The sequence below is a fragment of the Notamacropus eugenii genome, chromosome 2 (assembly GCF_028372415.1).
Source record: "Notamacropus eugenii isolate mMacEug1 chromosome 2, mMacEug1.pri_v2, whole genome shotgun sequence".
Taxonomy (NCBI): domain Eukaryota; kingdom Metazoa; phylum Chordata; class Mammalia; order Diprotodontia; family Macropodidae; genus Notamacropus; species Notamacropus eugenii.
Genome location: NC_092873.1, coordinates 270,528,059 through 270,647,897, shown reverse-complemented (window position 1 = coordinate 270,647,897; position 119,839 = coordinate 270,528,059). Strand labels below are relative to the sequence as shown.

Genomic DNA, 119,839 nt, shown 5'->3' with positions numbered 1-119,839 from the left:
TTGGAGCAATAAGACAGGAAGAGGTTTTTATGTGGTAGGATTTTTTGTTTTTGTTTTTGTTTTGCTACCCAGAAGGAATTTGCTTTTTCTCCTTTTGGAAAGACTGAAAATAAATCTAAAAGCCCTATTTTACCTATCTAGACTAGAATACATCCTCTATACATATAGTCCTGCTCTGACACTTACTAGCTATTTGATCAGTGTCAAGTTGTTAACTTGCATGAAACTTTCCTTCTCTGTAAAATGAGAATAGTAGTACTTATACCACCCACCTACTAATAATAGCTCACTTTTATGTAGCATTGTAAGATTTGCAAAGTCCTTCATATACTTGATCTCAACAACTTTGTGTGGCAACTAGATGGTGCAGTGGATAGAATTTGGGGTTTGGAATCAAGAGGATCTGAGTTTAAATTTACCCTCAGATACCTAACTAGCTTTGTGTCTGCGGCAAGTTGCTTAACTTCCTTTTGCCTCAGTATAATCAATTATAAAAAAAGGAACAATAATAGCACCTACTTCTCAGGGGTGTTGTGAGGATCACATGAGATAATATTTGTAAAGCACTTAGCACAGAACCTGTCATAGAGCAGATGCTATATAAATGCCTATTCTCTTTCCCCCAAATGATATTAACCTCATTTTGTAGATGTCTCTCAGGCTCAGAGATATTAAGTAACTTTCGCAGGATCACACAGCTAATGTCTAAGCCAAGATTCAAATTCATATCTTCCTGACTGCAAATCCAGTGCTCCACTCATTACACTGTGCTTCCTCCCACAGTTGCGAAGAAAGTGTTTTATAAGCCTTAAGAACATTATAGAGAGACAGACATAATAGAAAGATAGATGTGTGTAATCTGTCACTGCTATTATCATCACTGTTTCTGGCATGATCTTATATCTAATTTGTTATCATTACTTCAAATTATAAAATTTAGAACTAAAAGAGATCTTAGATATTTAGTCCACTGCCTTCATTTTACAAGTTAGGAAACTGAGGCCCATAGATGTGAAATGAATGCCCAAGGTCATACAGAGAGCAAAATGGACAAGCTAAGATTTGAAGTCAAGTCCTCTGACTCTAGAAAGGGTGCTCTTTCCACTGTATCTAACTTCAGCGGGTTCATGATGTCATCTACACGGGGATTTCAGAAAGGTATACAACTGCCCATCATGTTGTTATTCAGTCATTTCAATTCTATCTGACTCTATTACTCCATAAGGAGCTTTCCTGGCAAAGATACTGCAATGGTTTGCCATTTCCTCCTCCAGTTCATTTTATAGATGAGGAAACAAAGAAACAGGGTTAAGTGATTTGCCCAGGGTCACCCAGCTACTAAGTGTCTGAGCCCAAATTTGAAGTCAGAAAGATGAGTCTTCTTGATTCCATGGCTGGCACTCTATCTACTGCATTACCTAGCTGCCTATACCTACATACTGTCCTTTAGCATTCGTAATAACTAGTAGATTACTCTAAGCCTGCCAGAACACCAAATACATTTTCATTGCTAAGGCTCTAAGGATTTACACCTCTTCACCAGCTCCACCATGTCATCTGTCCACACTATCCTCATGACCTCAGCCTCCATTCTTTTGGGGTAAGTGGTAGGAGAAGGAAGGGAATTGGGAAACAGTGATGCCACTAAATACAATGTAACAGTGCTGAGATACTTTCTCCCATTTACTCTCTCCCTTTCTGTTTATTTCTAGTCTGGACCCCTTCTTTTCTAAGATAAATCATACTACTCAGCTACAGTATGTAGTATCAAGACTTTTCAACGTCCTTAGTCAGATCTCATTCCTTGTAAGGCAGGAGACATGAATGCGCAGTGAAAACAATGTACCATCTCCAATAAGACACCCCAGATTCAGATAAATGTAGAAAAGGTAGTATTATCATATTTAATAAATGCTAGCTTTGCCTTTGGATAAATACACCAATCAACTAAGAATTGTCACTTCATTAATTGCATAATGTAAAAGTTAGAATGAATTTTAAAGTAATCCTTATCTGTGAGTGTGAAATGCAGTGGATGAAGTTTTCACATTGCTGAGATGAAGCCAGAACACAAGTAGTAGACTCAGAGTATTTATGTCCCAAGTTGAAAGAAGAAACTATGTGTTACCTAATCTATTTTGGCTGTAAGTATACCACACTCCATCCTGGGACTGTGACTAGAGTTTTCTGTTTACTATGCGATCTTAGTAATAATTATTTCTTTTAACTATAGAGATGAGTAGAGATGAGTAACAACCGCAACTTATTAACTAAAATCGCTCTCTATATAAAAAGTTGCTGGTTTTTATTTTAAAATTTAAAACATGAATTTAAAGGATGGAATTCTTTTCATGTGCCTCAACATGTTGACTATGTCTTAAATTAGAAAAGCTCTCACGGGATCTCAGGATTAATGCTCTTTTATGTATATGAAAAGACATAGGAAATATATTCAGCTTTAATTCAGATGAGAACTTTGTACTTTATTCAACTCTGAGATGAGAAGCAGTGGACTTCCTATGAGAGGGCATAGTTAAATGGAGACAGAAGTAGTCAGCTCCCTGAGAATCAGAGAAAACTTAATAGTTGCCCCAGAGCTCCCTATATTTTTGTTTGGACCCATAAATAGTGAGGGCATTTATTTAGGCAACAGAATTCGATGCAGTGGATTGAGGGCAGGACCTGGAGTCAGAAAGACCGGGTTTCAACTCTGGTCTCAGACACTAGCTGCGTGACCCTGTGCAAGTCATTTAACCTTTCTTGCCTCAGTTTCCTCATCTATAAAATGAGCTAGAGAAGGAAATGGCCAATCATTTCAGTATCTTTGCCAAGAAAACCCCAGATGGCGTCAGGAAGATTCAGACATGACTGAAACGACTGAACAAAAAACACTACTTAAAAAGCAAACTAACATTGGAATTCTGATATTCCAACTCACACTTATAAGAGTGGCAAAGAGGTTGACAAAAATTATAAATGTTCCCTCTCAGAATAAGCTGACTACTTTAAATCTCCTCATCACGTTATTTAACACAGCTTTGGGTACTCAAGACCTTCCAAACTCCCTCAGCTTCCTCTCCCCTGAATGACTGCTCCGCCCAAAGTTTTCCTTTATGGGGGCTTCACCTGGATTCTCCAGTTACCTTTCCACTTTCCTTGTACATCTCCGCTTGGATTGAACTCCAAGGAAGATGATTACCCTGAGCCCGGTGGACTCTCCACCTTCCAGTTTTCTTCTGTGTTCTTGTCTTCCCTCGTTATATTGTAAACTCCTTGAAGGAGGGGACTATCTTCTTCTAATTTGCATCCCCAGCATTTAGCATTGTACCTGGCTAGCAGGAGGTGTTTAATAAATATTTATTGAATTGATTTGAATTAAAGTGTCTTTTCTGGTAGAATGTAAGTTTCTTGAGGTTTGGGGCCATATCATTTTTGTCAGGGGTATCCCCCCTAAGCAGCAAAGCAAAGGCACTTAGTGAGTGCTAGTTAATTGAATGATTGATTGAATCCTCCCCTATCCCTAAGCTGGAGAAGAGGGGGAATTGGATCTTAAAGAGTGGATACGTTCAGGAGCTTGGCACAAAGAAAGGAAAGACAGAGAGGAAAAGAAAGCTACAGTGACTGTCCTTTTTATATTCCCTCCCTTTCTCCTGCCATTGTGTGGGCAGCAAGTGAATTTAAAACTCTGACAAGATAGTTTAGACCACCAGGAAGGAAGCTCAGGCCTGGTTTATGTTGCAGTGGCTTTTAAGAGACAGCCTGGATGCTCTGAGTTTGGCAGCATAGAATCAGAGGCATCAGCTGCCATGAGAGTGTATTCTAAGCATGCTGCTGTAAGATGAGGGAGAAAACAGCAGAAGTATTTGGCAAGAGAGTGATTACAGTGCTTAAAATATTCAGGCACAGCCTAACAAGGAGTGGTGTGAGAAGAGACTGGGCACAGGCAGTCTGTGACCTGCTTCTAATGCCTTGTCCAGGACCCAACCCCTGCTCCCACACGCAAGAAGTTCAGATTATCTAAGGCAGGGTATCTGAATTGGGGCATCAGAATTCCCTCTGGATTACTGTTTCAGTAGGAGAGACAGATGATTGGGTAAATTAACAGGTGGATGTAATAAGTGAAATCACTGATCTTTTGATGTATCCATGTAATAGCTGCATTTGCCCAAGGGGCAGCTGGGTGGTGCAGTGGACAGAGCAGGAGTCAGGAGGACCTGAGTTCAAATCTCACCTCAGACACTTGACACTCACTAGCTGTGTGACCTTGGGCAAATAAATCATTTAACCCCAATTGCCTCATCCTGGGTCATCTCCGGTCATCCTGATGAATATCTGGTCACTGGATTCAGATGGCTCTGGAGGAGAAGTGAGGCTGGTGACCTACACAGCCCTCCCTCAGGTGCAAGTCATGTCATTATTTCTCTGATGCTATGATCTTCTTCGGCAATGAAGGACGAACACACATACACGCATTTACCCATAGATTTTGTACTTACAGATAAAAATGACTCTGAAGGCATAGAAGCATGAATTGCCTCTCAACACTTAGTAATGTGTATTCACTTTGCTTGTGTAACCTTCCATGTGAGTGCCTTGGCTCTTTTCCCATGTGGTATGCCTCATAAATGAGTCCTCTGAACACCCAGTCTTCTCACTGAGGGAGTGGATACACTTGGCGGGAGGGGGGGGAAGGTAAGAAATGTACTCCAGGGTTATGGCAAGAATGTTTTATTGTTATCATATTGCCATACCACTTTATTAAATGTCTTTGCTTCAAACAGTCTCCTCTGACTGATTAGTAAAATTATACACATTAACGGGGATCCATGAGTTTTGATTTGGAGAATGTTCTGGCTCACAAACTATGAGGTTGTAGTTGGATTCTGTGAACCTAGTGAGATGGGCCTGTGGGTTTTATATATTTAAATGTTTTCCTTATTTTGAGGGAAGGGGTTTTGCCCATTACAGCATATGTGAAATACATACCTTATAATTTTTACCTTATAAATTTTGTATTTATTTATGATATTATTCTGACCTCATAATTTGTATTTTTCCCACATATCAATATTTTTAAAAGATTTTAGTTCCTGATTTGTAAAAAAAAAAAAAGTATTCATTTATTAAGTTTAGGGTATGCAAAAATGCCCTTTTTGCAGCTACTTATCACTTAATAATGTGGTTTTTATTTTTTCTTCTCATCCTGGAAGAATAAAACAACACCATGCTATATTTGGATACTAAAAACTGAAAACTATTGATTTCAGAAGGAAAGACAAAAGCATTTTACTTCCCTCCATTTTATGTGACTCTAAAGATTTATTTCAGCTGCAAAAAAACAAATGCCATTATTCTGAGATTAAAACAGAAACTCAAAGTACATTTCCTAAGCTTAATATCTTTGTCACTCCTAAGCCAAAAGTCTTTTGGCTCCATACCTGGAGTAGAATCTTCAAACCAGTTTCCTTTTTGATCCTACCCATCAGTGTCTTATTACCCCATTTTTCATATTGCGCAGCAAAATATTTGTCTCCATTTAGCTGTGCACAATTTGTAGTGAATAGATAGATCATATATCTTCCTTTGAAGCAAATATGCACTACAAAAATTATTTAGTCAAAAAACTCTTATTTACACACATATGTTATGCAACATAACACCAACTAATGAGTTTTCCTATACTGAGAGGGGTGTGTTAGAGAGACCACTAAATTTGAAAGATTTGGGTTTGAGTTCCAGCTCCAATATTTACTAGCCCTGTGACTATATAGGCAAGTCATCTAGCTTCTTGGAAAGTGTTTTCTCATCTATCAAATAAGAAGTATTATCTGCACTACCTGGCTCATGGTATGGCCATTAGGTAAGCACTCTGGACATCTTAAATTGTTCCATAAAAGTGTGACAGAGCTAGCACTGGAGCCTAGGGCTCCTTCTGACCTGATTACAAAAGCCAATACTTTGTCCCTCTGTCATATGGGGTTTTTCCGCACTACATAACTCTAACCAAAGAATCAGAGTATCACAAGATCCCACTTATGCATTATTAAAGAGACCACAGTTGAATGTCGTAAGGAAACAAATCCAAAGGACTTGGGCTGAATCTTAACTTCAATGCTAATTAGCTGTGTGATCCTAAGCAAATCACTCAGCCTCAGTTCTCTCAGCTGTAAAATGGGGGTGATCTTACTCACATTAGCTTTTATACATTGTCTTCCCCACTGAAATACAAGTTCATTGAAGGCAGTGACTGCAGAGACTGTCTTTCTTTTTGTATGTATTTTGTGTTTTCAGCACTTGGCACAATCTGCCACATCACAGGCACTTCTTACATGCTTGTTGACTGCTGACTGACTACCTAATGCACAAGATTATTAGGAGGAAAATGTCTTGAAAACCTTAAAGTTCCAGAGAAATGAATTCTCTTTATTAGTATGATGATGATCTCATGTCTGCAGATTATATCCTAAATCTCTGCCATCTCACTTCAGTCAAGAGATACTAGATAAAAGAACTGGGCTATTCTTACATAAAGAGAGTGAAGATGACATTCACCTATGATTTTGAGAAACCAGATTTCAAAGAGTTAAGGGAAAATATACCTAAGGACCAGTGTCTACAGGGCAAAATTGGTCAAAAAGGAAATGGAAACTTCCAAGAATAAAATTCTGATTTTATAGATGTAAATAATTCTGATGAAAATAAAAAGGGTGAGTAATCCAGAGGGATGGGAAGAAATGTTTCTATTAAACCTACTATGTACTATGATACATGATTTTTACAAATATTATTTCATTTCCTCCTCACAACCACTCTGGGAGGTAGGTGATATTATTATCCCCATTTCACATCTGAGGAAACTGAGGTAAACAAAGGTTCAGTGAACCCTAAGAGGGAGGTGCCATTATTATCCTCATTTTACATCTGAGGAAACTGAGGTAAACAAAAGTTAAGTGACTTGCCCAGGGTCACACAGCTAGTGAGAATCTGAGGTGGGACTTGAACTCAGGTCTTCTTGACCTTAGACCCAGTGCTTTATCCACTGCCAAATACCTCCATATATGTGGGAAAATAATGAACTCCTCTTCATCAGAGGTCTTTATGCAGAAGTTGGATGATCACATGTCAGGCATGCTGTAAAGGTGACTCATTCATTTATGAGTTGTATTGAATGACCTCAGAGGTTTGCACTGAGACAATCTATGGCTCCATAAGGTATATAAGGTATATCACCCCAGCTGAAAAATAACTCAGATCTATGGTATCAATTTTTGCAACCATGGGGAAAATGACATTTAATGTCAAGAAAGCATAACTCCACAAATAAAAGATTGCATGATATAAGAGGCTAGCGGGTCATCTCTAAGTGAACTCTAACTTCAGAATTCTAAAATTGAACTACTCATCTGGCAGAGAAGTCAGCAAAGCAAAATGACAAATCAAAATGCTTAAGCATTACCTCAGCTGCACTTTCTTGTGTTAAATCATACTTTTGCAAGGAGTTTCCATAAAATATCCATTTTCTTGGTTTAAATACCATAGACAACATGTTAATAGGACTTTTAGAAGACCATAATTTTGTGAGACATTTTTCTTGAACACCATCAATTTCCAAAACCTACTGTCATCGCTTGTTAAGCTACACCATAAAAAATGAAGTTAGCTTTCAACCATCTGGCTGAAATTTATCTTGAAGCTCTTGAAGTTTTAATCTTACTAAACAAGGTATGAAATCACAGGTTGGTCAACTTAATGCTATTTTAAAAGGGACTGTTAGAAAGCCATTTATTAATTCTGCATTTCAATAGTTTCTCAGGATATTTGTTTGTTATCTTTTCTTTTTTCCTGTGTTATCTCCAAAAATGAGAATGTTTCTTTCTCCCTATACTCTGGCTGACATTGCTAGAGGCAACAAGGTACTTATATATAATATATATAATATGTCATATTATATGTAACATATATGATATTTATAATATTTATATATGATATAATAATTATAAATAAATCTTTATTTTTATGTTTAATATTTATATAATTATATATTATCTATTTATATAATAAATATAATATTTATATTATAAATAAAATTATAAGGTGACATTGCTAGAGGCAACAAGGTACTTGTCATTAACTTTTTTAGGATATAATTAGTTACTGATTTTTTAAGTCACTCCTCCATGGCTAATACGAAATCTTTAAACTTGTAGTAGTCTTAATGACCAATACAGGAACCTGAAGTTGGAATGACTAACATTTGTTTAAATGGAACCCTTCTGGATAATTCAATTGAATCAGAGGAAGTGTAGAATAATAGATCCTAACATGATTGGGGAACTTTGAAACTGTATCCATTTGTGTGCTTGCTGACTCCATGAAATTATTTTCAAAGACATAATTACTTTTCTTTGGCTAATATGGCTTGGTTACAAGTCATGGAACATTGGTCAGAATAACTGAAACTGATGATCAATCAGTAAATCTTTATTAAGGAAGACTATGGACTAAACATTATAACCACTGAAGATACAAAGACAGAGATGACCATTCACCTAACCCACTATATCTAACCCATCTCAGACCAGACAACATTTCACATCCTATCCAATTGCTCATCTGGGACATCTTGCCTGATGCCACATGGTCATACCCAACTCTTTTTCACCTCTAAATAAACACTGTTATTGCTTCAAGAAAGGGCGTAGCAATTAGTTATCCTATAGATCAACTCACTATCTCTGTGATTCCCCATAATGGGATACAGGCTCTGGGAACTCCCTTGAACTCTCCTTGAATTTTCCCATTTGATCTGGCATTCCCTTGAGGCCACAATCCTTTCATTATCACTCTGTCCAAATCTCTTCAGCTCCTTCCCACCCTTAATACTATTCTTCAGGGTACTGGTCATTCTCATCAAGATCCTGCCTACATTCAACTTCTAGTCACCTCAGGCTACTGACCACTCCCATCAAGACCCTCTCTAGACTATCCCCCCTTCTCCAGACACCCCAGACTACTTGGCCACCCTTAGATCCCTCCCTCAGTCTTTCTATATATAAGACCCATCTTGTTTCCATAAAAGTGCTCAGATTCTATCTCATCTGTTTACATTAGCCAAGGCTCAGGTTCCTTAAGAGTCTACCCTATATGGTGAGTCTTTAATAAACTTTGTTTTTCTTTGACTAAAAGAAGGCATGGGTCAAATTCGTTAGGGCAGGACCCATGTGTCACTATTTTGGGGTCCCAGCACTCCTAAACCTTAACACCCAGACTAAAACATCCTTTCCTGGCCATCACTCTCCTCTATGCATTTTAACTCCCTCATTGGAATGTAAACTCCTTTAGGAAAGGATTGTTTTATTTTCCTATTTGTATTACCAACACATAGCACTCTAACACACGGTACAAGTTTAATAAATTCATGAAATTCATTCTTGAAACAGTACTTGCCCATAAAGAGTTTGTACTATGTTAAGGGGAAACAACATGTACACATATTAGTGTACATAAAAAATATGCAAAGTAAATACAATGAAATGAAAAGAGGAGGCATTTAGTAGATCAGTGAATCAGAAAAGGCCTCATTGAGGACACTGTATTCCTCAGAAGCTGAGCTTGAAAGATGATAAGAATTCAAAGTAACCATGAGCAGAGTTCACTTTAGGAATGGAGGGGAAAGCAACAGGATGGGGGATGAAATGTCATGTGTCAGAAAAAGCAAGAAAGCCAGTTTGGTTGGACATATCAAAGACATATCAACAGAAGGATCTGAATAAACTGCAATATTATTTATTCAGTCCTTCTAGGAGACTTTGTAATATACCCAGAATGTCCATTTACCTAATTTATGAAACTCAGATTTGGATATGTATTTTCATAATCAAAGTACTCAGCTTCTCCTTTAACATTATAGCTTAGAAAATCTGTAGAGTGTAGAAAGGGAACAGTATTCAAAGAGCCTGATAAGATACCCTGGAGTCAGATTGTAAAGGATTTTAAATGCCATGAAACAAGTACAAAATGGATCACCCTACATCAAGTTGATAATTGCCAATCTTAAACTAGGCTAGAAAATGTCCAAATTCAGTAGAAGACAATTAGACTACATTGACCAGGCAAATTCTGATGAGCCCTGATATCAAGGCACTTATAGAAATTTGACCAGTTCTTAAAGAAATCAGGCGCTGCTAGCTCGTTGTTGGTGAAGCTGTGAGCTGATCCAACCATTCTGGAGAGTAATTTGAAACTATACCCAAAGGGCTAAAAAAATGTGCATACCTTTTGACTCAGCAATATCACTTCTGGGACTATATCCCAAAGAGATCACAAAAATGAAGAAAGGTCCCACATGTACAAAAATATTTATAGTAGATCTTTTTGTGGTGGCCAAGAACCAGAAATCGAGGGAATACCTATCAGTTGGGGAATGGCTGAAAAAATTGTAGTATATGAATGTAATGGAACACTATTGTGCTATAAGAAATGATGAACAAAAGGACTTCAAAAAAGTTTGTAAAGATTTATATGAACTGATGCTGAGTGAAATGAGCAGAACCAGGAGAACATTATACACAGTAACAGCCACAGTGTGTGAGGACTGTTTCTGATAGACTTAGCCCTTCACAGCAATGCAAGGACCTAAAACATTTCCAAAGGACTCCATGCAAAATGTCATCCACATCCAGAGAAAGAACTATGGAATTGGAATGCATAATGAAGCAGACTGTTTTCTCTTATGTTATGTTTTGTTTTTTCTCACAGTTTCTCCCACTAGTTTTAATTCTTCTTTGCAACATGACTAATGTGAAAATGTGTTTAATAAGATTATATGTGTAGAACCCATATAAAATTGTATGCCATCTCAGGGAAGGAAGGGGGAAGAAGGGGGAGAAAATTTGAAATGTATGGAAGTGATTATTGAAAACAAATAAATTAATTAAATAAAAAATAAAAATAAGGAAATAATAAAAATAAAAATCTTCAGAATCTGACCCTGGCTTATCTTTTTCTATCACATGCATTCCAAATTCTGGCCAAACTGGCATACTTGCTGTTCCCCATACGTGCTATTCCTCTTTTGTTGTGGTCATCTCTGTGCTTTTGTTCAAGCTGTCTCCCATGCCTATAATATTCTCCGTCCTGACTTATACATTATGAAATGTTACTCCCCCATATAAGACTCCACTCAAATGCTACTTCCATCTTTTAATTAAATAAAATAAATTTTAATTTTTTCAATGAAAAAAGAAATCAGGTGCTGAGCAAGAAAATAAATAAGTAAAATTGAAAATACATCCCATAATCTCTTCCGAAATCCTACTCTGATGGCTTATCATAATGTAGATGAGCCTAGTTTCTTGAAGGCTATGCCCATAGAATATAAGATCTACAAAATTATACTGTTCAGGAAAAGCTTAGAGTGTGGCTCTATACAAAGGTCATCTGAAAATCAGACTTAGCCATGCCTGGATAAACTCAGCACTTGAAAGTTAGCCATTAGGTAATGGACTTATTTCAGTCACCAAAATTCAAAATTAGCATCTATTGAAAATAAACAAGTTTCTATGTACTTCTGGGGGTAGAATACTTATACTACGAAATTCCAGAATCTTGAAGTATTTGAAGTGCTAGCATATTTCATCACTAGATGCTGGATTGGAACTTCTCCTATTTGCTAACATCACATAAAGAAAGCATTATTATTATGAGTCTTGGGGAACTGATGACCTGGTTTGTTTTTTTTTCTATTAAGGAATTTTTAAGCTATGTAAAAATTTGAATGAGATATTGAAGAGAATCAAAAGAATATTAAACCACCAGTTCAAAAAAATGAAGAAGAGACATATACTTAACTCCTGACATAGAGGTGATGAACTTAAAATGCAGAAAATTACATATTTTTTGGATATGACCAGTGTGGGAATTTATTTCACTGAGTCATATAAATATGTATTAAGGTTGGGGGCTTTAAAAATCCTCAATAGGGCAGGCTGTAGTAGGAGAGACAGATTAATTAAAAAATGAACCTGTTCCTTAAAAAAGTAAAAATAGCAAACTTTTTTAAAAAGCATAGAGAATTATCTTTGAATTAGGGCCTAGGCTGAAGACTTGTTACAAGGATGATGCTAACATTTTCCTAAAGGAAATAAGTCAATTTTGAATACTGCACATCTCTCTCATATAATTCATTAAGATGATGCTCAAAGTTTACCTTATTTTTACCTAAATTTATTGCAGTTTTAAAATTTTGCTTTTTAACTGTCTATTGTTCATCAAATTTCATTCATTTTGTTTCAAAAGGTAAAATATTCTGAATCATGGCTGTCTGTTTCTCCAAGAGCCACTACTAGTGCCTGACAGCACAGTCAATAATGCTTTTCTAAAAAAACATGACAAGAAAACCTTATCTTGATCCAGTAACCAAGGCAAAGCACTTGACCCTGGACAGGGCATATACAACTCACATAAACAAGGGAAGAAGAGCCAAGAGGTCAGTCATACTGAGTGGAATGGGGATGTCCTTCCAGACAATCAGACTGCAAGGCAAGACTCATTGCCAGTAAATTGACCTTTTAGGACAGGTGAATGGACAGATGACTTTTTTTCTTCTAAGTTCTACTGATAGATAGAAGCAACCTACTGACCACCTATTTCTGATGCATTTAGCCATTCCTGCTGCAGACAAAGGGATAATCTGGGACTCCCACAAACATCAGTGGATTGGCAAAATCTTAAAGGTGAGAACCTTCTGAGCATTGTATATGCCCTAAGGTCCTACCTAAATCAACCTCCATACTTCTGAAAGCCTGCCACTAGAGAGATTTGCAGGAACAAATTATCATCCTATCCTGACCCCTCCTAGAACCTATTTTTCTTTCCACCCATCTACCCAAAGTAAAAGCAATTCTGGAGTCAGAATGAGCTGAGCCAAAATGAGATCCATTTATGAACCTAGGAGGCATGATAGGTAACCATTTACCAACAATCAGCTAGATTACACAGAGACATTCAACTGCCTACTACCAGTAACAGTCTGTCCTCTGAGGAACACTGGAGGGTTCCTGTGAATAACATTATCTCTACTTGTGTCTGTGTCATCTGTTTCCTTCACCATTGCATTTAAATTTAGGTACCAAGCAAAGACAATGGTGACGTATAAGAATGTGATCGTTATAATCATGATGCAAACATCTGCAAAATGTCATTACCAAGAAGCGTGAATGTTGGGTTTGTTTCTAAGTAGAGTGAAACAATAACAACAGTTTTTTAAAAAATCATAATGACTCAATCCTGGTTATATTGAAGGACTCAGCAAATATTTGTCTAAACCTTTTTATTGGATACATAGATTACAAATGAGGTAACCTGGGTCATAAACATGTGGCCTCAGATTCAGGATGAAAATCTCATCATATAAATTTTATATGTAATCTCAGACTGTGAACTTTCCATTAGATTCTGAGCTCTCTGAAATCAGAGGTTGTTTTTACCTTTCTTTGTATTTCTAGCACTTAACACAGCACCTGGCACATACTAAGAACTTAAAAAATGCTTCTCAACTTGGCTTCAAAGAATATCTAGTTCTATACACAAACACACACAAATACATATATACACATATACACAAGTATATATGTATATAGTCTGTTGTTGCTGAGTCACTTCAGTTGTGTGTCCAAATCTTCATGAGCTCATTTGGGGTTTTCTTGGCAGAGATACTGAAGTGGTTTGCCATTTCCTTCTCTAGCTCATTGTTACAGATGAGGAACTGAGGCAACGAAGGTTAAGTGACTTTCCCAGGGTCACACAGCTAGTAAGTGTCAGAAGCCAGATTTGAACTAAGAAAGATGAATCTTCCTGACTCCAGGTCAAGCACTTTATCCACTGCACCACTTAGCTGCCTGGTATATGTGCGCACGCGCACACACACACACACACACACACACACACACACACACACACACACACACTCTCTCTCTCTCTCTCTCTCTCTTCTCTCTCTCTCTCTCTCTCTCTCTCTCTCTCTCTCTCTCTCTCTCTCTCTCTCTCAACCAATCAATAATTATTTATCAAGTGTTTCCACTGTGTGTCAGGCACTGTGCTAAACTCTGGGGACATGAACAGAGGCAAAAAAACCCCCAAAAAGACCCAGTTCCTGCCCTCAAGGAACCTCACAGGGGAGACAAAATGCAAAGAAATATATACAAAACAAGCTCTATGCAGGATAAATAGGAAATAATTAATAGAGAGAAGGCACTGGAATTTAGAGGGTTGGGGAAAGGCTTCCTATAAAATATAGGATGTAAGTCAGAGCTTAAAGGAAAACAGGGAAAATCAATAGCAAGAGTTGAGGAGGGAGAGCATTCCAGACCTAAGGGACAGTCAAAGAATCTGCCCAAAGCCAAGATGGAGTGTCTTGTTCATGGAACAGCCAGGAGACCAATATCACTGGATCAAAGATGGAATAAGTGGATATGAAGACTGGAAAGGTAGAAGAGGGCTAGGTTATCGCAGACTTTGAATCACAAACACAGCAGAAGAATTTTGCCTACAATACACCTGAAAAGCGACCATTTAACTCTTGCTCAAAGACCTCTAGTGAAAAGGGAGCCACCACCTCCCAAGGCATTAATTAAACTTTACATAAATTCAATTATCCAGCTTTTCTAACTAAGCCTAAATGTGGCTTTTTGCAATTTATACCTATTTCTCATATTTTTGCCCTTTGTGACCAAGTAGGACAAATCTATTCCTTGTGCCATATCAGAAGATATGAATAGTTTCTGTTTTGTGACCAGATATAGTTGGGATTATTCTCAAAATTAACTAGTATTTGAATCTCTGTAGCTTGCATGAAGTCCTAGGAGAAATGTTACTGATTGTCATGATCTTACATCACAAAATGTTATCTTTTGGTTTGTTGCTCCTTTATTTTTTTTGGTTATTGTTAGAAGAACACCATGTTTTTGATTTGTAACTTTAATGAATGCTTGGCAATCAGAATAATTGCTTATGCAATGGAGGTTCACTGTGGTTCATCTGCTTGAGCCATGGTGACCTCCCCTCCCTAAGGGTGAATGGAAGAACTGAACACAGCTAAAATGTGCTGAGGAGAGGTTGTAAGGAGCCCTATGAGCTCAAGGCAACTACAACAGGAAGAGACCACAGCCACAATGGAGTATAGACACAAGGGAATGGATGCTGATCCCAGCCACTGCCTCTGTACCCAATGACCATAGTGATATCCAGAAGCTTCATCTCACAGATAACTGGTGCTCAGCACCACTTCTTTTTGCTTCTTCAGATATTAATTCAGTAATTTTATTTCCACTTCATTTCAGTAAATGCCAAGTAAGTACATTCTTTTTTACCCCCCATTCACAAATGTCATAATTTTGTTTTATTTTTCCCAATTAATAGTATTTTATTTTTTTTATTTACATGCAAAGATAAATTTCAACATTCATTTTTATATTTGGAGTTCTAAATTTTTCTCCCTCCCTCCCATATCCCCTACCTAAGACAACAAGCAGTCTGATATAGGCTATACATGCACAATCATGTAAACAGATTTTCACATCAGTCATGTTGTGAAAGAAGAATCAGAACAAAAGAGAAAAACCATAAGAAAGAAAAAACAAAAATGAAAAGTGAAAATCGTATGCTTCAATCTGCATTCAGACTCCATAGTTCTTTCTCTGGGTGTGGATAACATTTTCCATCATGAATCTTTTGGAGTTGTCTTAGGTCCTTGCAAGATAAGACTATAAGCTAATTCTATCATATTGTAAGATAGACTAAATCAGAGATATCTTTAGTTTGGGGAAAAGAATTTCAGTCTAAGTTTTTAGAGGCAAGTAACCTCTGGTAATATTTGGCACTGATGGAAAAGTTAAATGTTTCTATTTTGATTTGAATTCATTTCATGAAGGTAAGTTGAAATTAATGTTTGAACTTATCGTATGTGAAGCTCATTCTTTTAGATTGAGCAGGGTTAGAAAGGGATAGAGAAGCTTGGGAAACAGATGTAAATCGATTAGAGCTATAACTTACGGTTTTAATGGTAAATTTGATATTATGATTGTTATTTAATTAGGAACGAGAACAAGTATGGAAAGGCATGTAAGCTACTTAAGACTTGCTTCAAAAGATTTTCCTTAGCCAATGTGAAGTTATGGTCATATCTGAAACTGATTATTGGAACTTGATATTTTAAGATTTTATGGGACTATTAACTGACTGTTCTTCTGAGTCTAACTCTAGATGTGGATTGCAAGAGAGACTGTCTGAACCATTGTTCCATGATGCCAACAAGCCCATGAGATGCTAGTATGAACGGCAAAGGGGTGATCTCATGGGAAGGTTGGGAGAGTGGCTGTTCAGCCTGAGCTGATGTAGGATTCTCTTGACTCAGTTTCCATACTGATACTTGGCAGACTTTAAGCCTGGTTGAATGCCAGTTGACAATCTACTCCTGCGTGGAATTGACATGAAGTTAGGGAGATGTTGTTTCCCTGCAATGTCCCTACTCTTAGTGGCAATTTCCTATAATCAAAAGTTTTATAAGCATAATACCAGATCTATTAAATAATAGATTGTTGGTAGGGGAACATCTGAGGGTAAGTCTAAAATTAAGCTGTTAGGCTTGGGATTTCAGATTTAACAGCAATAAGTTAGGGTCCTTTAATTCTTAGTAATAGTATGGAGACAATCAGGTCAAGGGCTTGTGAGGTTAGCATATATAGTTATTACTTTGTCTCAGCTGGTTAATGTTAAAAGAAGGATGGTTTGTGGTCTATATTGTAAATGCTTTAAAAGAAGCATCACATGACCAGAAGTTGGAATTGTTTTATGATGTGATATGTATTGTGTTAAAAATGATTATTTATTGTATTTATGTAAGTACTGAAGCCTGGCTTTGACTCCTTAGTGAAATCTCATCTTTCTGATAGGGAAAATGAATAGTGAATTAATGTAAAATGTAAATACTGGGTTCTAATGTGAATTTCTTAAACCATAATAATTGACCAAAGTTCCAATTCTGATTTTGTAAGAGTGATAAGTATATAAAGCTTAAGATTGGTCATCTAAAATGGTATTAAGGTCAGTTTTGTAGGAGAGGACACATCAGGATTTCTACAAGAAGACAAAGGGAAGAAGATGCTGAGATGCTATGCTGAAAACATCATGCATCAAAACCAGAAAACTTTGTATTTTGAATCTCTGTATCAAGGACTGCCCCCTTGTAATTTGTCAATGCGTCATCAACTTTGCTTCCTTCCCATATTCATATAAAGGGGGATAGATGAAGAAAAGAACTCATAGGGGAAAGAATGTGAGGAGGTATTTATTGATAGGATTTAGGTGTGGAAACAGAAATTTTAATAATGAAAAAGAGGGAGTATTTTGTGGGAAGCAAGAAAGTTCTGTTGTCCACATTCCTAGGTGATAAGCATTGTGACCTTGCATGGACAGGTTAGACATAAGAAACTAAGGTGCAGGCCCAAGGAGCTGTGTGAGGAAGAGCCTATCAGAGAGGAGAACATGGAGTCACATGACCAGGGGACGGTGTCACAGGAGATCCAAAGTTCAGAAAACAGTATAAGAAGCCCCACCATCCTGCAGGTGTTGTAGTCTTCCTGTAACCTTACTGGGGAGGCTACTTGTCCATTAAGGGGGAGAGGACATGAAGATTAATAAAGGCTTTCCTGATTTCACAATAGGTATTGTTCTTTACTTAAGGTGAGCATATTTCTCACTGTTGGGGGCTTGTTAAACGGGCTCACTTCTGTTGTAAGATAGATTGTAACCTAAATCTATCATAGTTGATCATCGCACAATGCTTCAGCACTACCTCTAATGGGATCTCAGTGCCTCCATTTCTCCTGCCAATACCCTGATTACAGATGAGACAAAAAGAGATGACTATATAGTTGATCCATGTAGAATCAGCAGCAGCCAGTACAGGATAGCCATTTGCTGATAATAAAAATAGTGACATCCCAACTTTCCTTTTCCCTCCCAGGGTAGCAAATATCCTTTTCAAAGCTTATCTATATTTCCTTAACACTACCCAGTCACTAAAAGGTGGCATAAAGAAAACTGTGATTAGTTCAATGCCTTTCTGGTCTATATGTATTTCATTTGCTCAAAGGTCACATGAGTGAGAGACCAAGAGAAGACACAGAACAGTGGATAGATAATAAGCTTTTTGTCATCTGGCGGTATATCTTTGTGCAAGCCAATGCTGTTTCCTCATCATCTATAGTTGTAATATAATTTGTCCTTAAAATAAGTAATCAAAAACAATCAGCTGCAAAAATCCCTGTGAAATTAATAGACACATTGAAAAAGGTATATAAGTTCAGTGAAAAAGTGAGAATCCTATGAACGTCAAACTATACACATACAAACTATAGAAGGGTGGTGCTGTGGATAGAGTACCAGACCTGGAGTCAGGAAGCCTCGTCTTCCTCAATTAAAATCTGGGCTCAGACATTTACTAGTTTTGTGATGCTTGGAAAGTCACTTAATTATGTTTTCCTTAGTTTTCTCATCTATAAAATGAACTGGAGAAGGAAATGGCAAACCCCTCTAGTATCTTTGCTAAGAAAACCTCAAATGGGGTCACAAGAATCAGACACAACTGAATCTATTCAGCAACAATAACAAAACTATACACAAAAAAGTCACTAATGAAAACATGAAAACCTATTTACAGTTGCAAAGAATAGGGAGATTTGGAAAAGATCGTGGGAGTTGGCAGGAGAAGGTGTATTCTTGTGCTAATTGGACATTTAAAAGAGTTCAAGGTAGATGAAACATCACAAGTAAAACAACACATATCATTAAACTTTTAAGATATTTTAAGAGAAATTGCCCTTGAAGAAAGCTATATTTCATAAATGTGCTCCAGAGAAAGTGAGATAGACTATAGAGTTCATAGAAAATGCCCAGCTTCAGAAAATCTACAACCCACATGCATAGATACTTGACATGAGCTTTTAAATTCCATCATGTAATTTTTTTTTAAATTTTGATATGACCACTAATATGAAGTTGGTGCTGAGTTGAGACTACCAGTGACTCTTGTACGTTTGGAAGTGTATGCTTGAATTGTCTGTGATCCAAGAGATAAAGATTGCGCAAACTGTAAGAGAATTATAGTAATTATTGGTAGGTCTTCAACCATAGACTAGTTTCTTGTACCTTACAGTGAAGCCTTTTTGGGTGGGTCTAATGCCATTCATACACAATTAGAAGGTGTATTTGAAACCACTAAGGTATTCCTCCATATCTTCCAGGAATAGCAAATACTTTTTATTAATTGCTTTGAGACTTGTTGTTCTTCTTCCTTTTTGTTAATAATTCAGTTTTCAACAATCACTTCCATTAGTTTTAAGTTTTTCTCCCCCTCCTCCACCCTCCCTTCCCACAATGACATGCAGTAGGTATATGATTTCTACATATATATTCTAATTAAACACATTTTTCACATTATTCATGTTGCATAGAAGAATTAAAATGAATGAGAGAAATCATGAGAAAAAAACAAAACATAATAAAATAGAAAACAATCTGCTTTATTCTGAGTTCCAACTCTATAGTTCTTTGTCTGCATCAAGAATCCTTTGGAAATGTTTTAGGTCCTTGCATTACTGTGAAGGGCTAAATCTATTATAAACAGTCTTTTGCATGCTGTGGCTGTTACTGTGTATAATGTCCTCCTGGTTCTGCTCATTTTACTCAGCATCAGTTCATATAAGTCTTTCCAGGTTTTTCTGAAGTCATGCCTATTGATCATTTCTTATAGCACAATAGTATTCCATTACATTCATATACCACAACTTGATCAGTCATTCCCCAATTAATGGGTATCCCCTCAATTTCCATTCTTGGCCACTACAAAAGAGCTACTATAAATATTTTTGTATATGTGGGTCCCTTTCCCATTTTTATGATCTTTTTGGGATACAGTCCTAGAAGCAGTATTGTTGGGTATGCACATTTTTGTAGCCCTTTGGGCTGAGTTCCAAATTTCTCTCCAGATGGTTGGATTAGTTCACAGCTCCACCAATGAATTAGTGTTCCAACTCTCCTACATCTTCTCCAGTATTTATCATCCTCCTGTTTTGTCACATTAGCCAGTCCGATAGGGGTGATATGGTACCTCAGAGTTGTTTTGATTTGCAACTCTCTAATCAATAGTGATTTAGAACATTTTTTCATACGATTAAAAAATTTTAATTTCTTCCTCTGAAAACTGCCTCTTCATATCCTTTGACCATTTGTCAATTGAGGAATGACTTGTATTCTTGTACATTTGACTCAGTTCTCTATATATTTCAGAAATGAGGCCCTTATCATAGGCCCTAGTTGTAAAAATTCTTTCCCAGTTTTCTGCTTCCCTCCTAATCTTGGTTGCTTTGACTTTTGCAAAACCTTTTCAAATTATCCATTTTGCATTTCATAATGTTCTCTATCTCGTTTGGCCATAAATTTCTCCATTTTCCATAAATCTGACAAATAAACTATTCCTTGCTCCCCTAATTTGTTTACAGTATCAGCCTTTATACCCAAATCATGTACTCATTTGGACTTTATTCTTGTGTACAGTGTCAGACATTGATCTATGCCCATTTTCCACCACACTATTATTCAGTTTTCCCAGCAGTTTTGGTCAAACTGAGTTCTAATCCCAGAAGCTGGGATCCTGGGGTTTATCAAACACTAGGCTGCTATAATCATTAGCTACTGTGTCTTGTAAACCTAACCTATTCCACTGGTCTATCCCTCTATTTCTTAGCCAGTACCAAGTAGTTTTGATGATTGCTGCTTTAAAATATAATTTGAAATCTGGTGGGGCTAGACCACTTTCCCTAGCATTTCTTTTCATTAATTCTTTTGATATTCTGGACATTTTGTTCTTCCAGATGATTTTGATACTGTTTTTTCTAGCTCTAGAAAATAATTTTTTGGTAGTTTTATCTTCTTCTTCTTAACTTACCCACTTCAGGTCATAAACTTTTCCAGAGCAATTTCTTTACTTTTCTCTAAGAGGGTACTGGCATTTTCCTTTCCCCCCCTCCCTGATTTGGTGTTTCTGGGCTTCTATCCAAGAAGTTCACAGGGGTAAGTCTGATTCCTAAAGGCCAACTGCTTCTACTCCCCTCTCTTACCTCCTCAGGGTTTTATGGGTAACTACTAGGTAAATGTTGGTAGGGGGCCACGTGGAGGTTTTCTAGTGCTATAGCTTTTGATCTCCCATGGAGGTGCTTCCCCCACTGATTATCAATTAATATCGATTCATTTGACACACAACTAATTAGCTTTTAGAAAAGTGTTTTTAAAGTGGTATATTAAAAATAGTTAATCCCACCATTACACCAAACTGGGGACTCACTCTTTCATAGTCATAGAGTCCAAAAGAAAGTGAGCACAAGTTTGGCAAGAACATGTGGCAAAATCTTTTTTTCTGGACATCATTTTCTTCCTTTCATGGGTCCCTCATGAAATTCCCCTTAGGTAAATCCTGAAAGTCATCACCTGGATTTTACCCTATATTCTTTTCTCAAGGAACCCTCCTATAAAAGAGAAAAGGGAGGAAAAAACAAGCAAAACTGATCATGGCATCTGAAAAAACTGAATATGTACACAAAGTTCCACGCTCATAGAACTACCTCTTCTGCGGAAGGCTAGGAGCTAAGTCCCTGGGAAGGAATCTGAGGTGGGGAAGGAGAGGAGAGGTCCACCCCCTTGACCAGAAGAGGGCCTTGTGTACTTCAGAGGGGCAGAGGTTTGGATTTTTTTCACGGGAATCCTAGTAGTATTCTTTGAACAACAGTGACTGGTAGCAGTGTCTCTTTACATTGGGAGCCAAGGACAAACTAGACACTGAGGAAAGACACTTTCTGCACATCTTCCAACCTCATCATTCAAATGAAACAGACTTCTCCCTGGTTACTAATCATCTCTTTATTTTGAGATCTAATGGCCTTTTCTCAATCCTCATTCTTAATGTTTGTGCAGTACCACTGATCAATCACCTTCCGTATGCAATACTATCTTCTCTCAAGGTTTTCTGGCCATGATTCCCCCCACCCCACCCCCACCTACTAATCATGTATTATAAGGGCACAGTGCATAGGGCATCCGGTCTTGTGTCAGGAAGACTCATCTTCCTGAGTTCAAATTTGGCCTGATACTTACTAGCTGTATGACCCTGGGCAAGTCACTTTTAACCTTGTTTGCTCCAGTTTCCTCATCTGTAAAATGAGCTGGAGAAGGAAATGACAAACCACTCCAGCATCTTTGTAAGAAAACCATAAATGGGGACATGAAGTTAGACACAACTGAAATGACTGAACCACAACTTTTGTATATCCACCAAAACTCTCCTCCAGACTTATCTTCTCTTTTTATACCATCTCATTTGGAGATCTCATCAGCCCCTGTGGGCTCAATTATTAGATCTATGCAAATGACTCCCAGATCTATTGTCACTATAGTCCCAGCTCTAGTCACTATGGACCCCCAGCACCAGTTGTATGTTACAGTCATCTTAAACTCCCACGTCCAAAACAAAATTCTTTACTTTTATGTCCCTTCTCAACTTTCTTATTACTGTCAAGGGTTGGCTTCACTATTCTTCTAATGCTCAGATTTTCAAATTTGGTATTATCTTGGATTCCTCAATAATACTAACCTCGATGTTCTTTAAATTCAACACTCTGTCAACTGACTCTTGACTTTTGTCTAGACTCATGCCTGAATGTTCTTTCCTTATCTTCCATGTCTTCCTTCAAGCCTCAATTCAAATCCCACCTTCTGCAAGAACCATTTCACAATATTACTAAATCACAACCCCCCATGCACCCACCACCATGGTCCCTAAAGTGCTTTCCCTGAGAACCTGCCTTTACCTCTCCTCTGTAAACATCCTGTATGCACAAAGTTGTTGGCATGTTCTCACAGGATAAGAACAGTGTTTTCTATCCTTTGTGTGCAGACCACAGTACCTGGAACATAGTAAGCATATAATAAATGCTTGTAGACTTTGACTGATATGCTATGGCTAAACCAAAATGCGTATTAGGAGAGAAAATTTGCAAATTCTTGAATTTTGACCATTTTTCAATTCTTCTAGCCTATTCTTTATGGCAATATTTATGCTTGGTTTTGGCTCTTAGAAAATGAAAGTGAATTTGAATTTTGTAGGTTTTGTCTTTAACAGTTGGGAGCCCATATAAGTGCACTGAGAATGGCAGGAGGCCTTAATTAAATCAACAATTAACCTTTAAAATAATAGAATGAACACAGGAATGGTGAATGGATTTGCTCATTTTTCTGTCAGCCTAAGCATACTAGCCAGCATGTGGTCTTTTTTAATAACTATTTTTTCTCTATTAATTAACAAGTATTTATTCTTTCTCCCTCCCACTTCCTTTCTCCATCCCCATTAAACAAAGCAAAATATGACCCTTATAACAAATTTCCATAGTCAAGCAAAGCAAATTCCCTCATTGTTCATGTCCCAAATATATGCCTTATCATGTCTCTTATTGGGAATTGAGTAGCATGCTTCATCTTTGGTCCTCTGGAATCATGGCTTGTTATAGTATGGATAAGAGCTCTAAAAGTCTTTCAGTTTTTCTTCATAGTGTTTGCTTTACTCACTTCACTCTGTTTCCATTCACATAGTTTGAGCTTTCTCTGAAACAATTCCTTTTGTCTTTTTTCTATACCTCTTTTCCTTCCTTCTCTCCCCCACTCCACTCTCATCTTATCCTCACCTGCACTGATCACGCTGTTAAAGACACCAGACCAGTAGGAGATTATATTTCACTCAACATAAAGGTAAATGGATGTGAAAAATCACCTAAAGAAGAAGGCAGTTTCCAGGATCATGACCCTTTGTACCAGAAAAAAAATGCTAGCTATGGATAGTGGCTAAGAATCCAGGCCACAAAGTGCCAAAAGTTATGAGTCACCTTTATTATATGTGTATAATTTTTGTGTGCCTCACTACCAATGTACTCCCAAGCTTGACTCCACTCTTTCTATGGACCTGATTGTATTTGTGGGAAAGCATAACTCAAGCCTTTGGAAAGATTGCTTTGTTCCATTTTCTCTTACCATATAATCTAAACAAATACCTTTGCTAAAACAAACAAAAAAAAGTCTTATTAACCTACTAGGTGGTAGTTATTGAGAAATATACTGACAAGGGCTTCTGAGAGCTGTTGATACTAGAAACCCTGAGATTAAGTGGCAGTTACCCTTCAGGGACCCCAAACCATCAGCGTAAATGAAAAATTGGTACAGTAATCTAGAAGTTGTTCTGTGCCTTATTTCAAATCAAAGATCTTAACAGAAGTGCAGAATTTTAGATATAAGGAAACCTTCAGTTCACCTAGTCCAGTCCCCTTATTTTACAAATGAGAATATTGAAGACCTGAAAGGTTAAATAACTTACCTGAAGCCACATACTGTACCTGCTGCCCTTCCTTCCTGTCTTTTCTTGTTTAAACTTAACAAAAGCTTTAAGTTCATTACCCTTTCCTGCCCTGGGCTTGGCATTCCCTACATCTAATACTGCAATTTCCATTCACCGCTTCTAGTCTAGCAAACAGACCATTCTAATTCCTCTTCTACATGATAGGTATTAAATTAGTCAAAGACAAAAATCATACATATCTTTACCCAATCCTACTCTATCCCTAACAAGGTTTCTCTTTTCCCAGATTAAATACTCGTTATTCTTTCAAAAGATGTTTTTATAAAATGATGTCCACATCTCTCACCATCAAAATGGTCTCCTCTGAACATAGCATAGCTTGCTAAAATATTTTCTAAAATGTCACACCCCAAACTACTTAACCAAGGCTTGTTGTATTTGTCCTTCATTCTCAAAGAGGACCATGACATCAAGATGATGACACGATTTGCAGTTGACTTTGATTTGAGTGAGGGAGGGCTGTGCAAGATCACCAACCTCACTTCCTTCTCCTGAGCCATCTGGGTTCAGTGACCAGATATTCATTAGGATGACTGGAGATGGCCCAGGATGCAATGGGAGACCCTGGCCCAAAATAAAGTGAGACTATCATTTTCCTGATTTTATTCAATACACTTCTCAATAAGGTCAAAGATTCTGTTATCTGTTTTAATCATAGCTTTAGTATGATACCTAGTCACAGGACTTTACCTAGACTCTAGAAAAATCTCCATCCATTTTGAATTTGTGTAGTTGATTCCTTGAAGTCAAATAAAGAACTTGAAATTTATCTGTTAAATTTCATCTTATTAGAGACAATTATTCTATCCCAATGAGATTTTCTGATCCCGATTTTCTCTCCCAGCTTCCAATCACCTACAAACTTTATAAGCAGATAGTCTAAATCTTCATCTAAGTCATGAACAGAAATGTCAACCAGCACAAGACCAGGGCCAGATCTCTTATACACATGCTAGGGAATCTTGGCCCAAGATGGCATCAAACCATAAATGTATATGTAAACTTAAAACCTCATAATTTAACCAGTCCTGAATCCAATTAACTATATTATTGTACATTTGATTTGCATTAGCCTACCTCTTTACATTTTCTCCTTAAGTATAGAACCTTTTCAAATCGCTTGTTGAGATACAAGCATTCTGTGTCAAATTTAAATTCCTTCAAACATTTATTAGCATTTACTATATGAATAACAGTCCCTCCTCTTACAAAACTTAAATTCTACTTGGAGCAGAGGTGGGAAGCAGAATGAAGGAGGGGACACATAAACATGGAGAAATATAATACAAGTTAGAGTACGATGGGGCAAAGGAGTGATTCATACAATGCATTCCAAACAGGGTAGAGAGCAGCTTTCAGAAATGCATGGAGGTAGAAGACACCAAGTCAGTGCAGACATTCAATGTACCATGCATACATTAAAATATGCATGACGGAAAGATGTTGCTATGGAGGTAATTCCATTCAATGGTTATCAGAATACTTGGACTTCATCAAGGTATTCTATCCTAGTGTACAAAACTGAAAGACTATTAACACATATATTTCAGACTACTCTATAGATGGGACAACAAGCCTGACCTAGAATTAAATGGGAAGATAAGATCAGATTGGATCATATTTGGGAAAGTCAACTGTTTTTAACGATCCTCAATTGGTTGCTTCCTCAAAAGTCCATCTATCTCCAACTGCAATGTCTTTACAGAATAAGGGAGAGAAAGGACTATTTGCATGGTAGTAAAAGCCTGGATAGCACTACCATAGTTCATAAAATCAGTTGACAATTACTCAGCAAATCAAAAGGTTCATATATGGACATAGATACAATTAACTTTTAAAAATAACATTCAAGGTCACCAATTTTATATCTGTTGGTAGAATGGAGGTAGAACCTATATATCAAATAAATAAATAAAATTTTAGAAACCTCTAACTTTGCCCATAACCTTCCTTACACATGCTAGAAATCAAAAGCAAGGTTGGAGGAATGCTAGAAGTAGACCTGAGACAGAAAAGATAAATAAACACAGTCTAGAGTGGCAAATGTGTTATGTGAAATAGAGGAAGCTCCATTTACACAGGACTTAACTGTTAATCACATAAATGATAGGACTAAATTTATTCTGACCTATATGTAATTTTATCTATGCTTTATTTCTCAAGTGACAGCTGCAACTATTTTAATCTTGAAATTCAGCTGTTCCTTTGACAGACTTTCTCAACACGACAGTCAAGTTTAGAAGCATGACTCATTACATTCTCTGGTTGCTAGAGGTTTTCTTCTGCATTACATCTAGTTAGGGCCCTGCTTCCTGGTCTATCCTAAAGCTGAATTGATATCAAATTGAGTAACCACAGTAGAAGGCAGGAATCATGGTCAAGACAGCTGGCTCAAAATTTGAGAGGGTAAATGAGAATATGGAGGGATAGCAGCACAGAGAAAGGGAAATGTAAACTACAAATGCCATTTTTTCCCTTGATCTAATCTAAAAAGGCCTGTTAACTGGGTGACTTAATGCCAAGCACAGGTCCTTCTGCTACCAACTCTGGCTAATATCAATCTTATTTATCTCAAACCTTTTTTTGTTTGCCAGAAGGCCAGAACTTGAGAGGAAAGCAAGCTCTGCAACAATATAGTGATTTCTGAATATTTCCCTCTTTTAAGGAAGCTGGTAGGGGTAGATGGCATTTAGATTTGAAGATTCAGATAACAGTGTCAGCTTATTAATTAGGATTTGAAATGTAGGCCTTTAAGGAGGCCAAACTTTCTATCTGAATTAAAGTATATTTTTTTTATATTTCTCTTTCACAGAATACAAACCTTTTATTTTAGTATATCAAAAGTCTTGAATAAAAGAATACAAAATTTTAAAAAATTTTACTGATTCTTTTTAAATAAATGTAATTTTACAGGATGAAACTGCATTCTCTTTATTATAAACTTAATCATACAGAAAACATAAGGATTATTGCTCAGATATTATTGCACATCTCAAAATTACATATATTTATATCTTATTCAAATATTCATAGTTTTAATGAAAAATTCTAAATCATATGTTCTCTTTGGAGAACATCCAAAGATCCAAACAAGAAAACCAAAATATATACCACTAAGAATGTCAGATTGCTGATTTAATTCCATTAAATTTGAGTGAAATTTTGTTTTATTGTCCAACCAATAAAGGAAAACAGGGTAGCTTGCCTTTAAAAAACTTGTTTTACACAGATTGCATACTAATAATCCAAGCACTGTATAGTGCTTATTTTAAATTATGTTATTGGCTACATTTAAAGCAAATAGTTTAAGAGTGAACAGAATAAGGAATAAAGTTATGCATAGAACCATGAGGTTTTAAATAGTATATGCTGTTTATTCTTTTACATAGAATTTGTGTGCAAGCATTACATATGTAGTTCATTTCCATCTAAAATATCTAAATATTTGAATTTATTGCAGTATGCATACATTTTCAAATAAAAATCATAACTTTAGATGACTTTTATATTAAAAATTTTGATAAAAAAATTTTAAAACATTCTCATACATTTCTTGGTAGCAAGTACTAAAAATCTAGTGTCTTCTATGCTTACGTAAAAGCCCTTAAAATATAGACATAATTATACAATATTTCAACAATCAGGCAAGAGAGGAAGAAAAAATACACGTTTTGTTTGCTTTTGTGTTTTAGGTTTCATTTACCAGGAAGTAGCAAATAATCCTCATGTCATTTAATTACAACAAGATTACACAGAGGTACAAAGGAAAAATTATATAGCCAATGCTTAACGAGTTTTCAGCCAGAGGTATTCCTTTATTGCAAAGAATTTTATTTTTCAATATGGAAAGTCTTTTTTCCATTGCCCTTGGTCCCAAGAACAGGGCTGCACATCAAGACATGTCCTTTGCTCAAAGTGAATCAATGTAAACATTTTCATTGCAAATCATTTTTTTAATTATAGCTGCCTTTGATTCTTCATTTATCTCCAAAATGCTCTCCCCATGCATACACTGTTGTTATCATTGAAGAAATTACTGGCTACTTGGGACTCAAATTTGGGAATGGAAAGATTATCAGTGTTATACTTTTGCAAAATATCTTAAACAACTCATTTATTTACTGTTGGAACTGATGAATAGATAATTCCAATATGAAGGTCCCTAAGTAGCTCATAAAGTATTCATCAGAAGTTACCGATATTTTCCAGTGAAACCATTTTTCGTTTTCCCTCACACAATAAATGGATGTTAAGATTCTTAAATATTTTTAAATACCAGAGAAGCATTTCTATTTGGATTGAACAACTTTCTACAGCTGTCTAATAAAATATGGTTTGATTGGTCTTCACTCATATCTTCATTCAATCCTTCCAAGTCTTATGTGTGCATATCTGCCACAACGAGCTTGTAAATTTCTTAATTTGCCCAACACACATGAGGACTGAGGGTCCAGTGGAAGGGAGACATTAATAGAGGGTATACTAGTCAAGTGCTGTGGGAGAATGATAGTGGTAGGCAGGCTCAGAGGAACCAAAACTACCAGTGAAAAATACGGTGTACAGATCTGGGTTAGAAAGGGACTAAGGGGGGGTCTCTGTGACTAGAGCACTCTTCCCGTATAGATAAAAGAGCTCCTTTCTGATAACCTTACCCTATCCCCAGGCCCCACTGGATCTGTGCTGCTTTGTTGAGGTCTGGTGAAGCATTAGTTGCTCTAGCTTACTTCAGGATGTGTATGTGTCTGTGTGCATGTGCGTGTGTGTGTATGTGCGCACACTTGTGTGTGGGTATCTAGAGGCACCAGCTGGACAACATGACTACTCTTCTGATGCCATGTTTTTCATTTGTTTCTTAATAGAACCTTAAGTCTACAACTCCATGTTCTGTGCTGAATCACTGTTAACAAATGCTATTACCAATTATAGACATATTTTCAAGTTAGCCAGCTTAGAACTACTACTTTCAAACTTTTGCTTTGGGGGAATTGCAATTTTAAAAAACATTAAAAAAAAAAATTTAAAAAAATATTTAAAGTGACTTATGTTAAATATCCCCAGTAAGACAACTACCTTTTGGACATAGCAAATTTCCTTCTAGGAACTAGAAGAACACATTTGGAAACCACAGCAATACCTACCCACACATACTTTTATTGGGTAACTCTTAGGTTACATGCCCTATAAACTAATCTTGCAAATGACACTGAAGTCACCTTTTCTCAAAAATGAAGGTCAATTTTTTGGTGACTATACCACCAAAACTCCACACATACTTCAAAGAAGTTATACAAATTTTAAGCCTAAATATATTTTTTTAAAAACCTACATTAGTAAAAATGTACTTCGAGTCAAATTTCTTTTTAAATTTTAGAAAAGAGTTTAATTTAAATGTTTGTTGTAAACTATGTAAATTTTAGCTAGACCTTTAAGACCATACTGAATTCTGCACAGTACATTTAAGCCACTTAAAGTTATTTAAAGTTGATCAAGGCATGTAACTATTATATCTCTTTTAATGCAGGACTTCTCCATAAATGTTACATATTTTTAGCAGCTGAACTGAAAACAAACTAAAGAACTTTCCCTATCTTACATAAACATCCTGTACCCTATCATGCTGAATTTTAAACAGTAGCAAACATTCTTCACTAAGAGGATTTTATATGTAAGAAAGCAAACTTAAACTCCTAATACTTTCATTTGCCCAAAGAAAATACTTAATTATGTTAATTACTTAACACAGCTAATACTTAACTCTGATCTTGCATGGACAATCACATAAGTAATTAATTGAACTTACGTAATGAAATTTTCTGCTGATTTTTAAAGTTGCAGTTTCAAAGTTTCAGTTTTGGTAATATCAAGTTACCAATAATGCAATTAATTTCCTACAAAAAAAGTTGTTAGAAAATTTGCTGTACTTTGAAAACTATTTGAATTATATATCCAATATTAGAACCCCTAAAAGATTCATCTAAGATCCATCTAGTTAGAATATTTAGTAGCTAAGATGACTCATCTCTTAACCAGAGGTATCCTCCCAGCCATTAAACCATCAGAATAATGACAGTACAACTAAGACTGAGGAAATATATTTTCTGAGAACTGTGAATTTCAAGTTATTAAATTAGCCTTTCATTTCATGTGTTTTATATCAGCAATGAAACTGAAAATGAGTTAGATTTTAAAATTAAGGAATTAATGATAAATTATATGTAATAAACATAAATAATAAATATTTGGTTAACGTAAGCAAAAATAGCTTAATCTAAAATAACAGTTAAAATTGATTTATATTTGAGGTACTTATGCTAATGAAAGATATATGACAGTCACAATGTGAATAATTTTGGTGGAAATACTGCACTGAATATCAAAATATTAAATTTACACTGTCTTTATCTTAAGCAGCTTTTTAATCTCTATGTTCAGAACTAAAAAGATATCTAAAGAGCTTAGTTCTTTATTTCAAAATTTATTTCAATCTAAAGGAATGTAGTTCCAAAGCAGCATGTTTGTCAGAAAGGTAGGGATGAGACAAATATTTGTCTTATGTCTCCATCTAAATCACGAAGATGACAACTGACTGTTTATGTGCAAGGTGCTGTGTGTTGTTACAGTGTGCTATTAATTTTAAGGACAAAATTAATGTTAATAGTTTTAAAAATAAATAAATGCCAATAAATTTAACTACATGGTTTAAGTTTTTTTCTTCAAAAGGCTTTATGACTTACAGACTGGACAAATGAATCAAATAGGAAAAAAAACAACTTTGGTTTCATTTAGTAACTCATTACTGACTATTTCAGGTTGTTTACAAGCCAAAATGCAATTTTCATCCTACTATGAACAGTGAAAGTTCTATTCCAGTGAAAGTCATTTGGTGCAAAATTAGAAACCTACCTGAAAGAAATCTTTTTTGTTTTAATTAAAAGATTCACTTAGTCCCTGATGTAAATCCTTGGTTGGATAAAAACAGTATTTTCCTTTCAAAGGTAAACCAAAAACAACAGAATTCAGCCACCAGGCTTTCAGCAAATAAACTATTTTCTTTTACATGCATGTGATAAAGTGATAATACTGATAATCAATACATGTACATAATTACATTATCATCCTTTGTCATTTAGACCAAATGAAAACAAAAACAAAACTTGAAAAGCACTGTCTACATATCAATGGGTCTCAACTCTATAAAAATATTAAACAAAAACCCTGAAATAGTTTTAGGGTATTTTTAAAAAAGAAGATAAATGGTCTACCTCAAGCATCTGATAGATATCATAATGCACAAGACGACCTCTGGAACTGATGACTATTGGGCACTAAATGAAGCAAAGATTTTTGCAAACCACAAGAGAATCATTTATCTTCTGCAAGGTAGATGGAGAGGGAGAACAGGCACCAAAATCAGCATTTTTCTTCACAAGTCATCCTTTTATTCTGACCACATAACTGCCTACTGACATTTTTAGAGAAATAATTCCTCTCTTTTGGAAGTTTTTAATTAGGTCTATGTCAGTTCTTACTGTAATATAAAAATAGACTCCAGTAATAAATGGATAAAATGTTAAAGAAAGAAAAAGTTTAAAAACGCTGTTTAATAGCTTTCCTTAGTAAATGACCACATGAAATGAAAGGCTTTACTTTCTGATAGTAAAATAAGAATGCAGGTGAACATTAGTATATCTTGTCATAAAGATGCTAACAAATATTTGGAAGTTTTGGAGGGATTAACAAAATGAGACAGAGCTAAAATACTAGAATGGGCACATTTGGAATGTCCTTCTGACACGTGTACTAATGTTAAATACTGGTTGATTGTTTGTTTTGCCTTTTTTCCCAAATCTCTTCTCTCAGCAACATATATCAAGGAAGGATGTGCTCAGTTCTAGAGAAAACTGTAAGACAGTTCTCTTGAAGTCAATTATTAAGAAAAAGGGGGAAAATAAGTTTTCTAATAACATGGATTTCTTCCATCAGGAAGGACAGAATGTGAATGCAGGTTTTAAACGGGAATTAAGAAATCCCAAGTTGTTAAAATACCTCTGAAATGAAGGTTCGTTTTTTATTTCAGCCAATCCCCAAATTTGGTTATCGAGTAACCCAAATGTTATGTAATCAGACATGATAAACAAGGGAAAAATATAAAAAGAGCATATGTACAAAATCCTCATATGTTTAAAAAAAATCTCACAATACAAGAAATATTTCCCATGACCAAGCCAATTAGATATATATAATGAAGCAAAAGTACTTCATCCTAATATTTAAATGGATAAGCTGTGCTAGAGTCACCATTTCATGTCCCAAAGACCCTTAGTTAATATTGACAATATAGAAGCCAAGCCCCATACAAGTGGTTGCCAAGAAAACACTGATAGAAAAGAGAGTTAAAGGTCATTTAAATTCTGTTGACAGAATTAACCAGTTAAAATGAGGTGCACCACACACATGAACACAGCCATCTTTTCGTGGTGAAAAAAATGCTAGTGCAAGTAATACATTTCTGAAGAATCTCCATTGTATTTGTAAATTGTTCTTTAAACTCCTAAAGTTGTATTCATGCTTATAAGGCAGCTGGAAAGCTGAAAAGATGTCTTGGAATAAAAGCTACTCTTAGTTTTTCTTTCCTAAAGTTAAAAACAGATGTTGTCATGGATATCTTGAATAGCAAATATTAATAAAGAAGCACAGACCATGCCAAGAATTGTCATATCAGCACATATCAGCACAAATGTTAGGTTGTAATGAAGTAGCTTGTTTTTAGTGTGCCATTTTTAGTCAAGTTTCCCATTTTGATGACTCCTGTTGGTTTTCTCCTTTCTTATGAGAGAGATGACTCTGAGGCATCCCTTTGAAATTTTGATCATCCACATCACATTCATTACATCTAAAACAACACAGCAACCAATCCAGGCACTTTGGGCTACCAATCCCAGTCTGTAGAAACCTTCTGTTCCAAATACAGAAAACATATGACTATAGAAAGGAAACATGACTGCAATCCTTACAATGAAGAACACCACTGTCATGAGTATGCCATTGATGATGTTAGCTTTTGAAGACTTGGGATATCCAAGGACTTCAAGGAACCACCTGAAAAATAAAAATATTTATTAAACTAAATCTATATGTCATGGGTAATATGCAATAAAGGCGGACACTTTTAAGTTTGCTATTAGAAGGCAATGTGGGTTTTGATCCACTCTACATGACAAATATGTGCCCATACTAATTTTGCCAACTTTTATATCATTGTTTTAAGAAAAAAAATTGTATGTATGATATCGATATTAAATATAACAGACACATTACTAGCACCTACACTAAACTGGAAAGTTCAAAGTAAGGGTTTAAAAACAATGAAAAGAAAAAAATATGTGATAAAGGGCAACTATTTAAATATTCAATAAACTTCAGCGGTTCCCAATTGCCTCCAGCAACGAATATAAAATTCTTTTTAGCTTTTAAAGAGCTTCACAACCTGACCCCTTCTACTTTTCCAGTCTTTTTCTACACCTTTCTCCCCCTCCACATACATACTCTGTCACCAGTTTCCTTACTGTTACTGAAACAAAACATTCTACCTCCCCAATGCATTTTTCAGTGGCTGCCCCCTATGTCTGGAATTCTCTCTATCCTTGTCCCTGCCTCCCAATTTCATTCAAGTCTCAGCTAAAATACCACCTTTTGCAAGAAGTCTTTCTTAATTCCACACATTCCATTGAGATTATCTCCAATTTTTCTTGTGTCTTTTTGTACTTGGTTATTAGCATATTAACTCACACTTAAAGCTATTAGCTCCTTAGAAATAGGGACTGTTTTTTGCCTTTCTTTGTATCCCCAGCATATAGTACAATGTTTGGCACATAGCAGGAGCTTAATAAATAGTTGATAACTTCACTTGGAAGGTGAACAGACAAAGAAGTTTTTAGCAAAATATTCACATCTACAGAATCATATTTTGTAAACAAAGGCAAGTCACAATGACCTGGTGAAGAAAGGATAGTAATTTTTACTATTTGGTAGATGACAAAATTGAGGATCAAGCTTCGGTGATTTGCCTGATCTGATAGCTAGTAAATGACTTGTTCAGGACTCCACAAAGGGCCAGGTCTTCTTAGAGAGCTAGAGTAGAGTCATGTAGTGGTATTGAGGTTGAAAGATTTGGGCTACAATCCTCTGTCTAAGACTAACTAGCAGTGTGGTCATACATAAGTTATGTGACATCTCTAAATCTCAGTTTCCCCATCTTTGTTGTTGTTGAGTCATGTCTGACTCCTTGTGACCCTATTTGGGGTTTTCTTAGCAAAGATACTAGAGTGGTTTACCACTTCCTTCTCCAGCTCATTTTACAGATGAGGAAATTGAGGCAAACAAGGATAAGTGATATGCCCAGGGTCACACAGCTAATAAGTCTCTGAGGCCAGAAGATGAGTCTTCCGGACTCCAGGTTCAATACTCTATCTACTATGCAACCTAGCTGCCCCACGGATGGGTATATCATGTGTTAAAAAACAAAAACAAAAACATAGTGTCTTAGGAAATATATGGTGCTGAGTCATACTTTCTGTGGAATCTTCTTGGATTTGGCAAAGATTGCCTTCCTCAAAATTATGATACTCAGAGTCTTGCACGCAAGGAATATAATATTATATTGCCCTAGCAAATGAGATAATTTTTTCAGTATATGTTTATAGATTGTGCTCAGTGAGCAAGGTACTATGCTAGGTAATAAATGAAAAAGTTTCTAATACCTGTAAAGTGCTTTTTATCTACAGTAATTAGATCACTTAGAAAGCTCCAAAACAGAACTCATGATATATAGTGCTTAATTTCATTATGCATTACAAGTTACATTACAGTGAGCCCCAGGTAGTACTGGAATAATAATTTTAGAGACGGAGGAACCAGGGCAATGGAATATCATTTATTTTTAAAATGCATCTTCTTTTTTACTTTTTTGTTTTACTTTATATTTTACAATTTTCAATTTATTTATTGTTAGTGGAACATCATTTTCTACAAAAAATAAATGGTTTACCACAGCCAACTTTAAAAATCCTTAACAACATCAATAACCTACCGCTGATTCACAAAAGGATTTGAAAATTCTGCAAGGAGACGAAAGTTACCGAAATACGCCAACAATCCTTGGGTCTAGATCATAAACATTAAAAACAAAAAGTCAGGTACATCAACTTTTACCAACATTTTCAGCCAGTTAAGAAAACATACAAATTATACACATTTTCACCGTCAACACTTAACCTCATAATAGAATTTTAATATTAAAAGGGTCAAAGATGAATATTTTCTTTTTTACCATCATAATTTTATAAATTCTACAGAAGAATGTTAAAAATTTGAGGTTTCATCGTTTTTAAGAGTGAAAAAAAAGGCTGAATCATTACATATAGGACCATTTTTGCTTCTGAAGAAAAAAATTTCAAATAGGGTCCCCAAATCAAATAGGTTCTAAAAAAACAGTAATTCAGAACTGCATTCTTAAGTGACTACAGAGTTTAAAGGTTGGCCTGTTTACACTAATCATTTAACTTGAATTTTATATAGACTGTTAAATATTAACAAAATCTCAAATCAATGTAGGTAAGATCAGAAGGAAAGCAGAAAATTGGGGAAAAAAACTTATAGACAGTTTCTCAGGTGAGGGTCTCATCTCAAAGATATAAAGAACTTTGTCAAATCTAAAAGAATATGACATTCTCCAATTGATAAGTGGTCAAAGGACATGAAGAGGCAGTTTTCCATTGAAGAAATCAAAGAAATTTATAGTCATATGAAAAAAATGCTCTAAATCACTACTGATTAGAGAATTGCAAATTAATACAACCTTGAGATATCATTTTTACCTACCAGATTGAATTAAATGACAGAAAGGGAAAGTGACAAACATTAGAGGGGATGTGGAAAAATTGGGACATTAATTCACTTGTTGGTAGAACTGTAAACTGGCCCAGACATTTTGGAGAGCAATCTGAAATTATGCCCAAAGAGTTAAAAAACTGCCTATAGCCTTTGACCAACCAACACCACTAACAGGTCTGTTTCCCAAGATGATTAGGGAAAAAGGAAAAGAAACTACATGTCCTACATGTATATTTATAGCAGCTCTCTTTGTGGTGGCAAAGAACTGGAAATTGCAGTCGTGCCCATCAAGTGAGGAATGGCTAAAAAGTTGTGGTATATGATTATGATGGAATTCTACTGTGCTACAAGAAAATGATGAACTCAATGATTTAGAAAAGTATGAAAAGACTTGCACAAAATAACGAAAAACAAAATGAGCAGCACCAAGAGAATCTTACATATATATATATACATATATTTTATTTTAAGAATAACTTTGAGTGACTAAGTCATTTTGACTGTTATAAATACCCAAATTAACTACAAAGGAATATGCTATCTGCATCCAGAGAAAGAACTGATAAATAGAAGTATGTATAGTATGGATTCACACACACACAAATATATATACACATACACATTATATACACATATTTGTGTCTAATGGTAGTCATCTCTAGGGTGGGAGATAGGGGAAAAAGGAAAGTTACTTGATAACTTTATTATTTATTTAGAAGGAAAGTGAGTTGTACACTACAGCCCAAATATATATATACCAAATTAACAGTCTTAATTTGTGCTGCTAAAATTCAATTCAATAACAACATTCATTCAATATGTTTATTATTATGCAGAGAGTTGTGCTAAGATTAGATTAAATAGGATCCCTGGATGCAAGAAATGTATACGGTACTGGGCCATATACATAAGGGACTAATACAAAACAATGAGAGCATTAGAGAGGCGCAAAGAGCTACTAACAGGCGGTAATGGGTAGAAGTTATGATTTATTAAAGAGATAAAGGAAGACTTCATGGAGGCAATGGCATTTGAGCCTTGGGTTTTGACAGATGTACAGAAATTCAGTGGGCAAAGAGGGGGAAGCAGAATATTCCAGGCATAGATACCAATCAATCAAAAAGTATCTATTAAGTGCCTAGTATGTGCAGGCATGGAATTAAGCAGTGGATATAAAAAGATTAGAATGAAAACAGATCCTACCCTGGAGTTTATCTTTGAAAGGGGGTTAGGAATGAGATAAAAGTGAACTTCTAAGTATTTACAAAAGAAAATTAATTTGAGATAGTTTTGGAAAGGAGGGTGCTTGAAGCTGAGGGGGTATCAGGAGGGGTCTCATGTAGAAGGTAAGTCTCAAAAGAACTTAAGCTAGGTCTCAAAGGAATTTTCAATGTTAACTCTTTTGTATTTCAGACTGCAGTATCTTACTCCTTCCTATGCTTCTAATCTTTTCAACATTTACTTAATAATAATAAGCTAACTTTTACATAGTACCCAATATGTACCAGGCACTGAAGTAAGAGCTTTATAAATATTACCTCATTTGATCCTCACAACAACCCTAGAGGAAGGTACTTCTATTATTATTCCTTTTCTACAGCTGAAGAAACTGAGGCAGACAGAAGTTAAGTGACTTGCCCAGAGTCAAGTGTCTGAGGCTGGATTTAAACTCTGATTTCTTACAACACTTAGTAGCTGTGTGATTCTAATCACGTTACTTTACCCTTGTTTGCCTCAGTTTCCTTAACTACCAAATGAGGATAATAATAGCACCTACCTCCCAGGGTAGTTGAGACAGACCAAAAGAAATTCATATTTATGAAGCACTTGGTAAAGTGCCTGATATACAGTAGGTACTTAATAAATGTTTGTTCCCCAATCCATTAAAATTCATGATTTCCAAAATGTCTACTAGACTTAAAACTGAGGTATAACAGACTTAAAACTCTCTGTAAAACTGGTCAGTAATTGCCAAACATCTTTCTTGGTTACTAAGTACCAGCCTTCTAGTTCTGGGAGTATTTGGTTTTGGTTTTTTTGTTTGTTTGTTTTGCACTTAAGCAATGGCTCCAAACTCTGTCTAAAGATGAGGGACAGCCCTATCTATATTCACAAATTTCATTCATAACTATTGATGTCCCCCTCATCCTTTGCTCCTTTACCACTGCTTTTGTCCCTCCCCCAAAACTAGGTCTGAAAGCAGAATTAGCAGCAAGATACAAATCTGGTGAGCTAAAATCATCAGTCAGCTTGGCACTGAGTACAAAAATTGATTGGACCTTTAAAATCTGGAGACTATATTCCTGAATGGAGGTATAATCCCAGATGAATTTTACAGTGTCTTCTGTAGCAGTTTATATTAAATCATTCCAATAGATAAACATGCATTGTATAACAACAGTAAATAAGATGCAGCATTCTTAAACTTGTACCATGAATTTTTAAACAAATATGAATAATCAAGCAAAACAAATTTTCACGTCTTGCTCTGTATATTTAGTCCATCACTTCTCATCAGGGAGTGGGTGGGTATTACTCATCACCAGTCCACTGGAATAATGGTTGATCACTGAACTGATCGGAATTAAGTCTTTCCAAACTTCATTTTTACAAAGTAACATACATCTCTAATGGTATCTAAGATATTCTGGAGTAAGAAGCTAAACAAATGATCAATGTAGAAGAGTAAAATGATTTTAGCATATGGCAGTTTAAAAGGAGACTTTAGGCCAGGAGAACAAGACTCTAGTGCCTGCACTACGCAGAAAAAGGAAGAAAAACGAACAGGTTAAAGTTGGATTTCTTCAGGGGACATGCTCAGGGATGTAGCAAAGGAAGGCTATTGTTCGCAATAGGGTACTGTTGAGAATCTGCTAATTATAGGAAAACCAGCTCCATAAGCAGTGACTAACAAGCACACCAACAGACAATAAATGTCCTCTGTGGGAAGGGGGCCTGGAAGAGTGAAAAGCAAGAACAAATAACACTGTTTGCCTTCTTTGCCCGACAGCAGCAAGAGGCATGGTGAATGCAGGATCTAAGCTTTAGCAAGTGTGAAAGCAAGAAGGAACTTCTCAACGACTGGCTTGAGGTCATGCAAAGTTTTTCTTGCAGGGCCAATGAAAAACCACACAAATAACATATTCTTGTGTCACACATGCCCTCTTCTAGTCAAATTATGATTTCCCTTTGGACCAAAAAGAAGTGATGATTTGGAGGGAGAAGGTGGTATGTTCAGACACACCCTACACCACAAGGACAACTAACTGCACTGGCTGCTACACTTGCAGCCAACAGGACCTGAATCTCAATCCTGCCTCATACACTTGATTGCTATATAGACCTGGGTAAGTGACCTGTTAGTTTTCCCACATATTAAATGGGAATAATAATAGGACCGACTTCATAAGATTGCTATGAGAATCAAATGAGATAACATATATAAAACATTCTGCTAAACTTAAAGCATTACAGGAAAGTTAGTAGTAGTAGTGGTGGTGGTGGTGGTGATGGTGGTAGCATTAGTGTTTGCAGTAGTAGTGTAGTAAGGGTGGTATCATTAGTGGTAGTAGTACCAGTAGAGGCAATAGTGGTAAAGTAGTAGTGGTAGAAGCTGTGGTGAAGTGGTGGTAATAGTAGCAAGGTAGTAGTGGTAGTACTAATGGTAGTTGTGGTGACAGCAGTGGCAGCAGTAATAGCTGTATTGGGATAGAGATAATGGTGGTGGTGGTTGTGGTGGGGTAGAAATGGTAGTAGTAGCAGTAGTGGTAGTACTACTATATTAATAATAGTACTGGTGGTGTTAATAGTGGTAGTGGTAGTCGTGGGATAGTAATAGTGGTCATAGTGGTGGTAGTGGTAGCAGTGGTTGCTATGGTGGTGGTGGCAGTGGTAGTGGTAGTAGTAGTACTAATGGTGGTGATGGTGGCAGCATTAGTGTTTGTAATAGTAGCATAGTGATGGTGGTATTAGTGGTAGTAGTAGCACTGGTGGTGTGGTAGTAGTAGAAGGAGCTGTGGTGGGGTGGTAGTAGTGGAAGTAGTAGTGGTGGTAGCAGTGGTGGCTGTGGTAGAATGGAAGTGGTGGTGGTGGTGGTGGTAGTAGTGGTAGCTATGGTGGGGTAGTAGTAGTAGTAGCAGTAATAGTAGCAGTACTCATGGTGGTGGCTATAGTAAAATGGTAGCATTAGTGGTAGTAGTAGTAGTGGTATGAAAATGACAATAATGATGTTCATTGGATACAGAGGATGTAAGATTTGTACACTGAGGTACAGTTTAGAATCTTCTTCCATCCACTGCCCTTGAGATTTAAACTTTCTGCTTCCATGTAGGGAAATGGGAGAAATCAGAAGCTAAAATGGAGCCAGATTTCCTGACCATCATGCAGGGGTTCATGGGCAAGAGCCAACAGTTATTGCACTGGACCCAGAAAGAAGCTGGGGCAGCCAGGACTGTGCACTCAGGCAGCTCTCAAACCATTCTGGCAAAGGAGCCCAAGATCCTGGAGCAAAAACAGGGACTACAGCCTGCCTCCTGGTATGCAACACAAATAGCTCAAGGTCTTCATGCAAAAATAAATACACAGACACACTGCCTTTCTTAATAAATAATTGTTGCTTCCTTTCATCTTAGTGTTTGAAAATTCAATATGTTTGCCAGACTAACATGATCATAAGTTGAATTACCAAAAGTAGAGTTCTTAGAGTTAGGAAAATGACAGTATTACTATCTACCAGCCTTACACTGACCACATCTGGAATATAGCATTTATTAAACACTGAGCATGACCAGGGACTATGCTAAGCACTGGGAATACAAGTGTAAGCAGAAAGAAAGACAGTCCCTGCCTTAAAGGAGCTTATATCCTAATGGGGAAAGGTAACATGTAAAAGATAATGGGAAGAAGGGCATGTCCCCATTGGAGACATGTTGACAGGGAGTTTGGAGAATAAAAGACAGCTGGTCTGTGCCCTTGCTCAAAATCCAATTTCAAAATTGAAAAAAGGGGGCCATATGTCCAGAGAAAGAAGGCAACTGAGGCACTGAAGCAAAGTCCAGAAAATAAAGGGAAAAAGAGACTATGGAGAGTTATGTTAATAATAATAATAATAGCTAACACTTAAATAGTAAGTACTACATGCCAGGTATTGTGCTAAGCACTTTACAATTATTATCTCTTTTAATCCTTACAACAACCCTGGGAGGTAGGTGCTATTATTATCCCCATTTTTACATATGAGGAAACTGAGGCAAATAGAGGGTGACCTGCCCAGAGTCACACACCTAGGAAGCAGCTGAGGCCATATTTAAACTCAGATACTCTGGACTCCTGGCCCAACACTATTTATCACACCACCTAGCAATTAGTTAAGAAGATGTCAAGACAGACTCAGGACCAGGGCTCTGTAGACAACTGAACAACTAAGCCACAACAAAATTCCTAATACCAAGCACAGCACTTTTTCACAGAGTAGGTACTTAATATATGTTGTTGAATTTTGTCAAGGCATCTGGAAATATCTCTCCTGGTATCTTTCTGGAAACAACAGAGATGTTTAGGCTAGTACAGTAGTATACTTGGGACTATTTGGAAATGTCTGCATGAGGAATCCAGCTCATATAACCAATAGGTTGAAGGACTATTTTTCTGACCCCCTTAACTTTTCAAACCTCTCTAAAACACAGGGAGGGAACAGTCACAAGAAAAATAAATTTCCTAATTCTGATGGGGGAATTAAATGTGGAAAGATAAAGAAAAGAACTAGAATCTAAGGGGGTATCTTAAATTACTTCTCAGACAAAATTTGGGAATGGCTGAATAAGTTGTTGGCTATAGTGAAGAATATTTTGTTCCACATGAAATGATGAAAGAAATTATTTCAGAGAATCCAGGATAGTATGAACTGATACAAAGTGAAATGAACAGAATCAAGAAAACAATTTACACAAGGACAATAATACGGTAAAGAAAAACAACATCAAAAGATTTAAGAGCTTTGATTAAAGCATTAACCAACCATATCCACAAAGAAACAATGAACCCACCTACCGACAGAAGTAATATACACAAGGTGCAGACTGGCCCTGGTCTCTGTGTGTATTTTTCTTAACTGTGCTTATTTGTTAAACATTATTTCCAGTCTTCTCCTCCCTTTTCTCTTTTCTTTTTAATTGGAGGAGGATGAAGTTGATTTGGAGAAATTAACAAAACTGTTGACAAAGAAGGCACCAAAATATTTTTTAAATGAACAGAAGGGAAGGGATTACATTAACAAGTAGGACATTTTTCAAAGTAAAGTGTAGAATTTATCTATCTAGTTAAGATTCACAGTATCACATGGAGTCTGCTTTGGGGTTTTGCTATGTGAACAGAAATGCTTTTTTTATGTTTAAAATCAAGATGAAGGAGAGAATGTAAATATAATTTTTTGCTCCTTGTAGAGGGAAATATTAATGTTTGTCTAATAGTTCAAAAGTAACATTTAAGAAAAAAATCAATTGTACAAGCACACCATGGAAGATACTGCTGCCTAGATAGTGATTCCTGTGAAGAAGACCCAAGAATTTTGGTGGACTGCAAATGAATTAAACTCAGCAGCATGATACAGCAGCCAAAACGGATAACAAGAAGAAATGTGCAAAAAGAGAGAGCAAATAGTTCTGTAGCCCTGAGAAATTTGACATACTCAGCGCCCAGTTGAAGTACTAACAAACTCATGTCCAAAGGAGTCATAATCAAGGTTATGTCAAATCACTGAATGATTAGGGATGTTCAGTCTGGAGAAGAGAAAAATCTTTGGGAGAGACACAGCCTTTTGTATTGTAACTGGCAAATGCCTTTATTAAATTATGTAATCCTGTGTCTTACATCTATGCTGGTGACTCATGCTCCCTCCTAGACTAGCTTCTTGAGGGTAAGTCCTTAGTGTCTTATCTAAACCTTGTATCTTCCTTATCATCTAATACAATGTACTGCACACAGTCGGTACTTAATAACTACCTGTTATTTTGTTTGTTGATACAATTACGTGTCTTCAGTATTTGAAAGCCTGCCATGAAGAAGCATTGGAATTACTTTATCTAGACCCAAAGAGAAAAAAGAGAAGCAATAGAGAGAAGATTCAGATGCCCAATATAAGGACTTACATTTGGACTGAAAGGTGCTTCTGAGGACAAATGGTCTAACATCCTTATTTTTGGATGAAGGAACTAAGGCACAGGAAAGGGTAAGAGACTACCCAAAGTCACACAGGTATTATGGGAGGATTTTTTTTTTTAAAGAGGATTTTAATTCAGTCCACTGACTTCAAATTTAGCATTCTCTCCTTCCTAATAATTAAAGCAATACAAAAACGGAATGGGTTACCCTGGGAATTATCCATTACAGAAAGTCTTCAAGAGAAGACAGATGACTGCTGGTTAGGGATGTCATAAATCCCCAAAAGATACAAAGTAACTTCCAAGTTTCTTTCTAATTCTGAGATTCTCTGGTTCTATAAAAGGATATACTAAAAAAATCCTGTCACCCTCTGGTTCATAAAAAGCAAAAATAATAATAAAATGTTAACATTTAAGAAAAAAAATTTTCTTTCCAGGTACCATTCTCAGATCACTCAAAATTTCTCAGTGAATAAGAAAAAATTTTGATCAGACAGGCAGTGTGGCCTTATGGATATAGAGCTGGCTTCAGTCAGGAAGAACTGAGGTAGTCTCTGATATACTGTGACCATGGGCAAGTCACATAATCTTTTATCATTCCAAGCAATTCTCTGATTATAAACCACAGATGAGTTGCTTATCTGTATTGGTGGAGGAAGTTTTCATGGTAGGAAGACTGATACAACAAGTCTTGCCCTGTCCCCCACACCAATTTCTTTGACCAAGAGACAAAAATATCAGAATAAAATCTAACCTTCACAGAATTATAGATTTAGAGATAGAAGGGAACCTAGAGGCCATCAAATCCTCTTCCTCTCCTATTAATTTTGCAGATGAGGAAAGCAAGGCCTAGAAAGGTTAAATATCTCACTCAGGATCACATAGGAAGTTTCTGGTGAGGGATCTGAATCCAGGTCTTCCTGACTATAAGTCCAGTGCCCTACGTACCACTCCAGGCTGCCTTGTCATATCTGATCAGTCATACAGCTAAGAATATTTCCTTTGCAGTGATTAGGAAACTCCAAAAGTCCATATTGTTTGTAAGTCTACCAGCATTCTTCTTCTGCCCATCCACTAACTTATGCCTAAAACTTTTCCCAAAAGAGAAAGGAAAAAATACATCTAGATTTTAATGTGGTGAAGAAACTGATTAGATAACAAAAGCTGAAATTACAATGAAAGAACTATGAATTTCTTTTTAAAACTAGAAAAAAATTTAAAAAACATTTTGAAAGTCTTCAAAACTCTAAAAACTCTCCTAATTTGGGGATATCTGAAGACCAGAAAGTACATAAGTAGAAGAAGAGACAGTAAGTTGGGGAGAAGGAAATGGGGTCATGATATAGAAGTCAGTTAACAGCCAAAATGGTTGGGAAAAAACTGGGGTGAATTAGTGACCATAACTAATGTGATTAACAACAGGCTGAATAACGTACAACCAAGTCCGAGTTAGATATATGCTGCAGGACAGCTTATGGATGAGCTAAAAATAGCGAGTTAATTTAAGCCGTAAAATATATCATTCTGTACTACAAATTTTTCTTTATCCTTTTCAATACTTTTCTATCCAGATATGTCAGAAAGTTAATTAAAAAGTAAAGTATTTCTCCAAATTAGGTATTTTCTCCTGCTATCACAACTAAGAAGCTGAAATTTCAGGACAATCCTAGGGATCTGTTATTTCCTCCTTGGCTATGATCCATCATCTCAGGTAAATGGTGAGACATGGTTATGATAGGCTCAGCACAGGTCTAGTGAATGATTAAAATTTTTTCAAGCACGAATAACTTAAAGACATTATTATTAGCTACAACCATATACTTAGTGAAGCTAGGAGTTCATTGGTGCTTTTTTAATTAAAAAAAAAATCTACTCATTTAACCAAAAGCAAAACAATGTAATTCACATAATTTATAATCACAGAAAATTGCCCAGGTAGTGCAAGATTTCAAAGGGAAGCAGCAGTATCCTGAATGAAATAAATATGGAATGCTTGCTGAATAAGTGAATAGAAAAAAAGATCCTCAAAAACACAAAATTATGTGACTACTTATACTTGCCTATTATATTTAACTTATTCAGGGTATCGTAAGTTTACTCCTTAGTTCTAAATCTCCTGCACTATGCCCAGTCTATACTTGGCTTCAGCTAACTGGGCCAAGGTTATGTTCACTAACACACACATTTGAGAAAAGTAAAAACCCTCCCTGTCCTTCCCAGTGAAGAGCTCTTTACTGACAATTCTCATTTCTGTTTGTGAAGCTTTACCCAGCTCAAATGCCACTTATTTGACTTCCCAGGTGTAAATGATCTTCTCCTTTCTCTAAATTCTTATAATATTCTTCATGCCTCTCTAATATAAATAATGTATTTATTTCACAAGTTATTGTATATTTGTCAAAATGCCTATTGCTGAATTCACTGTATCTCCCCAGCTTCTAGTACACAAGTTATGTGAAAGCAGGTTGAATTATGCATTTCACCCACGTTCTAGCAGTCTTATACATACAAGAAGTGCTAAATGGAGGGATATTCTACTCCTCCAACTATTATTCTCCAATTGTCATTCTCTTAAAAAGCCAGGTCATTTATATACAGCATATGATCACATTGAACTTGATTCAATACCATCCATATTTGTAAATTAAGAGCTTTTTTAATTCAAACTGGAGCTCCACCCTCCCAGATGAAACTCTTGTCCTGCCTCAGTTTTTTTTCTAGAGAACTTTGTCAGTTTCTCTCCTCTGCCCTCAACATCCTCTACTTTACATAATACTTAACAATGTATACCTTCCATCCCCACTAAGGAAAAGTATTCTATCTTTCTATCTTCAGTATCCAGCACAGTGCATTGGATGTAGTAATTTTAAAAATCCTTGCTGAACTGAATATACAATATACAACTGAATATACAATGAGTCTTAGATTGGAAGACAATAAATAGCATGGGACAATGAAGAGGGCTAGAGACTGGAAGGACCGGCCTGGGATCCTGCTTCTGAGGTTTACTAGCTATATGATCTAAACAAGCTATATAAACTCTCTAGGTCTCAGCCTCTTCACATGTTAATAGAAGATAATAAAAATAATGATGGCAATAACAGCTCACAAGGTTGTTGTGAGGATAAAATGGGATCACAAATGTAAAACATTTTGCAAAATTTAGAGAGCTATATGCCAGCTCTTATTATGATGCTGCCTCCAATGTACATGAAATGATTAAAAAGTTAATGACCACCTAGCAAATACAACTATTTAAATAATTTCCCAATCATAAAACAGAAAAAAAGTTCCGAAATGTTTATACCCTCTCTGCTTTGACCTTTTAAAGATTACTTCTACTTTCTATAAAATTAAAATCTATGACCATTTTTCATAATTTTATTATGAAAAATTGTCTATTTCCAAAGTTTTCCATAATAGCTTAAAATTTTTATTGCACTGATTTTTACTTTGATATTACACAGAATTTCATGGACCACATTTCAATTTTCAATGTCACTTCTTATCATTTCTCACAACTTCAATAACATTGTGGTTTATCTCTTTTTTCTTTCTTTTTTTGCATCTAACACATATCACACTTGGTTTTCCCTTCTCTTTCAGTCTTGGTCTGCTTAACATTTTAATTTTTTGCTACATTTTTGCTCTGACAGTTCAGTTCTAGTTTCAATTTATAACTTCAACATTTCCCCCTGAGGGCCTGAGTAACTGACACTTTTCTTTTGAGAAAAATGCTTTCATAAAACAAATTATTATTCTACTTCTAGAACACAGTTTTAAGATTTTGTCCTATGGCAGAAATCTAATATCTATTTTTATTCTAACATGCAAGATCTGGGGAGAAAGTACATGTTTAACCAACACATGTATCATCTGAGAGAACAACTGAATTATACCTATTTCATTTTTGTGTTTTAAAAAATATTTCTATTTGCATATGTGCATATACACACATATTTGTAAGTAACTGAATCACAAAATTATTGCTATTTCTTTGCAAATACTATTGTGAACTATAAAACATAAGCATTTGATAGGCTTACAATATTGTAGACTTACAAAAGTAAGCATATTTGCAGAATATATTACTTTCACTGTAACTAGGATGAAAATTGGGAGAAATACCTATGTGAAAATAGAAAAAATTACAGATTACAATAAAAAAAGGGCAAAAGTTTAATTTCTGGGAAAAGTTGACAAGTGATTTGAAAAGCAATAGGTAAGTTTTACAAAAGATGATTTTGTAAACCCAAAGTTAAGAATTCAAAAAAAAAAATTCAAATCGAGAGTAGAATACAAAATTAAGCTTACTTTGCAATGCAAACTTTTAAAGCATTTTTTCAACTTTCTATTTCCCAAGTGAAGAAATATAAACTATTTTACCAGTGTATAATAATAATTATTTGGGTCTCTCCATACTAAAAACTTTCATTTTATTTTTAGGATCATTGAGTTAGAGGTGAAGGCCATCTCTTCCAATTCTCTCTTTATGGAAATGGAAATAGAAACCCAGAAACTTTGCCCAAGAAGGCACAGATACAAAGAGCTGAGAAATTAACGAAGACCGCATAACTCCAAACTCAACATGGGGTATTAATATTCATTGTACAGAATAAAACAGGATGTCATTCTACGTTTTCCAGCAGGACTAAAACAACAATGAATTTGTCAAAATGACTATTTCACAGATAAAATCTTCTATCTTTCCTATTCTACAATAATCACAAAAACTTAACTGGATTCCTACACTCTGTCATGTCAGGCACTAATTAAACTATCTAGGAGAATCTTCCAAGAACACTAAGGCATCCTCAGAGGCATTCAAATGACCAATTAATAGGTAACTATGTTCCACTCTCCAAGCACTTCACAGTGAGTACAGCCCATATTCTGACACTGAGCCAGCCCAAGCGGAAATTAATTTTAGGACCATTCAAAACCATTCAGATTTTAGGTTCTAATTATGAATAAGCAGGATAAATAATCTCTGCTCAAATGCTATTTAGTCTCTCTTGTTGCTCCCTTTGAACTTCAAATTTAATTCTCAAGCCTAAAGTTTCCACAAGTACCTAGTAATATTTTTTTATTTTTGTTTACTTATTGATATTTATCATGTTATCAATATGGTCATACTAATTTTGTTCTCTAATAGGTCACTTTCAAACTGTGTTAACATTTTCATTGACAGAGTAATCCTTACTGTTGTGAGGTTGTTTTTTCAAATTTGGCTGAAGTTAATAAAGCGGTTCATTTGTGAATAGACACATATGTGTGTGTATGTATGTGTGTGGGTGTACATTATATGCTATCACTGTATATGTGCACGCTATCCTTACAAAGAAATGTAGAGTAAAGACTATTCATGAAACCCTAGAATTGTAGTGTTGGTAAGGATCTTAGAGATCACACAATCTAACCCTTGTGTGACGATCAAATACCTTCTAGAGCTTCACCAACATTTTGTCATCTAATTTTTGCTTGAACACTTCCAGAATGAGCAGTTCATTACCTAAACATGACAGCCCAATCCATTTTTTAATAGCTCTAATGGTCCTAAAGTCTTTCTTTACATGAATTGAAATTCACCTCCTCATAATTTCCATTGGTTCTTGTTCTAACTTCAGATGGCACATGTAATTAAGTTTAACTTAACTTTGTTAAACACCTTCAAATGTGTGATTAGAATTGTCATATTCCTTTAAGTCAATTTTTAAAAGTTTCCTCAATTTCAACAGTGGAATATTTGAATTAGAAAGATCATACAATCAGACCTAAGCCTGAGGTTGAATCCATCTACTCTACATCTGTGATGTGTAGTCATTCAACCTTTTTTTGAACAGACTGAAGGATTCCAGCGAAGGGAACTCCACTGATTCCTAGGGCAATGCGTTCACTTTTGTACAGCCCTCAATACTGGTAAATTTTTCTTCTATCAAGCTTCTCTGTAACTTCTATCTATTGCTTCTAGTTTGCCCTTTGGAACCAAGTCTAATCCTAGTGGGTAGTCATTCAGATACCAAACAGTTAGTAGGTCCTTTCCAAGTCCTCTTTGCAATTTTTTAAACTAATATGTGTGTGTGTGTGTGTGTGTGTGTGTGTGCATGCAGACACAAAAAGAATACACAATATACATCCAACTCTGATTTCTCTCCTGAACTCAAGCCCTACATTACTAAGTGCTTACCAAACATCAGCTAATTGTATTACTATTTCAAATACAATATATTCATAACAAAATGCATTATCTTCCACCTACCCTTGCCCTCAGTCATACAAGTTTACAACTGTGGAATTGTCCTTGGCTCTTTTTCTCTTACCACTCCCCCGCCCACACCTCTTGGCCAACAAGCTGCCAGTCTGGCCCATGCAATCTCCAAAATTCCTCTTCTCTTTATTCATACATCTTGTTCAGGTGCTCATTGCCTCTTGCCTATTATAACAGACTCTTAAATGGCTTTCTTCTTTCCAGTCTTCTATCTGCACTTCAATAGAAGCAAATCTTCCTAAGGCACAAGTCAAAACATGTCATTCAGCTGACCCAAACCCTTCCACTCCTTTCTAGTGCCTCTATGATAAGGCATTTAAAGCTCTCCAAAATCTGGCTCCAACTTACCACTTATTTCACTATACTTCCTTTTCAGACCCTCTTTTTTAGTCAAATTAGGTAATAGCTGTTTCCTGCCTCTGTTCATTTGCACTGAAATGTGACCTTTCTTCATCTCTGCCTTTCAGAACCCTCCTCTGACTGTAAGACCCAGCTCAGGGGCCACCTTTTCTCTGTGTGGATATCTCTGATTCCCCAGCTTAAACTGTTTTCTCTCTTTAATTTTTCCTGGAGGGTTTTGTCTGAGCCCCTTATATGCCCATATTATTTCTTCCTTTGAATTAAACAAATACTTTTATATGCTGTGGCATTTTACAGAGAGGGAGAAGGTCTTTGCAGTCACAGACTAAGTCATATTTTATCTTTGTACATCCCAGTACCTTGCACTTAGCATGTGCTTAATTAATTTTTGTTAAATACTGAAAGAAAACTCAGGGTTGTCAATGTCTCTTTAAATGACAGTTAAAACTCATTATATGTGCCTTACCTATCTCACAGATTAATGGGAATGTAACAAAACTTAAAGCACTAGATCTAATGCGAGTTATTAATGCAATCTATGATCATATTACATTTGAAAAGAAGATGCCAACTCACATTAGTACAAAGAGTTTCCCTACACCAAGGAAGCTGAAGATATGGTCTCTAGTCCCATCTCTATAATCGTACTTAACTTTATGGATAAGCATATCATATAAATCAATCAGAACTCTGGCCTTTTGTCAGATGAACTGCTGCTGAGCCATATTTCCCCATCCTTTAGTTTTCCCTATCCCTGTACAGCTGATTTTTTTTTAGCCTAAGCACAGAGCTTTCTATTTATCTTTATGTAAAGTTTCACCTTCACTGCACTCTCTTTTTGAATTCTAATTCTGATGTCCAACATATTAACTATTCCTCCTAAGTTTCTCTTCATGAATTTGGTAAGTATGCCATTCCAGTTTTCATCTTGGCTACTTATAAACATGTTTAATCGAACAGGACCAAGGACAGAGTGTTGCAGTAAACCAATAAAGAAAGATCGTTCACTCTTTTGGGAGTAGTTATCTAGCAACTCTGAAACCAATCTATTTATATCATTATCCAGACAGATCTTTTCATTTTTGTCCACAGCGACATGAGATTTTTTCAAAAATCATGCTGAATTCCAGATATGAACAACATCTAAAGAATTCCCCTAATCTACCAATCTAGCAATGCTATTTAAAAAAAAGAAACTGTTAGTCTGCATATGACTTATTTGGAATGAGACATTACTGTATTCAAGTGATCACTGCTCAACTTTTTAAAGGCTCACAAATCATCTGTTTCATGAATTCTACTTGAGAATGAGCTCACATTGATAGCTTCTAGACAGTAGAATCTACGTTATTTCCCATTCAAAACAATGAATACCTCTTCTCTACTCTCTAGTAGATTCTCAGAGATCTCTGACAGCAGTTAGCAAATAACATGTTCAAATTCTTTCAGATCTGAACTCATTTGGAGTTCCTAGGCATCCTTATATTATTTTTTCACCTATCTTTAGGAATCATTTCCTCTTAAGCATGGGTATTCTACTCTTTTCTGTCTAAAGATCATCCTCTTTGACAGAACAGAATGAAGCAAAATAGTAAAGAGATTCCATGAACATATGATTGATGGAGACTTCTGGGGTGTAGCCAAGATGACAGAGAAAGCACTCAGCCAAGTTCTCTCAAAATTCCTCTCTAAACTACTTTAAAATGATGCCTGAAATCAAATGCTAGAGTAACAGAGCCAACGAGGATACAAAACCAATTGTGGACTAGGTGTTGTTGACAGAAGCAGCTGTGGGAGCTCTCAAGTCAAAGACAATAAGGGAACCTGGCAACTAGTCAAAAACAGATTACAGCACTATTTGGAAACTCCATTGCCTATACCCACTAGTGGGTCACAGTTCAAAGGCAAAGAAGAACACTTATAGTCAAGAGAGAGTGGAAACCCTGAGGAATTGTGTTGTTTTTGATCATAAGGGATCAGTGACCCTGAGGAACAGTATCACTTTCAGTCCTAAAAGATTAGGGGACCTTCCTTCCCATAAGTACAAAAATATTTATAGCAGTTCTTTTCGTGGTGGCCAAGGTGGAAATCTAAAGGATCCCATCAATTGGGGAATGGCTGAAAAAATTGTGGCATATGAATGTAATGGAATATTATTGTGCTATAAGAAATGATGAGCAGGAGAACTTCAGGAAAGCCTGGAAAGACTTATATGAACTGATGATGAGTGAAATGAGAAGAACCAGGAGAACATTATACACAGTAACAGCCACGGTGTGTGAGGACTGTTTCTGATAGACTTAGCCCTTCACCACAATGCAAGGACCAAAAGGATTTTCAAAGGAGTCTTGATGCAAAATGTCATCCACATCCAGAGAAAGAGCTATGGAACTGGAACGCATAAAGAAACAGACTATTTTCTCTTGTGTTATGTTTTGTTTTTTTCTCATGGTTTCTCCCATTCATTTTAATTCTTCTATGCAACACAACTAATGTGAAAATATGTTTAATAAGAATGTATGTATAGAACCTACATAAGACTGCATGCAGTCTCAGGGACGGGGAGGAGACGGAAGAGGAGGAAACTTAAGACTTATGGAAGTTATTGCTAAAACTGAAAATAAATTAATTAATTTTTAAAAAGATTAGGGGATCTTCCTACATAAGAACTAGAGTGCAGATCCAGAGAACAGTGACCACACTTCTCCCCAGACCTCACCACCTGTGAAGCACCACAAACTTCCAAACCCCTAGAATTAGCTCTGAAAACAGCAATGTGAAAAATCTGAAGTTTAAGACAGTGGTCCACTCCCTATCATGCTGGGAACATAGCTCAACTTACATATAAAGTTCACAATCAAAAAATAGGGTCGAGAGGTGGAGCCAAGATGGCATAGTAAAGGCAGAAATTTGTCTGAGCTCTCCTAAATTCCTTTCCAAACAAAGCTAAAATAACACCTCAAAATTAATTCTGAAGCAACAGAACCAACAAATGGATGAGGTGAAACAACTTTCCAGCCCAAAACAACTTAGAAGGTTGGCAGGAAAGGTCTGTTTCACTTGGGACAGTCCAACATAGGTCACATCCCAGCAAGTCAGCAGCAGGCCTTGAGGGTGACTGACTAGACAACGACAGCTTCTGGAACTCTCAGCCCAAAGAGAGCAAGCTTGTAGTTGCTCACAAACCAGAGCGCTGGCAAAGAGAAAAATGACCACATCTCTCCTTGCATTATACCACCCTGAAAGAATCAAAAAACTACAAAACCCCCAGAGTTAGTTCTGAAAACAGTAGCACAAAAAAATGTAAAACTTGGGATAATGCCACCTCCACCCCAGGAGCAGAGACCAATTTTAACACAAAGTTAAAAGTCAGGAAATAGGCTAGAAAATAAGGAAATAACAATAACAAAAAAAAAAAACCTGACCATTAAACTCAGAAAAAGACAACAAAAACAAAGCAACTGCACGCAAAGCCTCAAAGGAAAATATGAACTGACCTCAGGCCCCAAAAAAGAATTTCTATAAGAATTCAAAAAAGGATTTGAAAAATCAGAGAGGTAGAGGAAAAACTGGGGAGAGAAATGACAATGATGCAAGAAAATCATGATAAAAGAGACCACAGCTTGATGATGGAGGCACAATAGTACTGAAAAAAAGATCGCCTTAAAAAACAGAACAGGCCAAATGGTTAAAAAAAAGATACAAAAATCCACTGAAGAGAAGATCTCCTTAAAAAGCAGAATTGGCCAAAAAGAAAAAGATGTACAAAAATGCATCAAAGAAAAGAACTCCTTATAATTGGCTAAATGGAAAAAAAGGTGCAAAAGCTCACTCAAAAAATAAATCCTTAAAAATTAGAACTAGACAAGTGGAAGTTAATGACTTTATGAGACATCAAGAAACAAAATCAAAAGAAAAACAGAAGAAATAATAATTTCTAATTATTACTTATTTTGTATACTCCAACATATAGAGCAATCTGAGTTATACTGGCTATACTTGTATTTTCTTGAAACTGAGTCTTTAAGTCCACAACCCTAGCCAAATCTATTGATGCCAATAACAGTTAGCAGTTCAAGTGATGCTGCTTGAGATCATACATTTGCCTGTATGGTCTCCCATGGGAAAACAAAGTAGATTTGGGCTGAAAAGCAAATGTAATTGCTAGACTGAAAACACTATCAGAGACTAAGAAAAAATTTATTTTCCATTCTAAATCATCCAAATTCTCACAAAGGGGAAACACTATGTTTAAAACATAAAAGTTTGCTAACACCCACTGGGCTAAAGGTGAGTGATGTTTAGAACACTGAAAGGTTAACATCCTTTGTGAAGGAAAAGTCAAGAAAAAATTATTGAGTGGAGAGCCTTTTACCTAAAACCATGAATTTAAAATAATTCTTGATCTCAAAGATATACCTTCTAGCCTCTATCTTTAAAAAAAATAGTCCTGAGAATTACTAACTACTAATGTGACAAAGAACTAGTTAACTCCAAGGTGTACTCATCATGTTAAAGGGAAAATAAAGACAACTTATCATAAACTAAGCTTTTATCACCTATGCTGATTTTATATTGAAAACCTCACTGATTTAGGTTGTGGCAAAATTCTGTTTTGTTCTGTGCTTGTGTATAAGTAAACCCAAGAATTTAATAATCTTTGGTTCCTTAACCTATCTTTATTCTTCTTGTTCATTCCCTTCAAATCAGTTTCACGTGACCCAGTGCCCAGACTCACTGGGTCTGTTACTCAAATGTTTCTTTCAGGATCTCAAGTCCCCTTTGTCTTTTTCTGTTTCCATGTGTGAACTATTGTGCCTGGGTAATCTTCAGTATAGAATTTCTTCACTCCTGTTCCAAGTCAGCTAAGAATTCAGGGAAAGTAAACAAATTAAGCTAATTTCCTCCACTACAAATGTATGGTACCTAACAACTAGGTCATACCTGCTACTCAACAATATTTCTATTCTATTCCTATTGAGTCACTCTTATTCTCCTTAGGAACTAGCACAAAACATTCCTTCTTTTCTCTTGTCCCCAATCACAAGCCTACTTTCTATCCCCACAAAAAACAAATGATCTAGCTTATTTTGAGCACTGAAACCATCCAAAGTGAGTTCCTTTGATTTCTCTCTTCTGCCCCTCAAAACCCCTTAGTATTATCATTCATTGACTTTCCTCCTTTTTCTCTGGTCAGAAAAGATGAGGTGTCCTTCCCTATTCCTCACAAAGATCAATCCCTTTACATATTCCCTTCCTGCCTTAACTAGGAACTTCTTCTAGCAGTCATTCCTAATCTCTCACATATCTTCATCTCTTTCTAACCTATATGGCCACAAATATGTTAAGGTTGTCATAGCCTAAGAAAAAGGAGAAAAAGCGTTGTCTTGATACTAGCTACTATCTCTTCTTTCTTTACTTTTATAGCTGAACTTCTTTTGGAACTTATGTATATCTAACACTTTTACTTTTTCCACTACTCACTCTTCCCTTAACTTCTTACAAAGCTGGCTCCCACTCCCACTACTTTAAGCATCCTAATTTCTTGTAAGAGCACCAAGATAGCCCAATCACCATATCTAGGGGACGCCTTTTTTTTCTTCACCTTCTGTGATATCTCCGTAGCTTTCAACACTGCTGATTAGCCTCTCCAGACTTCAAAGACAACATACTTTCTTAGTTTTCTTCCAGCCTCTCTAAAACACTCCATCTCCTATGTTAGTTCTTCATCTTGTTCTTTACCCCTTGAGATGAGTGTTCCATGTGCTTTAGTCTTTGATCCTTTTATCTTTTCTCTAAAGAAATTATATTCATTTCCAAGGTTCCAACTGGTATCACTATGCAAGTAACTCTCAAATTCCTATTTCTAGAATTGACTTTTCTACCAAGCTCTAGACCTACATCTTAAATTGCCTGAAGACGTTTTTAAATTTAGATATAAATTTGTCTCTGCATGCTGCTTTAGCTTCATTTATATCACTTATATATTATGATTTATTTCTATTTTTGTTACTTTTAATATAACTACTGATTTTAATTTTTTCTTTAATACAATCAACCAGTCATTTTTTGTTTCCATGTAAGCTTGCATATTAACACTTACATATTACATTATGATTCACAAATGTAATGGTTGAAAAGATAGCTTTATGAATTTATCTATAAACTTCATGATAACCTAGAACATAATCTATTTTGTGTACATAACATGTATTCGACAAAAGTATATTATCTACCTCTTTCATTCATTTCTCATGATGTTTATCAAATCCAGTTTTTCAAATGCTGCATTCAAGTACATATGTTTATTATATTAATAATCCTATTCCATTAGTGTGATGCTGATATTTCCCACTACTACAGATTTTCTGATTTTCCTTGTACATCAGTCAACTTTGCTTTTATAAACTCACTTGCTATATAGTTAGGTTTTACAGGTGTTCAATACTAGGAATTTTTTATTACTTAAGGTAATTTTAAGTGTGATATACAATCAGAGGATGAAAGATCTAGAGCTGAAATGGACTGAGATCATCTGATCTAAGCAGTAATTTTATTGAGGAAACAAGGCAATGGAGGCCCAGAGTCTGCAACTAGTCCAAGGTCACAAATGATAGGTAGTAAGCATCAGAGGGATGATTTTTTTTCTTTAATTTGAATTTACCTTTGCTTGCCATTATCACAGGAATTCTAGTTTTTATAAGTTAGCTGCAACATGATAAATTTAATCTGCTCTACAATTTTATACTTATGTACATCCTTTGATAGTAAACTGTTTCCTATAAGCAGCATATTATTGTGCTGTGGTCTTTAATCAGCCCTTTTTCTCTTTATTGGGGGATTATCCATTTACATTCAATTACAAACAATAAATTTGACTTCTCTACCATTCTTTATTTATCCCTTTCTCCTATGATGAATAATTTAACAATGTTCTTTATTTCACTAACACAACTCCTTTCTCACACTTAGCAACAAAATCCTATTTCAATCCAATTAACTCTAAAAGAACAGCACAAATGTAATTCCTCCAAGTTTGTCTTCTTTTGGTTTATGACTGGAGTTTATATGCTCTTTCTATCCTCATTCTCTGGCCTTTCTCCCTGTCACTCACTCTTTGTAATTGCCATTTTTCACATAATTTTTAAAAAGAATTCAGTCTCCATTTTCCTTTTGCCATCTTCCATCATTCAGTACTTATCAAAATAATTTCATCATTGTATGTTCCCTCCACTATGACAACTGCGTTGAATCTCAATCTAGTTATGGTTGTATAATATCTATTAATCAAAGGACTAAGTTCAGTGATCTGAGTTCATTCCAGAGGATTTTTCAAGATGTTCTTTTCAGCCTGTAAGTAATTCAAGGGCCTTTGGTATTTCTGTTGTTTTTTTTTTCCAAAGCAAAATTGATCTGAGCTAAGTCCTTTTCTCCATGAATTGCTACTCAGTCAACTTGATTTTTAAATGTCCATCTTTTATTTTAGAAGAGAATGCTTGGCTTTCTAGGAAAGTGATTTGGGGATTATTAAGTCTTAAGTTCTTTAACTGTCTACATGTCATTCTTCAGTTTCGGTTAAATCTCATTTGAAATGCTGATATTTTAGAATGGAAGAAGTAAAATGAGAGATTTAGATTATATGGCTCTTAAAGTCCTTTTCTAGTTATACATCTGAGATCCCAAGTCCTTCACCCTCATTGCTTATAGCATCATCTCTTTGTCAATAAAGTCTTAAGGCTTAACAACACTATGTCTGAATTGAATCTTGAATTTTTCCATCTTAACATTTATGAATTAGAACTGTAACCTGTCCCTCATTTTCTTGATATATAATAATCAGATTCACTCTTCTGAGTTTTTAATAACTTTTAACTGTTCCTTCTTGATTTGTCTTCCAAATTCCTCTTTGATCTGTGTTGCTTCTATTTTCCTCCTGTCTCTCTAAACAATACATCTACGCTGCCTCCTCATCCTCTTCCAGACCCTTTGAAAGGGAGAAAATGGAAAAGAAAGAGGAGGGAAAGGAGAGAGAGGTAGTAAGAGAAAGGTGGGATATTTTCTAGGTTTGTTTTTCTGTTGCTAATGTTCCTTCTGCCAATATCTTCCAGTAAAATAATTCCACATCAGTGCTTCTATGATGTATTTATATTCCCTATAGGTTTCCTAAACTCCTGAGCTTCATCCTTCACTGCACCCAATTCCCACACTCTCTTCTCATTTATTTCCTCTAATTCCATTTTTTAATTTAACTGTTAGTTTAATTCCTGTGTTTGTCCATTTTATTTTGTTCTGAAAATATGTGTTTTGCTTCTAATGTTAATATAGATTAAATATAATAACTCCTGACTCCACCACTCTGGTGAAACTACTTTCTTCAAGGTTGCCACTGGTCTCTTAATTGTTAAATGTGATGGACTATTACCACTCTTTATACTTTTTAAAAATCTCTCTACAGCATCCGTTAACCATCCTCCTCCTGGATAATTTGTCTTCCCTAGATGTTTATGCCACTGCTTTCTCTTGGTTCTCCTTATCTGACTGGTCTTACTCAACTTCTTTTGCCAGATCATCATACACGTCCCTCCCTGTACAGCAGGTGTCCCTAAAGTCCTGTCCTGGTTTCTTTTCTCTTTCTATATTTTCTCTTTTGGTGTGGTTCGGTAATCTTTAACCAGATGGCTCCCAGATCTATATTTCCAGTTCTAATCTTCCTCCTGAGCTCTAGTAAATTCTTATCAATAGTGGCTTTTTGGACATCACCTGGATATCCTCTAGCCAATCACACGGTCAACAAACATCCAACACAAATCTCTATCTCTACCCCAACCCATCCCCAAGCACACTTCACTTTTCTCCTAACTTCTCTATTTCTGTTTAGGATCCACCATTCTTCCAGTCGCTGAGGTTCAAACCTCTGAATCACCCTCCATTCATTTCTTGTCCTCACTCCCCACATCCAATTAATTGTAAGATCTTGTCAAACCTACCTCCAGAACATCTCCTACATCTTGCCCCTGGTCTCTAAACACTCAGTCATCACCATAGTTCAGAATGCTCATTCATCTCTTGCCTGATTATAAAGACCTCCTGATAAGTCTCTCTGTCTTTAGTACTTTCCCCCTAACAATCTATCCTCTATTTAGAGGACAAAGTAATACTCCTAAAGCACACACATTCTTACAGCAACCATGGCACTTCCCTAACCAAGAAATGATTCTTCCTGTTGCCTTTAGGGCAAAATATAAATTCATTAGCATGGCATTTGAAGTCTTTCTCAATCTGGCTCCAGGATACCCTTCTAGCCTTGTTGCACAATAAGCTGGTTATTCTAGCTGAACGGGTCTACGTGCTGTTCTATGAACTCAGCACTGCATTTCCCATCGCTGTGTCTTTTACATAGGCTGTTTTCTAAGCTTGGAATACAATCCTTCCTCACCTCAGACTCCAACGTTCAATTTATCTATCGTCTCCTTCCTCCTCAAATGAGTGTTATCTGTTTTCATGTTGTATCCAACAAGCAGAATGAAAGATCAAGAATAAAATAATGTTTTTAAATTGTATCTATACTTCCAGCACCCTGCATACTGCTTTGCAAATAGTAAGCACTTAAAACAGTTGTTGAACTGTGTTGGATTACTTCCTTTTACCCACTCACTCCAACAAAAACATACTACTCTCTCCTTCCAGCTTCACTCTCTGTATAGCTCCCTTTGTTTAAAAGTGGCTTCCTTCACCATCTCTGCCTAATGATTTCCTGTCCATCTTATAAAGTTTACTTAACTCAAAGGTTAATTCTGCTGTAAAGCCTTCCCTGATTCTCCCCTTTTCCTCAACCATACCCCCACCCCAAATAGGTAATTACTCCTTAAGATTTCACACAGCACAGTAACCTTCTATGCTTACCTTATACCCCCAGAGTGAATGGATAGAAAATGTTGACATTAGAGGAAGGAATATCTTGGATTCAAATCCTATAATATACATTTACTAGCGATGTGACCATGGACAAATCAGTTAACCTCTCTTAGATTCAGACCACTTCTTATTTAGTAGAGAACATCTATCTACTAAGTTATAGTAGATTCACATTTTCGTGAAACCATGTATATTCTCATGAAATTATAACTGCAAGATTTCACTAGCGCTAGATTTCCCCTTTATCTAAATTTCAATAAAATATCTAATGTTTTGAAATTTCCTTGACATTTTAATAAAGACAACTAAAGTGACAAAGGAGTAGAAATAATCTAATTACCATCACTGATGTTCAATTCAAAGTAAATCTTGCTTATAATGCCAGCGATAACAGAAGTAACTTGACCTAAGTGTGAAGAACAAAGGGCTGATAGTTAAAGTAGGTTCTAATCCTAGTTCCGCACTATTAAGCTTTATAATTTTGAAAAAGGCATTTAATCTCCATAAGCATCAAGCTTTTTCATCTATAAAATGAGGGTTGTGGAAGAAATATTTAAAGTCTCTTTCTAGAAATAAAATTCTAGGTATTCAAAAAAGTTAAACAAATAATTAACTAGCTCCTGTTCACAATTACTTACTCCTGTTAACTGGTATATATCTGATCCCTACTAAAATACTTCATTAACTCATTTAGCCCCATAAAGGTGAGAAGAAATTCATTAAATATACAGAAAGTCATCTAAGCCTCAACTCTCAACCCGATAGATTCCCTACTAAGGAACTGTATGTATTGAGGAAGGAAGTATTAGAAAAAAAAAGGAAAGCTAAGTAACACTCTTTTTCTAAGTCAGTTTTTCACACTGTGGCTTCATTTTGTTGTTTCAAAGAAAGAAAGAGTTATAGGCTGAGTAACCATACAACACTTGGAGTACAGTGGGTAAATCTCTCTGGACAACATCCAAGATACATATATGTCCTATACCAAATTTCACTTTACAACTACTGTCATAATCAAGGTGGGGTTTTAAGACAGAATGTATTCAGGGGTGGGGAACCTGCAGCCTACTGACCACATGTGGCCTTCTAGGTCCTCAAGGGCAGCCCTTTGACTGAATCCAAACTTCACAGAACAAATCCCCTTAATAAAAGGACTTGTTCTGTAAAACTTGGAATCAGTCAAAAGGCCCCACCTAAGGGCCTAGAAGGCCATATATATCTATACTACAGATACCTTACTGTTCTTCTAGAGCCATAAGAAATCTGAGAGACTTGTTGAGATGTTTTTGCTTAGCAAACTGAGCACCAGGAAAATGAAATGCTCGTTCAGAATATATGCTTTGTGTGGTTCGCTACACACACAACCACACATATCACAGACTTACTCTGAATTGCCTACACTACAAAATGCAGAGTTTTAACAGATTAAAGAAGTTCATGGAAATAGGTTGCTAACAAAAAAGAAACCACGCACCTTGTGGAAAAACAAAGTACTTTCAGGTGTATATAAGTACTGTATTAAAAAAATACACTTTCAGTGGTGTAAGATGGCATTAGGGACAGGAAGGTGGTAGAAATAAAGTAGCAGGAAAAAGAAAGGTTATTACAAAGAACAAAAAAGTATTAGCACTGATTGGACTATGACACAATGATAAGATAGTTTGCATTTTTTAACTTCTATTCTGGGGAACACTCTAAAGGAACTATGGATAGTCCTCAATATTTGGACTGGTGAGTTAATTTATAGCCCTTACGTACCCCAACCTCCCATAACCATCTAATCTGGACTACCAAAAAAAATGTTCTGATTCCCTTAGGGCAATGGAGACTTTGCTCTTGTCCCTGGAAATAAGGAGGGAGGAAGGAAGGAAGGAAGGAAGGAGAAGGAGGAGAGAAAAGAAAAGAAGGAAGGAGAAGAAAAGAAAAGGAGGAAGGAAAACCATTTTAGAGCCTGAAAAACTTTCTTCATTTCTTTCTGCCAGAATCCTCTTATTTTGCTACTCTATTCCCAAGGCTCTAAAAAACTTTCTTAGCCAAGGGAAGGGCTGGGAAAGAAGAAAGGGTTAAAAGAACAGGAAAAAAATATAAAAAAGAGATACCGTTGATGGTCATCAGTTGTGAGGGGAGAGTGCAAATGGATGAGTAAATGGAAGAGGAAAGAGAAGTCAATCTCTTTCATCTCTTTCCAAATACTTCCTCCTCAGATTTCCTTGCCTTGCTAAGAGGTCTTCACCAGCTTCCTAGCCTATTATCCATGCCTCACTTCAAACCCAGCTGTAGAAACAAACACAACCATGTGGGGAACAAGAGTCTTCCATCTGACTGCTCAGCAGTCCAGGGTGAGAGATGGGGAAATCACTGCCAGAGGAACTGTTCTGAGCATCTCAAGTGAGAATGCTAAACAAATTTTCTCACAGGAAAACTATTATAAATAGCGATTAATTATAAACAGCAATTACTATGCTACTAACATCTTATTTTTCAGATATATGAGTTAAAATCTGAGGTACAGCAGGAACAATCTAGGAGTTTCATTTTTCATTTAAGGTACCATTTATAAGGAACTATCAAGCAGATGTGATCGATGATGACAGACCCAAAAAGTAGTTTTACAAGGGAGAGAGAAAACAAAGTTCACCTTGCTAGAGGATGAGGCATGACACCATTGCCTGGGAGAGTGGGAAGAGGGTAGAATCCTCAATGTTATTCAATTCAATCCTGAAAGCATGAAAACTATCAAAACACACTGTAACTATGGATGTGCCAGAGTTACACCTCATAAGAAGGTAGAACAGGATGAGCAGTGAAGAAGACCAACGAGGCAGCATCCTAAGCAGGGTGCTGGAGTGGGAGGCTGGAAGATTCCAGTTCTGATCTTACCCAGCACCAGCTGCATGGGCACAGACATGGCATTTAATCATTCGGAATCTTAAGTTTCCTCATATGCAAAATAGGGAGAGATAATAATATTTGCAGTGCTAGCTCATGGGGATTTTGTGAGGATCAAATGAGATAATGTAGGCAAAGTGCTCTGCAAAGGTCATAAATAATAACATAATATGATGAATGCAATAATATTATTCATATATGTATAAATAAATATATTTATATATAAATATATATGTAAATATATTATAAATATAAATACATATTTATATATTACTAATAATAAAATAATAATATGCTACATAAATAATAATTAACATTATTATTATTATCCCCACAAAAGAAGATTAAAAAGCTACCAAAGAATCTGAGTTCTACTCTTACTCAAGACACTGTGTCAAAAAGTTAGGAGTTTATCCACAACATTTACCATATATATGTATTTTTAATTTCTTAATATAAGTGGATTACTTTCCCTCCATGACAACAGGACAGTCTACGAAGTTTTGCTTTGGTAAGTCAACAAAAGGGGAAACCACGGAATCATCAGAGAATTGCAGCATTTTACTATCTAAGGACAGAAACCACAAAAAAGAAGAAACTGTAAATCACTATGCTCATATTCAGGTCAATATTAGTGTTTCTTTTTTCCCTACTAAATTTGATGTATAGGGGAGAAAATTCCTATCCTTGATTCTTAAGACCTTAATTCGAGGCATTAAAGCAATAATTGGAAAATAAAGCTTCTCACCTGTCCAAACTAAAGGACAGATGAAAAACACTACATGAATTTTATTTTTATGTGGGAATGTTCATATATTCATTTCTTAGAACACTTTTCTTTCCCTTGTTACATTATATTTCTACTTTGGATCCAAGTAATATTGAAGTTAGGTAACAAAGAAAAAGTTCTCTTTATTGGAAGCAAATTAGAATCTTATTCTTTCCTTCTTGAAGGTGAAATTCTAAATCAGCTACAAAAGAAATATTATTTCAGAAAGAAAACTTATTGTAAAAATCTTAATTATAAACACTGCAAGGTACAAAAAAGGTATATTTTCTTAAAATAGGAGTTAGACCAGTATTAAGAATAATGACATAAAAGCAAAACACCAGCTTTGTGAAGGCCTGCATTAGGATACAGAAATAACAAGGATTAAAGTTACATTATATAAAGCAAAATAATTATTCCATCTTGAAATTCTACAGGTGGGTCTTGATATGTACTTTTGTTATATTTTTAAGTGCAAGAGTTATCAAATATTTGAAATTTCAATACCACCAAAAATTTTTCCCTTTTGGGTTTCATAAGAAAAGATTCACTTTTATTAGCATAAGCTTCATTAAATTAATGAGACAGAACTTTAATATATCAACACACTAATCTACCACCTTTAGAATCAAAGCTGATTTTTATTCATTAATATTATTTAATGAGAAAAATAAGCTAACTGAAAATTAGACTCTAACATGCACTCATTTTGGTTTAACAAAAAAGGCAAGAACAAAGGAAGGTCCAATGAGAATCAGTACCCATTCCACAAACATAACATTCAACATGCCATCATTTATCAAGCCTATGATGTGCAAGAGGGAACAGTAGATTCATAAGGTATTAATATGAATTAACATTAAAAAATATAACACTTTTTTCATTAGGTCATATTGCTTTCATAGCATATGTATTGATAGTGATGTGTTCAAAAGATATATTTTTCCTTAAATTGTTACCTGATATTACAATATTTTTATTAGTTACACTACAATGAAAAGTAACAACTACTACAGACTTTGTTCTGAATAGATTTTATCAACAGGTCTTGCTCAGTACAGAGCAGCAATATATCAAATAACTAAGGTCATAAGAAAGAGAATTACACATACACTCTTAGGTTGTACCACTCTTTTTTTTAAGTAATAAAAATCTTGAAGTTATAGCATCAAAAACTGGCATTTTATTTAGTTTTCTGAAAAAACTGTCAATGTGTCATGAGAATCTCTTATTTTATAATTACCTAATATATCAATCACAGGAAGACAAAAGATATAAAACCCTAAGGCAGCTCTGTCTTCTATTTACAACCATACTGCTCCACAGAAAAGTGGATGATGTGGAATGCCTTTTTGTAGCTATAAATGGGTATATATAGTTATACCTATTTAAAATTGTACTTTATTGCTATAAATATTTGCATTAATTAAAGCTACTATACTTCAGATGAGTGATTTGCATAGACCTAGTACCAAAGAAAAGCACTGATCTTAAGTCAGAGGACCTAGGCTCATCCCACTTTCGATATTTACAACACTTGCGATCCCAGAGAAATAATTTACCATTCTTGAGTTACTAGTTCTCTAATCTGTAATTTGAGGGGAGTGGACTAGATAGATTCTGAGATTCCTTTCAGCTCTACATCTATTATACTATGATCGGATTTTTGAGGGGAAATATATCAGGAGAATTCCTGTCATATACAGTACTACAGAAGTTAAAGATTTAAATTGAGTATTAATAATTTTACATTTTAAATGTAATTTTACACCAAATATAAAATAACAAAATTCTCACTCTGGCCTATCACCAAAAAAGGTGAAGAATTTTCTGCCATAGCAGAAATTTAAACCAATATGGTATCTTATGTTAGTGATAACTAAAAATAAAAATACCAAAAACTTTTCTCATATGCATTTCTGTTATTTAAAAAAAAAACCAAAACCTCATATTAAATAGCTGTTAACATTCTTTCATTTAAGGTTTTATGAAAGTGTATGGTAGAAAATAAAATTTAAAAAGAAAAATCTATTATGATACAAAATGAACATTCACCCACAAAACAAAAGCTGGGGCAGTGAAAGGGAACAGTGAGGGGAAAAAAAGACAGTACTCATATTTAGGCTTTAAAAGTAAAAACATAAAGGATATCTTGCTTTGTAGAAAGCTTAGAAATATTTATTGTTTTGGAATTTATTTTGGACATATTAGTATATTTCATCCTAGAGAAGGCATGGAGATAAGTTACTAATGTCATTTCTATTTTGAAGAATAATTTTTTATATGAAATACATATGAGATTTGTTATTTTACTTTACTCTCTTACCTTTGATTAAATTGGCCTGAATTTGCTCATTCAATCCTAGGACTCAGATTAAGCTCCAGGCATCCAACAACATTCCAGAATTAGATATCTAGCCTAAGTATGCCATTAAGTGGGAATGATGATTTGAGCTGTTTTATAGGAATTCGCAAATGCCTGAAGCTATATCATCATAAATAATCATAAATTATCTGAACTACCAACAACAGTACATCACTAGTCAGATCCCTAAAAAGCCTTAAAGGGTTTTGAACACAATTTCAAGGAAATATATATGCCAACCTTTCTCAGAGTTTATTTAGATATATTCATAAATAACCATAAACTCACATAGATATCCTCACAAAAACTCACAAATACCAGTATGCACACAATACTAAAATCTGAGTTAATAGTTAATCAATATTGTACAACTATCACTAAGGTGATTTCAGCGTTCCTGGAATGCTCCCATTTTGGGGGGAGTAGGTTCTAGAGTTATATATTTAGATCAGCGTTCACCCTTAGTTGCTATGCCCGATCTTGTCTACTTGTCCGACTATTGCAACATACGGCACTCACCAGTACAAAGTAGTATGCATATAAAGCTGCTGAATGGTGAATAATAAAAAACTTATCACCAATCACCTTCCAGTATAAAAGGATAAGAAGTATATCTGCAAAAAGGGAAAAAAACGACCAAAGTGAGGGACTGGATACGTGGAAAACTTGCACCAATTCAGACTTACTCAAAATGACTTGTTACCTGTGCTCCATACTTCAAACCTATCAGCAGCAGATGTCAAGTTAAAACAACAAAACTATTAGATGCTGGAAGATGCACAAAATATAGAATTAGACGGAGTCACAGAGAAGGCAAATGCCTCTGCTATAAGGATTCAGAACTTATCCCCACCTAGAAGCAAGTGAAGCAAATGGCTACACAAAGTTGCTATGCTATTCCAGGGAAGGGAAGTGTAGCCCATGTGACTAAGAGGTATGGAATTAAGTGGAAAAAGCTTTATAATATTTGAGCTTTCACTTAAATTCAATAAATTTGAATTCATGATCTAAAGTCATCAAAGAAGAAAGTTATGAAAAGAAGATCTAGAGTATTTCTTTTCTAGCACAATAATTGTCCAAAGATTTATCACAAAACAGAAATGCAGTGAAGAGGTCAAAATACCCTAAAATTTCTCTCTGAACATTTTCTGACATAAGGGATTTAGGTTCAGAAACTTGAAGAGTCTTCAATATTCTTTTTTAAAAGATGGGGGAAAATAATTCAAGCTATTTTTTTAAATAACTGATCATTCCCAAAAGCACATTAAATCTGCAAATGCATAAAACAGAAACTAGCAAGAATGAAGACCCACAAAGACCCACAATACCAAGGTCACAGTAACCAGGTCCCTATTCTTTGACACCTAGCTCATCTGTTCTAGGATGCATTTCTCCCTCATAACCTCCTTTTGATAGGATAAATCATTCAGCCATAATCAAAGAGGGAAAGGTTTCATGCATGTAATCAAAGGATAATTTTTTTTTCATCACAGTTCTTAAAATGTATGGCTGACATAAAGGAACCAAAAGACAGCTCTACTTCTTCATAGCATAGTTACAGAAATATAAATCAAAATAAATGTTGATTAGTCATAATCATCATTTAATTATATCACATAATTACCAGAGAGGAGGTAGCCTGAGACAATGGCAAGATTCACTTGAACAAGTGAAGGCTCACCCCTGTGAATAAAAATGAAAATAACGTTTAGTCTTGACCATCCAACTTGGGGATTTTTTGGCATAATTTTTCTAAGGGAACCGTCCAGTACACTTGTTTTTGTTTCCATGGTTTAAATATTTTGAAAAATTGTTCTATCATTATTTGGCAAATTACTGCTTTGTACGTAAATCATATCAGCCCTCTAATAGTTTGCCATGACACACTTCCTGAGATGTCACTTGAAAGGTTTTAGAATATTCCAGCCAATGTAAACTCTAGAAGGAATTCGTTGTCCATAGGATGCCTCAAATACAACCCCTTCTGACAATTTGAGAATCCCTTTGAATTAACCCAAAAGAATGAAATTTAACTGAGAAATATGCTTTAGGACATACTTTCAATGGGGAACCTCTTAGAGGCTTAAGACAAGTCTCCAAAGTTTCTTTTAGGACAAATGATTAGCTCTGAGGTGTCCAGACTAGGTTGATGGTAATAAAAACTGATGATAATTATTGCATTTATACGGTGCTTTAAAGTTTGTAGGCACTGTGTAAATATTATCTTTTTATCCTCACAATAATCCTGAGATATAGGTGCTATTATTATACCCATTTTACAGTTGAGGAAACTGAGGCAGACCAAGGTCAAGTGACTTGCTCACGATCACATAGTATTAAGGGTATGAGGCTAGATTAGAACTCATGTCTTCCTGATTCCAGGCTCAAAACTATGTATTGTGCCATTTACCTGTCCTGTTCCACTGAGGAGCACAGGGGGAAAATTTACTCCCGCTCAATTCTTCTAAAGTAGGAATATATTTTTCCTTTTACATTCCCTCTCAAAACACACACCACACTAGGAAAGCTATAAGTACTTGGCTTCATTACTGTTGCAAACTCAAGTCCCTGGAATAGCTACAGTAAGCAGAGATTAAACAGTAGTAGCAATTATTCTGAGCTGCAAAGGATAGCCGGGAGCCCAGTGTAGCAAATACTTTATTAAGATTACAAGGAATATCATAGCATTAGCTCCCTCAACTAATTACATCAAATGAATAGTATCTATAATTATGTAGGAAACATAGGACTAAGGACCGTAATACAGTCTGACAACATAAGTAATTGCTGATGTATGGTACAAATTAACCAAAAATGTAACTTCTAGTTAGGTAATTTTACTAATTTTGTGGTTCAGCCCTTTCACTCATGTCCAACTCTCTGTGACCCCACTTGAGGTTTTCTTGGCAAAGTCGCTGGAGTGGTTTGCCATTTCTTTCTCCAACTTATTTTGCAGATGAGGAAACTGAGACAAAAAATGTTAAGTAACTAAGTGAAATTTTAAATTACAAATGCTATTAATGCTAAAAAAGGAAAGAATCAAATTCCCAGAACTGGAAGAAATAATCTATTCCCTTTGCTTTGAGGCAGGTAAGGCACTATTATATTTAAGGAATTTGAAGACCATATAGCTGGAAAGCTGGGAAGGGGACTTGTTTCTTGAATGTAAATACTCTTTTGGTAACACAAGCCTCTCAGGCTTACTGAATTAAATCAAATCATTCACAAATACAAACAAAATTTCAGCCTATGTTTACTCCTGGAATGAAGGATCAATGATTTTTATTAGTGTTGGAAACTCATGTAGTAAAAACTCTACCATTACATCACACCTATAACTTGGGAGATAATTGCTAGGAAACTACCTTAAGGACAGAGAGGTTAAGTGGACTTGCCTAGGGTCACAGGCGTCAAAGGCAAGATCTAAAACAAAGGACAAATTTATCACTCTATCCACTGCAATGCACTCATTACTAGAATGTTATTTACTCGTTTCAAAAATAACCCAATGGAAATCTTGCTACCTTTGACCATATTACAGTTAAAATTTTATTCAAGTACAAATTTCTGAAAAGTGGCTAGAATACTGAATCTTGCAATCAAGACCTGAGTTCAAGTGTCACCTCTAACACCCAGCAGATAAGTGACCCTGGACAAGTCAGTCAACGTCTAAGTACTCTAGGCAACTCAAAGACTATTAATGCTAAGAAGATAATAAACTACATAATTCCTCTTCCTATACTGAGTATCCTATATCAATGAAATCACAGGTCTAATCCCTATTCCCTATTAAAAGGGAGAATCCAAATTTTTGTATCTAATATCAAATAATAAGACAAACATTAAATTAATGATTGACTCAAAGTAGAGGTGGCTCAGTGGATAAAGCCCCAGGCCTGAAATCAGGAAGATCTGAGTTCAAATTTGCCGTTAGATACTTACTAGCTGGGTGACCCTGGGCAAGTCACTTAGCTCTGTCTGTCTCAGTTTCCTCATTTGTAAAATGAGTTGGAAAAGGAAATGGCAAAATACTCCAGTATCTTTGCCAAGAAAACCAAAAACGGTGTCATGAGAAGTTGGACACAACTGAAACAAGTGAACAAAACAAGAGACTTTTCACCTAGACTACCTTGTTCTACTTAGAAACATTCTCCAACACAACTGAACCACAAACTCTGATATATAAACAGAAACCCTTCATATTTTCAAGGTAAATGAGAAATAATGTTACAAAGAAACATTCCTTTCAAATGCATAAATGAAATCAAACCATTTGGGCAAACGTCTTACCAAAGGGGATCAGCTATAGTGGCTTCATCAAAAAATAAAATATATAGGCATAAAGAACCGACCAGCAAGGAATGGAACGTGGATGCAATCCTGAAATGAGAAAAACAATACATTCAATATTATTCAGACTGAAATGCATCCTTATTTCATTTAGGCATATGAAATATTCTAAGGGAATTATGATGGAAAATATAAAAAGTGAATGGAATGGTAAATAGCCCTGAACTTGGAATCAGCAGAGACCTGAATTCAAACCCTGCCCGTGATCACAGGCAAATCAGTTAACCTCTCTGAGATACTGTCTAAATCTGTAAAAGGAGGATAACAATACCTGCTGTATTAACCTCACAGGGCTATTGTGAGGAACGATGTAATGAGTTTAAACATTTTCTAAACCTGAGTGCTATAGAAATGTCTGCTATTATTACCCTGACAATGACAGCATAGAACTGTAACGTTCAAATATTCAGTATGTTCTAAATACTGCCAATACCAAAATCAACTCTCCCTTTAATTCTCTTACTTAAAAAACTGAGATATGCTTGCTCACGAGTCATATAACCCATACTGTCAGTTGCAATCACTCTTCGGGGTAGTTTTGCTCAATTACTTCAATAGCTGTATGATTTAATCAATATGGGTACTACCTCCAAAGATGCAGACTGCCAACCATTCACGCCCTCTCATTTTGCGTAACACTTGTCCAGGTTCTTTTGTAATTCCTCCATGGCAAGGCTTACACTGCTTTTAGGAACACGTCATTTAATTTTCAAAATAGCCAAAGACATATATACCATTATCTCTATTTTATGGAGGAGGAAATTAAGGATCAAGTGATTTGCCCACTCTCACATGGAGGTTAATAAGCAGAAGCATCAAGGCCAGAGCCCAGGTCTTCTCACTCCTACTCTGATGTTCTTTCTAAGTTATACTGCTAAAGATGCTGCAAATTTGAAAAATGATCTTTGTCAGGGCATACTAGCGAACCTGATCACATTTAGGGTATGTTATTTTCCAAAATCTAGTCTATTAAAGAATCCATTTTGAAAAGAAATATATAAAAGCAAACTAGAGATACCAACTAATTAAGACTAATTTTCTGTTTATAAAGAAGGCCTAAAATTTTGAGGAAAATTCAATTTCACCTCAACCAATATTTATTAAGCACCCAATATGTTCTTGCCAGGCACTAGATTATTTCTCTTCTCAGTAGAAATGTACATAAGATTCTAGTAAATTGTATCTGACTAATATTAACAAAGTGAATCAAATCATATAAACTTAATTTTATGTATATGTGTGTACACATGTGTATTTGTACACACTACTTGTACACTAGTACACACTATTTACTTATATGTATGATTTCTACATGTATATATTCCTATATAATTATATTTTTATATGTACATACATATAAGCAAATCATATTTATCTATGTATCTTGTCCCAAAAACTCTCATACAATGAACATTTACCTTTGCTAACAACTGTGGATCTATAAATATCCTGACTTCAAAATTATAACAAAATAGTTCACAAGCTTTAAAAACTTTACAGTAATAAAGAAAGAAAAAAGGTAAAGGATGAGAGCATTATTTCGAGTTTTCTCAAGTCCAAAGTGCTTTTTTCTTTAATAATATCAGATGGCACCTAAAATAATTAAAATATGGTCATCACTATGCAATTCAGTATTAAAAAATAACCTCATGAACAAACTTGGGAGTTTATATTGTCAAAATAAGTGTTCCTAAAAAGGCATATGTAAATCAAAGTCAAAGAGAATTTTTAAATACTTTCGAGGTCCTCACTATTTAAAGGATTCACTGCAGTGAATCCTTTTGTAAAGCGAAAACTCCTTTAATAATACAAATAATGAATCCACATTAAAAAAAAAGCGTATTGATTTCTTTTGCTTTTCTATTGCCTAAATTTTCCCCCATATCCTTCCCCATTCTCCTCTCAAAAAGGCATCGCTTATGACAAAGATCTTTTAGAAAAGAAAAAAACAGGAAATGAAAAAAATTTCAGCAAAGCTGATAAACACATTGGAAAAACTGACAACATATGCAATGGTCCATACTTGTAGACACCCTCACTTCTGCAAAGGCATGGGTGTGGGGAAGAGATATCTTTTAGTTTTTGTTTGATGCCAAGCTTTTCTTCGTAGTTTTCCAACACTCATTTTTGACTGTCCAGCACTGGTTGTTTCTTCCACTTCTGTAGTCATGTGTAATGGGTTGGGGTTTTTTTGGCTTTGCTTACTTCATTTTCCATTATTTCATTTAAGTCTTTCCATGCATCTTTGTATTCAACATATTTATCATTTCTTACAGCAGAGTAAGTGGTACCTTCATGTACCACAATTTGTTTACTCATTCCCCCAACTGATGGTCAGCTGCTTTGTTTTCAGGGCTATGTTACCACACACATACACAAATGCTACAATAAATCTGCTGCTATATATGGAGACAATACGATCTCTGGGCCAAAGGCTATGAACATTTCATCATCTCATTGTCATAATTCCAAACTGCTTTCCAAAAAGCTGTACTAGTTCACAGCCTCAACAACAATGCATTAGTGAGCCTTTCCCAACCCTTTCAACATTAGCTATTCCAATCTTTTGTCATTTTTTCCAATTTTCCGTTTGTCAGGTGAGACTTCAGGATTTTTCTGATGTACATTTCTCTTATTATTAGGGATTTCTAGTATTCTGTCATAATAAGGTCATATGCAGTTCTTTTGAGAATTATATTTTGACTACTCATCTACCGGTGGAATGGCTTCTGGGTTTTATCTATCCCTTCTTGTCTCTCTAATCTGATATCCAGATATTTGTCCATGACTTGGAGGTAAGAGTAAAGATAAATCTGGGTGTGACATTGACACTGACCAAAATTCTATTGAGTTGACTTCTCTCTGAGGTTACTTTTCATCTACAGTATAAATAGTTTGTATATGAATGGTCATTTGTATGTTGTTTTCTCAGTTAGAATGTGAGCTCCCTGAGGAGAGAAACAGTGTTTTTGCCTTTCTATGTCCATCATTTAGCACAAAACCTGGGACATACTAAGCACTTGAGATTAATGATTGTTGACTGACCAACTACAACCTGTATATACACCTAAAAAAAGTTCAAAAGCAGTCAGCCAAATCACTTAGAAAACTACTTGTATGTATCTCACTGACTGGATATAGCAACACTCTCAATCTTATTCTACTACAATGTGTACAAATTTCTCTCAAATTGGGTAGTTATAAGAACTGTAACGTATCAGTGAAATGGTAAGAAAAAACAGGATAAAATTAATTAGGAGAAAGTAAGATGCAGTTTAGGAATGTAAAATAATCTAGGTGTGCCTAGTCAAATCATATCAATTATTTATATCATAATTTCCTGGTCTATCTTTATTTTCCTATTTGTCAATAACAAATACTACATTCCACTGAACAATGGGAGCAAATACTGTTTACTGAAACACTTCTTCTGTATTATAAAGCATATCCTGAAATATAATTCATAATTTATCATTTCAGATACCTTGAGAAACATTTTTGTGAAGTGTCACAGGTCACTTCACAAATAAAATTAATTCCTGGCACACATGAAATTCAAATGTCCTTTTGTTTAGAAGGAATGGTAAAGTTTACACTAACATAAAGTATGTTTTTCACTTTTAAACTTTATTTAGCATGCTAAATTTGTCTGTAAAATTTTTTCTAACAAATAATTAATAATCATATTAGAATGACAGTTTAGAAGTTAGAGATTTAATCTAAATAAGGCAAAAGCAGCAGCTTAATTAGTGGACCAGCAAATAAAAAAAATAAATCATGAGCAATTCAGCACAGCAGGATTATCCATGCTAAGTGCGTCCATCTGGCTAATGCTAGAACTAAGTGAATAGAGGAAGAAGAAATAAATCACAATATTGTGGCAAATAATACCTATAATTCTTATCTTTTATGTAAGAGCAACAATTAAGCTTAATGATTCAATTGCAATTATAATCACTCAAATTAATATTTTCTGGTGGGGATTTTTCTATGCCTTCCTAAGTGACTCAGACCATGCACAGACTTTTAGGCAGTCTCTGATTGGGAGGAAGCAATGGCTTGTATTATATCAATTGATTCTCTCCAAGTTCGTAGAAATATTGCTGCTATAAGGAAAGGCCAAATCCTGCGGGTTTCAGGAGACAGAAATTACCCCCAACTTGAAACTAGTGTTCTAAAGACAGCTTTTCCTCTGAGATATTCTGGTAAGCCTGATTTCCATTTATACAATGGTGACTAGTGACTGCTCAGAGACTCCTTCTTTTGCCTTGTTTTAAGTTATGTAATATTAGTTACTAATACATAGAATGCTGAGAAATCATTAAATCTACCAATCCATGGGCTATTAGGAATGTAATTCTACTTTCTACCTTCCACCCCAGGTATTTTTCCATTTTCTGCTCAATTCTTCATTTTGCCACAGTGAAAGTTCCATTTTGGGGTAGCACACCCTAGTAGGAACAATGCTGGACTTGGAATCAGGTAAGAACTTGGCTTGAATACTATTTACTAGCTGTGTGACAAGTTACTTAACTTCTCTGAGACCTTGGATTTCTCATCACAAAATAGGGAATGCAATACCTACAGTACATAGTGTATAAACATCAGATAAGATAATATAGGTAAAAGTGTTTTGCGAAATGTTACATAAATATCAACAATGATTACCTTTACCTCTCTGGGAAAAAGAAGAAGGTTAAAGGTAAGGTGTCAGAGATATGAATAGTCTTTTCAAAAAAGAAATGTGAGCTATCAACAAGCATATGACAGAATGCTCAAAGTAATAAGACAAATTAAAACATCCATGAGACTTCATCTTATACACATCAGATGGGCCAAACTGACAACAGCTGAAAATACATAAACAAACTAATAGACTCTTTGTGGGGCTGCGAAGTAAACCAACTATTCTGGGAAACAACTGGAATCAAAATTTTAAAAGTTGTTAAATGATACATGTAATGGTACCACATCTAGGATTCTGCCTTATGTAAGTTAAGGGCAGAGAGTTCCCTTAGATACAAAAATGTAGTAGCCCATTATGTAGAAGCAAAAAATTAGGAGGAAAGTGGGTACCCAATGATTCTAGAATAGTTTCACAAATTATGGTTTGTGAATGAAATGAAATATTATGCCATATTGAATCACAACTATGAGGAATTAAGAAAAACTTGGAAAGAACTGCATGAATTGATGCAGGCAAAACAGAACCAGGAAAACATATTATTCCCAGTTCAAAAAACTTTAGCATCTCTTCCATGTCTCCAGAATAAAATAGGAATTCATCAGTCTGTACAAAGCACTGTGGTAAGCTGAGAAGCTTTAGAACCATAATATTTTATATAAGATATGAGGTAGTCAAACCAAAACTCACTAAATACTAAAAATATTTTCTTATACATCTTTCAATGAAGAAACCATTTTTCACATATTTCTATAATTCACTTTCTCCTCCCTTCTCATCAATATTAATTGATTCTTTTTTTTTTGTTTGGTGAAATGTGTTTAATATAATCTGATCAAAAACAAACTGATTTCCATTTGAAGTATATATAATAAAATCTAAAGAAAATAATATTTCAAAATATTTGGGTTTTAAATGATCAGGTGGCTATAGTTTGGTGTCAAGTTTTCTAGGACTTGTGACTTTTAATATTTTCCTACATTACTTAGTTTTAGAAACTTTACCTTGAGTTCCACTCAATCTTCTTTTGGGTGCTTAGTTTGTTAAAACCTGAGGTTACTTGTGCTGAAAACCAAGAACTTACAACATGGAAAAGAAGTTGAAACATGAGAAAACTGGTAAAAACAATGGCAATAATGCTGTAGGAATCCATGTTTCTTCAATCTGTTAAAAGAAACAGTAAATAATTACTTTTATGAACTGTTTCTAGAATTAAAACTTTAAATGTTTAAAGTCTACATCTTTATGCTGAGAAATAATTTTAAATAATTTAGTGCAAGAATAAAATATAAAGAAGCTACTGAATGTTTAAGGGATTTGGCTGTTTTTCTTAATCTTTACTAGCTAGTCTGTCAAATCTTATATACACATTTTTACCAGAAAAGTTTAAAAATTATCTTCAAAAGAATATTTAAGTAGGGATTTTTTAACATTAATTAAAACATTAGGGGCCAATTTCAATATAGTCACATTAAAAATTACCTCATTTCATTTTAATAATTGCTATTATAAAAACTTACCCACCACAACTGCAGTTACCCTTTGAGCACTTTTTTTACTTCTCAATTCATACTCCCACATTGGAATAGAAATCAGCCTTCACCTATAGCTGCAAACCAAAAAAAATAAAAAAGTAATTTAAACAACAGGAAAAATAATGTCTAACAATAAAATATATCAAATATAAAATAAAACATACATTAAACACCCAAGAGATCAATACAAAATACAAATTATATTTAATTTGAAAGTTACAAATCCTGACCAAAGTAGTATCTTAATTTTAAACTTAGTCTACAGTAATATGAATGTTATGCCTAAAAATTTTTCCAAGTAATTTTCTCTCAAAAATTGTTTCAGATGATAAAAATTAGATCAGAAGATAGAGGAATATTACATACAAACACATACAATTTAAAATATTTCTATATGAAATTAAATTCATTTAACTCTTAAAAACTTTAATAACATTCAGACCAAAGAATGAAATGAAGCATGTGTTTTATACCCAGCAGAAAAGTAGTTTTAGGGTTCTCTCTTTAATAAAGCTGAATCCAGATGAAAAGAAAATTAATCAATATAAATTTCCCACTGCCTAATGAGAAAAATTAAAGTTAAAAGTCATCTACTGAAGGCAATTCTCCAGTGAAAATAAGCCACAAAATACATCAGCAATAACATAACTTTATCCCCTTCCACTACAATACCATAATGAAAATTTGCTTTCCTCATAACTGTTTTCCTATATCTATAATGAATTCTTTCCTTATTCATTTTTTGCACTGTTTCTTAAAACATCTGATATTAAAATCCTTTGCCATGAGAGTCCATTAAGTTTATTACTAATTTGTTTTTACTAAAATTAAATATATACTGTCATTATTATATTCCATATTGGTTTGCTTTTGAAAAACATATTACTAAGGAGATATTTTAAAGCAGATGTCTTGTAACATTTGCTGTTGTAGGAACTTTTAATTTAGCTATTGTAAGAGAAGTCAAGTCCCTGTCATTAATAACTTTTTCTTTCCAAGTCACAACACTGTCTTATATTAGATGCTTTTTAAAACTACCTGTGACCATTCTATTTGAATCTCCTCTATAAAGTGTCATTAATATGCATAAGAACTCCATTTACTAAAGTTGCAGCCCTATGAAAAGTCTGAAATACAGTAAAGGCAAAGATAACAAAAAATTTTAAAAAAATAAAAAAATAGGAATAATGTAAGAAGGACGTAGGATAACAGGCACACTAATATGCTGTCAGTGGAATTAAGAATATTCTGAATAGATTTCTTTTGCACGTACTTCTATGGACCTAACCCATGTTACTCTCTAACTACACCTTACATGCCAATTGGTCTTACCTGCTACTATTCATATGTGGCATTTCATCTTTTTCCTTTTTGCCTTTTCAGAATCTGCCCCCTACACCTGAGATGCAACATCTCCTTATCGCTACCTTTTAAATCTTTAAGTCCCTGAATTCTTCAGAGCTCAGTTCAGGTTTCACCAGGATTGTTCAGCAAGCCTTTTCCAGTTTCCCTCCCCATTATTAATACTCCTGTTCAGTTAGTGTACAAAGAGAAATGTAAACTCCTTTTGAGTGGGAGCTGTATCATTTCTGTTTGTCCTCAGTGACCTTGCATAGTACCTTGTCCATAGCTGGTGTTTTAATAATTGCTTATTAAATTGAATTATTCTCCTTAACCCAAGAGGGCAGAAATATGAATAGTTTGTAGGAGTTGAAGTGAGGCAAATTTAAGTTCAACGTAAGGAAAATATTCAATATCCTCAGGAGGCAGGAGTTCTCCATCAATGGAAGACTTCAAGTAAAGGCTAAATGACTATCTATCAAGAATATCAACAACTGGACCAAATGATAATTAGATTCCTTCCTACTCAGATTCTATAATTCTGGGTCCATTCACTCTACTGCTTCCAAATCTATGTAACAGCAAGCACCCTAGCATACCCAGGATGACCCACTAGCACAGGTTCTTTGATCTGCTTTTCTAAAAGGAAAGCAATTTTTGAAGGGGTCAATCTTCTTTAATTACATATACCAACAGAGAAAATACAAATAGAGAAATAAAGACCAACGGACAGGGCTTCTGTCTGACCGTAAAAGCAATACATATATATATACATACATATATATATATACACACACGTCACAGATCAGCAGACAGAACCAACTGTCTGACCATTACATACACACACAGTTACTACAGACAGAAGCATCAACATCTGGGTTTTCAAAGCGGGTAGGGGGAGGCTGCTTAACAGCTACCCAGATTCTCATCTGGCACAGGAAACCTTCCAAAGGGTAAGCCCCTAAAGCAAAACCTCACCTCAGAATATATACACTTTTCAGAGCTGGAGGGCAAGATTCTTGTGATCAAGTGCCTCATTAATAATTAACAAAAGTTATTTATTCCTACAAAACAAGCCTCCCTAAATCAAGTTTCCCTTAATGGGCTCCACCTGAGGCCCATAAATAGGCAGGAAAGATCTTCTAACCCCCATTAACGTTACAATCTACAGGAAAGAACAGCCCCACACCTTGATCACAAAAGATATCCTGCCAATTTCTACTACTCCTTGACCATACTTTAAGCTTTCTAACTTCACCAATTTCGTTCCAGGCAAGGAACTTCTACCTTTGGGTAGAGAGATGAAAAATGACAGTCTCCTTCAAGGAACTTACATTTTAATAGGGAGAATACAATATACAACAAGGTAGAATAAAATCAGAGTAAACAGAAAGTGCTGAGAAATTTTGAGGAAGGAGAAATCACTTTTGGATGGATCAAGGAAGGCCCCATGGACAGAGTAGGACATGAGGTGGGTCTTGAAAAGCAGGTTTTCAACAGGCAGAAGAAATGTGGAGACAGTACATCCCAAGGGAGCCCATGAAAATGCTCAGAGGCAAGAGAATCTGCCTGTTGACAATCAGGACAATCAGGGGGGGACAATCGTGGGGACCAGCTAACAGACTAGAGAAGATGGGGAATAAGGTAAAATAAGGCTGGAGATACTAACAGGTTAGGCTACGGAGTTGATCTTGTAGGTAATAAGAAATAGCTAGCTAATATTTCTGGAGCAAGGCACTGAATCTGTTCATACATACGTTTTAGAAAGATTATTTTGGCAGCTGTTTGAAAACCAGTTTGGAAAAGGGATGTTGACCTGAAAACTCGGTTAGAGAAAAGGCAACAGGCTAAATGCATACATTTTATGATTTAATTAATTAAACAATTCCCCATAAAGATAACGGTTACCTAGCGCTATGGAGCCAGGATCAGAACTGGCTCTCTCAGTACAGAAGTTGACTGTCTTAAGTATTAAGTACCTTTTACCATGAGAAAGCTCTCTTAGATAAACATATTGTAAATTTGATAAAACAAGTAACAAAGTAGTGTCAATTGGGTTTTATGATCCCAAGTGTGGGAATCTCCTTTCTGTAGCATGTCTCTGTGACATAAGATAAGGAGAACATCCCACCATTCTGATGACAGATATCAAGGCCTTTGAAGTTGTGGTATCTTAACAGAGGTGACAAAGCTGAAGTTACAACCCAAGATATCTATGTTTTCCTTATCACTAAGATGCCAGAAGAAGGGTCTGGTAAGGAGGTCCCATTTGCTTGCCTAACATCAGAAGCTGTCCTCTAAGTTAAACAAAGGGGACTATTAGGTCTAGGCTCTTCTTAATTCAAACTTTGGCCCTTATTAAAGTCTAAAATTTATATTAAATGTTATCAGGGACTTTAGGAAGTGGAAACAATTTAGGAAACTCCATGAAGCCTTCCTCTTCTAAAAATTACTTCATTTCTCTGAAATTTTATAGCACTTTGTACTTCCCAAGCACCTGTCACATTCTGTTTTGTAATTTATTTGTCTGCATACTTGCTACATCCCCACCTGGGCTGAAAGTTCCATGAGAACAGGGAATTGTCTTCTTCGCTCTAATTTCCACAACTCCCAGTATAGTGTTTTGCATGTCTGCTGAATTAAACTGAATTTCTCATTGGCACTGCACTGGCAAGGACCCTAACACTCAATTTGTTTTCTCTTTATCCCCCAACAAAAGTGAACATATCTCGAAACACATGCCAACGAAATGGATCTCTCCTTTAAATCCGTCATGCCCTAACTTGAGGAATGCATGGAGAAGCCATATCCTCCTTGTAGAAGAAGGGTCAGTTCCGGTTTTTTGTTTCTGGATTCCTAATATGTAGGTATAATGCCTTCCTCATAGAATGGTGCTGAATGGAACTACGGGGCAATTTAGACATAAATGGACCTTAGTATGAAATGTGTTATAAATTTCTTGAAGACAGGTCCTGCGGCAGTGAGATGGTGCAGTAAATAGAGCACTGACACTGGAGTCAAGAGGACCTGAGTTCAAATACGGCCTCAGACACTAGACACTTACTAGCTTTGTGACCCTGGGCAAGTCATTTAACCCTAATTGCCTGCCTCCCCCTCCAAAAAACAAACAAAAAAGACAGGGATCCTTATCCTGGAGTCTATTAACTTTAAAAAAAAAATGTTGATAATGGGTATTTCAATATAATTAGTTTCCTTTGAAATCTTTAGTAGTATTTTATTTTATGCATTTAAAAATATTATTCTGAGAAGGGGTCCATAGGCTTCACCACACTACAAAATAGATCCATAACTCAAAACAGGCTAAGAATACCTGCTTTAAGACAACATATTCACATAAGGAAACAATTTCCTCTTAATTTTAATTAATTTGGGTTTTTACATAAGCATATTTCTAGTTGTTTAACTAAGGGTTGGTAAAATCTGAATAGAAAAGTTTAGATTCTACAATAAAAATCAAAACTAAACAGTATATATGCTAGATTTATAATCAGAAGAAACATAGGTTTAAATTCCCTCTCTGAAACTGTGAGCAAATAGTTTAACCTCTCTAAGCCTCAGTTTCCTCATCTGTAAAATGGGGATAAATTCCTCAAGCAAGAATCTCAAAAGAATGTTGGGAGAATCAAGTAAGATAAATGTTTATAAGGTGCTTTGCAAACGTAACAGTTATGTAAGACAATTATTATTAATAGTATACTTTCTCCTTTTTTGCTTTTTAAATATGTGCGTATACACATATACAAACATACCTGCTACAATAAGTAAATTATCATAAACAAGAGGCCTACCAGATTAAAAGATTGAAAACTCTTCATGGAAAATATTCTACCTCTGAATGATCAAATACTGGCTCTAGAGTCAGACGACTGACTTCAGATCCTGCCCTTGACCCTATGTGTGACCTTGGGCAAATTATTTAACATCCCTGGGCCATAGTTTCCTCATCCATAAAATAAGAGGTTGAACCCCTTAGGTGGTACATGGTCTTTGGGATTTCTTCCAACTCTAGGTCTATGCATTTACTTTTACAATCACCCACCCTGTCCCTACCTAGCCAGGAGGATCACACAGTGCAACAGCATTTCTCTTACTTCAATATATTCAGCTCTCAAAGCAATCTTCCTAGGGGCTGGACTGAGCTTGTCACCACTCTGCCCAACTCAACAAATTCCATCGGTTCCCTATTGCTTCCAGGTCCAAATATAAAACCCTGGTTGATTTTTGAAGCCCTTTATAACCTGGCCCCTTCCTACCCTTCCTTCCTTCTTACATCTGACTCCACCCTAAGTACTCTGAGATCCAGAGACACTAGTCTCTGTGCCATTCCTTGAATGACATCCTCTATCTCTTGACTCTGACTATTTTCAATGACTGACCCCATGCCTGGAATTCTCTCCCTCTTCATCTCCATCTCCTGGTTTCCTTCAAGTGCTACCTTCATAAAAAGCTGATCCAAATCCCCTTTAATGCTAGTGCCTTTCCTTTGTAATTATCCCCAGTTTATCCTGTAATTATCTTGTTTGTACATAGTTCTTTACATGTTATTTCCCCCATTAGACTGTAAGGTTCATGAGAGAAGGGATTGTCCTTTTTTTGTATCAATCTTCAGTGTTTAGCACAGTATATGGCATATAGTAGGCACGTAAGAAATACCTGCTGACCTTGCCCCATGACACCATTCTATGAAGACTCAGAGTGTCCCAATTCACCTACCACCCACTGCCACCCACCTTCGGTTAGAACTCCTATGGTTACTCTCCCTATCCCTGGATTAATCACCAGCTACCAAGAAATAAATTATTCTCACCTCATACCCCTGTCTCATCCCCACCTTCCTTAAGTCTATCTTACCTATGACCCACTTTAAATCTTCCTACCTTGTTCCACCATGTATGCTATAATTCTTGTTCCATGATACGCAAACTTCCCTTCACTACAGACCTGTTCCTCTCATACTCCTTCCACTTCTCTACTCTCACTGCATGACCAGCCATCTTCTTTTGCCCTGGCTCTACCTTCCCTCACACCCCCCAAGACCCTGGTCCTGAAGAAAAAATTGGAATGCTCCATATATAACACTATAACTCCCAGTTTTCTTCCATCACTCAGCAACCTTGGCTGCTTTACTCTATTAACATTAACATTTTGTATCCTATACAGAACACAGTGATTATTGTCAACCAACCTCTAGCCAGGGGTGGGGAACCTGCAACCCTGAGGCCACATGTGACTCTCTAAGGTCCTCAACTGCAGCCTTTGACCAAATCTAAACTTAGTAAAAGGATCTGTTCTGTAAAAGTTGGACTCAGTCAAAAGGCCACACTCAAGGACTTCTCTAAAGGTCACATGTGGCCTTGAGTCCACAGGTTCCCCACCCTTGCTCTAGGCCCATCTGACTCATTGTCATGCTCTCCTCCAAAAGCTCTTAACCTAGTGACCTTCAACATCTATGGCAATGTGCCCTTAACCACCCTAACCTCCAAGTTCCTCAACCTCCGCAAATCCCAGGACCTATTCTTCCATTCTACCTCTCCAAATATTCCATTTCCTTGATCAAAAATTCTGAAATTTCCCTATATGATCATAACTTCCTATCATCCTGTTGTTCCACAGCCCTCACCACTGCTAAACCGACAATTATCTTCATCATAACCTCCAATACTTCCAAATCCTCACTACTTTCTCAGGTTATTACCTCTGCTTTGACTTCATTGTCCTCCCTTTCCAATCTCAATATACACGTTAGCCAACTCCACTCTACACAACTGTTACAGAATTCCTCACCAATCTGTCCTATTACTACTCAGCTGCTGCCCCACCACAGTCTTAGATCACTTCCATCAAGTGCTTCCTCCAAACCTGTCCTGCTGCTGAATAAAGCAGGAAGAAGTCAAGCAATCTTGCTAACCGGGTAAACTATAAATGTACATTATACAACTTCAACCAGATCCTCACTGTAGCAAGGCAATCTTCTTATTCCTTCCTAGTTCATTCCATTTCACTCTGTCACAGAAACTACGTAAACCTCTTTTTTCCTCAAATCTCCACCTCCTCCTTTTCCCCCCTACTCTCTCGGTTTAGGATATTGACTCACTTGCCTTCGATATCCCAAAATCCTTACATCAAGCCTTCTTTCTCTTCTCACCTTCTCCAGGAAGCTATCCTCCACAATCATTCCTCTCTCTCAAATCTTCAACCTCTCTCAATCTACTAGGAGTCAAAGAACTACATATATCAAACCCTATGCGTGTTTATTGCAAGTAAGCCACTATACTTGATTGCTTTTCCAAATCCTTAATTCAATCCCTCTCAGCAAAAAGGTAAAGTCAACTTAGAACAGAAATATATCTACACTAGAAGTTATTCAGAGAGTTAACTTATGATTTGAAGATACTGTTAAATGAAGTATATATTTCCAAATATGACTTAGCTCACCAAAGAGATTCTTGGATAGTGTTTTCTACAGACATGGAGGATATCTTCTATATGTTGACAAGTCTACAATGAAAAACATGTAAGAAGTGCTGCTTTTCATCATTTTCAGTCCAAAAGTAAAGGGCATCTTCAAGGAAGCTAATATGACAAAAGTAACTATACTCCCCAAAAAAAACCCATCTCATTTCCTTCATTTGTATGTAAAAGTGATACCTAGAAATCAAGAAAAAAGAAACAGCTTCTATATGTACTTCAGGAAAGACATTGTAATAAATACCATACCACTTCTCAAACACAAATTCTGTGATCAAGCCCTAGTGTTGAAACAAAAATAGAAAAATGACATCCAAGCATGTCAGAATTGATGAAGCTTTATGATGTTCAAGAGATAGCAAATGAATAAACAAATATACGGGGGAAAGAAAATGAATTTTGTGAGAACATCTCAACTAGTTTTTTACAGAAGCTTTGAAACAGAAGAGAAGACATAGCCTCGTGGGTTTATTAAGTCCCACCAAAGATAAGGAGTTTAAAGTATTTTTTTGCTGAAATTTACAATAAAGCAATATATTGTGTCATATATTGTTATGTTTTATGTATATGTACATATGTATGGTCTAATCTATGCTAAAAATTGGTTAAAATTACTGAAAAAACAATGACATATCTATAATAAGTGACAAAACTTAAATAATGGACATCACTGGTTGTAACAAAGAATGTATCTGTCCTTTCTTTTATAAAACAGAAAACTAGCAAAATATAAAGTTGCCACTTTTATCAGTCACATTCACTCTTCTATGTTGTTTTACTTAATTCTTTTTGGAGATGTTATATTGTGGAGGACATTTAATTGGAAGAATACTGGAAGCATCTGCAATATTTTAAGACAATATATCTCAACAAATTTTAAAATACTATTGTTGGGATTGGAAGCTCAATTCCGTGTGGACAGTCTCGGGCGGGTAAAAGTGGAACTTCTAAATCTTAGAGCTCTCACGAGACCCTCCCAGGAAACGGCAGGGAATAGAGATGAACCGAGCTATCTCGAGTAATTCTGCCTCTTCCCGTGAGAAACGTGATGGGAGAGAGATCTCCCCGCCCTCGAGATGGTCCCGGATCTAGGCACACTATTGTTATCTAACAGCACGGTATTGAGATGCAAACTGTGTGGCTGAAGGTTAAGTAGGATTGAGGAAGCCTGAAAGCTCTCTTAGCACGTGAGGAGCCAAGAGGACAGTAGGCTCCGCTTTCTTCTTTCCTCTCTCCCCTCCCCCTCTCTCCCCGCTTGTACTTCTACTTCCAATCCCTTAAGATCCTAGCCTCCTTAGGAAATCTCCCCCTCTTCCTCCTAAGGAAGACCCCCCCCTGCACTTGTAACTAGACCCTGAAATAAAGCTCAACCCTTGTTCGACTCTGGAACGTCCTTTCTCTCATATGAGCATCCGGTTTTGGCCAACCGAAGACCTTGGAGGTGAGGTAAGAAGACTCGGGTAGCCCACACAGGCCTCTAGGCCTGGCATACTATAATACTTACTTTGTGTGTTTTTATTTAAGATATTCCCCCAAAAATAATTAATAGCTTTCTAATCAATTGATTTATCAGTAACTTAAGCCTAAAGTTCATAATAAATCCATGCCTATACATCAACTCTAAATATTCATGTAGTAAAATATAACCTGAAAAAAATGAATAATATGCATTTGGCCTGGAAGTGAAAGGTTCTGTTGATTTTTTTAAATAAAAATTTCACTGTGTAATTATGATTAGGCTTAACCTTATAAAAAATTTGAGAAAATATACCTCCTTCCCTCCCTTTAATGCAGAGGTAGAAAATCATGGATGTGGAATGTTGCATATGATATTAGTTGAGGTCCACATGTTAGTTGGTTTTGTTGAACATTTTTTTCCTTTTTACAAATTTTTGTAAAAAAAAAGAAGAAGAAAGCTTGATGCAGTGAAGGGAGTGGTATGTTTAGAAATGAAATGTCAGCTAACAAGCTTTTATTAAGTGGTTACTATTTGTTAGGCATTGTGCTAAGCACTAGAGATATAAAGGCAAAAACATTGCTCCTGACCTCAAACAGGGGAAATCATGTGCAAATAACCATGAATATACAAGATATATAATTAATGGACAGGAATCCCAGGATCAGATCATTTGGGGGTGAGGGTAAGAGGGACCTACCCTGTGTTAGTTAAGTGGTGCTTGAGCTGAGTCTTAAAGGGAACTAGAGATTCTACGAGGCAAAGGCAAAAGAAAGTGGACACTTCACAGATGGGAGACAGGCATAAAATCAAGTGATAGAATGTCATATGTAAACAACAATAATTAGGCCATTACCGTTGGACCATGGAGTTTATCAATGGGGAACAAACTTCAAAAAATCTAGAAAGACAGGGAATGCCCAGTTGTGAACAGTACTAAATACCAAACAGAGGAGTTTACATTTGATCCTGAAGGTAATGAAGATCTTCTGGAGTTTACTGAGAAGTAGAAAGGGGGAAGTAACATGGTCAGATTCGCATTTTCAGAAGAACATTTTAGTGACTGATGAGTATGAGGAATAAGCCTGAGACAGAGAGATGCACCACCAGCTGAGAAGGTCAGATCAAATGAGAATTATTCGGGAATGGAGGAGATATGGGTATTTTGAAGAGCTGCCAGGACAAGTTTGGTACTGAATCCATTGGAGAATTGCAAAAGAACTGCCTTGCTGTAGTAAGAGCTCAGTTGAGACTATGTACATAAATTTGTAGTAGAACCATCATGGTTTCATGATCTTCTCCAGCTTCATTCAGTAGCACACATATAAGAGCCAAAGAGACAGATAAGGGGAATAATCCAACGTTAGAATACTATGTGATATAAGCAAAAAAGACATCAATTTTTTTAAATCCATGGGAAAAGTAAAATGTATAGACTAAACATCATTTCTTAATGACAAAACAAGATAGGACCCTTTCCAGAGAATTTACAAAGAAGCTGTGATAAAACAAATAAAGGTCATTCATATTTTAGCTATGTGTAATAAGAATTAGTTTAAATTAAATCAAATCAATTAAGTTTTAAAAAAGAAAAATCAAAAACTGACAATGAAATTCTCCAGTAAATGTCAATGGAGTAGGAAACAACTGTTTCAATTGCTTTGGGTTCATGAGAAAATAAAGCCCTTCAGTAACAGTAACAGGTGAGGACTCTAAAGTAAAAAAACAAAACAAAACAAAACATTTTATTTAAGGATGTTTTCTATATTCAGCTGAAGAATTCCTTTAAGCACATAAAGCTAAATTCCTTTCAGAAATCACCACATCAAAGCTTAATTTATCTGAAAGCATAAAAGTTCTAATGGTTTAAGAGGACTCAAATGACAAAAAAGATCTAAAATAAAACAAGCTTCTTATGATCATTATTTCCCATTTGTCTTTGTATCATCCCCTGCTCCCAGAACATACAGGGGCCTTTCAGGCAGTAAATACTTCATGTTTATTGAAATGAAAAGGAAAATGAAAGACTATTAAGAAGTGGTGGGAATTTTGTCAGTTCATACTGATCTAATACTTTGAGTCTAAGATTCTGTGGCAGAAATACAAGTGATAACATCAGAGCAATTGCATCTGACTAGACTACCAAACAAAGAATGAGTTATGATCTGATTCAGAGAGTACATTGAAATGCTACAGAATTACAAAATCTAGAATACATTCAGATGGTTGGCTGAAGAAAGCAGGCTGGGATTCTGCTCTATCTATCCTTCCTGAGTCAAGGGATGACAAGGTCTTTGTTGTATAGCCTTTCACTGCTCTCACTGGTTACCAGATTAGGATTCCTTCATTTTCTACAGCACATTAAAGAAAATGATTTATTTCATGTTCCTAATCAAAAATTACAAAATTAATGGATAGAGATGTTTGTCCCAAGCTGGTCAAAATGCCATTTTTCACAAGTCCATAAAGGTAAAAAAAGAAAAAAAAATCAAGCCTCAAAAGTGGTGGGGTGGCAGTGTCAGAAAGCAAAATTGAACATGTGTGTGTTTAGAAAATGACTATCTTCTGAAGTCCAGAAAATATAACTTCTTTTGTCTTACTTTAATGTGTAAGCAGACAAGTGCTGCATCTGGAGCCAAGAGATTTGAATCTTAGAACTATGATTTACTCAGTCATTTACTAGTGACCTTGTGTAAGTCACTTAACTGCTCTGGATCTCAGTTTTCCCATCTGTTAAAAGAAGAGGTTGGACTAGATGAGCTCCAAGGTCCCTTCCAACTCTAAGAAAAATGATGTTGTATTAATGGTTGCTTCAACAAACATTTACCAAGCAAATGTATGTGCCAGGCACTTGGCTAAGAACAGGGACACAAATAAAAAATATGAACAGTCCTTGCCCTCCCCAAAGAACTTACACATTTCAAAACTCTTATTATCAGAATAATTCATGACATTGTATGAATAAATTACCTGAATAAACAGTAGTTTTAAATTTAAAAACTCAATGTAACCAATTTTATGGGTAAACTAATATATAATATGTGGGTATTCCCTCCACCAATGATATTTAAGACCTCCCTAAGTCTTTGTAGTTGCTTTTCATAAGTTTCTATGGCCAATTAATCACCTCCAGTCAATCCTCTGGCAGTCTTTTTTGGATTTCATTAGGTAAAGATGACCTCATGTGACAGACAACTAGTACATCACTGGGTCCGTGCTCCTTGATTTTACATCCAGATCATATTAAACATAATACATTCTTAGGGTCACAAGTCATTAATTTTTGGTCTCTAAAAGAATTTGAAATTTTTTCAAAGATTTTTTCTAAAAAAAGATTTTTAAAACCCAATGGTATCTAGAGAGGCCAATCTTGAAAACTGTAAGTCTTATGCATACACTAACAGTAGTACCAAGGACAAGTCACTTAACTTCCAAATGCCCCAGGCAATTCCCTAAAACTAAAATCAGAGACAAGATATTGATCTACATTGGTGGAAAGAATTTCCAATACCAACATCACAGATCCAGAATTAAAAATTGCATCATTCAACTTTTTTATGTATTTATACACACATAAAGTGTTCTATGGTATGAAAATTTCTGGAAATGTTTAAGCCGTGGATAATTACATCTTTTTTTCCAATCTGCCTTGAAAGTCTGGATTGAGCTAAACTAAGGAAGGCCTCCTCTTCATCCCTGAGCACATTAATAATCCCTATTACCCATGAATCCTGAGAAAGCTTGGACCTTATAGTGGGGAAGCTCCCATTAAGTCAATGAAATTAAAAATACTTAAATTCTCACCAGCACAAGAACTCTGGACTGGTTTGCTCCCATGCTAGGCCCTTCACCTTTCTCCCATCTAGGATTCCTAGCTAACAAGCATGGTCTCTGCATTTCAAGACCCCTCCTTCCCAAACATCTTCAGTGCTACTTACTTTCTTATCTTTCTTCTTAGAAGTTTGGGTTCCCATCTTCTCCAGCTTCTCTGTGAACATGTCATCATATATTTCTGATTTAGGGACTCTGGAGTTTCATTAATGAGATGTCTCATGATGTAAAACTTACCTACAACTCCACCAATTCTACCACTGTTTCCAGGCATCCTAACAGTAGAATAGGAGGTAGGAGACATAATTCTCAAGAAAATGCAATGGGAGAATCACATGCATACCACTGAACAAGTCAAAGTAAGAAGTCAATGTAGACATGTGGCACAGGGACAGTCTACAGTCCAAAAGGTCAGAGTCAGAGACAACCAGTCAAGGGGAGAGAGAACTCTGAAGTGAGTTCTTATCTTAGGACAGTCTTTTTTTTTGCTCTCTACCCTGTTTTTTATACCCTGTGGGTGTGGACAGTACATAACCCACAGATGTTAACTATATAAAGAATGCCAGGGGCCTGAGGTGAACAGCATTTCTACTTGAGCAGGGTTAGTGAGATTACAATTGTCAGTCAATAACACATTTATTAAGAGCCTACTACAAACCAGGCATTGTGCTAAATGCTGGAGATACAAACAGAGGCCAAAAAACAAAAACTAGCTGCCCTCCAGGAGCTCACAGTCTAACTGGGAAGGGAAACAAGCAAAGAAATCGGCACAAACAAGCTCTCCCTCTCTCTCTCTCTCTCCCCCTCCCCCCCCCCCCCCCCCGTCCCTGTCCCCTCTCCCCCACACAGATAGATAGATAGATAGAATAAGCAGGAAATAAAAAAAATTTAGAGGGATTTTGAAAGGCTTCCTCTAGAAGATGGGATTTTAGCTGGGACTTGAAGGAAGTCAGAGAAGACAGATGAAGAAAAAATTATGAGAGTTCAGAGGTAGAATGTCTTCACTAGATCACAGAGTATGCCAGTGGGGAGTAAGGTTTAAGAAGACTGGAAAGATTGGGGGGTAACTAGATTATGAAGGAATTTGAAAATGAAATCCAGGATTTTGTATTTGACCCTGGAGGCAAAAGACTGCCACTGAAGTTTATTGAGTAAGGAGGAAAATCATTCAGGAAAATCATTTTGGCAGCTGAATGGAGGACAGATTGGAGAAGAGAGAGTTTTGAGGCAGGTTGTTTGAGTATGATGTAATGAGGGCCTGCAGCAGGATGGTGGCAAGGTCAGAGAAGGTGAGCTATTGCAAAGGTAAAAGGTAAAATCAGCAGGCCTTGACAATAGATTGGATATGGGTGAGGAAAGCGGGTGAAAAGTTGATGATGACCCCGAGGCTGTGAGCCTCAGGAACTGAAAGAATGGAGTTGCTCTCAACAGTAACAGAGAAGGTAGGAGGAGAGATGGTTTATAGGGAAAGATAATAAATTCAATTTTTATATGTTTTTTAATGTCTAATGGTGGCAAAAAATTGGAATTGGAAACTGAGGAGATGCCCAGTCCTTTGGGAAATGGCTGAACAAATTATGGTCTGTGAATGTGATGGAATATTGTAAGAAATGATGAAGGGAGGTGGTTTCAGAAAAACCTGAGAAGTCTTGTATTAGCTAATGCAAAATAATGTGAGAACAAAGAGAACAATTCATATAGTAACAGCAAATTGTAAAGATAATAAACTTTGAAAGAATGAGTAACTCTGATCTACACAATGACTGATCACAATTCCAAAGAACTCAATGAAGAAACATGGTATCCACCTTCAGAGAGAAAGCTGGTGGAGTCAGAGTACAAACTGATGCATTTTTTTTCTTTTTTCTGGACAATACTAATGCAGGAATTTGTTTCTCTTGCCTTCTCAATGGGTAAGAGGAAAGGTGGAGGAAGAGAATTCGGAACTGAAAACAAAACATGATCTAATTTTTAAAAATACTACCATGCCAGAACTGTTTTAAAGAAGAATCCAGGAACAGATTGAACATGTTATCTGAGGATTAGCTTTCTTTGGAGGGGATCAACACCAGGCTGGCTGACAGGTGATGAATTTTTTTTGGCACAGTAACTCTAGAAAATCATTTACTAAGTTACAGAAGGGTTGTGATCTGAGATAGTGGAGTATCCTTCCTCAACCCCTTCACAATGACACTCTTATAGCAATGAAATACAATGTAACACCATTATTGCATACATCATGAAATGTCATAACTTTTATTTTTATAAATAAGTGATTATAACACTAAGCTCACCTTACCCAATGTTCAGTGTTTCCTTACCCCAATTTTTAAAAAAATGAAAAAGAACATACTACCAATCTAACATATATTAATATATCACAAGACCTTAATTGTTTATTAATTACCCCAGTGTCAAGATCCTGATGAATCCAATGACTTCTCCAATTTTAATTAGCTCTTAGATCTCTTATGTTCCTCTTTACTTCTCAATCACTCAGAATTAAAGGTTAAAAAGATCATTATTCCTCCCTCAGGTAAGCTGATTATGAACCACCATGTTCCATTCAGCAAATTAAGCAGAAACACCAGTATTGTTTTAGGGGAGGTACATCTCAAAAGTAGACAAGATTTAAGAAGAAAAAAAACCCACAGTCCATCTAGTTGGTAAAAACCTATGACATTCTTTCCAAAATAGACTAAGATTCCATTAACTTTTCATTCGGGGTCAGCCTGGTCATGTCTCCTCCTCCAAGGTTCTCTTCCTGTGGTTAAGCATTCTCTCTTCACCCTCCACAATTACCCTTTCCTCTGCTTCAGTTGTATTATGAGGAAAAAAGGGTTGGTGGCCTTGGATTATTCTCTACCCTTTACCTCCCACAACCAATTAGTTGCCAAGTCTTCTTGATTTTACCCCCACTCTCACATCACTGGCCCATCTTCATTCACTACATCACCACTCTAACATAACATTACCCTACACTCTTCCTGGAATACTTCCCTCACATTCATTCTCCCATACTCCAACCACTATTTCATCCTGCTTCCAGATAAATCTTTCTCATGCATATACCAGATCCTATCACATGTAAAATTCCCTCAATAAATCCCTACTGAGTATTGAATGGAGTTCAGATTCCTTGGTCTAGAATCCAAGGCCCTTCACAGTCTAGGATTATCTTACCTTTCCAAACTGATTTTGTCTTATTCCCTTTACAATCCATCTCATGCCAGCCTACACACCTTGAACTCTCTTGCTCAAGTCTCTCATGCTTTAAAAACTTGAGCTATCTTTGCCTACTAAAATACTTTTAAGAACCAATTCAAATGATACCACTTTCATGGATCTTGCCTAAACTGTGACCCACCCTCACCCTCCCAAGAGGAAAACTTCTCTCCTGGTTCTTCATATGCCACTTTGTTCACACTGCTAATGCATTTTATCCTGTTCCTTTCTGCATAATGATTATTTGTGTATGTGGGTGTTCTATTAGACTATAAGGTCCAAGAAGGAAGGGAATATATTTTATTCATATTTGCATACCCCAGTAGCTAACAAAGAGTCTACAAATAGTAGCTGCTTAATAAGTACGTCTTGAATTAAACCACAACGGACTGCCTCCCACACCAGCCATTCATTCACCTTCTCAACCTCTTGCCCTACCAGTCCTATCACTTGACAACACATCAGCTGAGCTGCTACTAAAACTGTCATCATTACCACAGTGATTGTCAGAGAAAAAACCAGTTTCTTTATACCTTCTATTTAGCTATCCAAAAAGTTATTTATGTCCTAACCACACCTTTCTCCTGCCTGGTATTCCATACTTCTTCCCCTTTCTAGAACTCCATCCCATCTAAAATCTATACCTGGAATCTGCATCCTAGAAGTCTCCTAGCTGATTGGCACAACCCTGCCTTTGACCTCTGAGATGGGAAACCAGTAAGATTCCCGAAGCAGGATTTCACTTCTCCTTATAAAAAAAACCTGAACCGTAATTATGCAAAGAGCAAAGATGAACCCAAGAATTTTAGTGAGAGCTTGAGATAATGATGCACCAAGACCAGGAAGCCTCTCAGCTCCATAAAGGATTTCCTCTTTCCACCATGGCCTGAAACCATCATGACCATTGCCTCCTAATGATATCCATGGTTATATGCCCCTGCCCTTCTCAGCCTCCTTTTATAGGGTTTAGTCCAAATCTCCGGGGGGGGGGAGCAGTAGAAGGAAGAGAGTTGTATTGCCCTTGCCTATCCTGATTTGGAAGTGTCACCTATGGCATCAATTGGGGGCATGGGGAAGAAGGCACTGTGCTGACCTAGACCCTTTTGCTTGTTGTCTTTGCCTCTTCAGTGCTGCCAAGATGTTTCCACTTAAGCCACAAAGGCTTCTCTTAAATGTGCCAAATCAAAGGGCCTACAGCTTATAGTGCTGACTAAGCTGTTTAATTCTTTGGCAATGTTCCTTTGAGCCCCAGCAGTAGGTTCCAATAAGCACCAACTATCTACCTGATTTTCTGAATTTATCTGATTTTTTTGAATGTGAGTTTCTGAGTTAATTCCACTTGTAACCCAAAGTCTAGGTGAATAGGAAACACCTCAAAAGATACATATACCCAGCAATATTTTGGGACAGGTCTTGTCACAATTTCCCAAAATGATCTAACTCATCCTATCATATTTCTAGCTTACTCCTACAATCCACAGAGACAAAAGATCAGTAGATTCCTTTCCCAGAAAGATCTACTTTCCCGTAACTAAACTGTCCTATGACTGAGTCCTAAAGAAACATAAGAAAAGAATGAAGGAACAGGAGCTACACAAGGTATCCTGAGTTCATGACCTGGCCCAATCTGTAGCCAATGAACCCATCCAAAGATGCTTTCATGTGCTCTGGCTCTCCAAGAGCAATGTGGATGGTCTGGAGGATTAACCAGTACCAGAGCAGCTCAGACTCCAGCTTTTAACATAATGCTTTCAATTACTTCCTTGAGGCTAGAATTAAAGGCACTTGACTCAAGAATGCTGACCTACATTTTCCCCAAAATTTATATACTCTGATCTTTATGCTGACATCCTATACTGTCCTGAAAAAATGGTACCTGTCTTCCACAGAGATTTTATTACTTGAGTTCACTGACTAATAGATTATCAGGGTCACAGGTCTATTTCCATGATTTCCAAGAGGTTATTTTTGTTGTTTATTTATTTGTTTGTTTTTGGATCCTGCTACTATTTTACTTTACAGAACAAAATGCAGACGCAGAGAGAAAAAAATAAATCACTTCCTGGTTTCTGTCTGAAAGGCATCTCAGAGTGGAGAGACGGCAGTCTGGAAGACCTAGACAAATACATTTCTGATCTTCACTATAACCATCCAGAAAATTTGGCAATGAAGTTGTTACTTAGCCCACACTTCCAGAAATATGCTCTGGTCACTCACTTTCCTAATTTATGTGAGAGTGCCTATGAAGAGACTGGGTTTTTTAGTTACAGGATCACAGTGGGGGTTCAGAGGATTATAGATATAAAGCTGGAAGAGACCTAAGAAAATACCTCATTTTATAACTGAGGTTCAAAGTAAGTGACTTACACAAGATCAGGCAGACTGTTAAGTAACAAAGGTAGAATCCCATGTCCTCTGATTCCAACTCCTATGTTCTTTCTTTGGATGAGCCAATCGGCTTTAAATTTATGACCTCCTATACCACTCAGTCATTAAGCATTTATTAAGCACCTACTATGTGCTAGCCATTATATCTGATGCTGAGAATCCAAAAACAAAAGTGAAACAGTCCTTGCTCACAAGGAACTTACATTCTATTGGGGGACAGTGTGTACATACAAATTCACATAAACCAGAAGATGATTTGGCACTGAGGAGAATAGGGGGTACAAATAAAATTGAAAGCTTTGGTTCCCTTGTCAGCAATAGCTGCTCTCTGATTCATTTTCCCCACCACAGGCTGATGCCTGTGACCAATGTCATTTTGTGGCTCTTAAGTATATCAAGTAAGCTGAGCCATGAAAGAAACCAACCCTCAAATCTCACAATTACCTGAGCAGGAATACTGTCTACAATATTTCTGACAAAGGATGACCTAGACTTGTACATTTACACCTCCAGCAAGGGGCTGCCTATGCTACTTTCAGATAGCTGTCATTGTTAGCAAGGTTACTGTTTACATCAATCCTCAATCTTCCCTTTTTTCAACTTCTACCCAATGATCTTAATCGTGCCCTCTGGAACCAAGTGGAGTAAGTATAATCTTTCCAATATATGATAGCTCTTTAAGCCCTTCAAAAACAGCTATCATATCCTCACCTGAATCTATACTTCTGTTAATGTTCTTGAATTAGTATCATCAGGCAACTTCAGACATGTGTTTAATGCAAAACATAAAGAGACCACTGACCTGCAACCAAGTGAGTCAGGCAAACTGAAGAAACTGATCTCTGAGTGTGTTTGAGGACAAGAGACCAGGGAGAATATAGGAGACCAAGGATCCACCTAGAATGTGAATCTTAACCTTTTTTGTGTCTTGGACCAATTTGGTAAAGTCAATGAACTCCTTTGCCGAATAACGTTTCTAAATACATAAAATAAAATACACAACATACAAAGGAAACCAATTATATTGAAACAGTTATCAAATTATTTTTAAAAGTTCATGGACCCTAGATTTGGAAGGTAGGAATGGCTACTGAAGAATAAGGAAAGTGGGCTCAAGAGCAGTGTGTTCCCATTACACCAAAAAGAACATCTGCACTTGAAAGCAAAGAGGAGTACAGAGAATAGTATGTTCCTTTAACAACTTCAAAGATTTTTCTACAGATAAACAGTTGATAAAGTTATCCAAATAAACTGTGACCAAACACAAAATCCATTAACTGTATTTACAGCTGTTTGAAGGGTCTCCAATGAATCCATGATACCACTGATGATGCTGCCCCTTCCAATGATGGACATGGAAACCAACATTCCTGTCCTTTCTGAACAACTCCCAACGAGGTTTCCCCAAATTTGGCCACAGGTAGTCCACCTAAAATGCTAAATGGCTTTTATTTTGTCCAACATCCTTGCCACATGACCAGCCCATCTCTTCTTTCTATCATACATGTACCCAATGACATCTCTTACCTCTATTCTTCAAAGTTCTTTACTGGTTATATGTTATTATATATAGCCTGTTCATACCCAGCATGGACCTTTCCATGGGCTTCAGCATGCATATATTACATATATATGTATATACATATACACACACACATATATGTGTGCATGTGGGTGCATGACATATATATGCACACATACATACACTAACTGTCAGTTCTTTGGAAACTGTTATGGTCCAGGTCACAAAACCATTTCAAAACACTAGTAAAATGCTGGTGTTAAAAATATGGGCCTTACTTTCCAGGAGAATTATGCAGTCATTAAAGGAGCTTTACAATTTTCTGAAGGCAATCAGGCCTAATCTCTGATAGTTATTAAAAAATTCACATTTTCTCAATACTGTACCTAGATACACTCAGTCAAATACTTAAGGTAGGTTCTTTCAACTTAACTAAAGTCTGGTTCCTCACTGTTAGGAACCAACATCTCTATTACATGGGTTATTTGTCTCTAAACTCTTATTGGATCAGAAAATTTCTTTCCCCATAATATCCCACTTATCTTTGTCCTTAGTTTCAAAAGTTGGTCCTTTATCTCTGTCCACTGGTAATGTTCACAGGCCCTACCCAAAGCTCCAGATATAGATGTATAGAGTGTTAAGCAGCAGCTAAAACTCACCTGTACTTTCTAATTGGTATACATAATATACAAATATTACCAATGACAGTGATACTGAATTCCAATCACCAAAGAAGTAATTCTCTCACCTCCCTCCACCTCCTCTGCCAACTCTCCATCCACCTGAACCCTATACTTCCAATAACACACCCCAGTTCCACCTACCTCTTAATTCTCCCTCCATATTTAACAAAATACCCTTTATTTTAGATCTCTTTTTCTTGTGTTCTTTCCATCTTCTGATTCTCATAGAGAACTGACATCCTCCCCCTGCCTCCACTGCCCCAGATGACACCAGCATCCCTGGTCATTCTTTCTAAAACTTCTTGAGCCTTCTCTCATATTCTCTCCCATCCCCCAGCATAATGGTCCTAAATAGAAAGGAAGCCATTGCCATTTCCAGATTCTTCTTCTGCCACCATCAGGCAGTAACTTCTCTTCTCATCTCCAGGGTATCCCAATTTATCACCAAATCCCTTTCAGGGTGGCTGTTATCTATCAACCTCCAAGAAATTCTTTCTTTCCAAGGCAGTTCCATAGCTGGCCAACAGTTTTCCTTGCAATACTAACTTCTACCCTTCTTCTAGGGATTTAAGAGTGTGTGTGTGTTTATATATATATGTATATATATATATATATATATATATATATACTTAATATTAATAAAATGTTAATATATAACAATATATATATGTTAATATTCCCTCAAACACTTCTACCTCCCAGATCTTCAATCTACTCTACTCAGCACCTATAACCCATTCCTCCTACCATCACTAATGGTATTAGTTTTGATCTCACCATTATGAACAAATGTTTCATCTCCCTGATCAAGAACTTTCAAATTCCTTTATCTGATCATGATTCGATCATTCTATCCATCCAACATTCTATCTTTCCCTGCAACTTACTCTTTCAAAACCTATTTCTGGTATTCACCATGATCTCTATTTGTTCCACCCCTTAGTGCTTTCCCAGATCATTAGCTCTAGCGCTGTTTTCCTTCCTTCCATGTCTAAACCCTTTAGTTGTCCAGTTCAATTCTATACTAACCTCTACTATTCAGTCCTTTGGTTCTTAGTTCCACTGCCATTCAAGCATTATCAAACCCAAACCCTGGATTATCCTCACCATTTGCTTCCTCCTTTCCTACTGCTACTAAATAGAGCTGGGAAAAGTCACACAAATGGTGGTGAACAGCATTTATTATACATTTATGTTATCTACTATCAAGTGGACCCTTACTACAGCAAGGCAATCATTTTATTCTAATTAATTCCCTATCTCCCTCCCCACAGTGACTTTCTTATGCCTTCCTTCTCTCTAAAGGCTCCCATATCTCCTCTCTATTCACAGCTGAAAACCTTGCCTCTTAACTTTGCTGAGGAAAGCTGCTGCCATTAGTCACGAACCCTCTTCAACTCAAAACCCTTCACTTCATCCCCCACTATCTCCTCCTTTATTCCAGTCTCTGATGAAGAGGTAGCTCTTCTCCTCACCAAGGTCAACCTTTCTACACACACTCTAGATCCCATTCCCTCCTTTCTTCTCCAGCAGACTGCTCTATCATACCTCACTCCCTCTTTAATCCTCAATGTCTCCCTATCTAATGATTCCTTTCCACATGACTACAGACATGCCCAATTCTCTCTCACCCTTAAAAAAAAAAAAAAAACCCTCACTAGCCTCAGTCATGCCTCCAAGATGTATTCCTACATCTTTCTTCCCTTCTTAGCCAAATTCCTCAAAAGAAGCTATTTGTGCTCATTGTATCTATTCCTCTTCTCTCACTTTTCAACCCTCTACAATCTGGTTTCTGACATCATCATTCAACTAGAACCACTCCTTGCAAATTTACCCATGATTTCTTAATTGCCAAATTCGATGGTCTTTCCCCAATCCTCATCCTCCTTGATTTGACATTGTTGGTCACACTTTCCTCATGGATATTTTCTTCTCTTAGGGCTTTTTTGACAGTGTTCTCTCTTGATTCTTCTCCTGCCTGCCTGGTCATTGCCAATCAGTCTCTTTTGCTGGATCATTATCCATAATATGTCCCCTAACTGATGGTATACCTCAAGATTCTGTCCTGGGCCCTTTTGTCTGTCCTGGTGATCCACTGGTTTTCCTGGGTTCAGTTATCTCTAAAAACAGGAATCTCAGAGATCTAATCTTTCTCCTAAATCTCAGTTTCTCACTGTACCTCTACAACTGGATGTCTCATAAACATCTCAAATTCTTAAGGTCTGAAACATAATTCATTATCTTTATAACTATGAGATGCAGTAATAAAGTGTCAAAGTTGAAATTAGGAAGACTGATTTGAACCTTGCCTCAGACACAGAGAAGATATGTGAATTTATGCAAATCATTTAACCTCTCAACCTCATTTTCCTCATCTGTAAAATGGAGACAGTAGTGACAGATACCTCACAGGGTTGCTGTGAGGATCAAATGAGAGAACATTTCTAAAGTACTGTAAAAACCTTAAAATCCAATATACTAGCTATCATTATTTTCACCAAAACTCCCCCTTCTTCTGAACTTCCCTGTTTCTAAAATAGGCACCACCATCATTCCAATCACTCTGGTTCATAACCACTGTGTAATCCCCTCTCCCCTCCATTTGCCAAATTTTATCATTTTTACCTTCAGGATCTCTCTTGAATTCATCATCCTCTAGCCTCTTCCAAAGCTACCAAGAAACTCAATGCCTCATCACCTCCTTCCAAGACTATTATAACAGTCCCCAAATCGTTTCCCTACCTCAAGTCTTTCCCTCCCAACCCATCGTTCCCACAGCTGAAAAAGTGATTTTTCTAAAGTGTAAACCTGACCATGCTTTTTTGTATCCCCAGTACATAATACAGTGCCTGGATCACATAACGATCACTCAATAAATGTGTATTGATGGATGTCACCTCAGCGGTTCCCTCTCACCTCCAGAATCAAATAGAGTGATCTTATTTCGCATTTTCACAAGCTGGCCCCAAAGTACTATTATAGCTTTAGGTATACTTTGCCTTAGATAAGCCAAATTTACTATTACAGCCTGCATGCACACTGCAGTCTAGCCAAACCGATACTCTTGCTGTTCCTTACACACAATTATCTGCTGCCTTGGTACTAGCTGCCACCTTCGCCTAGAATTCACTCACTCTTCACATTCATCTTTCAGAATCCTTACTTTGAGGCTCAGTTCAAGTACCACCTATCTATCACATGAGGGCTTTCCTGATCCTGCATGGGCCAGTATCTCCCTCTCAAAAAGACTTTGTATCTGTTTTGTATATACATATCTAGATATGTACCCTCTTTCCAGACTAGACTGAAAGTTCCTTGAGGGAAGAGATTTTTTTCATTTTGTTGTATCCCCAGTGACTAGCAAAGCACTAGGCACATAGTAGATATTTACTTGTTGATTGATTGACAATACTTGGTTTATCTTTCTTGCCAGGTTTCACCACCCAGGACAGTTTAATACAAAACCAGCTCAAAGCAGCACAGAAGTTAATGAGGAGACAGCGGGGTTCTCAATCAAGTAAGGTTAGGAGTTATCACCCATTTGATGAGGGAAATAAGGAAAAAAAAGGAGGAAAAAATAAGTTGTCCTTGGTCTGAGAAAACTGAATCTCCCCTTTTCCCTTCATAGGATGATCATAGAGAATAGAGAAAGAAAAAGACAAGATCCTCAGCATATTTAGATGACAGCTGTAATTGGCTCCTGGTTCCCTCTTTTCTCTAGCACCTGAGCTCTTATAATGGCTCACTGTGGAGCAAAAATATCCTACTACAATATCAGAACCAACTCTTTTTTCCTCACTCCCTACAACAAAATAGTTCCCTTCTGCATTCTCACCTCCAAACTTCAAAACCACCATTGCTTCAGTATGACATTGCTTAGGCCTCCCAGGAATGTTATTATTGATCTAAATCAATCTCTTAACTGGTGAGATTTCAAGCAGTGTTAGGTTAAGGTTTTTGGTTTATTTTGTATTACAGTTAAGAAGTTACTATACAGATTGTATGTTATGCATCAGAGAACTACAATGGGGAACTCCCTTTCCCTTATTTTCCCTCCCCTTACTCTTTCCTTTGCTGAAAAGAAAATACTTAGGGATAATATTTCTTTTCTCTTTCTACCACCTTGCTCCATAGCTACTCTTAAAGGAGAGATAGTTAGGTGTAGTGCCTCATGAAAAGATATTCCTGGGAAAAGAAGAGGATATAGGGATCTTCAGAAGATCAAACCAATTACTCCACCCAATTCCCACCTTCCATCAGGTGACTCCAAGAAATCCAAGGATCTACAATTAGAATGGACCTTCCCAGCTCCTACATTTTAAAGATGAGGAAACAAGTGGTAAAAGGATTACTAATTACAACAATTTAGATGAATTGCTTGCAATTTAAACTTAATTACAACACAACACAGACACAACAAAGGAAATACATCAGAGTAACTTTTGTTACCAATTTTGTTGAGATTACATCATTAAATTCACCTTCCTGAACACAGGCTCAAGCTGCCTTTCCATAAAAGTTTAAAAACAAAATCATATGGAGTATCTTTCATACAGACTCGTTACTATGGAACAAGAAAATAATAATAACTGAGTTACCCCAATGCAGAAAAATACAAGTGAACACCCTATTCTTCTTCTAAAGTTTACAAGATAGTTTTAGGTCCTAGGGCAGCCCCATTTCTATTCAACTTTCAGTTAGTCAGGACTGAAGGTAAAGGGCCTTTTGTGTGGTTTTGTAAAAAGCCAGCTCAACATTAGGGCAATATAAACATCGGAGCTGATAAAAGTGATAAGATTTAAAAAGGATATTCTGATCCGAGGGAAAGTACCTTGCTACAACCTCAAACAGCTACCACAGTGAGCTCAAAGACCAGGAGATTAATAGGTGGTAAATAAATCCTAAGTCTACTTTATCAAATAATGTTTTCAGAGACAGCGCAAGAGGTGAGAGCTGGCCTCAGAGCCAAGAAAGTCTCCCCCTTTCCACACCTACTAGGTATGTGACCCTGGGCAAGTCACTTAAACTGTCAATGTTCTAGGAAATTTTCAGCTGGATGAGTTGTCAACCTCAGTAGAGGGAGTTTCTTCATCTGTGAGTTTCCAACATAGGTGAAATCAGAGGTCCAGTCCCGATCCCTATCAACTTTAATAACAGTTGCTCAAGCTCTAAATCAGTTGTTTGAAATAGCCGAGTTCATTTTTATATACAAATAAATAGTGGTTAAATTCTCAGGTCAACCCAAAGAAGTCTACTTAACTTAGAATGTAAAAAAGATATTGTATTATAGTAACGCAGAATTGAAGCACCATAGGCAACAATGTTACTATGGGAAAACGCATTTAATGTTTCAGCTGTAGATAACAGAATGGCATTTTCTGACTCTTTCCCCTCTTCCAAAGAACAGAAAATCCCCCTATTTCACTGGTTTAGATAAGGGCAAAGCTACATAAGAGTGAACTGTATTGAAGCTACTTCTTTCTCTTCCCCCTTGCCACCTACAATGCACCCACCCTGTGCAGACCCCACCCCTGATTTCCACAAAGAAGCACAGACCTAGGCTGGGGGTGTTTCAGATTCCATAAACTCTTAAACAGGCATGGGAAAGAGAATTATGGGAATGAAATCATGGCCTGTCAGTAAAAGCTGGAGAGGAGAGTTGAAGTATTCCCAGAATAATACAGCCACACTGCCTAGCACCTAGCAGGCATGCTTAATAAATGTGGGAGTGAACTGTTTATCTGTACTTCTTGGTAACAAGAGAGGATTGGAAAAGAGCAAGGGCATATAGCAAATGAGAGCGACTTTTTAAAGTATTCATAAGACTTGTTTTGTGTAAAGAAGTTTTGTGTAAAGAAGAGTTATTGCCCTCCCCCAACTGGGACAGTAGCAATAAGTTTTTATATGCATAATTTGGGACCAATCTATATTCTCTGCTACATCCACTGTTAACAACAAACAACTGCAAAACTGAAATAGATATGAATGCTTGATTCAGGGTATTCTCACATAACGCAGCAATTAAATATTAAACAATTCAATGGCTAATTCCATCCAACTCAATCTATGACGGAATAAAACATTCCTAAAAATTGGCAGATCGTCTCCACTTTACATATTCATTTACAACATTAATGTTAATTCTTTAATTTCATCACCTGGACTCACTCCACCATATTTTTTAAAAAAGCTAAAATTTAGAATGGTCATAACCTGTGATAACAAGTCCAAAATGTGAGGATGTTCTCATAAAATGCCTGGTAAAGATACTTATCATCCTATACCTACCCACAATACATAATAGCAAACCAAGACTTCGATTAAGGAAGCAAGAGCATTCATCATAACGTGTATTTTTGTTACAAAGGGTGCTTTATTTATTACCACATCATCCTAAACTAAAAGTTCGCCTTTGAAGATAAGAGGCAGACTTCCTTTTCCCCCTCCTTTACCCCCCCCCCCCCTCAAAGCTGGGTAAACAAAGGCACATGGTAAATGAGGGGCCGGCCCGACTAACTACAGGGAGCGCACTAGGGCTCGACTCACTCTCGCCTTCAGCAGCCCCCCCACCTTCCCGCGGACCAGCACAGGCCACCTGAGGGAAGCCGCCCGACCCTGGACTTTCTCCTGGCCAACCTCGCCCGCTCCGACCGTGCCCATTATCGCGCGGAGCTCGGGGGTCCCGTGGCCGAGGAAGCTGCAGCCCCATTGCTCCGGGAGCACCTCGGCGTGCGTGGAAGGGCCCCGCGGCCGAGGGCTGAGCGCGCAGCGCACGCAGCCCACCTGCAGCGGGGCGCGCCCCAGCCCTGCCCAGCAGGGCCAGCACCGGCGGGGACCACCCTTGCCCCACTGCCCTTCGGCCGAGTCGCGCCCGCGTCACCTGAACCAGGATCCCAGCGCTCCGCAGGGCTGTCTGCTCCCGGGCCCGCGCCTCCCCTGAGCTCCGAGCAGCCGCCGCCGCCGCCACTGCCACCGGGAGGAGCCCAGAGCGCTGTGGCCGCTGCGCCACGACTGCGGGTTCGGGTTACCGCAGAGCGACTCCTTAAAGGGGCCGCCCCGCCCCCGCCCCCGCCGCTCCCGAGGCCCTGGGCGGTCGCCAGCCCCCGGACAGTTCCCCTCCCCCTGGGGGCCGGGCGCACTGGGGCCCCCTCGTGTGCGACCGACCTGCAGGCGGCCGGGAAGGTGCGGGGCGGGGCGGCACCCCCGCTGCTGGGCCCTGCCCAGACCGGGCAAGGGTAGGGGAGGCACGCTCTGGGCCACGTGGCGAGCCCGGGACCGCCCCGAACCCGGACACGTGGAGGCTCGAAAACTGGTTTGGAGGGCTCATGGGCGAGGATGCTCCCAGACTGAGTTTGGGAGGTGGGATGCCCCAAAGTGCGTTAGCATAGCGTGCCAGGAGGTGAGTGTGTGTGCATCCTCACATTCACACAGGACACATATGTACATATATACAAACTATATACACATATATTATCTATTAACCTATACATCATATATACACATCTGTACATGTGTGCCTGTATACATATTCTTTATCCGTGCATTTTTATACTCGCCCATGTATTTACACATATGCACATCTATGTGGCTGTTGTTCGGTGGTTTTGGTCCTGCTGACTCTTCTGACCCCAATTAGAGTTTTCTTGGCAAAGATACTAAAGTAGTTTGCCACTTCCTTCTCCAGTTCATTTTTACAGATGAGAAAACTGAGGCAAATAGGGTTAAACCCAAGGTCATACAGCTAGGAAGTGTCTGAGACCAGATTTGAACTCAGGAAGATGAGTCTTCCTGACTTCAGATCCAGAACTTTATCCACTGCCACCTGACTGCCCACACATATACATATATACACATAGATTTACACACATATATACACATACATCTAATTACACCTATATTTACATATACTCATTGTGTATTGTGTATACACATACATTTCTGTATAGATAAATTATGTACACCATGCACATGTCTACAATTCGTTGTATAGCGTGTTGTGTGTGTACACGTGTGTATAGATTGCCATACGCACTTGTTTATTATAGATTGTAGATACATGTGCATGTCTATACATATCTTTTCATACATATATATTTAGAAACATATGTTAAAGAATACTTTTATATAACATGTAATAATTTTATATGTTTATGACCAGTACTTCCCTAGATTCTCATTCCCATGCAAAAGATTTATAAGGAGGCATTTCTTACTCTCCCCTGGCCCCAGTGAGGTGATCACATATAATTCCCAAGTGTTTACCCTTCTTTAGCACAGTCAGTTCAAATACTTCAAATCCTTGACAAGTAGATTCTGGTTTCACATTGCTGATTTACATGTGGACACATATAAATACACAGTAGACAATCAAATATTTGTCTAAGTAAACTTACTTACCACTTTCTTGAACCCTTCACTAATCTGTCTCCCAGCTGCAAGAAGTTTTCTTTCCATTCAGATTGTCCTAGAGTTCTTGGAGCTTTTCTTTGTAGAAAAACCCATATTTATTCTTGTTACTTTATTTGTTAACCCCACCTTCCCCCAAAGACGAACGTTACTTCCTGGAGGGCAAGGTCTTATCTTGTATCTCCAACACTCAACACAATGACTATCACAAACTAAGAACTTAGTAAATACCTGTTCATTGTTCAGATATGAGACAAATAAGCATGAATTGTAAATCATGTTCTACAAAGTTACAGAATTAAAAGCCAACAAGCTGTCTCTCATTAATGTATTACGATCATGTAAGATTTCTTGAAAAACACATTGAAGATCTTTGTTCAAAGACCTTATTCTTTTAAAAAAATATTTTGTTTTTACCATACCTTTCAAATGTCTAGTACCAAATTCTCTCCCTTCCTCCCATGCTTCCCTCACTCAATGAGAAACGATATCAATTATACATGTGAAATCATGCAAAATGTATTTCCATATTAGCTATATCACCAAAAAACAGCAAAAAAGGTGAGAAAATTATACCTGTACCCAGAGTTCATCAGTTCTTCTTGGAGATGGAGAGCATTTTTTCATTACAAAATGATGAATGATGAAATAATGGAATGAGATGATTGGAACTGTCTTGGATCCTTGATCAAAGTAGCCAAGGCTTTCTCAGTTGATCATCATTACTTCACTGTGCAAAATGATCTCCTGGTTCTTCTCACTACACTTTTTTATCAATTTATATAGATTGTCATGTATTTTTTTCCTCAAACTACCCTTCTCACCATTCCTTATAGTGCAATAGTGCTATAAATCACTATATATGTAAATATATATGTATATGTATGCATGTATATGTCACAATCATATGCCACACCTTGTTCAATCATGTCCCACTTGATAAGCATCCCCTCAGTTTCCAATTCTTTGCCCCCATAAAAAGAGTGGCTTTAAATACTTTTTAATACAGAGGTCATTTTTATCTTTGCTCTCTTTGGGGTACAGACCTGGTAGTCATACTGCTGAATCAAATGTCATGCAGTTTGATAATCCTTTGGGCATAGTTCCAAATTGTTCTCCAGAATGGTTGGACCAGTTCACAACTCCAACAGTTTTTTAATGTACCTATTTTCCCTTATCTGCTCCAGCATCAGTTATTTCTAATAGATATGAAGTGGTACCTCAGAGTTGTTTTAATTTGCATTATTCAAACAGTGATTTAGAGGTTTGTTGTTTTTTTCATATGATTAGAGATAACTTTGATTTCTTCTTCTGAACATTGTCTGTTCTTATCTTTTCACAATCTATCAGTTGGGGAACGGCTCATATTTTTATAAAATTGACTCAGTTCCCTATATACTTGAGAAATATGGCCTTATCAGAGAAACTAGCTGTAAAAATTTTTGACATTGCTTGATTGTCTATAGTACTTTTTAGCAAAATGTAGTTTCTCTGCTTATTTCTTTTAATTAGGCCTTTTTTGTTTTGCTTTGTCTGAGAATGTGATTACTAATCCTGCCTTTTTTACTTCAGCAGAAGCATAATAGGTTGTGCTCCAGCCCCTGTATCATATTTTCTTCTATTTATCCTTCTTTCTCCTCTCTCTCTCTCTGTCCCTCTGTCTCTGTCTCTCTGTTTCTGTCTCTCTGTCTCTGTCTCTGTCTCTCTCTCTCTCTCTCTCTCTCTCTCTTTCTCTCTCTCTCTCTCCTATCCCTCCTCAAAAGTCTATTTTGCTTCTGTCTACTGCCTCCCTTTTGTCACACATACATCCACATTACTTATCCCCTTCTCCTCCTATTTCTCTACTGGGTAAGATAGATTTCTATACCTGAGTCTGTGTGTATATTCTTCCCTCTCTGAACCAATTTCAATAAGAGCAAGGTTCAAGAATTGCTTGCCACCCCACCATTTTCACCTCCATAAAACTTCTTTGTAATACCTCTTTTATGTAAGAAAAATTTCCCCATTCTACCTCTCCCTTTCCCCTTCTATCAGTGCATCTCTCTTTCTCACCCCCCCTTTAAAAAAATCATTTCAATATAATCAGTTCACATTCATGCCCTCTGTCTGGGTAGATGCCTTCTAACTATCCTAATAATGATAAAGCTCTTAGGAGATTACATGTATCATCTTCCCATACAGGAATGTAAATTGTTTAGCTTTATTGAATTCTTTATAATTATTCTTTCATGTTTACTTTTTTTATGCTTCTCTTGAGTCCTGTGTTTGACTGTCAACTTCTCTATTCAACTCTAGTCTTTTCATCAGGAATGGTTGAAAGTCCTCTATTTCATTAAATATTCATTTTTTCCCCTGGAGGATTACACTCAGTTTTGCTGGATGGATTATTCTTGTTTGTAATCCTAGCTCCTTTACCTTCTGGAATATCATATTCCAAGTTGTCTGCTCTTTTAACATGGCAACTGCTAACACCTGTATGATCTGGTCTGTGACTCTGTGATATTTGAATTGTTTCATTCTGAATGCTTGCAACATTTTTACTTTGACCTGGGAACTCTGGAATTTGGCTATAATATTCCTGAGAGTTTTCATTTGGGGATCTCTTTCAGCAGGTGATTAATAGATTCTTTTAGTTTCTGTTTTGCCCTCTGAATCTAAGACATCAGGGTACTTTTCCTATATAATTTCTTGACACATGATATATAAGCACTTTTTTTAATCATGACTATTCAGTTAGTTCAATAATTCTTAAGTTATCTCTCCTGGATCTATTTTTCAGGTGAGTTGCTTTTCTGATGAGATATTTCACATTTTCTTCCATTTTTCTTTATTCTTTTTGACTTTGTTTTATTATTTCTTGGTGTCTTATGGAGTAATTGGTTTCTGCTTCCCCATTTCTAATTTTTAAGGAATTATTTTCTTCAGTGAACTTTTGTATCCCTTTTTCCATTTAACCAATTCTGCTTTTTAAGGAGCTTTTCCTTGAGCAAATTGTAATACCTCCTTTTCCATTTGGCCTATTCTACTTTTTTAAAGTGTCATTTTCTTTAGTATTTTTGTGCCTCTTTTACCAGGCTGTTAATTCTTTTATTCACAATATTCTTGTGTTACTCTGATTATTTTTCCCAGGTTTTCCTCTACCACTCTTATTTCTTTCTTTAACTCTTCTAGGAATTCTTGTTGGACATGGGTCAATTGGCATTTTTCTTTGAGGCTTTGCTTGTACCTGTTTTTAAACAGCATTATCTTCTTTTGAGTTTGTTTTGGTCTTTTCTGCCACCATAGGAGTTTTTTATGGTCAGGTTTTTTTTATTGTTGTTCTCTCATTTTCCAGCCTATTTCTTCACTTCAAACTCTATGTTAAAGTTGGACTCTGCTCATGTAGGGGTGAGGAGATACTGTCCCACACTTTAGCTTTCTTGTGTTGTTTTCAGAGCTTGTTCTGGGGATCTGCAAGTTTTTTGCTTCCAAGCTGATGTAATCCAGAAATTGTTGTGGTCACTGCTCTCCTGGTCTGCTCTGTGATCTCTACCCAGGAAGAGCTCCTTCTCCCTTACATCTATAAGTGCTAATACTCCTCTTGGCCTTGGAACTGTGACCAGGGTCCATGCTCCCTTGTGACCAATGAGAACTGTGACCCAAAACTGCTTATGGGCATTAGAATTACCAGTCAATTCCAGGCCCTGTACCCAGGGCCAGCAAAGGGTCTCTTGTGATCTGTTTCTGACTAATTTTATGACCTCCTTCTTTACTGTCTCTGGGCTGAGAGTCCCCAAGGTTGCTGCTACTGCTGCTGTTGCTGTCACTGCCACTATTATGCCTGTCTCCAAGACCTGCCACTGGTGCTGCTGCTGTGCTCTGGACTGGCCCCCACTCTGGTGTCATAGATCTCTCCTGCTGACCTCCTAAGTTGTGTTAGGCTAGAAAAATGTCTCACCAAGACCTCTTGTTGTCTTTACTACTCCAGAATTTGATTTGAGGAGCTGTTTCAAAGTTGTTTGGAGGGGAACATTAAGTGAGTTCAACTGGGTTACTGTCTGTATTCCACCATCTTGGCACCGCCTAGTGACTTCCTCATTCTTAATATAAAGCAAAGCATAAACTGAGCCAAAGATGCGGATGTCTTAAAAGTTTTGGTGAAAGATCCAAATGTTCGAGAGATTCTTTATAGAGCTAGAAAGAATCTCAAAGGCCATCTAGTCTAATTTCTTCATTTTTATAGGTGAGGAGACATATGCCAGAAAGGTTGTTGACTCATCTTGCCATAAGTGATAGTATTTCAACCCAGGATTCTGGCCTCCAGAGGCAATGTTCTTCTCACTATACCACACTGCCTCCCTCATAAGGGATGTTTCTGTTTGTAAATTACACTGGGCCAATTGTATCTGCAAACACATTAGAGTTTAGCCTCAAAATCCACATGGTAGGGAGGGTATATAATCAATGAAGAATACAGTTGGATGCAGCCTTATAAAGTTAGTCTATCAGTGTATATATCTGGACAGATCAGACAAACAGTGAAATAAACCCAAAATTGAAGAAAAGTAGGGTGATGGGCTAAATTGCTATTGGGAAATAATACATTTCTATGAAAGACCTTAAGCTTTTCCCTAGAGACTCATCTTTTAAACACCAATATTCTTCCAGTGATACTATCTGGTTGTGAATCATGGAACACTACTATCTCTGAATGACCAAAACTGCTCTTTACCCAAAAGACAATGGAAGCATGTATAGTGGGCCACGGCAGCAGCACAGATTGAAAGGCAGTGTGGTATAGTAGAAGAGAGTAATGGACCAGGGCAAACACTGCCTTAAATATTGTATTCGATTATGAGCAAATCACCTCTCTAAACCTCAGTTTCTTTATCTCTAAATTGGGTATAACACTTGTAGTATCTCCTTCACATAAGTGTTGTGAGCCCCCAATGCAATAATCTATACAAATGTCAGTTATTGTTATCATGTTACCATTCATGAATGGTATGCAAGAAATAATACAAAAGATATCAGAGATTTATGGCTAGAAAGAGAGATGGGATGGTCTTGTAGCTAGAGGAAAGGGTAGCATTGTTCTTTGCAAATTTTTTCACCTGGAAACTTCTTGGTGTTTAACATGATTTTTTATGCAGAATTCAACAATGAAAACAGAATATCTCTATGATGTACCGTTATTATGTGACACATGAACTTTTATATAAAGTAGCTAGTCGGCAAGCATTTATTAAGTGCCTATTATGTGCCAAGCATTGGGGATACAAAGAAGGGAAAAAAGACAACCCTTGCTCTTAAGGAGCCCATGTTCTGATGGGGAAGACATCATGCAAACAACAATATGCAAACAAGATAAGACAGGATAAATTAGAGATAATTGACAGAGAAAAGGAATGAGTGTTAAAGTAAATAAGGAAAGGCTTCTTCCAGAAGGTGAAACTTTAGCTGAGACTAGAAGGAAGTCAGGGAAGCCAGGAGGCAAAGATGGCAATACCCTGCACAGTAACAGAGAAGTTAGGAAGAGGGAGGGGTTGGGGTCGGGGGAAGAGATATGAGCTTTTGTACATATAATACTGTACCTCATGTGTAATACTGACCACCCTGGTCCCACCACCCGAAGATCAGGTGTGTTACATCTCTCTCTTCCTCAGGTTTTCTGGTATCCCTAAGGGGACTGGAGGATATCTAGGCCCTCTGTCACCAGCTTTAGCCCCCAATAATAGTGTTCCTCCCCATTAAGTGTAAAGAACCTGAGTTCCATTGGCTATGAACAGTCAGATTAACTTTTACACAGAAATATTTATTTCAGAAGGCATAATCACAAATAAACAAACTTACTCCCCTGATACTTAGAAGGCATAATCCTCCTTCCCTCTTGAACCACCTAAGTCCTTGGGGAAGGGAAGAGAATTGGGTTAATAGCTTAGCTTAGTTCCAATACAGCATAGTCCTACTTCTAATTCAAAAACCCCTCTCAGGCTCAAGTTCCAGGAACCCTAATTTCTCAGGATTTCCATGCTAGGCCGACTGGCTCTACCATCACATCTATAATCCTGGCTTCAAGTTTGCCAAGGTTCCTTTGAGGATCACCGCCAATACCTGAAACTGAGGATAAACACAGAGCAAAAACAAACACCCGCCCAGGACCATTTCTCAGAGGCAGGGGTAAAAGAAAGGAATAGAGGAAGCACTTCCTTTCCCTCTCACCTATTGAATTAATGACTTCCAAACACCTAGACAAAAGATGGCAGAAAAGAGCAAAGTCGAAGAGGAGTACCAACTCAGTCTCACCAGTTTTAAAGTTACAGGCAGCCAATCAAAGGAGACTTCTCCCACCCATGTGGTAGGAAATGCAGACTCCATGTATACTCAAAAGGTCCCTCAGAGGCCTCCATCTCCATGTTAGAACTGGGCATACCTAGAGAAGCTTGAATTATATACATATTAAGTTAAAGATGTCCAACAAACATTTGAAGATATGAGACTGGAAGTCAGGGAAAAGGTTAGGACTGCACAGATACATCCAAGAGTCATTAGCATAATGATAATTTAAACCATGGGAACTGATGAGTGAAATTTCATCAAGTAAAACAGTATAAACAGAGAAGAGAAGAGGACCCAGGACAGAGTTTGGCATGACCCAAAGCATAATATATATGAAGATCCAGCAATGGAGACAGAGAAGGAGAGAGCAGGAGGGTAGAAAGAGAACCAGGAAGAGTAGTCACAAAATCTTAGAGAAAAGACAATATCAAGGAGGAGTGATCATCAGTGTCAAAGGCTGTGCTACAAAGGCGTAATAAAGTCTGATTTGATTGAGAGGCAGGTGAGATAGAGAACTTTTTCTGTATGCTATGTGAAGTCGCTGCTTAGGAATCTCCAGGCCAAGAGTTTAGTTATTAAAGTAAAACTCTCGATATGTAACTGACCATTCTGTCAGTTGTATTCTGGGAGTCATTTGGTAAATATGACTATTGTTTCTAATTCCATTTTTCAAGTTTTAGTATGTTGTTGGTTTTGGTGTACATTACTAAAATTCTCGATAAGGGATTAGTCCTTATGACCTCTAACGTAAACAGCTCTAAATCCTACACGTGTATCAATCTTCTGAATACCTTTTGTTATGAATACAATATGTTAATCCTTAAATCTCTGAAATGAAACTGTACAGGGCTCTTAGGCCCTTCACTTGTGCTATATCACATGTTAGATTAGTAGGAGTCTTGTCACAAGCTGTTTATGCTTCTTATGATTTGGAGAGAACAAAAAAGATCATTCAACAGCTTGCTACTTTTGCTTAATATCAGAGATTACTTCCAAGTCTAAACATCCTGTATCGTATCTAAATCTACATCAGCTCTAAAACGTGCTTTATATAATAAAGTAACTGCAAATTCTGATCAAAGGAATGAATAACTCGGACTTGAAAAGACTGATAATGGAACATACCTCCCACTTTTTGGCTGAGAGGGAAAGGACTAAAAATACAGAATGAGATATGCATTCTTAGACATGGACCATGTGATGATTTACTTTGCTTGACAAAGAAAAGTCTTGTGGAGAGGAATAGGCTAGTGAGTAGTGAGAGATATGAAAATAAATTAATAAAACTTTTTAAAAATTAAAAACCTTTTTTTAAAGAAGAAATATTTTAAAATTCAAAAGACAGATATAGTTAACTTTATGACAACCTTGCTAAAATTTATAAATATATATTATTTTTTTTAAAAAAGTTACAGGTCACAAGTTCTTATATAGTCTCCTTTATTGTCCCTCTTTGTAAATTTAAATGTTTGTGACTGTTGAAATTGTTGTCTACAAAAAAGGAAGAGAATACCAGCTGTACTAAAACCAACAGAAGTCCTGAATTTGGGCAAAAATGATCCTAATGGTTCAGAATGCAGTGATAAGGCTAAGAATGATATGGAAGGAGAAAAATAAGGTGATATTCATCTGCAAAACATACCATTTCCCTCCTTAGAGGGCATAATTCAAGCAAATGAACTTGTTCATGGCTTTAACATGCAAAAAGCAAGCTGAACTTTTAGCTTTTGAACAAAAAAGTCTGGAAACAATTCAATTTTATTCAATTCAACAAGTACATATTAAGCACTTAGGAGACATGAGGCTTAGCATCGGGGATACAGAGACAAACACAAAACTGCTTTTTAGATTTCAGTCTGCTCAGTGGAAGGTAAGAGGCAAGAAACAATATGTACAATTATGTATATATACAACACATATGCACAATAAATATAAATACATTTTGAGGGGAAGGAGAGCACTAACAACTGGGGGGAATCAAAAGAGGTCTCCTGAAGGAGGTGGGACTATCACTGTGCTTTGAGGGCAGTTATGGATTATTCTGGAAGGTCAACATGAGAAGCAAGAACCTTCTGGGAAGGGGAGGAGACACAGCTGGGAGATGGAGTACTGTGTACATGGAATAGCAATTAGTCTAATCTATGTGGAGTGTGTAGTGCAGAAGAGGCAGTAATGTGAAATCAGGTTGGAAATACAGGTTGGAACCAGACTAGAGAGACCCTTAAATAACCCACAGATCCTTGAGGCAGTAGGGAGCCAATGAAGTTATTCAAACAGATGAGTGTCAGACCTGAGTTTAAGCATATAAATTTGGCATTTATTTAGAGAATGAATTGGAGAAGGGAGAGACTGAAAGGAGGAAGATCAATGAAAAGATTATTCTAATTACAAAGTGTGAGTTGATGAGGGCCTGAACTAGGATGTTAGCTGTATGAATAGGGAGAAAGAGAATAGATGCAAGAGATGTTATGGAGGTAGAATAGACAGGACTTAGCAAATGGTCAGATGTGGAAAATATTAAGAAAAGTGAACAATCAAGTCCAGGGAAGGATGATGCTGTCTGCCAGAAATAGAGAAGTTGGGAAATCAGGTAGATTATGGGGCACCAAAATATGTTCAAAAATATGAAAATTTGCCTTGATAGGTATTAACCATTGATAAGCATTAAATACAAAAAAAATGTTCTTGGTACATATGTGGGGTTGTGAAAGTGATTACTCGTTTTACCAGGCTTACAATTTGAGTATTCCAAACACACGACTACTTTTTTTGTGAAAGCAGAGAGAAAAAACAATACATTAAAACTCTGACCTCAAAGGCAAGAAACTGACTCCAAAAAAGGAAAATGTGGTAAGCAAACCCCTGATTGGTTATGAAAAATAAGTTTTCTTCCTACAATTGTGCATTAAATGTAGTTTGCTAAAGAGTTTTTGTGAAAGGGATGAATTGCAATGTTATAATTTTTCGTTATCTACAAAATATAAATTTACATGAATCAGTGATGCTAAAACCAAAGAAGTGATATTTGTGGGTCCTTGAGTAAAAGAAGTGATGAAAGACAAACATTCTGAAGAACAACCGGAGTCAGATGAAGAAGGTACATGAACAAAGGTTTTTTTTAAATGGCTGAAAACTTTTGGAGAAACTATAAGGCACAAGATATCAGTTAATATGGTTAGTACAATCTTAACTCTCATCCACAACTTTTCAAACAAACACCTAGAAATAGCATCAGACAAAATCCTTATCAATAAATCTAAGGAAGAATAACAGCAATTCACTTTTTCAGTACAAACTGGTGTAAGGAGATAGAAGTATGTGAACTCTAGGAATTCGAGCCTAGCTAAGGGCATGGCTGAGTACAGAACCTTCCTGTAGAGTGCCTGAAGTGAGGCATATAGTTGTTACAGCAAGAAGAGGTCCTAGAGTCAGCAGACAGACCTGATTGCGTATAAGGAATAGGAACAGAAGCTGTCAGTTCTGTTGCTCTGAAGCCTCAACTGGATAACAGACCAAGTGTGGATTGAGAAAGGCACCTGCCCCTAGGGGAAGCAGACCAAGGCAAAAAGTTCCTGAAATTGAGTACTGAGCAAGGAGCAAAAACCTGAGTAAGCAGCATTGGGGTGGCTCCATCTCTAGAGCAGCATCTTAAATCCAATCCAAATCCTGAAGCTAAAGAAAATTCAGTCCAAAGAAGAGCATTAAGGTCTTTTGCTCTAAAACTGAAGCCTTCCAGATAATTGAATGTAGCAGGAGCTAGGCAGCAGTCTACTGGAGCTCCATCCATGGCAAGCCTATGTTTGTGTTACTCTTACCCAAACTGGGGTCCAGAACTTATAAAACTCAGGTTAAAAGAGAAGTGAACAGACTTTTCTCCAGATAGACCTTTGAAGGACACTAAAAGCTTGCACATCTCTAGCTTAAGCTATACCCCTGAGACCCTTGATGACCCCCTAAGATCTTTGAAAAATATAGCACTTAATACCCAGAGATTATCAGCAGAATGTAAGAGAATACAAAACAGGATAGATCAAGCCCCAGACATTCCCTCCAGAAATACTCAGATCTTGGCCCTCACCCAAAGTCTCATTTCAGAATATAAGGCTAGAATAATGATTAAACAATGACAAAAAAATGACTTCTACCATAATCTACAGTTATAGTGACAGGGCCCCCAAAGATATAATCCAAAAAGAATGACTTCAAAGTATCTAATGCAAAGTCTCACATTAAAACATATCTTAGATACAAGATTCTTCTAGAATTCCTTGAAGAAATAAAGCAAGAATGTCTTTAAGGAGTTTGAAATGATATTATAAATGAAATGAGAGCATTAGAGGAGAAAGCTGGGAAGAAAAAAGAGAGTTCTTTCCAAAGACTTAGAGGGAAAATAAATAGTTTAGTACAAAAGATACAATACCCTACCCAAGCAATAGACTCCATGAAAATTAGAATTGACCAAGTTGAAGTTAAGTGATAACAAGAAACTTAGAAACATCAAGAAATATGAAAATAAATTCAGTAGACTGAAAAATGGAAGAAAAAGATAGCTCACATCAAAAACAATTGAGCAGGAGAATAGACCAAGGAAACATAATTAAAGAATCATGGGACTGCCTGAAAATTGAGATAGAGAGAGAAAGAGAGAGAGAAAGAGAGCCCGGATATATTTTTTAAAAATCAGAAAAGAAACTGTGTAGATCTTATTAGAACCAGAGAGCAAAATGAAAATAGAAAGAATTCTATTCTGAGGTTCCCTAAAGGAAATCCCAAAATAACAATTCCCATAAATATTACAGCTCCTGTCCAGAGTTTTCAGGTCCAAGGACAAATACTACAAGCAGCCAGAAATAAAGAATTCATGTATGAAAGAACCACAGTAAGGATCACACAAGATTTGGCAGACACTACTATAAAGAAGCAGAAATCATGGAATGTAATATTCCAAAAGGCAAAATATATAGGGTTACAGCCAAGAATAACTTACCCAGAAAAACTGGGAATACTTCTACAGGGGAAAGTACAGGCATATAATAATAATACAAAAAACTAATGCCCTTTTAAAAAAGACTATGAAATTATGAGATATATCCATGTATTATTTTCATATTTGAATTGCTTCCTGAAAACCTTCCATCAAGAAATCTCCACACTATAAAAATGATGCCAATGCAAGTAAAATCCAAATATGCTGCTTAGCTACAGTTGGCCACTGAGGAGGGATATTACACAAACATGATACAATAACAAATTATTAGTAACTACATTTTGGAGTTTTAAGTATTACAAACCTAGAGCTAGAAGGGTTATTAGAGGCCACTGGATTCAATCCCTTCATTTTAAATATGAGAAAACTAAGGATCAGAAAAATAAAATGATTTAAGTAGGGTAACCCAGTAAGTATTTGAGAGAGAATCTCAGTCCAGTTTTTCTTGACTCCAAGTCCAGTGCCTTGTCCATCATGCTATGTTGAAGAGAAAAAAATTTTTTTAAGAGAAACTCTGATTCCTATGAAAAATGTAGGTGATATACAAAATCCAAAGTCATATTTCAGGTTGGAATAAATCCTCCCCTTCCACTTCACAACCCCAAGAGAAAGAAATTAGCTTTACATCCTTATGAACCAGCACCTTCTGTAGCCTGGATCTTGGGTACTTGTTCTCAGAATGGAAATTTTAGGTTCCTGGCCAGGAACCCCCAAAATCTATTTTATTTGCAAAGAACATACAAAAGTAACTTACTACTTCATTTCTATCTACCTGACTTGTTTCATTCATTAAAACTTTGGAAGATTTTGAATGAACAAGAGAATTGATTACTATTTCCAAACGTTAAGGGAAGAATTACATATTGTCTGCACTAATTACTTACAAATCATCACTATATCACATGCTTGTATACCTCTCATACTCCAAACAATTCCTGGAAACATTATATCTTCCTCTCCCTTAGAAATTCCTTTTTTTTTTTGCCAAAAATAACATTTGCGGAATTAATCTCCATGAGTCATCTCTGTAACCCCTTTTAACTAATAACTGTTCTTCAAAATAGGCTGTTTTGTAGATGTCTAGAAGTGTCCGGTAACCTTTATTGTTTTTTAAGCTTTTCTAAACATTGCTGTCATTTCGCAATAATCTGCATCCCCAATAGAGCTTTTTTTTGTAGTAAAGAAGTACTGGATTTTGTTGTTGTTGTTGTTCGGTTGCTTCAATCATGTCTCACTCTCTATGATTTCATTTGGGATTTTCTTGACAAAGATGCTGGAGTGGTTTGCCTTTCCCTCCTCCAGCTCTTTTTACAGATGAGGAAACTAAGATAAACAGAAGCCAAGTGACTGCCCAGCATCTTACAGCTACTAAGCGTCAGAAGCTACCTTTGAACTTCAGTCTTCCTGACTCCAAGCCCAGTGATCAATCCACTGTACCACTTAGCTGCCCTTAAATAAAGCAGGACAATTAAGCAAAACAAATTGACATTAATTATGTTTGATAGGGCATTACTCTGAGCAGAGTTCTGTTTTCCTTATATTTTAATGCTGTTTTCTGTGGTTTCCCTTTACATTACTGTGTCCCTTAAATATACCATTCCTTTGGTGCATCTACTTTTACTCTGTAGCAGTTCATACAAGTCCTCTCAAGTTTCTCAGAATTCCTCATTCTTACCACACAGTATAATGTAATTTATGCAGCCATTCCTCATTTGATAGGCACTGATTCATAACCTGCCCCCCCTCCACCAGTTTTTGCTATCACAATGAAGATCCTTCTTTATGTGGTAATTTTTTTTTGAGATTCCATATCCTCTATAATAAAATTTAAAAGGGAAAGAACACTTAGGAAATCCTATCCTCCAACATAAACGGTATGTTTTCAGTAAAGTTTTATAATAAACATTCCTCCTAAACCAGGATGGAGTGTCATTTTGTGTTTTTATGCTATCCCTGTAAAACATACCAATTTACTTTCAAGTTACTGTTCACTAAAATCATAGTGATGTGAACAGACAAGGAACTGGCCTCAGAGTCACAAAGGCTTGTGTTCAAATTCTTCCACTTAACAAGCTGCTTAACCTCTAAGTACCCCAAGCAATTCTCTAAGATTCCAAGTTGCAGAGAGGGTACCAGTCTACCCTGGTAGAAAAAGTTCCTCACTGGCAGCTTCCTCATCTGATGAAATCATGAGTCTGATTTTAAAAAAAGTCTATAGATTAGGACAATATTAGAAGATAAGAAGAAATAAAACCAACCATCTATTTAGATTGATATTTAGCACCACTTTTAAACCTGACTTGTTTGAGACCCCATTTTTAAATTTTCACTTTCATTTCCTAAATAAAAATGTGTATTCTTCTTAGCCTTTTACAATGATTACCTTTGCAAGGATGGTCCCAGGAGTGTTCTTTACTGTAGAAACCTCTCTCAAGCTGTTTCTTCATTTATAAAGTGAGGATAATGGGTCTAATAATAGCACCTTCCTCACAAGGTTA

General features: G+C 36.5%; 1 protein-coding gene across 2 annotated transcripts; it reads right to left on the bottom strand.

The window, feature by feature from the left end:
* Positions 1–32,095: 32,095 nt before the first annotated feature.
* On the bottom strand, positions 32,096–104,683 carry TLCD4 (TLC domain containing 4). Of its 2 annotated transcripts, none has more exons than XM_072644071.1 (8): positions 104,511–104,683; positions 76,681–76,769; positions 76,165–76,324; positions 70,417–70,506; positions 67,751–67,809; positions 66,646–66,740; positions 35,604–35,677; positions 32,096–33,613 (listed from the first exon to the last, which is right to left on the bottom strand). In XM_072644071.1, exons 3-8 carry the CDS (start codon positions 76,311–76,313, stop codon positions 33,295–33,297), a joined length of 786 nt encoding a protein of 261 aa, XP_072500172.1. In that variant the 5' UTR covers positions 76,314–76,324; positions 76,681–76,769; positions 104,511–104,683; the 3' UTR covers positions 32,096–33,294. The 2 variants fall into 2 exon arrangements, with proteins under 2 accessions (XP_072500172.1, XP_072500173.1); XM_072644072.1 differs by lacking the exon at positions 104,511–104,683 and adding an exon at positions 84,493–84,550 and having other exon boundaries at positions 32,552–33,613.
* Positions 104,684–119,839: the final 15,156 nt, after the last annotated feature.

Bases quoted from the DNA above. Each gene is read 5' to 3' on its own strand.
- TLCD4 (XM_072644071.1), bottom strand. From the start codon at position 76,313: ATGGATTCCTACAGCATTATTGCCATTGTTTTTACCAGTTTTCTCATG. The intron at 67,810-70,416 runs GTAAGACGTTTG...TTTTATTCACAG, and splicing joins ACTATAGCTGATCCCCTTTG to GGGTGAGCCTTCACTTGTTC. The intron at 33,614-35,603 runs GTAGGTTATTGA...TTTATTTTTCAG, and splicing joins AATCCTTTTGTGAATCAGCG to GTGGTTCCTTGAAGTCCTTG.